This window comes from Prionailurus bengalensis, chromosome D1, assembly GCF_016509475.1.
Source record: "Prionailurus bengalensis isolate Pbe53 chromosome D1, Fcat_Pben_1.1_paternal_pri, whole genome shotgun sequence".
In the NCBI taxonomy this organism is placed as follows: Eukaryota; Metazoa; Chordata; class Mammalia; order Carnivora; family Felidae; genus Prionailurus; species Prionailurus bengalensis.
The window spans coordinates 108,970,309-109,080,277 of NC_057346.1; the positions used below are offsets into that span (position 1 = coordinate 108,970,309).

Here is a 109,969-nt window from a genome sequence, read left to right on the forward strand (position 1 = left end):
CCAAAAAAAAAAAAAAAAAAAAAAACAACCCAACTCTTCAAAGAGTTTTGGAACTGGTTCCCAGTTTCATGTGGTCTTGGGTGTCTTTGCCTGTCCAAACTTCCATCCCTGCAAACTTTCTGTTTTGTCACCAGCTCTGAATGGAGTTCTCGACCCTTCCCAATCTCCTTCCCCCAAAGGAGGACTTTCAGCAGACAGAGGGTAGGGGGCTGTGCCTCAGCCGCATTCTTGCAGGCCCAGGGGTAGTGCTTAAGGCTTGGCACAGTGCTGTCTTCTCCCAGGGTTGTGTTGGGGGGGGGGGGGGCAGGGCAGTGGGGACGATGGCTGGGTGAGAAGCCTGAGGCAGGAGGAAGGCCTAAAGCCCAAAGTCTTTCGCTTTCCGCTTTCTGGAGGAGCAGATCACTATCAGGGCCCTGAACTTCAGTCTTCCGTCTTTCCTGGGGCGCTGCATCCCCAGCGACAAAAACCACACCTGGTCCCTGCTAGATGCTCAAGTGTCTGTCGGATCACTGAATGGAGCAAGGGCAGTTTCCTTCCTCTATCTCCAGGGCCCTGTGCAGGGCCTGCCCTTCAATAAATGCTTCTAGTCCTGAATGAATGAATGAATGAATGAATGAATGAATGAAACAAACGAAGACGGAACGAGTCTAAGTATGGATTCCACCCCCTGACCCAGAAGCCACCTAGACTGATGACGAACGGGCGTACCCAGGCCACTCTGCCAGCACACCCTCAGTGCCCTCTTTTCTAGGGAGAGGTAAACTCCTGAAAGCTCTCGCAAGTTTGTAGTATTTTAACTCGGGAGCCTCCAAGGCCTCATTCATTCCCTCAGTGGTCACTGAATACACTTGCGCGGGCGCCTCCCCCCCACCCAGCCCTTCAGGGAGCGAACGGGTCCAAGGACGCTCGGTGAATTCTGACGAACTATAATTCGGCCTTCCGGCTGCCGCGCCCTCGGCCCTTCTAACACCGAGTTTGGCTCCGACAGGCACAGCCAGAGTCTACGGAGTCCAGCCCGGGCACCCGACACCGCCTGGCCCGCAGCCGTCCGAGCCTGCACTGCACCCCACGTCCGCGCGGCTGCTGGACCCGGGCGCCGCGCCACCAAAGGGGGAGCACAGGCGGGGCTCGGAGTGGGGCGGGGCTGTGGGCGGGCCTGGTTGGGGCGGCCCCAGCATTGGCTCCGCGGGCCAGGGGCGGGGCCTCAGGGGCCACGGATCGCACTGAGTTCACAGCCGGGAACGCGTCCCATAGCCTCGCGGTCCAGCTCCAGAGCTTTCGCAGCCCGCGGGTCCGCCGCCTGAGCGCCTTAAGGTGAGTTCCGGCCGGGACTCTGCCGCCCTTCCGCGACGCCCAGGGGGCCCCCCAGCGGACCACCCCCGTGGCGCCCCGTCCTGGGTCGCACCCGGGTCCCTGTGTCACCTCCGCGCAGGTCTTTTCCCGGGAACCTCGGGTTCCACCGTGTTTCCCGCCCGCGCCTGGGTCCAGGCGGCCACGCCCGCGCCCCCTCCGCCTGCGAGGCGCCGCGCATCCAGATCCCGAACTCGCGGTCCCGCCCTTCACCCTGAGCCCTCGTCCCCGTCTCACACTCGGGACGTGGGAGCGCCCTCCCGCCGCCCAGCGTCCCCGCCCGGGCTAGGGGTCGTATTTTTAGTCGATGGTGAGGTGTCCTCCTATCTTTAGCCGCGGCCGCGAGTGTCCTGAAACGGATCCGGGCTGGGCGCTCGGGCAGAGGGCGGGGAGGGGTCTACGCTGAACCCGAGCTGGGGCTGAGGAACAGGACCCACGGGAGCCAGGGGTGGGGGCTTGCACGCCCGAGGTCTGGCCCTGCGCCTAGCGCACACTCGGACATCGCCCAGGCCGGAAAGCATGGGGCAGGCTCCTCCCAGAGCTTGGAGACCCTGGCAAGGTCCCCGATCGCCCCTTTCCCCCTCTACTGTCGTGTTGTGAGACCAGAACACCCCAAGAGAAGAAGATCCCTCAGACAATCCGCATCTGGTACGCGAACGTGCAGCTCCTTGGGGGGCCCTGCCTGGAGCCCGAAGCGCGCTGGAGACCCTGGTGCGCGCCGGGACTCCTCTGGGAAGCGAGGCGACAGAGAGAGCGAGCGAGCGCGCCACCTAGCGGCCGTAGAGCCGAGCGCCACTCTGCACAGGGACCCGGGGCGACCAGACCTCCCGTGGCCCGCAACGGGGACTCTGCGTAGGCTGCCTCCAGAGCAGAAGGTGGACGCTTGGAGGATGGGGCTCTTGTTCGGAGCACTGTCCCCGGAAAACCTACAGTTATTTGCTGAATGAATGACAGGGCTGACAGCGACCCGCTAACCCTGTCTGTTGTACCTCTGCTCTCACTTGGACTGTGGCAATAGGGTCTTCCAGTAGCCCCCTGGTGACGACTTCGTCAGCCCATTTTATAGATGGGAAAGGTGAAGGCCAGAAAGGAGAGGCGTCTTGCCCAAAGTCACAGAGTGAGGGCTGCTCTTTGGACCTTGGTAGGCAGGGGGCTAGTACTCCTCAGGGCGGGAGGGGCTGCGCCTAGAGGAAGTCTTTGCTCCGGAGGAGGCCCAGGGCTCCTGGCCAGAGCAAGCCCACAGGGCTGGGCTGGCTGCCCTCTGCTCCGCCCACTGCTGAGGGAAGCCACCGCTTCCAGCCCCTCATACCCTGTCCTGGCGAAGAGCTCATTCTCATCTCTCTGGATCCACGCAAGTTTGGGGAGACGGAGACGACCGGTAGGACTTACAAGGAGGAGGCCTGGGGACCCAGTGGCCCCAGCCCAGCTGGGAGCCTGTTTCTCTCCTTCCCTGCAAGCAGTTTTCAGAGGTTGGGTGGCCTACTGCGTCAGAGCCACAGGACCTGGCTGGGTACTAGTGCCCCCTCTTTCTCTTCCCAGCTGGGTGACCGCAGCAACGTTAAGGTCTCTGAGGTTCAGCTTCTGCCTCTGCAAAAGGCAGCCGTGACGCCCACCGTGCTGTGCCTGGGAGCGTAAAAGTGGGGACTCTGCAAGGGCCGCTGGAGCCTGGGGTCTCACGCTTGCCAAACCCGAATACTTGGGGCTTGATGATTGCAGTTCCCAGCTCTCCCCTGGGTGGCTTGATGCCGGCCCAGCCCTTCCCCCTCAGCCTCAGTTCTCCCCACATCTGGAATTGGGCGGGTACGGCTGGCTCCGAGTGAGACAGCTGTCAGGGACGCCCGATCTGTTGTGGAAATACTCAGGCTGTCTTGGCGCCCTACGTGATGAGCGGAGGGGGGCCGGGGGAGGGGGGAGGGGGGAGGGGGGACGACAAACCCCACCAGTCGGCCCCACTCTTCATGGCTGGAAAGGCAGGAAAGGCTGTCTCAGGGCCGCTCGCCTATCAAGGAGACCGGTAGGATGTGTGTTGGGGCGCCCCCAGGCCTGGCGTGGCGGGCACAGGTGAATGTCTGGTAGATGAGTGAGGGACGGGATTCCACGACCTTGAGGCGCCCACTGCCTCCCCCACCCTCCCCCCAGCTCCTTCCAAGCTTAGCTGGAATTTCGCCACTGGAGAGTCATTCCTTTGTTTCCTGTTAAGCTGCAGGTGCTCAGGGAGGGGCAAGATGTCCGGTCTCTGTGGCTCAGTGTGACTGACCTAGGGTGTCCGGTCCTGGGGTGGGGTTTCCTGAATGAGGGCCCGGGCTGGGAGTTGGGACTCTGCCTGTCCTGCATGCTCCTTCCTCCTTCCGGCTCCCTCCTGCCGGCCCCCTCATTCCCTCCTCGCCCTGCCCAGCACGGAGAATGGGGCCGGCCAGGCCTCCCAGCTGTGGCCCCGCCCCTCCCTGGCCCATTTCCCACCTGCTCAGCCCCTGCCCGCCTGGGCGGTGGGAGAGGGGGGCGCTCATCTGGTTCCCCTCTGGATGACCTTGGACAAATTTCTTTCTTTGCCTTCCGTGCTCTGCTTCTACATGCGGGCTCTCCTGTGGCCACGTAGGAGGCCAACCCTCCAACAGCTGTGGGAACGCCGTTGAGTGCTTGTAATGCTTCCTTTTTCTGTGAAGCTGGCATGACACCCCCTCCGGGTTGCATTGTTTTTTCCACGTTAAAAATAGCTTATTTTTTCTGATTACATGGATAATATGTGCACCTAAATAATACATGTGTTTATCATTAAGAATTTGAGGGGCGCCTGGGTGGCTCAGTCGGTCGGGCGTCCAATTTTTTATTTTAGCTCAGGTCCTGATCCCAGGGTCGTGGGATCAAGCCCCGTGGCGGGCTCCATGCTGAGCTGGAGCCTGCTGCTCTCTCTCTCCCTCTGCCCCTCTCCCCCTCTCATAGTCTCTCTCCCTCTCTCTCTCTCTCTCTCTCTCAATTTCTAGAATAAAAATATTACTTATTTTTTTAATTAAAAAAAAATCTTTTAAGTTTCTTTATTTTATTTTGAGAGAGAGGCAGCAGGGGAGGGGCAGAGAGAGAGGGGGGGAGGGAACATCCCAAGCAGGCTCCTCGCTGTGAGCACAGAGCCTGATGCAGGGCTCGAATTCAGGACACCATGAGATTGTGACCTGAGCTGAAACCAAGAGTTGGACGCTTAACTGACCGAGCCAGCCAGATACCCCTAAAATAAAAAATATTTTTAAAAACTGAAAAAGAAAGAATTTGAGCTTATAAAAAAGTACGGAAAAGAAAGGCAAAGTCATCTGAAATCCTGCCACCTTGAGAGCACCACCACCATGTTGGCAATCATCCTTTTCATATTTGCATATATCATTTTATAGTAACAGTAGCAAATATTACAGATAATTCTGACTGAGGACACCCTTCCTCCCACATCACTGACCTCACACCCCATCCCTGCCCCCCATCCCGATCTACATAACCCATATGACAACCTGGTGCTGGCCTTCCAGATTCTTCCCTCTCTATCTCTTTTTAATGCGTATTTATTTTTGAGAGAGAGAGAGAGAGAGACAGAGACAGAGCACGAGCAGGGGAGGGGCAGAGAGAGAGGGAGACACAGAATCTGAAGCAGGCCCCAGGCTCTGAGCTGTCAGCACAGAGCCTGACAAGGGGCTTGAACCCACAAACCGTGAGATCATGAGCTGATCCAAAGTTGGATGCTTAACTGACTGAGCCACCCAGGCACGCCTCTTCTCTCCTTTTATCTAGGATATAATCCAATGCCGACCTGTATATGTAGGTACACACACATGCATATATATACAGGGAAGGGGTAGGGGGGGGGAGCTGATCACTGCTGTCAGAATTGGAATCTTCTAGGGGCTCCTGGGTGGCTGAGTCGGTTAAGCCTCCAACTTCAGCTCAGGTCATGATCTCACAGTTTGTGAGTTCGAGCCCTGCATCACGCTCTGTGCTGACAGCTCAGAGCCCGGAGCCTGCTTCAGATTCTGTGTCTCCCTCTCTCTCTGCACCGCCCCCGCTCAAGTTCTGTCTCTCTGTCTCTCAGAAAAAAAGAAAGAAAGAAAAAGAAATGGAATCTTCTCTACTACATTTTTGCATTTTGCTTCCCTCCCTCGGCAATGCCTTGTGCAAATCCCTCCAAAGTGTTTCTGGTTCAAATTTTATTTATTTTGAGGGGGATTGTGAGCAGGGGAGAGGCAGAGAGAGAGGGAGGGAGGGAGTCCTCAACTCGGGGTTGATCTTACGAACCATGAGATCACGACCTGAGCCGAAATCAAGAGTCAGGCGCTTAACCGACCGAGCCACCCAGGTGCCCCTCTGGTTCAAATTTTGAAATGGGGTGATAGCTTGCTCTGATTAAATGAGATGCGTTTGCAAAGAACTTAGCAAAATGCCGGGCACAGAACAGAGCCCCCCAAAGTATTTGCACCCTCCACTCCACCTTCCCCTTAGGTGCTGGGCAGGGGGGAGGGCCAGTAACTATGTTGGACTCAGTCCCAGAGGTAGGAACTGCTAACCTGGAGGAGAAAAGAGAAACTCCGAGGTGCCCTCACTTCTAGGTGGGACGAGACTGGGCCGAACAGGAGGTGTCCGTCATGCAGCCCTGCGGGCTGAACACCTCCTGTGTGTCCAGGTCTGGCACAGACAGGGTGGGTGAGACAGGGGTTACAAGATCTCTCTCCTTGGTCAAGTACGGGATTGAGACAAGTCTGAGACCCCCCCCCCACCACCACACACACACACACACACACACACATACACACACACACACACACAACTTGACTCTTATGTCTTGGGGCACAGCTGATGTGCGATAGCGGGTGATGAGCAGAGCCAGGGACCCCAGGCAAGGGACCAGAGCCAGGATATGACTTTGTATATGACTTTGGGCCCCTCACTCACGTTGCCGGGCCTCAGTTTCCCCACTCGTAAAGGGAGGGGCTCGGTGCTGGTGATCCAGGCTCTAAGGTGCAGTGAGTCTGTAAGTGACCACAGACTTCTCGCAGGGTTTCTGCAGGAGAGTGGCCCCACTTGGGCTCCCGGGGCTGACGCAGGGGGCCCAGAAATGAGACGGATGCCTCTGACTTTTGTCCTTCTGTCCCTGACTCATACCTCTGGTATTTCAGCTCTTCAGCCCCAGACCGGACCGGAGAGCCCGTTGCTGCCCACCAGAGCGCCACCTTTCTGCTGCTAATTTTCCAGAGCATTTTCAACTCTTCTGGGAGAGAGTGATCTCTGTTATCTCAGCCCTCTGACTTCACTGATCATTAATCGTCCTTTTTCTCATTCCTCCGGCCAACTTCAGCCACGCCCCTCACCCTTGTCTGGGCCCTTGGGCAAGGTTTGGGTGTCTGAAAACCCCCCTCTGGGTGTGTCCGGCTGAGGTGGTGAGAAGAGGCAGCCGGAGGCCGTGGTCCCCGGGGGTGCGCCGTCCCCAGCCCCTGCAGCCCGGCCCCGGGCGCGGAGGTCGCGATGTCCACCAAGGTGCCCATCTATCTAAAGCGCGGGAGCCGCAAGGGCAAGAAGGAGAAGCTGCGGGACCTGCTGTCCTCGGACATGATCAGCCCGCCGCTGGGGGACTTCCGACACACCATTCATATCGGCAGCGGCGGTGGCAGCGACATGTTCGGTGACATCTCCTTCCTGCAGGGCAAGTTCCACCTCCTGCCAGGGACGGCGGTCGAGGGACCCGAGGAGGACGGCACCTTGGACCTCCCGTTCCAGTTCACCCGCACCGCCACGCTGTGTGGGCGGGAGCTCCCCGACGGGCCGTCCCCTCTGCTCAAGAACGCCATCTCCCTCCCTGTCATCGGGGGGCCCCAGGCCCTCACCCTGCCCGCAACTCAGGCCCCACCCAAACCCCCTCGCCTGCACCTGGAGACCCCACAGCCTTCCCCACAGCCTTCCCCACAGGAGGCAGGGAGTGTGGACATCTGGAGAATTCCAGAGGCTGGCTCTGCCCACAATGGGCTGACGCCCGAGTCGGGGGCCGAGGAGCCCTTCCTGTCCCATGCCAGCTCCTTGCTCTCCCTGCATGTGGACCTGGGGCCTTCCATCTTGGATGACGTCCTCCAGATCATGGACCAGGACCTGGGCCACGTGCAGATCCCCACATAGGACCACGGCTGGCCAGGCCGGGTGCTCAGGGTGGAGTGAATGCTGGAGGCAGGGGGTGGATGGAGCCCTGGCCTAGACGTCGGGATCCCTAGGCCCCCCTGTGTGGTCACTGGCCAGTGATTTCTTTTCTTTGAGCCTTTGTTTCTCTCGCTCCCACCCTCTCCTCATGGGCAGAGCGTGCCTCATTGCCTTCCCCTAAAGCTCACCGAGGACACGTGCAGAAGTCAGCCCAAAGTGCCCTGAGCATCTCGGGCCACTGGACACCCCCCCCCCCAACTGCTCCTCCTTCCCTGAGACCCCTTGGATGAAGGCTCCGCCGAAATGGAGTCCCCTTTCCACCTCCCTTCTGCCTCAGCCCCATGGGATGCCCTGACTGGGGGCTGGGGAAGAGGCAAGGCACAGCCAGCCAGAACTTTGGCTTCGCTGTCCTGGACTAGGAACGTGGCATTGGTGACCGAACGTCCCTCTGCCCCACCCTCGCTCACATGACCGGGAGATTCTGGTCGCAATAAAACTTGCTGCTGCTGACAGTTGTGCTCCCGGCACCCTCGACCCGGGTTTCCTCCTGAAGACAGACCAGCCTCCGCGACCCGGGGCTGACCCTGGGGGAGACCCCATTCCCAGAAGGCTGTGTGCAGGGCGGGCCCTGCCCTTGGGAAGCCTCTACCGGATCCCAAGCCCATAGTGAGAAAGAGGCAGGAATACACCAATGCCATCTAGGGAGGCTGCAATATTGCTTCAGGTGCTTAACAAGAGGGGGCCGAGCACTGGTGTCATCCGGGTGCTGTGCCCAGGCTGCTGGGGTCTACCGGGGGAGACCCAAGAGCGAAAGAGTAATCCCAAGGCCTAGTGCAAGGGACCAGCAGCTTCTCCAGCTTCCGAAGACTAAGGGGGCACACGGGCGGGACCGGCCAGGCCTGGGGCTGGGAGGGACCCAACAGTGCCTGTCAGCGGGCTCATCGCCACCTACAGGGCACCCAGGTGTGCTCCAGGTGCTGGGGATATCACACAGCTGCGATCCCCACTCCTGTAGCTTATATTCTAGTGGGAAAAGGATATTGAATTTGTAAGCAAGTAGGGTGAGTTCCAACTGTGCTGAACACTATGAAGAAAACACGATCGCGAATGCTTGGGGCCGACATGCAACTGGTGTCAGGGCCCATTAGGGATAGATGTGATTCTGAGCCAGACCTGAGGGGTGAGATATGCTCGCGCATAAGCAAAGGCACTGGGGCACCAGAGTGAATGACAGAGGAGCTGCCATGTGGTGAAAAGAGCATAGATCTGAGTATGACCTAGACTATGTGAGACTGTTTCCACATCTCTAAGAGGTAGTCAGTGGGACCTACCGTGCAGGGTTGTGGGGAAAACTAGGGATACCAGGAATTGCCACAGGGAGGGTATTCAAAAATGGCTTACGGACATAAAGGAACTCGGAGCTTGGGAAGGAGAGGACTGTGAAACACGAAAAGCAGGTTGGAGTCGGCTGGGAACAGCTTTGCCTGCTAGGCTGAGCGGAGGCAGTGGGGAGCTGCAGACAGATTTTAAGCAGGAGAGACACATGGTCAGATCCGGGTTCTAGAAGGGCCACCACCCAGGCCAATGAAAGACGGACCAAAGGTCAAAATGGAGGAAGCCAGTGCAGGGTGAGGAGGACTGGACGAGGCAGGGACAGTGAGGACGGAGGTGGGGAGAGTGTTAATAAGATGGGGCTTGGTGTCTGATTGGTACAGACCACATGGGCAGCTGGAGGCAAGTTCAAGCCTCAGCTTCCCCTTCCTCCATTGTCCGCTGGTTCTTCATCCTTCTGACCCTGTGGATCCCAGACTCCCACCTCACCCCCAGCCTCTCGCCTCCAGGTCCTGTGTCAGATTTCATCGCGGAGGCTGAATTTGACCAGGAGGCATTTTGCTTGGGCTGGGGGGGGGGAGGGGGGAAGGGGGGGGAAATCTATACAACATGAGTTGTACCATTTTAACCATTTGTAAGTGCATAATTCAGTGGTGTTAAGTGCATTCACGTTATTCTGCAGCCATCACCACCATTCCTTTCAGAACTTTTCTCATCTTCCCAAAGTGAAACTCCATACCCACTCAACGCTAACGCCCCATTCTCCCTTCCCCCAGCCTCCGGCAACCACCGTCTACTTCCTGTCTCTATGAATCTGACTGCTCTAGGGACCTGAAATCAGTGGAGTCACACAGTATTTGTCCTCTTGTGATCGTCTTATTTCACTTGGCGTGACCTCTTTGAGGTTCATCCACGCTATGGCAGGTGTTGACAGTTCCTTCTCTTAAAGGCTGAATACCCTCTAGACCACATTTTGTCTATCCATTCACCCATCAGTGGACACATGCGTTGTTTCTACCTTTGGGCTATTGTGAATAATGCTGCTATGAACACGGATGTACAGATACCTGTTTGAGTCCTTGCTTTCAATTCTTTTGGGTCCATACACAGAAGCGGAAATTGCTAGATCATACCCTCATTCTATGTTGAATTTCTTGAGGAACCACCATATTCTTTTCCATGGCAGGTGCATCATTTTACGTCCCTGCTCAACTTTTTCCTTTTAGTCTGAACATTCTGCCGTCATTTAGAGATTAGGGGTTTCACTATCGGTTGTGGGGCTTTAGCCCGGGCCTGTGACGCCCCAAAGCCTATACTCCACTGCAACCTTCTTGCCCCAACGGAAGTTCTGTATCAGAACTGGCCAAGTGTGAAGACCAAAGGTGGGGAGCTGAAGGGCCAGCAGCTTCTTGCCTGTAGGCTCCCTCTCAGTGCTTGAACGGCTTGTCCCTTCCCTTGGAAGACAAGAAAAAAGGAAACCTTCCTTACAGCTTTACCCAGTTGGAAGGCTGCACCTCGCCCTGGACCAGAGTCAAGGCCAGAGTAGCCATGGGGCGGAGACATGCCTGCCCTAGGTCCCCTGGAACTGTCCCCCACCCACCCTGCATCAGGCACCCACCCAAGAGACCTAGGAAACCACTCGGAGCTGCTGGAGAAAGGGACTTAGGCAGGGGGCCTGAAGCATCAGACTAACTGAACTAGAAACACCTGCTTGCACCAAGGTAGCCAGGGATGGAAACATGGATCTTTCCTCTTCAGCTTGTACAGTGCTGTTCAGGCATCATGCCCTACAAATACCACCCACAAAAAGGAATTTCCCCCAAACAGAGAAGTCATTGGACAGCCAAAAAAAAAAAAGACAAATGTCCGTACAGTCTGCTGTTTTAGATGCCCAACATTCATGCATGACTTGCTATAATATAATATAAACCTCCCTAGTAGAATGGATCTATTCCTATTTCTGTCAAAAATAGATTCACTCTTTTTCCAAAGGGAGATAACTCAATATCTTGTCAATGATCACATCCACTTGCAAGTCCAGGAATTCTAGATGTTCATTCCTCCTGCAATTTTTTTTTACCAGCCCCATCTCAATACTTTGCAAACTCTGAACTGTGCTATAAAGTTAGTTATCACCAATACACCCTATATTCAAGAGCGGAAAGCAGGAGAGAATGGGAGAATTAAAATATATAAAAATATACTTGATGCAGCGAGAAAAGAAACATACGTAGAAGCTACGGACTCCTTCAAGAATTTTTTTAAGGACTTTAAAAAAAAGTAATCTCGGGGCGCCTGGGTGGCGCAGTCGGTTAAGTGTCCGACTTCAGCCAGGTCACGATCTCGCGGTCCGGGAGTTCGAGCCCCGCGTCAGGCTCTGGGCTGATGGCTCGGAGCCTGGAGCCTGTTTCCGATTCTGTGTCTCCCTCTCTCTCTGCCCCTCCCCCGTTCATGCTCTGTCTCTCTCTGTCCCAAAAATAAATAAAAACGTTGAAAAAAAAAAAAAAGTAATCTCTACCCCCAACGTGTATATCGAACCTACAACTCTGAAATTGAGAGTCGCACATGCTCTATTGACTGGGCCAGCCAGGCTCCCCTTTTACCATTTTGCCTCGTTTCCTTTATCTCTTTGCCTACAAAAACTTTTTTTTCTGACCTTTTGAAAATAAGTTGCAGACATTACGACAGTTCATCCCAAGTGCTCTAGCATTCATTTCCAGGAAGTCTTTTTTTTTTTTTTAAGTTTATTCATTTATTTTGAGATAGAGGGAGAGGGAGAGAGGGGGCAGGGGCAGAGAGGGGGAAAGAGAGAAAGAGAACCCCAAGTAAGCTCCATGCCTCCGTCATGGAGACCAACGCAGGGCCCGAACCCACGAACCATGAGACCACACCCGAGCCAAAACCAAGAGTCAGGTGCCCAACCGACTGAGCCACCCAGGCGCCTCCATGAAGTCTTTATTTAGCTCAGTTTTGGTTTTATTTGACTTCTTCAATCTGTGGATTCACATCTTTCATTATTGTTGGGAAATTATCGATCATTTTCTCTTTAAATACTGCCTCGGCCCCCTTTCTCCCTACCCTCTGACGCCCCAACTAAATGTATATTAGATCTCTCTATGTATCTATGTTTCTGCTCTAATTCTCTATTTTCTGTCTTTCTATGCAATGTTAGGGACAATTTCTGCCTACCTATCTTCTAGTTTCTGTGTTCTCTCTTCAGCTGTGAGTAATTTGTTTAAAGGATTCATTGTGTTTTTAATTTTGGTTATTTTATTGTTCCGTTGGAGAAGTTCCATGTTGTTGTTTTAAAATTCTGTTGTGGCATTTCTTTTTTTAAATTTTTTTTTTTCAACGTTTATTTATTTTTGGGACAGAGAGAGACAGAGCATGAACGGGGGAGGGGCAGAGAGAGAGGGAGACACAGAATTGGAAACAGGCTCCAGGCTCTGAGCCATCAGCCCAGAGCCCGACGCGGGGCTCGAACTCACGGACCGCGAGATCGTGACCTGGCTGAAGTCGGACGCTTAACCGACTGCGCCACCCAGGCGCCCCTGTTGTGGCATTTCTTAATAAGTACTTGTCCCCTGAAGGTGTTCTTATGCTCGTTTTTAACTCCTTTAAATGCAGTAGCAATGTTATTTTACGGTCAGCATCAGATAATTCCAACATGTTAAATCTTTGTGTGAGTCAGTTTGTGTTTTGTATTTTTTGTACTGGTTCTTGTGAAAGGTTTCTTTTTTCTTTGTGTGCCTGGTTATCTTTGTCATATTTGAAAAAAATACTTTTAGACATAATTTGAGGACTGGGATGACGGTAAATTCCTTCCTAAAGTCTATGATTCGGTACCAAATATGTTTGCTTCAGCTAGGTGTCCTGAGGCATTACGAGGATGGGTCCACTTTTTTTTTTTTTCTTTCTATAATGTATTTGCTTTTTATAATTTACATCCAGATTAGTTGGCACAGGATGCAACAATGATTTCAGGAGTAGATTCCTTAGTGCCCCTGACCCATTTAGCCCATCCCCCCTCCCACAACCCCTCCAGCAACCCTCTATTCTCCATATTTTAGAACCTCTTATGTTTTGTCCCCCTCCCTGTTTTTACATTATTTTTGCTTCCCGTCCCTTACGTTCATCGGTTTTGTTATCTTAAAGTCCTCATATGAGGGAAGTCATATGATACTTGTCTTTCTCTGACTGACTAATTTCGCTTAGACAGAGTGGGTCTACTTTAATCCAAGTTCAAGGCTTGAGCTTCCCTGAATCACCCAGATAATATGATCCTGGACTACAGGTTCATACACAATTGGATCCCTTCTCAAAGTGTGGACATGTCCATGGTGGAATGTCCATCTTCCCACCTTGGGCGGGCTCTGAGATTTGATTTTTTAACCCTCCCCACCAGAGACCCCCAAACAACAGCTCAGTTTCACAGTTGTATCTTCCAGATCAGTAAATGTCCCCAGGACAAAAATTGCTTTGAATTCTGAGCTTACCTCTTTGGGTTTTAGCTTCCTAAATATTGGTCCAATTATTCTCACTATATCATTAGCTTTTCAATGCCTTTAAGATTTTTTTCCCCATTTCCTCTGTTTTGTTTTGTTTTGTTTTCGTTTGTTCAGTTGGGAATATTGGAATTAAATACCTAACCAGGAGCCTGTTTCCCATTAACTACCTATATGTAATATTAGGAAGATCCCTTGGGTTTCATTTATATTTCTCCCTGTTCCCATTGGGTAATAATCCTACCTCACCTTGACAATTAGAATCAACACCCCAGACAATAGTAGTACTTCCTTTCTCTCTCTCTCTCTTTTTTAATGTTTATCTCTATCTTTGAGAGAGAGAGTGCAAGCTGGGGAGGGGCAGAGAGAGAGGAGGCAGAGAATCTGAAGCAGGCTCTGTGCTGAAAGCAGCAAGCCCGATGTGGGGCTCGAACTCATGAACCCACCGTGAGATCATTACCTGAGCCAAAGTTGGCTGCTCAATTGACTGAGCCACCCGGGCACCCCTCTTTTAACTTTCTTGCCCAGTGGCATGCAGAGCAAAACATGGCCCATTGGCCATCTTAGCTCCTAATGTGGAGAAATCGTTATTGTGCTCCCTGATGGAAGCATGCCTCTCTTGGATCTGGCAGAATCCAGAGGTGCAGAAATAGGAAATATTTTGCCAAGAGTCACTAGTTGAGATTGGGAGAGGCTGCACCCCACTTCCATTCCTTGGTTCCTGTCTGTAAGAGAAACACTGTACATGCTGGTCAATGGTTCAGTGAATCTATTGTTCAGTGACAAAGCATTTCTTAAAGTTTATTTATTTTGAGAGAGAGAGAGAGAGAGAGAGAGAACAGGAGCATGAGCCAGGGAGGGGCACAGAGAGAGAGGGAGAGAGAGAATTCCAAGCAGGTTCCTTGCTATCAGCTCAGAGCCTGACTTGGGGCTTGAACTGACGAACCGTGAGATCATGACATGAACTGAAATCAAGAGTTGGACGCTTCACCAGCTGAGACACCCAGGCGCCCCTGGTGATGAAGCATTTCTTAAAAGAATCCTAAAAGAACTGAAAGGCATTCACGCTGGGCTCATATGCTACCTTTCCAATTAAACAGAACTAGCCTATGTATTATTACTAGTATTTTTAATTTAAAATTTCTTATTGAAATATACATGCAGGGGCACCTGGGTGGCTCAGTTGGTTAGGCAACCGACTTCGGCTCAGGTCATGATCTCAGTTTGTGAGTTCGAGCCCCGCGTCGGGCTCTGCGCTGACAGCTCAGAGCCTGGAGCCTGCTTCAGATTCTGTGTCTTCCCCTCTCCCTACCCCTCCCTTGCTCACTCTCTGTGTCTCTCTCTCTCTCTCAATAATAAATAAATGTTAGAGAAGAAGAAGGAGGAGGAGGAGGAGGAGGAGGAGGAGGAGGAGAGATATACATGCAGATGGAGTGCCTGGGTGGCTCAGCTGGTTAAGCGTCCGACTTTAGCTCAGGTCATGATCTGATGCTCTGTGGGTTCGAGCTCTGCGTCTGGCTCTGTGCTGACAGCTCAGAGCCTGGAGCCTGTTTCAGATTCTGTGTCTCCCCCTCTCTGCCCCTCCCCTGCTCTTACTCTGTCTCTCTCTCTCAAAAATAAATAAAAATTAAAAAAATTTTTTTGTTTGAAATATACATGCAGAGAAGTGCCCCAATTTTGTGTAGTTCAATAAATTTTTATAAAGTGAACAAACCTTTTTAGTTTTACAGATTTGTGATATGATATGCTTTCTTTCTCATCTTAACCTCTAAAATTTTATTTTGTATCAATGATTTTGCATTCATTTTCTTAAAGAAGGTTTTAAAAATTGAGTATGTGTTAGCCACAAAACCTCACAACACCTGGATAAACCATTGAGTACTGCATTATCCTTTATTGGTTTCCCTAAACCTGTTTGTATCTTTGTAAAAACTTATTAAACTCTACTCAACTTCCCCATGTAAAATAGTAATAATAAAATTATTAATAAATAACTAAATTATTAACAAACCTACGTACCCACTACCCAGATGAAGAAAAAGAATATTACTATAGGGGGCGCCTGGCTCAGTTGGTTAAGCCTCTGACTTCAGCTCAGGTCATGATCTCGTGGTTCATGAGTTCGAGTCCCACATAGGGCTTACTGCTGCCAGCACAGAGCCCACTTTGGATCCTCTGTCTCCAATCTCTCTGCCCTTCCCCTGCTTGCGCTCTTTCTCTCAAAAATAAATAAACATGGGGTGCCTGGGTGGCTCAGTGAGTTAAGCGTCTGACTCCGGCTCAGGTCATGATCTCACAGTTAGTGAGTTCGAGCCCCACATCAGGCTCTCTGCTGTCAGTGCAGAGTCCACTTCAGATCCTTTGTCCCCCTCTCCCTGTCTGCGCCCCCCCCCACTCTAATGTGCTCTCTCTCAAAAAAATAAACATTAAAAAAAAGAACATTACTAGGACCTCAGTAGCTACCTCTTGCCCCCTCTTGTCATTATCCTCCAAAGATAACTAGTCTCCTGGGTTTGGACTCCATGGATTAGTGTGCCTATTTGTGTACCTTTATATAAATGGAATCATACAATATGTCCTTTTTTGAAACTGGCTTCTTTTATTCAGTGTTAAGTTTTTGAGATTCATTCACATTGTTGTATAGCGATAACTTATTCTTTCCATTTTGCTCAATCTATTGTACTGTTGTGGGCATCGGTTTTTTTCCAGTTTGAAACTATTACAATGAACGCAGTGGTAAGCATTCTTGTGCATGCTTTTTGGTGTACGTATCCACGAGTGGAGTTGCCGGACCATAGGATTTGTGTATGTTCAGCTTTAGTGCTAGCATACTATCTTAGTCGGCTTGGGCTGCTATAACCAAATATCACAGACCGGGGGGCTTAAGCAACAGACATTTATTTCTCCCATTCTGGAGGCTGGGAACTCCAAGGTCAAGGTGCCAGCAGATTTGGGTTCTGATGAGAGCGCACTTCCTGACTCGTAGATATCCATCATCTTGTCGTGACTTCACATGGCCTTTCCTCAAGGAGAGAGAGATCTGTCTTCTTCCTCTTATAAGGGTACTAATCCCATCAAGAGGGTCCCACCCTTATGACCTCATCTAAACCTAATCACTTCCCAGAGGCCTCACCTCCAAATACCCTCCATCATACTGGGGGTTAGGGCTTCAACATATGCCTGGGAGGAGCACAAACATTCAGGCCACAACACATACTGTACTTTTTTTTTTAAATGCTTATTTTGAGAGAGAGGGAGAGATAGAGTGTATGTGCGCAAGTGTGAAAGCAGGGGAGGATCAGAGAGAGAGGGAGAAAGAGAGAATCCCAAGCAGGCTCCGTGCTGTCAGTGAAGAGCCCCACACGGGGCTGGATCCCACGAATTGGGAGATTATGACCTGAGCCGAAATCAAGAAACGGATGCTTAACTGGCTGAGCCACCCGGCGCCCCATGTGCCTTTGACTCCTGCTTTGGAGTCACCTCGGATGCCCTTTGTCCCCACAATCATTTGGTTCCTAGGGAAAAGAGTGCATCAGTATTGTCTCTGGGGTTTGCTTCCAAGCTGCTGGCACCCATTCTATAAATGTGATGCAGGGTAGGCAGGGACAGATATCCCACAACTCTTTTCTGCCAAAAATGGTCTTAAGGCACAGTGATGGTAAGACGTCTTCTGATTCTAAAATCCTGAGATGGAAGAGAGGCCTGGGAATACGCACATCCTGGGATTAATGGGATAAGGTATGTGTCAAAGACCAAAGACCATGCCCTGAGGACTGTGACAGTTAAAAGTGGAACAGAGGACAGACAGACAGCAAAAGAGCCTGAAGGACCAGTGTGATCAAAGCACAGCCGGAGGGTGTGCATCTCAGAGACCCTGAGAAGAGCTTGGAAAAGGAGGCAAAGGTGAGTAGTGTCATGAGGTTGACAGGCCAATGAGGATGGAGACGAGATCTCTAAATGTGTTGAAATGAAGGTCCTGGTGTCTTTGTTAGGACCTGTTTCAATGAACTAGGGGGAACAGAATCACCATTAAACTGGGCAGAAAGGGACTTGGAAGTAAGTCAACAGAGATAGGGTGTATAAACAGAAACTTAGCTTTGAAAGGGTAGAAAGAAATGGGGTGATAATCCAAGGCAGACATGGGCTGAAGGAAGGGCTCTGCTTTTTTTTAATGTTCATTTATTTATTTTGAGAGAGAGAGGGAGAGAGCATGAGCAGGGAAGGGGAAGAGAGAGAGAGGGAGAGAGAATCCCAAGCAGGCTCAACACTGTCAATGCAGAGCCTGACGCAGGGCTCGAACTCCCCAACCATGAGATCGTGACCTGAGCGGAAATCAAGAGTAGGACACTTAACTCACTCTGCCACCCAGGCGCCAGAAGAGCTCTGATTTTTTAAGAGGATATTAAGCCACGTTTGTACATGAATTTGCATGAGTCAACAGTGAAGGAGAAATGAACGGTACAAAAGATTCACAGACAGCTGTAGGAAAGAAGTTCTTCAGAGCCTGGGTGGAGGGACAGAAGTAGGAAGGATGGGAGAAGTGGCTATCACTTCAGTCGGTGGCTGGGTTTGGTGACAGGAAAGGGAGGTAACTTTTGCCAAGAGTCCAATATTCAGGACAAAGAACTGCCCAGTTCTGGACGTTAATTTTCCTCTCCCTAAATGGGCACTTGATTGGGGGGGGGGGGGGGGGGGGGGGGGGGGGGGGGGGGGGGGAGGGGTGGGGGGGGGGGGGGGGGGGTGGGGGGGGGGGGGGGGGGGGGGGGGGGGGGGGGGGAGGGGAAGACAAGTGACCGTGCACCACTCTTGCCTTTGGCTAGCCACCAACATCCCCGTCCCCGAGCCCGTGAGTGAGGGCAAAGGGTTAACCACAAGGTTAAAGGTCGGCGAGGTAGCAGAACGTATATGCTCCATCTAGCCCATCTCTGGGCCTGCCAGTTTTCACCAACCTGCATTTCATCATTTCATCTATCCTCTCATTTCTGCACCAGGCCAGATCCTCTCTCGCTGGTCCCGCCCTCCCAGGGGAAGACACCGGGCTCGAGCTGGAGCCCCTGGAGCGCGCGCCCGCCTCCATCGCGCCTGCGCACAGGGCTCCCTCGGCTGCCTGGGCCGGGTGGACCGTCACCCAGCGTGTTCCCCGCGCCTCGCTCTCGGGCGCGCGCGCCTGCACGGCGCCTGCGCAGAGGAACGAGGAAACCGGTTCCCTGGTGCGGTCCCGGCGCCTGCGCACTGAGGGCTCCGGGCCTCCCGGCCTGAGGGAGAGGAGCAGGGAAGATGGCGGCCGTGGTGGAAAATGTAGTGAAGCTGTGAGTTGTCGTTTCTTTCTCTCCTAGGCCGGGGGGCGGGGGGAGGGGGTCTTGTAAGGGACCTGGGAGTAGGGGGCGGTGCGGGAGGGGACGAGGCGGAGGGAAGGACGTGCCCGAGAAGGAGTCGTTGCGACTCCTGGTAGGGAGGGCAACAGGAGACTCCCGAGAAGACGTTGCGCTTCTTTGGAAACTTGTGGAGGCCCCGAGGGGGGCCCACGGGAGCCCCTTACAGGCAGCCTCCCTGCGGGGCTGTGCGGTCTGAGCTTTCCTTAAGGCTCACGGTGTCCTGAGCATGGCGCCCTTGTGGCGTACGAGAGACCAGTCTGGGTGCGCTCTAGAGACCAGACGCCTCGGTCCGGAGGGGCCGGGTCGAGGGTGGACCCGGGACCGACCCGTGTCCCCGCGAAGCCCGGCCGCCGACCCCTCCCCATCGGCTGCCCGCAGCCGGTCCTGGAGCAACAGGCTCAGCAGCCTTGGCGCAGTTAAGCCCCGCGGAGCTGTTTTAACAGCCCCGTGACGTTCGGGGTGGGGTGGGGGGGGTGGTCTTGAGGATGTGCTACCCCAGACCAAAAACATTCTTGGGAAGAATTTGTGGAGGAGCCGATGCAGAAGAGCGAGAACTTCAGGGGAGAGGGCCTTTGCGCCGGCCAGTCCAGCCACCAAAAAACGGGAACTGGACGGAAGCAGTCCAGGACGCCTCTGCAGCCCAGAGGGGCACCTAGGTGGGCAGGCTGCGCGCTGTGCAGTCCCCTTGTGCCAGGCAGGTGTCCAGCAAAGTTAGTTAACGGTTGTTGGGCAATGGAGAGGGGTCTGTTGGCTGTGAGTTCAAGATGCTTTGGGACTTGATTTCACCCAGCCTCCTCCCTGAAGATGGAAATGGGTTCATGCCGGGTGGCCAAATAGAGCAAGCTCTTTTTAATGGGTAAATTGGACTTGGTGCAGCAGTAGGAAAATTGGAAGGTGTCTCGTTGTCTAGATGTCCAGGCAGGGCTTTTGGATTTTGCCTGGTTGACAAGGTAAAGGTTTGGCAACTATTCTGAGGGACTCGCAGCTTCTCATCTGCCTTTGTGGTGGGCTGAGCCCCCACTCTTCCCAAGAGCCTTTTTAAAGAGTATGTTGCTTCCCCCTTTTCTGCCTGTAGCCTTTTTCTTTGAGAATGCATTCCCACTTCCATTAAGCTAAGTGCCTTCTCTTGTGGTTTTTTTTTTTTTTTTTTTTTTTTTTACTTGCTTTCAGCTCCATCCTGCCTCCTCTTTCAGCTACCCCTCCTCCTAACACTATTATCTTTCTCTCTGATCTGCCCACTCCAGTTTCCCCCAGCTCTTTCTTCAGGCTGACATTTCCCTCAATTTAGAAATGTCGCTGTTGATCTACCATTTGTATAGTTATCCTTCCTGACTCAGATGTTCTTTCTTTGTTTCCCTGCCTTTCTCTTTGTTGATTCCCCCCCCCCCCCCACCAATCCCATTGTAAGGGGAGGTTTTACAAAGGTTTCATACTTCCCAGAAAAGAATCGGAGCCCCTACCTTAGAAATCTTACTGTACTGGGGGAATGTCAGACTTCCCTAGGTTTGGAGAGTTAATAGGTAATGAGACTTTGTGTTGGGACACTTTTTTCAGGGAAATAGAGTTGCCAACCCTTTCATGTGGTGCTAAAAGGGAGGACTTGCCTGTTGACACAGAGCATGACTTCTTCGTCTTCAAGGAACTACAGAGATCGTGAGGGTCACCAGCCACTGGTTCCTGAGTACTAGTAACTTTCTCCTCTGTTGTAGCTGCAGAGGGCTGTGAGCCGCAATTAATACATTTTCCTACAGAACTTGCCCTTTAAGAGGGGGTTTGTATTCTTCCTATAGCATCGTCACCGTGGAGAGAGATATCTTTCCGGAGCTTCTCTTGATCATGGTGTGCCTGCTCTTTGAACAGCTGAGATGATACATCCCGGTCAGGACTACTAGCTCATCTTTTCTGACTTGCATCTTGTTCTGGAAGAAGAATCTTCCTATTTATAAATTCTCTCTTAATCTCTCCTCATCAGATCCTCTCTTCTCCCAGCTTAGGTGTTTCATGGCCAGTTCTCTACTCGGGAGACCGTTTGCACCGCCTTCTGAAATCCCACTTAAGTCACAAGGGCTTTGATAGAACATCTCTCACTCTTTCACCCCAAACCAATTCTAGCCTCCTTGCTCTGACTTTGCAGCCCAAAGTCCATCTCATCCTTCCTTCCATTTGACTTCCAGTGTCAGTATCAATTCCCATCAGCAGAAACAAAGGAGCTGCAGCATTCAGCCGTGTTTATCCAATTTTCCTCTGTGTGGTAAGGACATGGCTGCCTCCTAAAGGCCAGCTACTGTGAGCCTGTTCCTTTCTCTTTACTCTCCAACACAAGATTCATGCTTCCCTCAAATTACAGTCATTACAGCTCATTGAAATAAGCCAGGCTGTCTTGTGTTGTCACCGTCTTGTGTATGGTGTGTGTCTTTTTCAGTTGCTTGGGAACATACTAAGTAGGCTGTGCCTAAGTAGTCTCTTACGGCTGCTGTGAGAGCCCCCTCTCTGATTCCAGAGCATGGTTTGTTGGTGTAGCTTGAGTTGTGGACATGAGCAACCAAGACATACTCTGTCCAGCTTCTCATGCTAGGGGTGTCCTTCACAGACTATGTTTGAGCTGATCTAGTCCAACCTCCCCAGTCTGTAGCAGAGGGGCTGGAGCTCCACGGGGGTTGATTAAATGTCGACATTTGTCTGGTGACTTGTGGCCGTGCAAGGTCTTACTCCCAGGTCAAGTCAGGATGTCCCAGACGCCTTCGAGGGTATTGGGGATACTATGGCAAAGAAACCACCCCTGCCTTCAGTTTATTTTTAAGATTGCTTGAATATGTAGATACGAATCATTATAGTTAGTTTAAGTTCCGTTAATAAAGTGCTTGTTAAACTGTGAAGGGTGAGAACAAGATTGTTTCTCCATACATGCTTCTTAGAACCAAGTAGCTCCTGGCACTGTGTAATTTTCCTGCTTTTTAAAGCACTTAAAGGTTTACCTCTTTTTTTTTTTTTTCTTTTAACATTTATTTTGAGAGAGAGAGTGCACACGTGCACACACGAGCAGGGGAGGAGCAGAGAGAGAGAAAATCCCAAGCAGGGTCCACGCTGTCAGCGCAGAGCCCAGTGTGGTGCTCAAACCCACGAACCTCAAGATCATGATCTGAGGTGAAACCAGTAGTCCAAGGCTTAACCGACTGAGCCACCCAGGCACCCCAAGGTTTACCTTTGATTTTGATTTCAAACTGAGTCTTTGGAGTGAAAGAAGATACAGGTTTCAAGCTGAGTCTTTGAGTAAATAATTTGATGGTGGGAATGGGAAAGGACCTAGGATGGGCCCCTGAGCAAACAGGTTTTATATCACTCTAATAGTACACTAAAAAAGTAGGCTTCAAGGTAGTTCAGGTATTTTCAGATGTTTTCCACTGACTGTAAAAATTAGTATATAGAATTAATTAGTTGTCTAAATACAGGTCCCCCGCCTCACCCCGGCTATCCAAAAGTAGAGTGTTCCTATGAAACTGTTCATAAGCTGAAATGGCATAAAGCCACGAAGCAATTACCACTTCTTGAAAGCGAAAATCCTCTCTGAATCTCTTTTGGTTAGTGAAAACAGGTACTAATGTAGGTCTTTTGTAAAAGTGAAGTGCCATAAAGGAAACTGTCAGTGGGAGAAACCTGTGCACGGTTCAAAATTCAAAAGGTATAAAATGGCATAGAAGAGAAATTGCCCCCAGTCTTTCTCTCTGGAGGCCTACGGTTTCTTTTCCACCTCTTGTTACGTAAATGGTAGCATCTCCTAACACTTCTCACCACTGTACCTCGCTTATTTTTTTCTACTCATCTTGGAGATTGTTTGATATCAGCACATGAAGAGTTTCCTTCTTTTTTTCAAATGGCTAAATACAATTTCATTGTATAGATACGCCGTAGTTTGTTAAATATATTTTAGTAAGTCCCCCAGACCTTGTTGAACTCCTTTGCTCATTCATAAAAAGAAGCTAACCTCTGCTTCTCAGTCATGAGGGTTAAGAGAAGCAGCATCTTGGCTAGCACAAGGCTGGACTCAAGAGAGGCACAGAATGAACATTCGTTTCTTTCTCTCTCTGTGGGTTAGACTTAGGTCTGATTAGACACGTGAGAGATCATGTGTTCCTGATGGTAATTTATTTATAAAGTGCCTTTCCTCATAATGGCTTCGTGAAGGGACTTGATGTCCCATGAGGCAGAAATGGAGGCAGATAGGACCCATCCACGATCTCCCAGTCCCTGGAACCTTCTAAAGAAGCAGATGGCAAGGGAGGGATAGCTCAGCACCCTGTGCTCCGCTCCACCCTGATCTTGGTCTTTCCGCAGCCTCGGGGAGCAGTACTACAAAGATGCCATGGAGCAGTGCCACAATTACAATGCCCGCCTCTGTGCTGAGCGCAGTGTACGCCTTCCTTTCCTGGACTCACAGACTGGAGTAGCCCAGAGCAACTGTTATATCTGGATGGAAAAGCGCCACCGGGGTCCAGGTGAGGGTTCACACTCAGAAGCACAGGAAGGAAGGAGCTTCCTCAGCTTCAGTGATGAGCCAGCTGAAAGGGTTTTCCTTCCTGCTTTCCGCCCAAGGATGAATATGGTCTTGTCTTGATTAGAAGCCCAGGGGGGATGAAGCAGACAGGTTCATACCCGCATCTTTGTTTTCTGCAGGGCTGCCCTGCTGAGGCTGTCTTTGGGCTCTTGGAAGCCATGTGTCAGCCAAAGCCCCTGTGCCTACACCCATTTGTCTTTTGCACAAACTGTCCCTCCTCCCGCCCCTGGACCCTCACTGTCCATATTCCTCCCTTGCTCTAGAACTCAAGGCTGGGATGGGGTGGGGAGGGCTACTCATCTAGAAAGTGTTTGATATTATTGCCTAGGACTGGGTTAGAGCTTGACTTTTCTCTCTTTGTTTCCACAGGATTGGCCTCTGGGCAGCTGTACTCCTACCCTGCCCGGCGCTGGAGGAAAAAGCGGCGAGCCCATCCTCCTGAGGATCCAAGACTTTCTTTCCCATCTATTAAACCAGGTAAAGCACACTCCTCCCTGAGTAGGGGTGTGGCCTGCTGCATGGTTAAGAGGCCTGTTAATTACCTATTATATACCAGGGCCAATGCTAGATCCTGAAGATACTAAAATGAATGAGAAGCCATTCTTTCCTTTAAAGAATTCAGTCTAATAGAAGCGACAGGTAAACAGATAAGTTATGGTGCCATGTAAACTGGAGTGTCTTGGGCAACCAGAGACCAAATGACAGTGACTGGTCTATGGCTGGCCTCACACTCTGTAGACCCAGAGCGGTCTGCTTTCAGCCCTTGTGAGCCTCGCCTCATCCTGACCTTGCCTGCAGACACAGACCAAACCCTGAAGAAAGAGGGGCTGATCTCTCAAGACGGCAGTAGTTTAGAGGCTCTGTTGCGCACCGACCCCCTGGAGAAGCGAGGCGCCCCAGATCCCCGAGTGGATGATGACAGCCTGGGCGAGTTTCCTGTAACCAACAGTCGAGCACGGAAGGTACAAGATTAACACTGTGGCTGAGGGAGCTGTGATGGAAACCAGCCTCCTCTTCATCAGAGGCCACCCAGTACGCAGAATGGAAGCAGAGGCTGTGGGCCAGGAGGCGGGCCCGTGGGCTCTCCGGCTTCACTCCCTAATTAGCACTGGGCACTGACTGGCTTTGCTTTTAGCATCCAGTTTTTCCTGTTTCTTTCCTTCTAAGGACAGACTCTCCTTCGTTCATCTTTTGTCACAGATGTTTTTTGGTGCCCGGGGTTACATGGGTGAAGCAGACCTGGTCCCTGCCAACAGGGAAGATAAAACTATACATAGAAATAATAAGAGCTAAAAATATGGCAGGTACTGTGCTAGGTGCTTTCCCATTACTTTCTCTAGTCTTTACAACTTTATGAAGTAGGTACTGTGGCCTCCATTTCACATGCAGGGAAGTTGAAACAGAGTAGTTGAAAAGGAAACTTCCTATAAGGCCACACAAGTAAGCAACAAAGTTCTAACTTACATCTAAAAATTGGGGGCACCTAGCCAGCCCGGTCCGAACAGTGTGCAACTCTTGATCTCGGGTTGTGAATTTGAGCCCCACATTGGGTATAGGGATTACTAAAAACAAATAATACAATACAATACAGTACAATACAATGATTAATTAATTAAACTAAAAAAAAAATCTAGCAAGCGGGATGTCAGAGGGAAGGGAACCGTTGTTGGTGTGCCCCTAGGGCAGCAGATCAGAGGCAGGAGAGGACATGGCTACTTGGGGTACCAGGGAAGACTTTCTGAAAACATGGCATTTGATTCGGTCCCTTGTTGATGGTGGGGAAGGCACTCCAGGAGAACAACACGAAAGGGAAGGAAAGCCCACGGCATCGAACAGAGAAGGACTGGGGCGGTAGGGCGTTGAAGGGCCGCAGTAAGGAGCGAGGCCGGAGCAGAGGGGCCAGCCGACCGAGGAGGTTGTGGGTGGCCTGGCCAGTCCTGTCGTGGGGGAGCTTTTGAGTGTACTTTGTATCTGCCCATCCTAATCCTCGTGTCCACTCAGCGGATCCTAGAACCAGATGACTTCCTGGATGACCTTGATGACGAGGACTATGAAGAAGACACTCCCAAGCGTCGGGGCAAGGGGAAGTCCAAGGTGAGGAGCCAAGGTGCTGCCTGCAGGGGAGCCCGCGGAGTCCCTCTGCGTTATTGTTTGTCATTGCCATTTCTCCTCTCGTGAAGTCAGCAGCCACTTCCTGGAGAGCTTAACTCCTCAGGCCTAGACAGCTTGGTAAGACATCTTTTTGTTCTTTTTGGCAGGGTAAAGGTGTGGGCAGTGCCCGGAAGAAGCTGGACGCTTCCATCCTGGAGGATCGGGACAAGCCCTATGCCTGTGACAGTGAGTGCCTCATGAGTGGGTGGGTAGTCCCTGCCTTGGACCCAGCCCCTGCTCAGGATGCGAGAGAAGGGAGGGTATTGTTCTTGGTCAGAGTGGTAAAACAAGCCTCGACACTGTCCTGCCTGCCGACTGGAGGCCCCGGTCTCTGCTCCACGATGGGTGGGACCTGCATGCTCTGGGAGAGATCTCTGCTGTCCCTGGGGGTGGGGGACTGGGGGTGGGGGCCCACTCAGCAGGCAGAATTGGCCTCTCAATAGACCGTGTCCAGGTCTGCTGGCCCTAGTCAAGCCAGGGCCCCCAGAGTCCAGCGCTGAGTTTTTCAATGTCTGCTCTCCCCCTTTTCTCTGACTCGCCCCACTTCTGTTCCTCCACCCTGGGAGCGCCATCGCCGCTGGTCTCTCTCTCGTTCGCTCCGCTCTCCTGCTGCTGCCGCTCCTGTCTCAAGTGTATCAAGGCCTTCTTCTCATGACTTTTCTTTCTGTCTTTCAGATAGTTTCAAACAAAAGCATACCTCGAAAGCGCCCCAGAGAGGTAGCTCTCTCAACTTTTCAGACTTTTGGTTTTCCTATCCCTTTTCCCTCCTCCCTTGTTTCTCCCACCTTTCTCATCTCCTGTGATGCTAGTGTAAAAATTTCTGGAATGGCATGGGGTAGGAGCAGGGGGCTTTCTGTTGTGCTCCGCTCCTCACAGTCCTGGAAGCTGCCTCTACCGCTGCTTGTCTCCCACAGACTGGCTCCAGGGCTGCTCGGCCCCGCTGCATGGGGTGGCTTCAAAGCATTCTAAGGAACCCGCTACGAACAGATCCCTCTGCTTCCCCTTCCCCAGAACAGACACTCGGTGGTCAGCTAACGTTTCTCACCGTCTCGCCACCTCCTCCCGTCCTCTCCCCATTCCTTCCTGCCGGCCCCCTTGCTCTCTTTGGTGTCACTGCTTAAGAGTACAAGATGCCTTGCGGGGATCTGCTTTCTTTGCTGGTTGGCAGGGGGTGGGCAGGGCACCGATGTGAGAGTGTCTTTGAATTGCCTTGGGGGCCAGATACCCCAGTGGACTCAGTTGGTAGGCGATCCCCGAGTGATCCACTCCCCACTCCTTTATCCTCATTGGGCAGAGACGAGCTCTGTGGGATTCACGGGTAGCTTGAGCTTCCCACGTGGACTGAGAGGTAAAAAAAAGTTTGGCGTCTCTTCCTTACCTTTATTCCTTCTTGCCATATTGCAAGAGTATAGAAATTCCCTTCCCTTCCTGACCCGGAGCTCCCCAGACTGTTGCCAGGGCAAGTGGTAATGGGGCCAGGGTTCAGCCTCCCAGACAGCCGGTGTGGAAGAGCAGAGGTGGCCACGGGCTGGGGGTTAACGGGGAAGGGCTACGGAAGCTGGAGAGCCCCGGGGCCTGACGCTCCTAGCCGAGGGGAGGCGGCCATCACTGAAGGCCTGTCTCAGACGGAGCCGACGGGGGCAGGGTGGTTGCCTCTGCCTCAGGTGGAGCCCCACGACTTGGAGGGGCGGGGATGTGGCACTCTCGGATCCTAACACCTTTCTCTGCAATCTTCTCCCCACTCAGTCTGTGGAAAACGTTACAAGAACCGACCAGGCCTCAGTTACCACTACGCCCACTCCCACTTGGCTGAGGAGGAGGGTGAGGACAAGGAAGACTCACAGCCACCCACCCCGGTTTCCCAGAGGTCGGAGGAGCAGAAATGTAAGCTGAGCGTCGGAGGTGGGGCGAGCGGGAGTCGGCCTATGAAGAGCCCTCCTTGCAGGGATGCGGGGTGCTCAGAGGCCCCGGTGGGTGTCGTCAGAGTTCTTTCTCTGTAGCCAAGAAGGGTCCCGACGGGTTGGCCCTGCCCAACAACTACTGCGACTTCTGCCTGGGGGATTCCAAGATCAACAAGAAGACAGGGCAGCCCGAGGAGCTGGTGTCCTGCTCCGACTGTGGCCGCTCAGGTACCTCCAGCCCAGGGCCGCGGGCGGCCCCCCCCCCCCCCCGGGGAGCCCCGGGCAACCCGCCCCCTGCGCCACCGCGCCCCCCCACAGCTGCCTGTGTCACCTGCTCCCCCACCCTCCACAGGGCACCCGTCTTGCCTGCAGTTCACCCCGGTGATGATGGCGGCCGTGAAGACCTACCGCTGGCAGTGCATCGAGTGCAAGTGCTGCAACATCTGCGGCACCTCCGAGAACGATGTGCGTGTCCCCGCCCCGCACGCCTGGCTCCGGCCGCCCGCGGCCCTTGTGCGGGAGCTCCCCGTGAGCGGGAAGCAAGACCCTCCCCAGCACCCCAGTGAGAACTTGGGGTCCCTTGCTCGGCAGGTGCTCCTTGAGCGCCAGCTTCGTGTCAGCTGCCGTTCTAGGCACTGAGGACACAAGACCCACGAGGCCACTCCCTTCATGGGATCTGTCCCCTCCCGGGAACAAGCGGTGCGCAAGGAGATGAGTGACACTGGGGCGACAGGCCGTGAAGAGAGTGGAAGCGGTGGTGTGGCAGAGTCCCTGGGTAATGCGTGTAGGTGGTCAGAGCCGGCCTTGCCGAGGAGGTGACGTTGGTGTTGAGATTTGGCTGACGCAGAGGAGCCGGTCCAAGCAGGTTTGCGGGTACAGCGTGGCCAGGGGAGGGGCACCACGTGCAGAGGACTTAAGGCAGACGAGCCAAGTGTACTGAGGCAGCGTGGCCAGCGGGGGCCTTCCTGCAGTGGGAGCACAGTGGGTGGGGGGCGCGGAAGGCGCCCCACCAGGTCTGAGGGTTTACTCGGAGTGATGTGCCCTGTCTTTAACATTTTTAGAAGATAACTTTAGTCTGTGAAGAATAGAACATAGCGGACGAGAGTGGGGGCCAGGAGCTGAGTTAGGGAGCTGGGAGGATTCAGGTGGAATGACAGTGAGTCACTCAGTCTGAGTGGAGGAGAGCCATTTTCTTTCCTTTCCTTCCCTTTCGTCCTCCTTGTTTGTTTATTTTGAGAGAGACTGAGACAGCGCGAGTGTGGGAGGGACAGAGAGAGAAAATCCCAAGCAGGCTCCGCACCGTCAGCACGGAACCTGACTCGGGGCTCAAACTCACGAAACCACGAGGCCATGACCTGAGCCCAAACCGAGTCTGATGCCTAATTGACTGAGCCATGCAGGTGGCCCAGGACAGCCATTTTCTATCCAGAAATTCCCGAGTCTGTTCTTACCTGCCACCTCCCCCACCCCTCTTGGAAGTAGCAGCGGTGTCTACAGAAGCTCCCATCCCTACCCGCCCCCAGTGGCCTGACAGGCCCCCTGGTCACTCACCTGCCCCTTCCTCTTCCGTCTTGCCTTCTCTAGGACCAGCTGCTCTTCTGCGACGACTGTGATCGTGGCTACCATATGTACTGTCTCACCCCATCCATGTCTGAGCCTCCTGAAGGTAGGTTGCTTGGAACAGTTCTCGTTAGTAACTTGGAAGACCACTCGTGCAATAAGTGAGTTCTCTTCTCGGTGACCTGTTCTTCTCAGGGAATAGATACTTTGCCTTCACTCAGAATGCTTTCCTAGCATTTCAACTTCAAGGGTTTAATGTGTGCACATTATCACCGGATACATTTAGAAACGCAGAAAATCCCCAGCCCAAGAGAAAACAAATGCTGAGCAGAAAACAGTTACCGGAAGGAGTGGTTTGTTTTCCTCCAGCTGGTCCAGGAAACTCCGTTTGTAGTTTGTCTGATGTGAGGCTTTGGTGTCAGCTCTCTGAACTTGACAGGTTTGAGTGTCCACGGCGTCTCTCTTCCCTTGCCCGGTCTAGAAAACTGTTAAACCTGGAGCCTGAATGGGTCACTCTGCCCCTCCAGTAGTTTGCTTAATGATGCTCTGAGTCTGTGGAAGCTCTTCAGCCGAACCCGTGGTGGCACCAAAAAGTGGCAGCGTCTCTGAAGTCCCCCTCCAGCCAGATCTGTGTGCCCAGACTCCTCCTTTATAGAAATTCGGGAGCTGGCTCGGGAGGATGTGAGTGTCTGGTTTTCACTGTGCACAGAGGATGTGGGCCAGCATTACAGACAAGAGCGAGTGACCCACTGTGTGGTTAAGCTGACTTGTAACAGAGGTCAGACTGTTGTCACCCCCCTAGGGAAGGAGACACTAGCGAAGTGTGAGAGTCCTTTGGCAGCTGCAGGGGAGCACACAGCTGGTGTCCTCGGTCATGCCCACTTTATGCATCTACTTTGGGGAAAAGTCATGTGTTTTGTGGTTTATTTTTTTTAACCGTAAAATATTAATTTACGGACGAAATTCGACGTGAACTGTACAAGGGCCCTCCTAGTGAAGTACTTTCAGATGCTGAGGTAGTGAAGAGCTGCAGGCAGCTGAGGGAGAACTCTCTAGAAGCCGTGAGGTGGTCTAGGCTCTAAGTCGGGTGTCAGCAAACTGCAGCCCGTAAGCCAGATCCAGCCGCAGCTAGTGTATACAGCTCACGAGCTAAGAATGGTTTTTACATTTTTTAAAGGAGATTTTAAAAAAAGAAGAACATGGGACCGAGACTATATGTGGCTCACAAAGCCTAAAATATTTAACGCTCTGGCTGGCTGTTTACAGAGAAGCCTGCCGGCCCCTGTGGTATTGACCTTTCAGTTAGAAAGGACCTTCTTCCATTTTGAGAGTCCTAGATTGCCGAAGAGTTTATAAAAGGTGTGGATTCTCTCCCGTGTACACATCCACATGTGTACAATTACATTTATGATTTTGAGGCATTAAGGGCTCATTTTCTTTCTAAAAACCAAAACAAGAATGCAACCGTAATAAATATTAATAGGCAAAGTATGAAGCAGTTATTTTTCTGACAAGGGACATTTTTTCCAGTTTTTCGGTGAAATAGATAATAGCAAGTTGGGTCATCACAGTTTGCCCCTTTTCCTCTCTTCGGTCCTCAGACTCTCCTCAAACGCCAGTGACGGTGGCAAGCCCGTCTCCTCTTTCTGTGGATTTCACAGAAAGCTGGCTTACTGTGGAATCAAACTTGGTTTCTCTAGAGCCTCTGTTCGTGATCTCCGCTCTGACCTTTGGGGCCATGAGAACCAAGTCTGGTTCTTCTGTAATCACAAGTCTAAAGCTGAGATGCTTGAAAAAGTTCTGTCCTCCCAGGCCTTCCTAGAGATTCTGATTTAATAGGGCCAAGAGGGCCTAGGAGTCTACATTTGGAAATAGTCCTCCAGGTGATTCTTTCTTTCAGCCCCGAGAATTATTTCTCATGATACTTGAAGCCCTAGAGGTTTCTTTTAGCTCAGGGTAACGGAGTTCGCTGCGGCAGAACATCTCTCATCCTACCTGTAGCTGGTCCTGCTGCTGGAAGGAGAGGTGGGGAGTGGAGGGGCAACACGCCAGGGCCGTGTGGGCCCCGTCCTGACCCTTTCTGTTTCTCTGCAGGAAGTTGGAGCTGCCACTTGTGTCTGGACCTGTTGAAGGAGAAAGCTTCCATCTACCAGAACCAGAACTCCTCTTGATGTGCCCCCATCCCCGCTCCCCTCCCCCACCCCCGTGCATCTAGGGCTGTTTCTCTCCTCCTCTCTTGTTTTTCATGCCCACCTCTCCCCTCCTCCTCTTTCACAAGTCCAGAGAACCTCGGGTGGTCGTGCCAATCTGCCTTTGGCAGCAGCAAGCTGGGGTGGCAGCTCTGGCCGCCCCTGGCCCTAGGCCCTCAGGGAGAACGGAGCAGCACACTGCCCCGAGGCATGCCTGCGGCCCGGCTTCTCACTGCTCTCCGTGACGTGCATTCACTCTGCCTGCCTTGGGCCCCGGCCCTGGTGATCACAGGGTTCAAACAGTGTCCTCTGAGAAAGAGTAGGAGAGCAGCTCGCTTTTCTCTCTGCTCTGCCTCCACTCTGGTCCCCAGGGTGTTCCCGTCCCCTGGAGGTGAGCAGACCAGGGTCTCTTTGCCAAGAGCGGCTGGGAGTGAGCAGCTGAGCGAGCTGGGGCAGCGCTTGCACGGAGCTTTCCGGGCCTGTTGTGCCGCTTAGCCTCGCTGCCTCCTTCCCCGAGAATGGCTCTCTGCAGCCCTCTCTTCCTGCTACCCAGGATCCTTTGCCTGAGCCAGGATGCTCTTGGTCACCCTCCTTGTTCTGTCCTGTCCCACTCACTCCACCCCACCCCAGGGGGAGTAGCAGCTTCACCTGATTCTTCCTTGTGCTCACCTGGCTCGCTCGCAGGCGGTCTCTAACGACCGAAGCATTCCCCGCCCTTGGAATTTCCTGTCTTCTGCCTCCTCTCCTTATTCCCTTTGGTTTTGTGGGGAGAGGGGAAGAATCAGGGGGCCAGGCCAGCAGCTTGGGGGCCACAGGGAGACGTTGGATAATGTGCCTGTTTTTTAACTCGATGAAAAAGCCTACCTCCGAAATCCCCTTTTTGTTCTTCCTGGACCTGGACATTCAGCTCCTGCCCTTAACTGAATTGGGAGCCTCTGCCTCCTGCTCTGTGTATCCTGGCTCCTGGGTCACAGGGAAGCCACACAGACATCCCTTTCTTCCCTTGCACGCTCGCTAGCGGCTGGTAAGGTCTTCACACCCTGATTCCTCAGTTTTTTGCCTGGTGACACTGACATGAAGTAGTGGGGGGGACAGTCCATGCCAGGACACCCTGGAGTGGCCTTCCCCTTGGCTGTGGGCAGGCCCTAATTCACTGTCGCTTTGGAGTTGAGGTGTCTTTTCTTTCTTTAGTTCCTGTATTCTAAACATTAGTACAAATAAACGTTTTTACACAGAACTCCCTGCTGGATGGTTTATCTCCTGACTCCCTTTCCCGGTTCAGAAGGTCATTTCATCCTAAAACTTCTTCCCTAGGACAGTGGTTTTTATTTAATCTCAAATTAAAGTTTTTGCTGAACCCTTGTATGTGAAGCATATATAAAAAATCAAGTACTCTGTTCTAACTCTTTAACGTATATTTGTGTTACAACTATTCCTTGTTGTAAAGGACAGAGTTGTTCCAGTTAATACAAAACTTGGGTTAGAGTCGGGTTCAGCATCCTGTTTCTGTATTTTGGTTGGTTTGAAGGAAATTCTGCGAGACTTGTATATGCACATGGTGACAGGTTTCTAAGAGTTGATCTTGGGATTTCAGATACTTTACACGGGTTCAGGAGCTTGAGTCTAAATATAAAAGAATCACAGAAGAAAATACTACGATGGGACATGTGAAAGCTTTGTGCATGGATAATGCACATGAGCAGAGAGACCCCTCACTCAGCCTTGCTTGCCTGGCATTCGTTCCTGTAGGTACAGTGTGCATGAGCTCGGCCCCCACTGCCACCTTCCTCGGGACTTGTCTACATGCACAAAAACGAGTTTCCTTCTTTGCAGCCAGCTTTTTTTTTTTTTTTTTTTTTTTGATAGCTTCCATAACGGATCTTCTATATCACTTGAGCGTGTGTTTTGAAGTTAAGCTTTTTTTTTTTTTTTTTTTTTTTTTTAGTTTGAGAGCGAAAGAGCGTGTGCAAGTGGGGAAGGACAGAGAGAATCCAAAGCAGGCTCTGTACTGTCAGCATGGAGCCTGATGTGGGGCTTGAACTCATGAACTGTGACATGACCCGAGCAGAAGTCTGACACCTAACTGAGCCATCCAGGTGCCCTGAAGTTCTTAAACTTAAGATTTGAATCAATCAGTTATGAACCCACTGAGGTATCCTTAGCATTTTTTGGAACAGTCTGAAAGCCACTGTTACCTACTAGAAGCCAGTGGCCTAGACCATTGCATTCAATAAGTAGGCAGGGTGCTCTAGGCTGGGAATTTTGATAGCAACAAAGCACATCCCCCTGTCCTCAGGCTTTTACACGGAAGTAGGCCAGAAGCAGAGGAAGTAAAGCAATGATCGTTGGTAGCTGAGTAGTCTCTAAGAGAAAAGGAAGTGAAAAGAAGAAGAAATGTAAAAAAAAAAAAAAATGCTTTAGCAGGCATAAGAAATTTGGGAAGGGTTTGCAAGGGATGAGATTTAGGATGGGACATAGAGGGATGGAAGAAGAATCAGCCGGTAGAATTGGGCTGGGGAGGGAAGCCTGTGAGAAAGGCAGAGAGATGGGGACTCTCTGTGGCCCCCATCCCATCTGTGGCCCCAGGCTTCCCATCAGAGCTGGCAGTGGGGGAGGGAAACGAGGCTGGAAGGCCGGCTGAGGTTGAGGGTGGGAAGCACTCTACTGCAGGTCGAAGTGTCTATATCCAGTTGCTAACAATAGGCAGGACTGAAGGTTACCGAGGAAGGGACTGGTATTAGATCTTGAGTCAAGAAACTTGAATCTTGCCAACAGGTACCAAAACCAAGAAAAATTAGTCCTTTTTCGCCCTAAATCAGAACTGGCCCCAGGCAAGTGGTTACCGCTAGCTGGACAGATCGACGTGAGACCAGCGCTGTCCATGGTAACAGCTTTTGTGTGGCTTAAAGCTTTCATCCATTTTTCTCACAACCAATCCGTGAGGGGTGTCAGCCCTATTTGGTAGATGAGAAAAGCTGAGACTGCCTAGGTCAAGGTCAGGAGGGCCTTGAGACGCCAAGCCTTCTCTCCCGTGCCCACGCTGCCCAGAGGCTCGTCAGGCCCCAGAGGCTGGCGGCGCCTCCGGGACTCCCGCGGGGTCTTGGCTCCGCCTCATAGCCCCTCGCGCTGGAAGCCCCGCCCCCAGGAGGGCCCCGCCACTTCCCCGACGTCCAATGAGACTTAGCTGGGGGAGGGACTGAACGTCATTGAGGGCCAATCTGATTGGGCCTGGGCGGAGCTGCGGCGGGTGGGAGCTGAGCGGCTGCACCGCGGTCTTCCCAGCCGGGGGAGAGCCCGGCGCGGGCGGCGCGCACGGGGTCCTGCTGTGCGCGCGCCCGCCGCCCGCCACCCGCGCAGCCCCTCGGCCCACTCCGCCCTTCGGGTCGTGGCGCCCGTCCCTCCCTCGCTCTCCCGTCGGCGCCCGGACAGGGGCTCGGGAGCCGAGCCTAGCCGGGGCAGGGGCGGGAGCCGCGGGACGAGCGCCTGAGGTGGGTGCGGAGCGGGAGACAGGGAGGCAGGGAGGCCGGGCGGGCGGGCGCCTGGGTACGCCCCGCCGAAGGACCCCGCGTCGAGGTGGAGCGAGGTCGGCCAGGTGGCGGAGCCCGGCTCCTGGCCTGCCTCGGTCCCAGGCGCTCGGGTCCGCGCCCTAGTCCCCCTCCCAGGCCACCACCCTCCCCTCTGGGGACACCTCGTCCCTCTGGCTGCCTGCGGCCTCCTCACCCCTCTTGCTGTTTGTCGCCTGTGCACCTGCCTTCTGAGCCTTGCGCTCGCACTGCCTCTCCAGGCCCGCCCCGCCCCCCGCCCCCCCCCGCCCCCCCGCAGTCTTACCTCCTCAGGACCCAGCACCAAATTAGCCTGGTTCCTTCTGCTCCCATCCGTCCCTCTTTGTCGTCTGTACACTTGTCACCTCAACTCTGTTCATCCACTCTGCCCCCTCCTTCTCCCCGAACCCCCCCTTCCCAACATCCAGCCCAGGCCATCATCCCTCTCCCCCTCCCAGGGACTCCTCCCCCCAGCCCTGATTGTCCCCTACACCTGCCCCACTCAGCCCCAGCCCCATGTCCTCCCCCATCCATGCTCCTTTGTTGTCTCTGCAGCTGTCCCCTTGGCTCTATCCATCCTTCTCCCCGAAACTCTAGCCCAGACTCCTCCGTCTAACCAGTGAGCCACCCCCTCCCCGGTTCTGTTCTGCCATCCCTCCTGATCTGTGCCCAGCCCACGGTTCCCTCAGCCTAGCCACCCCCTTCCTTCCAGCCCAGCCCTCTGAACACCTACCCAGTGTACCCCCTCACCCTCTCCCAGCCGGCCCAGTCTTCCCCGGGGTCTCCCCTACACCAGCCGATTTCCCTGTCCTCATCCATCCTCTTTTCCTGCCTGTGCTCCTCTCCCATCCTCCTGGCCTCAGCCGGCTCTACCCCCGCTCACTGTTTCCTCCCCCGACAGGTGCCGTGGAGAAGCCATGGAGCTGAGCAGCAAGAAGAAGCTGCACGCCCTGTCCCTGGCCGAGAAGATCCAGGTGCTGGAGCTGCTGGATGAGTCCAAGATGTCCCAGTCGGAGGTGGCCCGGCGCTTCCAGGTCTCCCAGCCCCAGATCTCACGCATCTGCAAGAATAAGGAGAAGCTGCTGGCGGACTGGTGCAGCGGCACGGCCAACCGGGAGCGCAAGCGCAAGCGGGAGTCCAAGTACAGCGGGATTGACGAGGCCCTGCTCTGCTGGTACCACATCGCCCGGGCCAAGGCCTGGGACGTGACGGGGCCCATGCTGCTCCACAAAGCCAAGGAGCTGGCCGACATCATGGGCCAGGATTTTGTCCCCAGCATTGGCTGGCTGGTCCGCTGGAAACGCCGGAACAATGTGGGCTTCGGGGCCCGGCACGTCCTGGCGCCTCCGTTCCCCCCCGAGCCCCCTCCCCCGGGCCCCACGTCCCAGGCCCAGCCTCCTCTTTCTCTCAAAGACTTCTCCCCCGAGGACGTTTTCGGCTGCGCCGAAGTGCCTCTGCTGTACCGGGCAGTGCCCGGCAGAGGGGGCGCGCGCGACCGGGTGCAGGTGCTGCTGTGCGCCAACAGCAGAGGCACCGAGAAGCGGCGCGTGTGGGTCAGCGGGCTCCGGGCCGCGCCAACGTGCCTCTTCGGGGTCAGCGGTGCGGCTCTGCCGGCCTCCTACCACCCCGACCTGGGCGTCCCCTGGTCAGAGTGGCTGGCCCAGTTTGACAGGGACATGGCGCGGCAAGGCCGACAGGTGACCCTGCTGCTGGCCGCCCGGGTGGCGGAGGGGTTGGCCGGCCGGCCCGGGCTCCGCCACGTGCGGCTCCTGCCTCTGGCCGCCGACGGCAGCACGCCTTCGCTGCCCGGCTCCGTGGTCCGGGCCTTCAGGACCCACTACCGGCACCGCCTGCTGGGCAAGCTGGCTGCCGTCCGGAGCAAGAGGGCCGGCGCCTCGCTGGCCGAGGCCGCGGCGGGCATCACCGTGCTGGACGCGCTGCACATGGCGGCGGCCGCCTGGGCCAAGGTGCCCCCCCAGCTCATCGGGAGCAGCTTCGTCCAGGAAGGGCTGGCTCCCTGCAAGATGTCCCCGTCCCCAGACCAAGCCTCCGAGATGCCGCCGGTCCCCGGCGGGCTGAGCCTCGAGGAGTTTTTCCCGCTTTGTGGACCTGGAGGGTGAGGAGCCCGCGTCTGGGGGTGCAAGGAGGAGACGGGCACTGAGGACGAGGCGGGGGCCGGAGAGGACGGCCTCGGGCCCCTGCCCACCAAAGCCGACGCCCTCCGGGCACTGGGCACGCTGAGGAGGTGGCTGGAGTGCAACGGCACCTCCCCTGAGCTCTTTGAAAAATTCTACGCCTGCGAGGAGGAGGTGGAGCGTCTCTGCGGCTCGTGAGGGGCCCCCCTTGCTGCTGGCCGGGCCCCCCCCCCTCCTGTTTCCCATGGAAACGCCCTCGCGAGGAAGGCGGGCTGGAGGCTGGGCTCTTTCCCGCGGAAATGGAGCTTCGGGAAAGGTGTGGAAGGGAGACAAGCGGTGGAGACCGAGTCGAAGCCCCGAGAGAAGGTCGCCCCAGCCTCCAGAAGAGGGTTCTGAAGATGGGGCGCGCCGGGCGGGGTGTGAGGCTAGCGTGTCGTTTCTCAACCTCCGGGGAGGCCGGGACCTGGGAAGGAAGAATTGAGGCTTTACGGACAGGCCGATCCCTTGAACTCTGTGTCGGAAACAGTTCTGCTTCTGGAAATAAAGTTTTTTAATCAGAAGAGAGGTCGGGGTGTTGTTTGCATGGAAAAGGGGCGAAAACTTTCAACTCAGATTTTTAAAACTGACTGCTGAGGCTGGCCGCGACGCCGCCGTCCGGGCTTGGCCGCTGTGGCTGCACGTGACCAGCAGCACCCCCGTCTTCCAGAACTCCAGCGGGAAGGACTCCCCGGGAGCGGGGACCCCTTACCTGCCGACAGACAGATCCCAAGTATCGTCCCAGGACATTCTGCCGCTCTGATGACTTCGCTCTCAGATCGTGGCATTAGGAACGGGGGGAGGGGTGGCTAGGGACAGTCTAGGGAAACCACACGGAGCCAGAACTTGGCATCGCCATCCGTTCCTTTGATCATTTCACAACATCTCTTCAGCAAGCCTCCTGTGTGGTGAGCTTGCAAAAATGGCCTCCCTGCCGGGCAGGGCCTCACAGACAGTGACAGTGCGGTGTGACTAAAGGCCGTCCCACGGGCTTGTGCAAAGTGCTGTGGCCCCCAGGAGCCTGGGGAGACTCCTGGAGGGGGGGAGCGGGAAGGACAATCCAGGCCAAGGGGAGGCAAGCGTGGAGGCCTGCCGGGAAGGAGGGGGCCCCAGGTGGTGAGCAGAGGCAGGCGGTCCCTGTAGAGCGCAGGGGGAGGCGTGGGGAGCAGGAGGGGTCTTCAGCCCACCACACAAGCTGGTGGGGCACCCCAAGGGGGTCTCAGGGTGAGGACAGGTCATTCGTGGGATCCATGGGGCGCCCGGGTGGCGCAGTCGGTTAAGCGTCCGACTTCGGCTCAGGTCATGATCTTGCAGTTCGGGAGTTCGAGCCCCACGTCGGGCTCTATGCTGACGGCTCGGAGCCCGGGGCCTGCTTCGGCTTCTGTGTCTCCCTCTCTCTCTGCCCCTTCCCCACTTGTGCTCTCTCTGTCTCTGAAAAATGAATAAATATGTGTTAAAAATTTAGAATAACTGAGACGTGGAGACGTGGGTCCAGGTGAGAGGTGGGCAGCCTGAGCCAGATCGGGGAGTAGGATCTGAAGAGGATGGGTTGACCTGGAAAGGACATGGGCTGTGGACACAGACGGACCCTGGCTGGTGAGGCGTCCAGCTCAGGCCCAAATCCTACTGCGGCCGAAAAGGCAATCGACCATCACAAGCTAGCGCGGCACAGTTTTCTGGGGGGTGTTGCGGTCCAGGACACGGCACCCAGGGCAGCCACGCTCACGCCCCCCTGCACCCTGGCCCAGGCTCCCCCTCACTGGGGGCGTGGCTGCGGCACTTTGTCGACTTTGATGAAGTACCTTTCTTTTTTTGTTTTTTTAATTTTTTTTTTAATGCTTATTTACTTTTGAAGGAGAGAGAGACAGAGTGTGAGCAGGAGAGGGGTAGAAGAGAGGGAGACACAGAATCCGAAGCAGGCTCCAGGCTCTGAGCTGTCAGCACAGAGTCCGGCTCAGGGCTTGAACCCATGGACTTCGAGATCACGACCTGAGCCGAAGTCAGACGCTCAACCGACTGAGCCACCCAGGCGCCCCACAATCCTCAGTGTATTAAGGAAAGCTCCCGGGACGCTAACTTCTGTTGTATACTTCTTCTAACTTCTTGAAGCTCTTTCTTCTCCAGGCATCCCCGTCACCTTACTGGCCTCATTTTCTTTCTCGTATATATTATATATATATACACACACACACACACAAATATATTGTTTTATAAATAAAAACAAACAAAACAACAACAATTTAAATTGTTGTTGTTTTGTTTTTATTTTTCATCTCTGGAAAACCCGAAGATCTCGTTTAGGAGAGCGCTTCAGAAAAACTTGTAGTTACTCCTGCCAGACACCAGAGGGCGCGCCTACCATGATAAGTTAATTTCTCCATGGAAGATGTCCCTGGGGCGCCTGGGTGGCTCAGTTGGTTAAGCTTCTGACTTCAGCTCAGGTTATGATCTTGCCGCCTGTGAGTCCAAGCCCTGCGTCAGGCTCTGTGCTGACAGCCCGGAGCCTGGAGCCTGCTTCGGATTCTGTGTCTCCCTCTCTCTCTGCCCCTCCTCTGCTGATACTGTTTCTCAAAAATAAATAAACATTAAGAAAAAATTTTTAAAAAAGAAAAAAAAAAAAAAAAAGGAAGGACAGAAAGGTGTCCCAGACCTGAAGCAATATGAATAGGCATGTGGCTTCTGGTTCACAGGGGAGACGATCTTATTCTTAATTTTTGTCCACCACGAGGGAGAGGTAGGTTTCTTTGTAAATTCCCTTTACTGGTGGATGGAGATTTTCTGGTCTACCTTTGCACTAAAGGTGTATCCCTCTCCGGAATCTTGGCTTAATGTATGAGTCTGGGGTTCAGTTCCCCCTGACAGTTCCATGCAGTTATTTAACCTAAATGCTGAGAAGCATTAGTGTGAGCCCCTTAGCAGCTCCAATCCCAACACGCTGGTTTACACTTACTTCCTTGTTTTGAAGGGGCGCTTGGGAAGTTCCCTTACTTCTTGAAAGGTTAGGGTTTTAAGATCCTGTTTGTTCTAATGGATCTGGAGTCTAGTTGCTTTATAGTAGGAGGGATCTAGGTAAAGTCTAGAGCATCAGTCTGCCAGAGGGGGAGTTGGGAAGATCAGTTTTCTTTCTTTCTTCATTCATTCGTTCATTCATTCGTTCAAAACCATCGATTGAGCACCTCTGTGTGCCAGCTAGGGTTGTGATGATGTACAAAAGCAGACAAGGTCTTTGCTTCATGGAGCTCATAGCTTAGAGCAGAGACATTATAATAAAAGAATCACACAAACAAGTGTGATTACAGGCGAAGTGGGGATTGCATAAAGCTAGTGCTTCTCAAACTGTGGGCCACACCAGCAGCATCAGTAGGAACTTAGTAAAGCACAAGTCCTTGGCCTCTTCCCAAACTTACTGAATCGGAAACGCCAGCATGGGACCCAGTAATCTGTATTTCAACAAGCCCCCCCCCCACCCCAGGTGATTCTAAACTACTGCCATAAACCAAAGGAACTTGACCTAGACAGAGGGGCTGACCAAATTTCCCTAAGGAAGTGGTGATGACAACAGAAAGATGAGTGAGAGGCACATAGGCAGTGAGAACAGCATGTGCAAATGTCCTGCGGTCAGAGGGAATCTGGTTGTTTAAGGAACCGAGAGAGGGTGAATGTCTGAGGGCCTTGAAGTTTGTAGAAGCTTGCCCTGATTCCTCAGAGTGATGGAAGGCCATCCAGGAGGATGAGAGGAGTAGGGTGTCTTGATCAGAACTGCATTTGAAAAAGCGGAGTTACTTGTTCAGATTCAGGACAGGACCAAGGCTGTGGCATGAGGCTGGCAGAAGAGGGAGTGAGTCCTAGAAAACTTCAGAAGCAGGGTTGGCAGGAGCTGGGGACTCCTTTGATATGGGAGGAGGGGAAAAGGAGAGCTTCCTGGAGACATCTGGCCCGAGGACACACCTGTACCGCAGAGCACGGCAGCAGGAGGGGACCGGGGGGAGCCAGGACGTGCCTTTGAGATCCTCAAGGATAGGTGACCAGAGACAGAGGGCAGTGTGGGCCTGGAGCTCCGGACAGCGGTTAAGCCAGAAACAAGTCACATTCACGAAGTGAATCCCCACGAGTCTGAAGGAAGTGATTTAAGCCAGGATCGTCCTTGGGTGTGTCATTTCCCCCTATAGTCTTTGTGTCACTATCCACATAAGTTAGCCTCCTGTGGTCACTGCTCTGCAAATAAACGTGACATTTGACAGTATGAAACCAGTAAGATGCTGTATACGCTCGCCCAAGTTACAAGCTCCTGACGTGCAAGCCTCAGACACCATCCCCGTTGTCAACTCAAAGCAAGTGCATCTGCTATTTTCTTTCCTAGTTCTTAAGGATTCCTTTCCCCTCAGCGAGTCCTCAAACGTAACGATGACCCCCAACGATACGTTAATTCCTTGTGGAACTTAACGTGACTATTATGAGACCCTGCTGATGTAAAAACACTTGGCTTTTAGAAATATCCTTGGGGGATCCCTAGGCGGCTCAGTCGGTTGAGCATCTGACTCTTGATTTCGGCTCAGGTCATGATCTCACGGTTTGTGAGTTCGAGCCCTGCCTTGGGCTGTGCACAGACAGCGCAGAGCCTGCTTGGGATTCTCTCTCCTTCTGTGTCTGCCCCTCTCCTGATCGTGTGCGTGCATGCGTTCTCTCTCTCACCAAATAAACTTAAAAAAATTGTCTTGGGGTGCCTGGGGGCTCAGTCGGTTAAGTGTCCGACTTCAGGTCAGGTCATGATCTCGCGGTTCGTGGGTTCGAGCCTCGTGGAGCCTGCTTCGGATTCTGTGTCTCCCTCTATTTCTGCCCCTCCCCCACTTGTGCTCCGTGTGTGTGTGTGTGTGTGTGTGTCTATCTCAAAAATAAACATTTAAAAAAATCTTTTTTTTAAATTATCCTTGGCCACTTCCTGCCTGTTCTTTGTCTTTCCACCCCCCTTTCCAACACTGTTGTGTCCTTTCCCTGGGCCTCGGAAAGAAGAATGAGTTGTTTTCTCACTAATCGTGTTCACACTTAACCCTAACCTCCCTCCAGCTCTGTTCTGTCAGTCCAGCTGGCAGCCCTTGCCATGTGCAGCAACAGCAGCTCGGGCCGGGAGTACATGGCCCCGTGGGAGGCCTGCACTCTCTCTGGTTGTAAGGGAGGAGAGAAGAGCTCCAGCCTCCAGAGACACCCCGGGAAAGAACCAGATAGGGAAAACGGAAGCCTATGCCTAGACGGTGCAAAGGCAGGCTTAAGGGTGTAATTGCTACCCCAAAAGAGGATTTAATTAAAACCCAGTCAAGAACGGATTTTTAAAGTTTATTCTCTTGCTGACAGGTAATGTGCGAAATGGCAAACGACAGAGGGCCACCCTGACCTCCTGCTCCCTTCTGGCCCATTTATAAGCGCCGCCTTCTCTCTCACATGTACCGACTGCCCCCCCCCCCCGCCCCCAACCACTGCTGTACCATCACCGTCCTATCTGGCCCCAAATATGGCACCGACGTGGTGCTGGACAGCCGCTGGGGCCTCACTAACCGACCAGATGTCAGAGGCAATTGAGGCACAGAAAGGGCGGTGACTGGCTGAGCCAGACCCTGTCTTTCCATATCAGGAACACAGGCTTCCTGACCCTGGCCAGGAGGGGAGGCCACTGGAGCTAGGAGTTCAAGTCCCTTCTACTGGACCCATAAGTCCCTTAGCTCGAGAGGACAGCACACATGTTTCTGCCTGTAGGAGCACCTGAACACCATTAAACCTTAATGTGTATAAAAGGGACCAGAATGCTTTGCACCACACGGATTCCTAGGCCCCAATCTCAGATTCCGATTCCATCCACCCCCGGTGGGGCCCGGGATCCTGCATTTCGAACCTGATGCCACTGCTCCAGAGACCACACTGGAATCAGCCCGACCTGGAAACCCGCAGACCCCTACCTACTGTGTCAGCAAGGGTGAGGCCAGACTATTGCGACAAAGACGTGTCAGAGCACAGCAGCCCAGGTGGTCGTGGGCACCCGGGTTCTGGGCCGACGGGGTGCCTCCTGCGTCCTCAGCAGGGCCTTCTGGGGGCCCCACTTCCGGCCAACAGTGAGGAATCTTCTTGAAGGTAAGAGATGGGCAATTTGCAAGGCCCCTGGGTGGCTCAGTCGGTTAAGCGTGTGACTTTGGCCCAGGTCACGATCTCACGGGCCGTGAGGTCAAGCCCCGCGTCGAGCTCTGTGCTGACAGCTCGGAGCCTGGAGCCTGCTTGGGATTCTGTGTCTCCCTCTCTCTCTCTCTGCCCCTTCCCCGCTCGTGCTCTGTCTCTATCAAAAATAAACATTAAAAAAAAAATTAAACAAAAAGAGAGATGGGCAATTTGCAGGCATTACACATTTCTCTGGCAAAAGCCCAGGGACAGGGCCCCCCTGAGTCGCGAGGGAGGTTAGGAAATGGAGCCCGGCTCGGTGGGCACATGCCTTGTGGCCACACCGTGACACTGAAAAAAAGACGGGCGCTATTTGGGTGCCGCTGCAGTTTGCAGGCCACCGTCCAGTGAAGGAGAGCTCTGAGGAGCACACGTGGGGCTGATGCCATCAGGCCAGCCCCGGGTGGGTTTGAACTTGGTGGGAGGCTGTCGCGGGCCCCAGGCAGAACAGGGGGGCAGAGTAACTGGGCTCTGGAGTTGGAGGCTTGGATGTGTCCGGGCAGGCGGTGCGACATACTGGCCATGTGACCTTGGACACGTTACACACACTCTCTGAGCTAAGGCTGTGATAAGAGCTAGAACGCTGTAAACTGTGATAATATTGTGATGGTTTGGGGTGGGGGTTAAAGTTTATTTATTTTGAGAGAGAGAAAGCGGGCACACAAGCAGGGGAGGAGCAGAGAGAGAGAGGGAGGGCGAGAGGATCCCAAGCAGGCTCCGCCCTGTCAACGTGGACCCCGACGAGGGGCTTGATCCCACGAACAGTGAGATCATTAGCGGAGCTGAAATCAAAAGTCAGACGCTTAACCGACAGAACCACCCCAGGCATCCAATGATGTTTTGTTTTAAGATTTTATTTTGTTTTTTAAAAGCAATCTCTGCACCCAACGGGGGGCTCAACCTCACAACTCCAAGATGGGAGCCACGTGCTCCACTGACAGAGCCAGCCAGGTGCCCCTATTGTAATGGTTTTCATTGGGAGCCCCCAGTAAATGGTAAGAATCCCAGGCACTCAGGTCACCAGAAGGTGGGCCCAGGCTGACCGCAAACCAGATAGGGACATTAGTGGGTACAAACTCTCCTCGGCTTCATTGCCAATCAAGGAACCCCTCTTTGGCCAGTTTGTAACCCCCACTTAGCAACTGAGATGGGTAAGAAAAACAAACACCATCCGTGAGAGTGGCCAGGCCAGCACTCCTGGGGAAGGTGGCCCCGACTTCTGGCACCGGTCCCCTGGAGATGACCCCAAGAGGGGCCAGGCAGGCAGAAACTCCCGGTAGAAAGGTGGGAGTGCAGTACCAAGGAAGTGGGTGTGGTGGTTGGAGCTGGAGGACCGATCAGAAGTCTGGCCCCTGACCTCAAGGAGCTCCCTGGGTAACGGGGTTAGGCTGAGAAGCAAATCGACAACCACGACACAGCACAGGGGAGGGAGGGCCGTGATCCAGGCCTGTGGGGGATGTGGAAGAGATCAGGGGAGGAGGTGGGGGTGGGGACTAGGAGGTGGGGGGTTGGGAGTGGTATGAAAACCCCCCAGCCAGTCAAGAGGCAAGGGGGAGGCAAGGAAAGACTCCAAGGGACAGTGCTCGACCTGGGCCCGGAGCGGGCTTAGCCACCCCTCGGGAACTGTTTGCTCCAGGCCACGAGGGAATAAGCCTTCCAGGCCAAGGCCAATAACAGCACAGGTTGTTCTCCAAGTGCAGGGCTGGGCTGTGGAAGCCCCCAGGGAGAAGAAAGCTAGTGGACAGGGAGTGCCCAGGAGGGGGGGGGGGGGCTCTCCCCCAGACCGGAAAGGAAGCCACTGAAGGACTCTGGACCAGCAGGGGACAGAAGGCTGCTCTCCAGGGGTGTCACGCAGGGAGCAGTTTGAAAGGAGGTGAGGAGGGCCCGTGAGGACGAGTTGCTGGAATCCAGGCGGTGGCTGGTTAGCGCCCAGGGGCGCAGCCTCTAAGAGCTCTTTAAGGGGTGAAGCCCCAGGCTGGGGGCCAGAAGGTCACCAGCACCACGGGCCGGGGAGTGGACTTCACAGACTCAAGGCGAGCGCTGCTGGGGGGCTGAAGTCAGCCTGTGTTCCGGAGCCCAGGGCCCGGGCCCACTGCTGCTCACCCTTGGGAAGGACTGGGCCTCTCGAATCGGATCGCAAGCCGGTGCTTTCACCTCGGCCTCCAAGCTGGGCAGGTGGGCGGTGGCCTCGCTGGGGAGCGGCCGGCATTACCTGCCCGGACTCACCCCCACGAGCGGAGGAGGTATTCGTAGCTGAGGAAGGTGACGGCGTTGACAGGAAAGGCGCGGGCGCTGTTGATCGTCAGCCCCCGGAAGAAGACCCCCAGACCTTCCTGCCGGGCGCTGCTTACCATGCAGTCCAGCACCCCCCGGTACGCCCTGCGCTTCAGCCCCGCCATCTGCAGCCGGGACTTGATCACATCCAAGGGCGTGGCTACGGCCCAGGAGGCGATGCCTGCGAAGCCCCCTGCCACCAGCACCGTGGCTGGGCCTGGGGTAGAGGAAGCCCAGACGGGTGTCAGACCCCGAGGAGCAAGGCACCCTCCCCCCCATCCCCAGCGTCCCTCCCCATCCTCTGGGCAAGGGCCAGCTCCCCTCCCCCACTCCCCCGTCCGTCCCCCCCCCCCCCCCCAACGCCAGTTCACTTACTGGGGTCCTGGCCGTCCCGCGTCGACTGGCGGCAGAGCCACTCATAGGTGACAAAATAGATCCCCAGTGTGGGGGTGTCCCTCAGCGTCAGGGCCCAGGCTCCCCGGAACAGCCCGCGGGGCCCCTCCTCCTGGAAGATGGAGACCGCACAGTGCACAGGCCCCCGGTACCGGGGCGGGGGGCTGCCCGGAGGCCGCGCCCTTGGCTCCGTCTGGTTTTGTAGCCGGACTTTGATGAGGTCAAAAGGGGCCAAGCAGTAGACCTGTACGTAAGGAAGCAGGAAGACCCTGGGTGGGGCTCTGGGAGAGAACGACGGGCAGAGAACAATGGGCTGATCCTAACAAGAGGAAGAAGGTAGGGAGCAGAGAGGGCCGCATCTTCCCCCGCCCCGGTCCCCGCTTGCAGCCTCTGCACACAGGGCTCGGCATGGGCCAGACCGCTTCCTTAGCATCAGACCCCTGACAGCGAGCAGCACTGCCCCTCTCCCTGGACAACAGCATTGAACTTGCCTGGTGCTTGGTGCTCAGAGACAAACCTGGATTGTTTCCCCAAGACTGAGGATAGGTTTCTAGCCTCCCCAAAGCCAGGGTGAGACCCACCTGCAGTGATTGGGTCTGAAGAAAGGATTTAGTCTGTGCCCGTGAGACAGCAAAGGGCTGATTGCCACCCCCCCACCCCCCGCAGGGTGAAGGAGGTCACCTCAGTCCTGTTGGAGACTCCACTTCATAGGTTCTCCCTCCCCTACCTCCTGCAGGACACCTCTCAGAGGCCCCTGACGGGGTCAAGTGCTGGGCCAGCCTTTCCTGCCTCCTGAAAACCACCAGCCACTTGTGTCCCAAGGAAGGTGGGTGATGGTGGGATCTGCGGGTCCTGGGATCTTATCACCCGGCTGAGGCAGAAGGAACGAACATTTGGGGTAGTATTAGGACTGAAGGTGGTTCCGGGTGGATGTGGAGGGAAGGTGGGGGCAGGGGCCAATGTGCGAATCAATGCGGATGTACGAGGTCAAGGTCAGCTGTTAGAGTTCAGATGAGAATTGAGGTGAGGCTGAGGTTAGCACGTCATGAGGGGCTTCTGTGGTTATTGTTTCTTTCGTGGAAGGTACATGAGCTCAGGTCCTCAGCCCTGGAGATGGCTGATGGCAGAGGCAGCTGGGAGTCGGCTCTGGCGGCCATGGTCAGAGGGCGACAGGCCAACTTTGCTTACTTCTTCCCCTGTAGGAAGGGCAGCGGGCTGGGGTCCCTCCCCCTGAGGCGTGACCCTGATATCATCCTTCAGAGTCTGTGGGCGGAGCCAAACTCAGGACTCCTCCAGGCGATGTGCCCCTGAGTCCAGGGCTCCTGAGGGTGAGGAAATGGCCGAGCCCAAGGTAGGGTGGCCAGCAGGGGCAGGTTAGGGTCCTCACTCCCTAACCTGTGCCCATGGGGTCAGTGGGGACAGCAGACACTGCCACAGTGTTTGACAGTGTCAGCCTTTACTGAGCCAAAGGCAACTTTTGTGCACATCAGAGGTTGTCATTCCCTGCCCTGTGCTAACCAGAGTCACTTCCTGCCTCTTCTTGCCCTTCTCCACACTGAAACACAATTTCTGCTCCAAGATCCTGTTAAACCGAATCCATAGGCTTGATGGGAAACTGAGTTCCAGTCGGTCCTTGGACCAGGTCCCCATCAGTGACCCTATAACACCCCGTTCTGCTATCTGTTCTGCTTTTTTTTTTTTTTTTAATTTTTAACATTTATTTATTATTGAGAGACAGAGCATGAGCAGGGGAGGAGCAGAGAGAGAGGGAGACAGAATCCAAAGCAGGCTCCAGGCTCTGAGCTGTCAGCACAGAGCCAGACGCGGGGCTCGAACTCACAAACTGCAAGATCATGACCTGAGCTGAAGTCAGACGCTTAACCGACTGAGCCACCCAGGCGCCCCTGTTTTGCTTTCTAAAGAGCAGGAGGGGAGGGTGACTTAGGAGCTGGGCCTTTCTGGGCCGGCTACTAGCCTGGGGTCTCAGTTCTCTTCCTTGTTTTTGTGGGGTGCAAGTCTCAGGGCTTGGGAAATATGCAGGCATGTGTCCTGCACAAGAAGGGGCAGGAGAAAGGCCAGGACCTTTGGGGGGTCTCATGAATCATTAATTCACTTGAGCGAGCCGCCTGGTTCTGTCCTTTGTCCTTGCTCTCTGCCCCATGAAGTATGTTAGGAGCGTCAGGGCAATATCAAATAGGGGGTGACGGAAGGCGCCCGGCTGGGGTGTGGAGGGGAGCCAGGCAAGAGTCCCTCCACCTCTGTGCTCACGCCCCCCAGTCAGCTGGGATTCCCCCTGGTGCCTGGAAGCCGCGTCTTCCTCCACCCCATCAATCGAAAGCTGGATACTTAAGTGCTGAGAACAAAGACCAAAACCGAATGATGAGAGCTATTTAATGATTAATGCCCTGGGCCTCTCGCAGCGAGCTCTGTGGACTGGGGCCCCGCGAGGCTCACAGATCCCGGCCCGCCACAGGCTGCAGGCAAAGGGGCTGAGCAGGGCATGAGCTGGGGCAGTGCCAGGACCACGCCAGGACTGGAAGGGCTGGGCTCGGTGCTCTGGGAGCGCTATCAGTTCTCCAGGGCAAGAGGTCACCTGGGGGAGAAGTCTTCCCAGAGCCCCCGTCAGCCTCAGAGTGGGTTATCGACTGTTCTCCATGCGGCCCCCTCAGCACCGTCTCCCCAGACCCCACCCCCAGCTCTCTCTGCCTTCTGCCCCGCCCCCCCCCACAGTGTTCTCCATGACCCTCCCCTCCAAGCCTGCAGCCCAGACGGCCACAGCCAGCTCTGCCAGGCCAGGTCATCGGGCAGAAGCCAGGAGCTGGCCATTCCCCCACAGCTCCTCATGTACCCGGTGGGGAGACCCAGGGTCTGCAGAGAGGGCTGGGAGGGGAAGCAGCAAACGGACCTTCGCTGTGCCCACATGCGCGCGTGTGTGGATGTGTGTGCGTGCATACACCTGTGCGCGTGTGCATGACCGTACTCGTGTGGACACACCCCACACCTCCCTCTCACCTGCACGAACCCTCCGGTGCAGCCAGCTATGAAGACGTGTATGTAGCTGGGTGGCTGGGCCCGCCGTTCCTGGTGAGAGGTTGCCGTGAGCGCCAGCAGGGTGTTGCTGTAGACCCCGAACAGGACGGAGTTGACCATGGCTATGCTCGCGATGGGGAAGCTCATTCCCTTGAAAAAGCCCAGGAGCTGTAGAAAGATGTGGCAAATGCTAAAGTGGCTGGGGGACCAGGGAGGCCTCCTCTTCTCCCCTCCCACCTCTGGCAGGGTCTCCTCTGGCTAGAAACCACTCCTGAAACCTGCCGAAGGGAGGTCGAGGCAGCCCCAGGTCCATCCTCGGGGCACCAAGCTACCACCCAGCCCCGGGTAGCCCCAGACTTAGGTCATCTCTCTTCCAGGGACAGAGCCCTGCCAGGGGGCAAGAAAGCTGGTGCTGGCCACCCGGAGGCCTCCTATGCCAAAGCCCCAAAGAAGCAAGACACCCACCGACTCATGGCGGTAAGTCTTCACCATACAATCGATGATGCCCCGGTATGTGGTCTGGGTCTGTAGCCGCACCTGGATGAGGAGGACAGAGCAGGCAGCCCAGCAGGGATGGGCAGAGATGGCTCTAGCCCAGCTCCTCCCTCTGCCCAGCAGGATGCCAGCAGGGCAGGACTGATAGGAAAGATCCCCCTCTCAAGGCATCCTGACTGTTGGTTCAGGTCGTAGCCTTTATTCCTTGAGTGCGTCCCCTCGACTCACCTTTACAGTGTCAAAAGGGTGTCCCAGGACCAAACCCAGAGCTCCTGGGGGATAAGAAGACGGTATGAGTGAGGCCCCTTGCGCCACGCTGAGGAAGCAGGTGCCTAGAGGGAAGGGGAATTCAGGGGGGAGAAAATGGGGCAGAGCCCTACCTGCCAGACTCCAAAGAAACTCCAGCTGTCCCCTTTGCAACCTCCTCCACACCAAGTGCTGGGTGAGGCAGGCATGGGGACGTGGGGACATGGGGACAATCAGAGGGAGCCCTGGCCCCACCTGGAGGACACAGGCCAAAGGGAGGAGCCAACCACAGACACCACGTCCTCATAGCGTCTAACACTGCCTGTCTTGCCTATTTAACCGTGGGGCGGTGGGATGGGTTCTCCAGTGCTCCTGCCTCGCTGCCGGCCTGACTCCTTCCCTCTTGCCTTCCACTCACTACTGCCGTGGAGTATGTGGCCTCGATCCAGACGGGGCCCTGCTCTCCCCCCCTCCACCCCCTCAGCCAGCAGAACGGAGCTGGGAGCCCTTAGAACAGTCGTGCTGACACCAGGGGAGGAGGGTCCCGGCCCCCAGGCCATCTCCCCTGTGTAGCAGGTGCAGGTTCTGGAGACAGAACCTTCTCAGGAGGCAGGTTCGAAACGTCCCTCTCTTTTCTTCTGAGAGAAGTGTCACCCAGAAGCTGGGCTGGGTCCCCAACACAGCAGGCCTCAGCGACAGGGCCTGCAGCCCACGGCTGGGTAGGGCAGAGGCCCAAAGGGGAATGCAGGACAGCTGCTGGGGTCAAAGGTGAACTTCCTTTCTGAGCCCCCCAGGGTGGGCCTAGGGAAGCGGGGTTCCTGGTGCGGGTCTGCAGGCGCAGGTGAGTCTGGGGGAGCGCTCGCCTTGGCCCTGGAGGCAAGGGCAGCTCGGCTTCCTCTCCGCTCCCCTCAGGCAACTGCCAGGAGGCTCCGGGATAGCTGGCTCTGGGTGCTTCTGGGCCACCAGGACTTTGGTCTCAGCGCCTCCCAAATCACCAGGAAGTGACCCACCCCTGGGGTGAAGGGGATGTGACAGAAGGGAGAAAAGTGTCTCACCAGAGATCCAGCCGGCCACAAACTCCTCCACGGGCATTGTCCAGCAGGGGCGGAAACTGGTGGCTCCAGCAGAGACACTGGTGAGTGCCAGTTCCTGGTCTCCCTCCCCCTGGTCTGCCTGATAACCTGCCACTAATGTTTAACTCTGCCCGTAGGGTGAGCAGTGGCCCGGTGCCCAGACCTCGGCACCAGGAGAAGGGAGGGAGCCAACTCGGGTGGCCTCGACAGCGGAGGAGGGCGCACCATGTGAAATCTCAGGGCAGGGGTGATGGCCCAGGTGGCCTGACCCCCTGCCGGCCAACGACGGCCTCGCAGCCTCCCATGGTGACCAGGCAGGGCAGCCGGGCCCCAGCCTCCAGGGCTGCCTCCAGCTTTAACGAGCCTGTTGAGGGCAAGGCCCTGCTTACCTGGCCCAGCGGGCCCCAATCCCCTCTATCCCCACAGCACCTCACGCCAGGCTGTCGCCCACTCGGGACAGGCAGCCAGGCCTGCAGAGATGGGGCATAGCCACCAGGGGGCAGACAGACGGCGTGGGAGGAGAGGAGTGATTCTTGGGCCTGAAGCCCGGCCTTCTCCCAGGGTTGTCTGTGGCTCCCCAGCTCCCTCGTGTGAGTCAGAAACAGCTTCCCTCGCTTGGCCTTCTCTTCTCCATCCCTCCTTTCTAGGGGGAAAGCTGGGGATTTCAAGCGTGTAAAGGCTGGTGTGTGTCTCAGTTCAAGGGTTATGACTGCCCATTTCTCTTTGGACAATAACCCAAACTGACAAGGCAGGGACCTGAATCCCTCTCTCTCTCTCGCTCTCGGCTTCCTTCGAGCAAGCTTCTCTGTTGCCAATACATTCAACATGCTACAGCGTGCACCATTATTCCACTCGCCCATCGGCTCTTTACGAGCTGAGTGCGGTTAAATACACTCCTCCGTGTTGTTTTGAAAATGGTATTTCACATCATTTAAAAATTGTGTGGCATCTTTTGAGAAATTAGATGACCGTTCATGCCTTGTGTGTCTCACACCTGTCTGGTACTTTTTTTTTTTTTCAACATATGAAATTTATTGTGCTGTCTGGTACTTTTATCGTTTCTGCTTCCGCCCCCTCTCTCTGCCTTAGGGGGGTCGATGTACATGAGCAGAGGCAGCATGGGCTGTGGTGTCGTCCGGTCTCAGCTCTGCCCCCACCAGCCAAGTGATCTGTGGCAAGGCGCGTGCTTCCCGAGGCGCTTTTCTCCCACGTCCTTTGGGAGTCTCCAGAGGTCACTAGAGGGGGTTTCTGGGGCGGTGGTGTTCACGTTCAGGATCACGACCTCATCCAGGGCTGTGTTTCTGACTTTCTCCATTACACTTGAATGATTCCCTTGCAGTGGGGCACGGGAGCACGGCGGCAGTCCCGCAGCCTTGGGGGCAGAGGCAGGGCATCAGGGCAGACCCATGGGTGCAGGCAGAAAGCGCTGAGCTTGCTGAACACGATGAACCTCCGACATTAACAGAGCGCACAGGGGTTCTGATGTAACGTGTTGTTTCCATCGACAGCCACAGAATATTCTGTCAGATTCTATTCTTAGGTATGCTGGGTGGTGGGGCGGGGGCGGGGTCTTCTTTCGAGGGCACAGAGATCCAGTGCTCAGGTGCCATGGCCCACAGAAATCTGGGAAGGCACCAGATGTGGGTCCCAACCTTTGGAGTCCTCCTTGACCCCTCCCTTTCCCTCATACCTCAATAACACTCCATAAGGAAACTGTGTTGGGTTGGTATTGCCTTCAAAACACATCCCACACCCCACCCCTCCACACCTCCTCCCCTGCCACTACCCAGGCCCGAAGCCACCATCACCTCCGCTTGGATCCCTGCCTGGCCTCCCTGCCTCCAGCCCTGCCCCCTTCCAGTCTGTTCTCCACCTCGCAGCCAGAGCTATGCAGGTGAAATTTAAGTCAGGCCATGTCTGTCCTCTGCTCCACACCCTGCACGGGTCCCATCCTGCTCAGAGTCAAAACCAAAGTCCTTCCTAGGCTCTAGAAGCCTTCACAGTACAGCCCCATGCTCTTTTGACCTCCGTCCCAGCCACTCTGGCCTCCTTCTCTTCTTCAGAAGGGTTCCTGGCTCCAGGCCTTGGGCATCGGCTGTCCCTTCTCCCTGTTGGCCTGGTCTAGCCTGGACGCAAACGTCATCTGCCTGGCATTCCTGGTGCCCCTTTCCTGGATCTACCTTTCCTTTCTTTCATCGCACTCGTCACTGTCTGATGCACTGTGTCATTAACTTGTTGTCTGGGCTGGGATCTCGGGCTGTTTGGTTTACTGATGTTATCCCGAAGGCTTAGAACAGCGCGTAGCACAGAGTAGGCACTCAATCAATATTTGTTGCAAGTGTGAATGAGCAGACAAGCGAGGGAGCAGCATTAGTGGGCAGCCTTGCAGCCACCCCTGGGTCTCCAGTTCTCTAGCCCATCTCCAAATGGCCCCAAAGGATGTAAAGTCCCCACAATACTCCTACCTGCCCCTCCAGATCTCGTGGCAACTCTTACTTCCCCAGCAGATGCCCAAGAATCAGTCCCGCTCACCCTTCTGCTTTCCCATTGTGGCCAAAGCAGCATCCACCCCCCACTACTTTCTTGCGGGCAGACAGGTTCTACAAAGCGGGGTTCACGTCTGACCTCCTGGGGGTCCCTGGGCTGCCCCAGTGACCTTCCTGAGCGCTGGCTTCTCACCAAGGGCTGGACTACAGTCCTCATTCTGCTGCGTACCCTCTCCCCAGGGATGGTGGGCAATCCCTTCTGTGGGCCTTAGGGTCCTTCACTGCTTGCAGAGGTAGGAAACCAGCCCAGTTGATTGCTGAGTCCAAGACCTCTTGGCTCTAAAGGCCTGAGGGCTGCTGTCCTCACATCAGAATGGGCCCTGCTCTCTTCTCTCATCCCAGCCCACCACCCCAGTTCAAGGGAGACCCACTACCACTCCCTGGAGCCTTGCCAGGCTAGCCTTTTGCCTGGCAGAGCAGAGCTCTGACCGCGTCCTTCTCTAGCTCACAACCTCCAAGACATCCTCACTGCCTGCCAAACCCACCACACACCCCTCGCCCTGGTGTTCACACCCCCTCCCAGGTGCCACCCCATCTTCCCAGCCTCGCCTGCTGTGCTCTGATTGCCCAGGGCTTCCCCGGTGTCCTAACCTCGCTCCCACAGTTCTCACTACTGGGAATGCCTTCAGGAATCTCTTCTGGTGCCCCTCCTCACGGGACGTGGGTTCCGGCCTCCTTACCACCACATACTGCCAGACATCAGCTTTGTTATTTAAACGTTCTGATCCTATTTTTTCATCAACAAATGGAGATATACTATCCACCTCCTAGTGTGGTATAAGGATTAAAGGACTTTGGAAAGAGAGGCGCCTGAGTGGCTCAGTCGGTTAAGCGTCCGACTTCTGCTTAGGTCATGATCTCATGGTTCATGAGTTGGAGCCCCTGTGCTGTCAGCTCAGAGCCTGGAGCCCGCTTTGGGTTCTGTATCTCCCTCTCTGTCTGCCCCTCCCCTGCTCACACTCTGTCTCTGTCTCTCTGTCTCAAATAAATAAACATTGAAAAAAATCATAAGAAAAGAATCTGGCACATTGTATACGCTCCACAAACAACAGCTGGTTACTTTTACTTCTGCCCACATGGGCCATGAGGGTGACATGAGGAGACAGGGGAGGGCCTGGCACCCAGCAGGGCTCAGGTAGTTGTAGTTTTAAACCTGCATTTCTTCTGGGCTTCTCTCTTCCCCCTCTCTACCTCCACTCCCTAATTCAACCAGAACAGAAGCTTCCTGAGGGCAGGGCAGTGTCTCACCCTGGCCCCCATCCCCTGCCCTAGCCCAGACCCCACACCCAGTACGCACTCAAGCACACTGAACTGTGTCCCACTTCGCTCCCACTGGTTTAGGGAGGCCACCAAACCATCGTGTCCTGGTCTGAGGGTCCCAGAGCTTAGAACCTGGAGGCAGATGCCCACTCTGACCGCACTCTTCTCTCCAGCTCACACCTGAGCTCCCTTGAGTCCTCAGTTCACGCGAGGAAGACATGTTGTCACGGGCTCAATTGCGCAGCAGTGTGGCTCCTGGAGGGCAGGTAAAGAGAGGTTTCAAACACTGAGGAAATTGTGCTGGGTTAGGAGATGGGGCAGCCTCCCAATGCAGGGGGCGGGGAGGAATCAGAGCATGGTGAGCCCACGCCTCCCCTTGCACCCCCACCATCCCTGATCACCCAGCCCATTGTGGTGAGAACAATTTCTGGTTCCTCTGGCTTAGGAAGGTGCCCCATGGACCTGTTTTTCTCCCTGAGAGCTACACCTCAGGCATACACATGCTGGCATTGCCAGGACATGTTGGTGACGTGACCCTGGGATAATGGTTTCACACCTGTCTCTTCAGGGGCCCAATGCCTCTTTCTGGCGTGGGAACGGCTCAAGGTCTCCAGGCTGTGTGTCTAAGATAGAGAGGGCTCACGTGACTGCACCTTGGAAAATCAAGTGTGTCTGGCCTGGGGTTCTAGCATATAACCTGAGAGTCCTAGGAGGCCACTGAGTTCAATCTCTCCATTTTACAGATCGGAAACTGGGGCCCGGGGGAGAAGGGGCTTGTCCAGGCCGAGTCCGTAGAAGGGCCCAGTCTTCTGACCACAGCAAAGAGCCCCTAACCCCTCATGGCCCAGGGGGAGCTGCTGCAGTACAGGCTGCTGCCTGAGTCACCTTTACGCAACACCCAGAACAGTGCGGGTCCCTGACACGTCCCAGGACGCATCTCCATTTTTGCAAGTGAGGGCACCGGCCCCAAACCACGCGCAAGTGATTGCCCATAGCTCGGTCACCATTCCTGATTTCCTTGAACCTTCGCCACACCTTGTTACAGGCCAGCGGGCAGGCCGGTGGAGGGGGGGGGGGGGGGCGCTGCCCTCGGTCACCGTGTTGGTGGCGGGGATGTTTCGCGGCCCGGCCGCCTGGGGACCAGGGGCGTAACCAAACACGCGAGGTCCAGGTTTCCGCGGGCCCGTGAGAGGCGAGAGCGCGCCGGCGCCCGGCAGGGCGCGTGCGCCGCAGCCCCGGGCTCCCATTGGTTCCTGCGGGTTGGGAGGCGGGGCCGTGCGCGTCGCGCTTCCTCCGCCCCAGCTTCCGCGTCCTCGCCCCGGTAGCCGGACCCCGAGCGGGTGCCAGAGTCTTACCCGGTTTCGGAGCTGGAGTCGGACCGGAGGGGTCGGAGTTAGACCAGGACCCTGGGCTGAAGCGGCGGGCACTGACTCCCTGCGAGGTGAGAGCGCGGCGACGCCCTGCGCGGGTCCTCACCGCGGATGGGAAGGCGCCGTGCCCTGCCCGGGGCATCCCGGCGAGTCGACCCCGCACCTGACCACCAGCCTCGAGCTTGAGTTGGCTGAAGACCCGCTGGTCTGCACACCGGTGCCCCCAGCCAACGCTGTTCACTTTCGCAGATCAGCCCGGGACTCCAGCCTTCCTCAGTGAGAGTTTGAGGGGCTCCCCAATCCCCTCATCCCTGGACACTCCCTCCCCCCAGCGGCCGTTCTTTCTCTTTCCTTGTGTAGATGGACGGGACAGAAGGCAATGCTGGGCAACCGGGCCCCGCTGAGCGGTCCCATCGAAGCAGCGTGTCCTCCGTGGGAGCCCGAGGTGGGTCCCTGCCCCCCTCACCTAATCTCCATACCCAGTTTGTGTCTCAGCCCTGGGGAAGTGGCCCTGGCTTGTCATCTCTTTCATTTGTTAATATAGTAATTAACAAATAAGGTCTGTGGCCGTGTGAAAAGTGACAGAAGACAGAGGACGTGGGCTCTGTCACTAGGCTGTTGGCCAAGTTGGGTACTGTTCTTGAACTTCCCTCTCTTCATTTGTAAAATGAACATATCTTACATAGCTGTGGAATTGAAATGAAACCTCATGAATGAAAGTGCCACCTTGACTTTCTTTGATTTCTTTCTCACAAACAGCAGGGTGAAAGCAGGCATCATTATCTTCATTTTATAAGGAAGGAAATTGGGCCCTAGAGGTTAAGTCAGTGGGTACTGGAGCCTGCATTGACTCTGTTTTCCCTACCTGAAAAGTGAGTCTGAATCACAGCCTCCTGGAGATTATTTTATGGTCTGTCAAGAAAGTAGCTGTTAGAGGCAGAACAGACTGGAGATCCAAAACGCACGTTCATGTGTGTTGATGATAAACTATGCCTTTGCCTTTCATAGGCTTTACCCCATTGGATTCACAGCTTGTCTTTGAGAGACGGGGATTAGCCCTGCTTTAATGAAGCAAGTCACATTCACACTTGCTGGAATCAGCCCACCAGCCAGGACCCCGGCTGGACTGGAACCCAGGTATTTGGGCCTCCGAGCTCAGGGGTCCTTCACTGTACCTGCAGTTCCAGGGATGGGGATTTGAATCTGGCTGCTCTTCTGAGGGTCTCCCTTCGGCACCAGACTCCAAATAAGAATCCTACAAAGCTGACACAAGTGAACACTCAGCTTTTTAGGTTATATTTCTCCTGGCCTAGTTAGACTGGCCTGGAAGGCCATGGTATTGAGTCCTGAGGCTTGGAGAATCCTACGGAAGCTGAACCCTGGAACTTGCTTTACCCTGGGGTGGCCTTAGGAGTCCCCTGTTCTATCTTAGCTGGGGCCAGAGAGAGACAGCTTGAGACAGACTTGCCTGAGGATAATAGCCAGTCGCCAACTCTCCTGCCTCGCAGCCTGATACACTAACTCCTATAATCTCAGGACGGGTTTGGCCTGTCTCTGCCTCAGTTCTCACCTGTGGAATGTTCTCCATCAAGGAAGAAGCCTAGGGAGCTAGGGTGGGGAGTTAGGGCTGCGCCAGAGTTGCTGTGTTTCTGGGTGGTTTGAGGGTCTCAATAAGCCTTAACACCACTCGTCACAGGGTCTTTTGAAGATGCTGGGGCTCTGCCTCTAGAGTATGGAGGCATTCTAAGGGATTGGGGCAGCAGGGGAGGGGGGCTCTTGCCCCAGTGGAGGGGGGTAGAGGGTTCCTGGTCAGCATGCCTCTGCCTACGTAGCAGGCCCAGCTGACCCTGCCCAGTTTCTGTTGTTGCAGCAGCTGACGTGCTGGTGTACCTGGCGGATGACACAGTGGTGCCCCTGGCCGTGGAGAACCTGCCCTCACTTAATGCCCACGAGCTGCACCGGGCTGTCCGTGAGGTCCTGCAGCTCCCAGACATCGCCCTGGATGTCTTTGCACTCTGGCTTGTCTCCCCTCTGCTGGGTAAGGCTTGGCAGTCAGAAGCCCAGGCCGGAGGGTTGGAAGGGCAATGACCGGTAGGGAGGGGACAGCTTCCGGAACCTCTGGCCACAGACATCGGGAGAAAGTGGGACTTCTGTATGTCCTGGAGCTGTCCACCGCTTTTAGGACACCTGGATCCTCTGCCCCCACTCTCTCTCTGCTGGTGGCAGAGAGGGGTCAAGCCTGCCCCTCAGCCTCACTGGTGCTGGACCTGGGGCATGAAGAGGATCAGGACTGGGGGACAGGGATGGAAGGGATCTGCATTCACTGAGCATGTGGTCCATGCCACAACCTGAGCTGGCATTTCTTGAGCAGAATCTCTCCTCACCCTAATGGCCTAGCCCTGTCTTACAGATGAAGAAGGTGAGGTTTGGAGTGGTGGGTTCAGTGACTGGTAGGACCCAGATCAGAATGGAAGCCTGGACAGGGCCTCCTCAGCCAGCCTCTGAACTGCAACCTCCTCGTTGGGGGCAGGGAGGAAGGTGGGCCAAGGAGCAGCCACCCCCGAGGGTGGGGTGAACAGGACGAGTGGGAACTTGACTTTTCTGCACGGGGCGTCCAGCCCTGCTTGGTTTCTGGTCCATGACCACCTGTGTCCTGTCCTTTCAGGCTGAGATCCCAAGGCGGGGAGGCGGTAGCTCTCCACATCCTCAGGCCTGGGGGCGGGATGGGGGGTGGGGGTGTCCCTGAGGCCTCTGAATAGGGTCCCTGGCCTGCTGGCTCGCACAGGAAGAAGGCCAAAGGAGAGGGTGCCCCAACAGGTGCCAGGGCCAGGCATGTCTGCTGAGCTTAAATATTCTCCTTTCTTGTAGAGGAACAGGGGCAAGAAGGGGGTGATGTGTCCCCCAGGGCCCCTAGTGGTTACCTCTTTGCCAGGCCAGTGGGATTTGTGCCTCTGCCCCAGAGGGAGAATCTCTAGTGACCAGTGGGAGACGGAGTGCCCATCCTGTGTATCTCCATCCTGTCCATGTCCTGTGTCCAACCCCCCACCCTGCCCCGTTGGAGCTTCCTGTCCAGCTGCTACTCTCGCCCACCCTCTTCCTGCTGGCAGGTCTCCTCCACCCATTCCCCATCCAGCTCAGCCTACCCCTTTTCCACCCTCCGGGTGTGGGTCGAAACTGCGAGCCCCTTGGTTTGTATCTTTGGGAAGCTGGTGGTGTCTGTTTCAAGGGTTTCGGCTGGCCCCTGCCCCGCCTCAGGCTCTGTCTGTCCCTGCAGCTGGGCAGCTCCTCCTACTTCCTCCGCCCCCACTCCCTCCTCTTCACATTCCTGTCCCCCCCCCCCCCCCTCGCAAGAACATGAATGGGCTGCCTGTGTGGCCGGCCCGGGTCACCCTGGGGCACCACCCTGTCCAGGAGGAGGGTGGCTAGAGGCCCCAGCATGAAGTCAGTGCCCACTTGGTTCCCTGGCTGGGTTCGGGAAGGCTGAAAGGCCATTTCTTCTTTGACTCAGGCCCCTCGGAACCCTTGGCTGCCCCCCAGCCCCAGAGTGGGTTAAGCTATGACAAATGCCCCAGGGCTGTAAGGGGGGAGGGGTGCTGTGGGCTGGAGCCACCCCTCAAGCTGGATGTTTGGGGAATGTTTGTCCTTCTCAGTGCCCTTGTCACTCTGCATGGAACAGGCTCCAGGGACCATCAGTCTCATTCGAGTGAAAGCCTCCAGACAGGAAGGTCCTGTCTGAAAGTGTGTGGGACCGCAGGGTCAGTGTAGTCCTGCTCTGATCACGGGAGTCCCCTGAGCTTCTGGAGCTCGAGATCAGGGCTGGGCTGTAGACAGAAGGAAGGGCACCATTGCCCCTGGTCCACTCTCCCTCTCAGTGTGTCCAGAGGTCCCAGCTAGTCAGTTACCTTGGTCACCTCACAGGTAGGTCCAGAGCCGCCTCCCAGCACCCCTGTGGTGGCCAGTGGTCTAAATGCCGGGGACACAGTGGGAAGCAGGACTAAAGGTGTCCCTGCCCTGGGGGAACTCGCAGTCTGAAGTGTGGTGCAGGAGCTGTGGTCCTGGTTGCCACTAACTCTTGGTGGCCTTGGGCAGGCACTGTCTTTCTTTGGACTTCAGTTTCCCACCTGTTCAGTGGATGGTCTCCGTACCCTCTGGCTCTGGCATCCTCTGAGCATCCCGGTGCAAAGCATGTGGAAGCTGAGTGGCCGGGTGGGTAGGGTTGAAGACGGAGCCTTTCTTGGAGGGGAGAGGGCGCTGCCACTGGGTGTGGCAGAGGCGGCGGCAGATGGGTGTGGGCAAGGATCTAGATTGGAAATGAGGGACAAGGAACCACTGGGAAATCTGAATATCTGAGAAACATTGGAGGAGAAAGGGGTGTGAGGAAGCTGAATGCAGGGGTGGATGGGAGACGCTGCAAGCAGGAGGGAGACCAGTTTGGGGGGATTTGGCTACTGTTTTGTAGCCAAGATCAGGGACCAGATGGGGGCGCCTGGGTGGCTCAGTTGGTTAAGCAACTGACTTTGGCTCAGGTCGTGATCTCACAGTTCGTGAGTTTAAGTCCCACTCCCGGTGAGCTCGACCCCCACTTCGGGAGAATACAAGCCCCGCTTTGGGTGAACCCAGCTTCTCTCTCTCTCCCCTCTCTGCCCCTTGCTTACTTGCGCCCCCCCCCCCCAAAAAAAAGATCGGGGATCAGATGGAAGCCCAAAGAACAGAGATAAAGACCCTTGGCTTCATGCTGACAGGATAAGGTGCCCAGCCCCCTGGTGGGGGATGAGGGAGGAGATAGGGGTCAGAAGCAGGGTCAGAAGGCAGGAGTAGCTAGTTGATGGCATGGATATTGCCACTTCCCCACTCCCCTACCTCCAGCAGCCATCCTCATTCATCTGATGGCTTGGAAGTGGCCTCTGACTTCTCAAAGGCTGTGGTCACTGACGCGTAAGGTGAAAGTGCTTTCTTATCCCTGGCGCGGGGTGTCGAGCCCTGGGGCCAGCTGGCTGCCCAGAGTCAAGGGGCCACGAGAGATGCACTTGGCCATTCTGTCCACCCATGTGAGGGCCTGCGGTGGGCCAGCGGTAAAGCAGTGAATGGGATAGAGCCACTCTTGCCCGGGTGACCCGAGGACTCAGCAGCTAGTGGAGCATAGGCAAGGAGGTGACATCAGATAGTGGTAAACGCCGTAAAGGCAACCACATGAGGGTGTAGTTGGCACGGAGGAAGTTGATGAGGGGAGCTGCCTCAGTGAAGGGTCTGGGGAAGGACACGCTTGAACTGAGACCCAAGCCAGCCGGTCATGTGGGGGGCGGTGTGGGGGGATGCCTGAGGCTGGAGGAACAGCGCGTACAAAGGCCCTGAGGCACCGACATGCTGGGGAGATTCAAGCTATTGAAGAAGGCCGGTATGGCAGGAGCAGAGCGGGAGAAGGAGTGAGGAGGAAATGAGGTGGGCAAGCTGGATGGCATGGAATAAAGGTCAGCCAGAGTTCCTGGGGAGGATGCTGGAGGTGAGGCCTGGAGAGGAGGAAGCCCAGGCTCTGCCAGGGGCAAGAGAAGACAGCCTCTTGGGTCTGTGGGTCCCAGTTATCAGCTTTGGGCTCTGCTTCCTGATGGCAGTGCTGGGTTCTCCTGTACCACCATCCCCGGCTCTTTCTGTCGGCCGCCGCCTCTCGTGCTGGAGGGAACAGTCAGAGGCTGGTGCTGCCTAGAGCCTGACCCTCTCTCACCTGTTGTGTGACTTTGGACAAGTGACTTAACCTCTCTGTGCCTCATTTCTCTGCCTGAGTGAAACGAGCATAGCGTTCTTACAGAGCAGATGCACGTAAACCACTCGAAATGGTTCGGGGTGCTTGCACCTGCTCAGTTAATACCGGCCACGACGGCCATCGTCGTCGCCTTCGTTCGCGGGTGGCAGTCGTACTGGCCAGAGGCCACACTCACGGCCGCTTCCCCTCTCGTCCCGCAGAGGTGCAGCTGAAGCCCAAGCACCAGCCCTACAAGCTGGGCCGCCAGTGGCCAGAACTGCTGCTGCGTTTTACCGACGCCCCCGATGACGATGTGGCCATGGGTCAGTGCCGCCGCCCGCTGGCCCGCATCTCTCCCAGGCACCCTCGGCCACTCCTTCCAGGGGAAGATCCTTGGTGTGGAGGGGTGGGGGGCAGACTGTGCCAGGGGCCAGGGAGGGCAGCCCCTTGGGCCTTTGGGCCTCACTAACCAGCTTTTGCAGGATCCTTGAGGGGAACCCAGGAGGGGGGTGGCCCCGGGGGTCAGCAAGTGCACTGAGACAAGCCAGCCCCCCAGTCTCTGGACAGCCCTCCGGCTTTGTCAGTCGTGGTGGGTGAGGGGGGCACTAGGCCTGTCAGGGGAGAGGGCCGGGCCGAGCCGGGGAGCCGGGCGGTGACCCCAGCCTCTCTCCCCAGATGAGCCTTCCCTGCAGTTCCGAAGGAACGTGTTTTTCCCAAAGCGGCGGGAGCTCCAGGTGAGGCGGTGAGCGCCAGGCGGTGCCCCCGTCCCTGGGGCCCTGTGTCCGGCCTCCCCTTGTCCGCAGACCCCTGGACACTGGTGTGCCACCCCAGCTGAGCAGCCCCTCCGTCCCGCACCGGCCCACAGATCCACGACGAGGAGGTCCTGCGGCTGCTCTATGAGGAGGCCAAAGGCAACGTGCTGGCCGCACGGTACCCATGTGACGTGGAGGACTGCGAGGCCCTGGGCGCCCTGGTGTGCCGCGTGCAGCTCGGGCCCTACCAGCCTGGCCAGCCCACTGCCTGTGCCGTGAGGTGAGGGCCAGTGGGACCTGGGGCGGGGGCACGGGGTGGGGAGGGTTGTCCTGGAGCCTTGCTTGCAGGTGACCTGACAAGATCTGGAGTCGGGAGGCGTAGGCCCCCTGGGGCTGGCCCCGACGCCGTGTGACCTTGGGCAACTCACCCCACCTCTCTGAGCCTCCTTTTCCTCGTCTGCTCTGGGCTGAAGGGCCTGAGAAGTGGGAGCTTTGGGTGAAGTGACACCTGTGAGAGGAGCCCCCAGGTGTGCATGAGGGTGGAGCCTCCATCTGAGGTCAGGAGGGAGGTGAGCTGGTTCTTCCGGGGACTGACCCCCATCACCAATGACCGTCCAGCTTAGTTCCGTACTCCAGGGACGAGGTCCCGTTCCCCGGGCACTCCAGCCTGCGGGCTCTGGGCTTCCCACTCCCTCCCAAGAAGCAATGCTCTCTGCTGTGACAGTGAGTGTGCCCCGGAAGCACACCAGGCCGGACTCTGACCTCCACGGACAATGGTCCTGAGGTTTAGAGGTAATTCCAGTGGAGATGAACTTTCGGCACAGCCTGCTCCTAGACCCCAGACTCCTCCCACCCCAGCACTGTAGTGGGGCGGCGTGTCGGGGGAGAGGATGTGCAGAGACAGGGCCCTGTGCCAGGTAACTAAGAGCTGGGGCCCCACGGCGACCACCTGGCTCAGTCGAGCCGGAGGGCTCCCCACGGAGCTGGCTGGGGCTGGTGGCCGTAGGGATCCTGCCCCTCGGGAGTGTCTGCTGCTTTACGCAACCCAAAGTGTTTGTACTTGAGGGACTTTGTCAGCTCTGGATGGATCCAGAGGTGCAGAGGCTCCGGTTAGATCCCCAGACGCCTGTCCTCATTCTCCTGGCCCAGCCCCGTGTCCTCTGGGCCAGCTCACACTCAGGCAGGCCAGTTGTATATTGGGAGAGGCCTCTTCCCTGACCCACAAGAGTCCTAAGACTCACTCTGACGTCCCCTTCCCTTGGCTGAGCCTCAGGTCCGACCAAAGGAGACACGGTGGCCAGAGCGCCGATGGGCCTGCCCTGAGCCTGCCCAGGCCCCACCGACGGGTGTGGGGAAGGCGGGATTTCCAGATGACAGGCGAGAGTTGTTGCTGGAAGATGGGATACGGGAGCACGAGCAACGAAAGTGCCCACAGCAGCCCTGAAAAGGGTGACGGCCCCCTGGACACCCCTTCTCACACTGCCCCGCTGTTGGCCACCAGGCCGGCGCGAGCTCCTTCCTCACCTCAGCCTTCCCGCTGGCGGCGGGTGTTTGGTCGTCCAGAAGCCCCAGGAGAGACCCCTCCCTTCTGTGGTGAAAATGGCAACCTCAGCGGTACTTTTTAGGTGCCAGGCACCTGCTGGCGCCCTTCCGTGCAACCAGCGGTTGGTGTCCTCGTTTTATCCCTGGGGAAGCTGGGCCTCTGAGAAGGTCCTCGCTGCCCGAGGACACACCTCTGACTGCCCCCAGCTGGGAGCAGCTGGCACGCAGCCCGCACGGTCAGAGCGCTGCCTGACGCGGGAGCAGTGCGGTTATGCCGAGGTTCTTTATGGTTGCGAGCTTTTCTTCTTGGACCTGTGTTGACGGATTGTGGGTTGACGTGTTTTTTTTTTATGTCCCTCTCTGGCAGAAAATCCGTGGAGAGGTATATGTAGGTCACTGGCTGTCCTGGTTTTCGGTTGTAAAAGTTCCACTAGCTCGGAAATCCAAACCTTCGTGACTCAGTGACACAGACGCTGCGCTGAAACCCTCCAGCCACAGGCTGGCTGTGCGGCGGGCCTGGGTCTCGGCTCCCCCTTTGGTGTCCCAGCCTGTCCTCCAGGCCTGTCACCGGCCAGGCTTGCCGCTGGGCTCGCGGCAGTGGGCTCTCTGGCGGTCCTCGTCCGGGGCCTCGCCTGCCCCTGCCCGTGAGCGCGCCGCACCCTGAGGACCTCAGCACCTCTGGCCGGGCCCCCGGCCTGGAGCCCCGCCTCCCACCAAGTCCCCCACTTCCTTCCTCTGCAGGGAGAAGCTGGACTCCTTCCTCCCCGCCCACCTCTGCAAGCGGGGCCACGGGCTCTTTGCTGCCCTCCGGGGCCGCGGGGCCAAGGCGGGGCTGGGGGAGCAGGGCCTGCTGAACGCCTACTGCAAGGTGAAGGAAGCGGCCGGCGGTGACAGCGGGCGCGGGACCTCCCTCAGCACCCACTACCGTGCCTACCTCCTCAAGAGCCACGAGCTGCCCTTTTACGGGTGAGCGACCCCCTGGCTGTCATCGTCCCGGGCAGCCACGGCCACGGGGCCTCTGCTGTCCCCTCCCCTGACAGCCCAACAGTCTGCACGGCCTGCCAGGGTGCCCACCTCTGTGCCCGCTGAGCTCTGTCCTCACGTGGGGCGTGTCTCGGGCCCCACGGGGACCGAGCCGGACCCCTGTCCTCCCCTTGCACCTGTCCCAGGCCGGGCGGCAACCCTCCTTCCACCCGCCACGGTCACCTGGCCGCTGGGCCCGCGGACCTTGCGCGTGGCCAGTTCTCTCACGCCACCAACAGTGGTCGGTGGCTCTCGGGTACCTGCTGCGTGCCAGCGATCGAGGCACCGGCGATACCTCGGTGAGCAGAGAGACGCGGGCCCTGCCTGGTGAGGCCGCCTTGCCGGTGGGAAGTCAGACAGCAGCAGAAGTAGAGACCTCAGGTGGCACGGGCGGCAGCCGGGTGACCGGCGAGGACAGTGTGGCCGTGCCCCGAAGGGGAGATACGGCTCAGGCCGGGTGGCAATAACGCGGGAGGTGAGACGCGGTCAGATGCCGGGGTGTTTGAGGGTACGGTCGACAGGATTTGCTAGACAGACGGACAGTGGGACAGATGAAGGCGAGGAGGCAGAACTCCAGGTGTCTGGCGTGAGCACATGAGCGATGGTGTCATCAGCCGAGATGGGACCGTGCCACGGAGCGGGTTGGGAAAGGTTTGGGGGTTTGGATTTGGACGTGTTGATTTTGAGATGCTCGCTAGATACCCAGCTGGCGATTCCGGGCGGGCAGTTAGGTTTCTGAGTCTAGAGTCGGGTGGTCATTGGTGAGCATCAGCATCTGGGCGGTTTGAAACCTGGAGCCTGAAGACATGGCCAAGGAGGTGCGAGTGGACAGGCGCAAGGAGGCCCCGGGACGGCGAGGCGGGCGGGTGGGTGGGTCTCTACGAGCCAGGCAGAGGGAAGTGTCAGGGAGGAGGAAGTGACCAAGCGTCGCACGCTACCGCTTCCGGGTCGAATTCAACGTGCCCTGGGTGGCTGCTGGTTGACCTTGGTTTCAGCATCATGGGGTGGCAGCGGGTGGAGGAGAGTGAGAAGAGACAGGAGACAGCGGTGTGGCTGGCCCCTTAGGGGTCGGTGCTGTGCAGTGGAGTCCAGAGATGCAGCCTTTATGGGTGGATGCGGGGGCAGAGGCTTTTAATTTTTATGGTGAGCGAATGTGTGTGTACAGATCAGGCTGATCCGACAGAGGGTGAGAAACTGAGATGAGGGCAGCCAAGTGGCTGCTTCTGGTGGCTTCCGTGTCCTCAGTGAGGTAGGAGTCCCAGCCATCCGCTGAACCTGTAGAAGTCTTCCAGGAGCAGGGACAGGAGCGAGGCTGCTCTCAGGACCCGGAGGAGCACGTGCTTGTCTCCGGGCCAGTCCCGGAGCGGGGGTGCAGGCTGTCACAGAGAGTGGGACTCCGGCTTCGCCTGGTGCGAGGGGGCGGCAGGCCAGGCAGATATAGGAGAGGGAAGGACATGGCGGGGCAGGGGGAGAGGGTGGCGGCTCAGTGAGTTGGTGTGCCAAGGCCACTATACCTTTTCCCCTTCCCCGTGTCAAGCCCTGAAGCCTCCCTGAGTGGCCCCTGTCCCCTCATGGCCCCGAGCAGGTGCAACTTGACCCCACTGCCGCTGAAGGGTCTTGTCCTGACAGACCGTGGGCGGCGGAGTTCTCCCAACCTGATATGGCCTGGCAGCTGCCAGCAGCCTCAGCCCCATCCCCTCCTGGCGGTTCCCCGGACGTAGCCTCCTCTGTCCCACCCCCAGGTTCACACTCTTCTCTCCGTCTGAGGTGCCTGCCCTTCTCTGTGACGCTCCTCTCCTCCCCCTGTCTGTTCAAGCCCTCCTGTCCTGCATGGCCAGTGCAGATGCCACCACCCCCAGGAAGCCTCCCTCCCACCCCCTCTCTGTTTCTCCCTCCCCAGGGGCAGGTTTCCATTTAACCGTCGGTCACCAAAATGGCTTAAACTTCTCATATGCCCAGGGCAGGGCCTGGCCAGAGCATTGAGGAGGGTGACCCCGGACGGTCTGTTCCTGGTGCGGGAGGTGACCGGCTAATGGCAGTTCCCCTTCCCAGGTGTGCCTTCTTCCATGGTGAGGTTGACAAGCCGGCCCAGGGCTTTTTGCACCGGGGCGGACGAAAGCCGGTGGTGGTGGCCATCAGTCTGGAGGGCGTGCATGTCATCGACAGCAGGGAGAAGGTACCTCCAGCTTCTCCAGGGTGGGACCTGGGTTGGGGGAGCAGGGAGCCTCACTGGAGAGGGCACGGGGTGCTCACGCAGGCCTTCCTGCTTCTCGCGGGCTGGTGGTTGGCCCGGAGGCAGACTGGATGGCCTGTGTGGCTTCCCTACCCCTCGGACGGTCCCTGGGGCTTCCAGTGTCATCCTGGGAGCTTCCTTGGGGTCTGCTCTAGGTCAGCTTTTCTGTCAGCACGCTAGGCAGGAGGGCAGCTAGGGAAAGGGGAGGCTGGGGCTGGGATTAAAGCCTCTGGGTGGAGGGGGTCTGGCCTGGCCACTCTGCCGGACCAATGGCTGGAGACTAGCTATTGGTTTTCCAGAAAAGCCTCATGACTAGAAGCCCTCTCCGGCTGCCAGAATCGGGCTTCTTCCCCTGTATTTGGCACAGGCTGTCGGTTGGTTCCCTGCGTAGATGGTGGTGTCGGCATCCTGCCCTGTGGGGCAGTTTCTCTGCACTTGGGCCAGAGTCTCTCCTAAGCCAGCAGAAAAGTTTTGGGTGACTTACCCCCAGAGAGGGACCCCAGCCCCTCCTGGGCACCTGTGCCCAAGTATGCTGGGCCCAGAGCCCAGCTCAGCCTGCTGAGACGCTACCCAGCTGATCTCATGGAAAAGCCCCCTACCCCCCACCCCTTCCCCCACGTGACTGCCCCAACTGTCAGGGGCTTGACCGGCTGGTGAGTAGTGCCATGGGTCAGGGGCTCTCAGCCTCCCCAGACCACAACCGCCTTTGAGGGTTTGATGAAAGTGGGGACTCCTCCGAGAAACTCATACAGGAATTTAGACTCAGCCTTGGGGATAAACAGCCTGGCCAGGCGTCCCCTCCTGGTGTCACGTGAGCAGGCTGGAGTGGGGGAATGGACTCGGCTCCGAGAATCCGAGCTCTGTGTCTCCCGCTGTCCAGCACGTCCTGCTGGGCCTGCGTTTCCAGGAGCTGTCGTGGGACCACACCTCTCCCGAGGAGGAGGAGTCTGTCCTGTGGCTAGAGTTCGATGGGGACAACGAGGGCACCCCGGTCAACAGGCTGCTCAAGATCTACTCCAAGCAGGTAGTGGGCATTGCCTGCACCGGGGGCGAGGTCGGGGTGGGGTGGCCTGGGCTCAAGGGGTCCCAGGCTACTGGAGGCTCCGGGCTGGCTGACAAGGAGGCGAGAGGGCTGCCGAGCGCCTGGGGACCAGGGGAGCTGACGTCAGCTGGGCCAGAGCCACTCTTGCGAGTCAGAGGCCCGGTTTGCAGATGCCACGCTGGGCTTGTGGCTGTGCGACCAGCCGGCACTGGCTCCAGTCCTCGAAGCCCCTTGGGAGTTGGGTGCTCTCAGAGGAGAAGTGGGCGTGGCGGGGCGAAGGCCCCTCGGCACCTTTGTTTCACTCTGTGCACACGGCCCTCATCCCTGTACCTCCCTGCTGCGAGCCCAGTGGGCTCTGCCTTGCCACACCCAGTACACAGATGGCTGTCCTCCGTCCCCGGCTCAGCTTGACCGTGAGCTCTTGGCCACTCCTGTCCCCTGCAGTGGCTCCTCTGACCCCTGGCCTATAGCATCACAAAGTCTTCCCTCTCACGGCTTTGCATACACGACTGTCCCCACTTCCGCTGATGATTCTGTCATTTTTACATCACTAGGCTAGACCCCTTTTCAAAGTAAATATGTTATTGTATCATCTGTAGAGAAAAGTTACCAAATCCTAAGCGTATGACTCAACGGGTTTTCTGAAAATAAACCCACGTAACACCTTTCAGATTGCGAAAAAGAACCAGGACCCCAGGAGACCCCTCGAGCCTCCTCCCAGCAAGGGCGCCCCCATCCTGACTTGTTTCACCCTCGAGTCTTTCTGCCTGTTTTTGAACCCTTCTGGCACAGGCTCCCTCAGTTTATTCTCTTCTGTCTGGTTTCTTCTGCTCAGTGGTGTGTTTGTGAGCTCTGTCCCCCCTGCAGGCGGCAGTGGCTTGATCTTTTGGAGAGGCTCTCCGATGTCCCATCGTCCACGTTCACCAGCCTTGACTTTCCCACTCCATTGCTGATGGACACTTGGATTTCCCGTTTGGGGCTGTTGCCAGCAACGCTGTCGTGATCACTGTCGTGCGTGTGCTTTGTGCGCATACGTGGGCGTCCCCCTGGGAGTGGCATGGCTGGGCCCCCAGGTCAGCACACGCTCACTTGAGGAGACGCTGCCAAGCCGTCCACAGCCGTCACGCAGATGTGTGCCTGCCGCTCCCTGTCCCTCCATTTCAAGTTAATTTTTTACATGGAGTGTGATGTATAAATCAACATTCTCTCTCTCTCTCTCTCTCTCTTTTTTCTTTTTGTTCCAGCATTACCTGTTCAAAAGACTACCCTGTCTTCATTGAATTGCCCTGTGTCTCTGTTGAAATTCAGTTGGCCAAGTGTGTGTGGGTCTATTTCTGGATTGTCTGTTCTGTGCCCTTGATCTATGTGTTTGTCTTTCACTAATAATCCCACCGTACTGATGACTGAAACTTAATAGTAAACTTGAAATCGGGTAGTATGATTTCTAGGACTTTGTTCTTTTCCAAAATTGTTTTTGACTATCCCAGTTCCTTTGCATTTCCATATAAATTTCAGGAAAAGCTTGTTGATTGTTATCCTTCCTCCCCCCAAAGAAGTCTTCTGAGATTTAGATTAAGATTCTATTGAATCTGTAGATCAATTTTGGAGAGAATTAACATCCTAAATCTTCCAGGCCAATAATTTCTATGTCTCCCTTTATTTGGCTTTGATTTTTTTCACTAGTATTTTATAGTTGTCAGCATAGAGATATTGTACATCTTTTATTATATTTATCCTTAAGGTTGTCTTTTTTTTTCTTTCTTTCTTTCTCTTTCTTTCTTTCTTTTTCTTTCTTTCTTTCTTTCTTTCTTTCTTTCTTTCTTTCCTGGGTGCTACCCTAGATGGTACTTTTTCATTTATTTTTATTTATTTGTTTTTTTGGAACATAAAAAAATTTCTCCTTCTCTCACGTAACATTATAGGTAGGCAGTCCAGATCTGTTATTGTGAACTCAGAGTCCTTTAACTTTCTTTCTCCACCACGCATATTCTCTTCTCTTAAATTTACCTCATGGTCCAGGATGGCTGCTTCAGCTCCAGCCATCACATCTACATGCTCCACAACAGGAAGAAGAAAAAGGGAGAGGCAAACATCCCCTCTTTAAATATCAATTTTCAGTTCATTGTGGTATGTAGAAGTACAGTTGATTTGGAGGCACCTGGGTACCTAGGTTGAGCATCTGTCTGACCCTTGATTTCAGTTTAGGTCATGATCCCAGGGTTGTGGAATCGAGCCCCGCATCGGGCTCTGCTGAGCTTAGAGCCTGCTTAAGATCCTCTCTCTCTCCCTCTGCCCCTTTCCTGTGCTCACTCTTTCTCTAAAAGAAAAAAACAAAAAGAAATACAATTGATTGTGTTATCTACACATTCATATATCCTGCAACTTTGTTAAATTCACTCGCTGGTTTTAATAGTTTTGCTGCAGATTCTTTGGGGTTTTCTCTATAGACAGTCATGTCATGTGTAATAGGGGCGGTTGTATTCTGACCCTCCAGTGTGTGTGCCTCTGTTTGTCTTGACCGATTCCACTCCTGGACTTCCAGTACAGTGTTGGGTAGGTGTGAGCAGACATCCTGACTTGCTCCTGACCTTGGGCGGGAGTATGTTTGGTCTTGCTCGAAATACGTATGGTGTTAGCTGCAGGTTTTTCACAGACACCCCCATCTGGTCGAGGAAGGCTAATAGTCCCTTCTGTTACTGGTCTGCCAGGCTTTATCCTGAATGGATATTAATTTGGTCAGATGTGGGGTCGTTTTAATGGCAGGCTCCCTGGACCTCAGAAGCATCACGCTGTGATTGAGGTTTTGTTCCAGGGAACTTTGAGGGCTTCCCTGTTGTGCCTACAGCCCCGTATCCTCTGTCCCCACTGGCTGCCCTCCCACTCACCAGCCAATCTCTGCATGAGAAAAGGAGGCAGGCGTGGAGAATGGATGCCGGCTTTTCCTTCTGGGCCCAGGCAGCGTTTCCTGCCCTGCCCCCCTCCCAGGGCGGGTTGTGTTGCTCCGGAGAGGCCTCTGGCTGCACCGTGCGGGCACAGGTGCCAGGCCGCTGTTCTGTCAGCGGGGGGCCATCCCCTTGGCCCCTGACCCCCAACCCCTTGTGGGTACTCTTCTTGGGAGCACGAGGCAGGCATTCGGTCCTCCTCCGTCCCTGCTGTGTCCCACTGCCTATAGTAGACCTGGCACGGGGTAGGCACTCGGTGAGGATGTTGTCTAACCGAGGGATTCCACCCGCTGACGGCTGGCTGTCTGTGGACGCATCAGACCCCTGGTGTCCCCATCACATGGTGTCTGGACTGTGCTCACTGACACCTGGTCTCTTCACCTTTTATGTCAACATACGTTATATTTAAAATTGGTTGAGAAGGTGTCGCCTTTGAAGAACGTGCTCAGAGGGCGTCCCCCACCCTCAGCCCTGTGACCTGACCACCACCGCCTTCCTCATGGGTCTGCAGGTTCTTCTCTCAGACAACTCCCTCCATTCCTTCCACCCAGGACGCCCCGCCCGAGCCCTCTTCCTGCCTTCCTTATCGTCTCCGCGCAGCTGAGTTTCTTTCCCATCTGGCCTGACTGCTGCCACCCATGGCACTCGGCCTTCCTGCCTAGAATGCTCTTTCTCGCCCAGCCCACCTCCCAGACCTGAGACAGGGACCCCTACTCATCCTCCAGGACTGACCTCCGAAGTCACCCCAGGTGGATGCCTCCCCTGTCCCTCTGCCCACAGAGCACCTGACCCCCCCTTCCTTTATTATGTAAATGGCGTTTGTTTCCGCCTTGGCCTCCCCCAGCAGAAGGCAGGGGCCCATCCATCTTACCCATCTCGCCCTGCAGAGTATGGGAAGGGCCGTGTCCTGGGCCATGGCTCACCGCCCAGGCCTCAGGGTGGCCCCTTTCTCCCCCCCAGGCTGAGCTTATGAGCGGCCTCATTGAGTACTGCATTGAGCTGAACCAGACTTCAGAGCTCGCCGCCCCCCAGGAGTCTGTGTCCGGCCCGCCCTCGGCCGCCAGCTCCCTGCCATCTTCTGCTCAGCGCCCGCAGCTGCAGAGGCAGGGCAGCGTGGTGTGCAGCCGCCTCCAGCATCTCTCCACCATCGACTACGTGGAGGAAGGTGAGCATGCGCACACATACACACACGACGTGCACACGCACACACGACGCGCGCGTGCACATGCACATCTGCGCGCCACGGAGGGCCCCGGGGACAGCGAGGTAGGGTCCAGTTGCCAGGGACCTAAACGGGAGAAGGAGTGAAGCTGGGTGAGGGTCGCATCTTGTGAGCTCTGTGATTGGGAATGGGGGCCTCTGGGGCCCTGGCGGGAGAGTCCTTTTCTGGCCCTGTCACTGTTGCGTCCACAGATGTTCCCTGCAGCAGTGTCCAGATGTGACAAACTAGAAATGACCGACGGCGGTTAGTTCGGTGTGGGGACAGAAACAAGGGGGCCACATCCAGTAGAATCAGGGCAGCTGGTGAAAAAGAGGGCTGAGTGCAGGGTGATGTCCCAGTCCGGGCCCTGGAGCAGACAGAGGACGTTTGTAAGGAAACTGGGGAAGTCCCGAAGTATGTAGTTCAGTTCATCATACCGTACTGGGGTTTATGTTTTAGTTTTGGCAAATGTGAGACGGCGACGGAGGATGCCAGCCTCAGGAGAAGCCAGATGAGGGCAAACGGGAACTCTTTGTATGATTATCTTTGCAACTTCTCGATAAATCTGGTTTTATTCCAAAATGAGAAGATTTTAAACGCAGTAACAAAGACCTGCGTTTAAATGGCAAGATGTCGGGGCGCCTGGGTGGCTCAGTCAGTTGAGCATCCAACTTCAGCTCAGGTCACGATCTTACGACTTGTGGGTTTGAGCCCCAGGCTCTGACAGCTCAGAGCCTGGAGCCTGCTTCGGTTTATGTCTCCCTCTCTCTCTCTCTGCCCCTCCCCTGCTCACATTCTGCCTCTCTCTCTCTCTCTCAAAAATTAAACATTAAAAAAATTTTAATAACTGGCAAGATGTTCACAAAATAAGACCCAAGTAATAGAAATCAGGTAATAGGACAGCCCCACGTAAGACTGCATCCGTGTGCAGGAGGAGGGGGATGTGCCAGCCCTGGTGGTGAATTGTTGTAACTTTCGCTTTTTCTTTGTGCGTCTTTGCAGTATTTACATATTTTATGACAGGCACGTCATTTTTTAAAAACTTTTTTGAAGTGTATTTATTTTTGAGAGACAGAGCAAGCACAGGAGGGGCAGAGGGAAAGGGAGAGAGAGAATCCCAAGCAGGCTCTGTACTGTCAGTGCAGAGCCCAATGCAGGGCTTGAACTCACAAACTGTGAGATGGTGACCTGAGCCAAAACCAAGAGTCGGACGCTTGATTGACTGAGCCACCCAGGCACCCCTACATTTTTTACGAGAAGCACGTCATTTTTTTTTAATTTGTATTTATTTTTTTTGAGAGAGAGAAACAGAGAACGAGTGGGGGAGGGGCAAAGAGAGAGGGAGGGGCAGAATCCGAAGCAGGCTCCAGGCTCCGAGCTGTCAGCACAGAACCCGACGCGGGGCTCGAACTCACAAATGGTGAGATCATGACCTGAGCCGACGTTGGACACTTAACTGATGAGCCACCCGGGTGCCCCAAGCACGTCATCTTTTATTTTTTTTTTTTTTGATTTTTTTTTTTTCAACGTTTATTTATTTTGGGGACAGAGAGACAGAGCATGAACGGGGGAGGGGCAGAGAGAGAGGGAGACACAGAATCGGAAACAGGCTCCAGGCTCCGAGCCATCAGCCCAGAGCCCGACGCGGGGCTCGAACTCACGGACCGCGAGATCGTGACCTGGCTGAAGTCAGACGCTTAACCGACTGCGCCACCCAGGCGCCCCAATCTTTTATAATCAGAAACAGCAAAATAATTTTTCAATAACGTAACTGTTTCTCCCATTGTAGTCTTCCTTGGAATGGCCAGCAGGCACTGTCACCCAGCTCCCTGGTGTGGGACATGACCGTTATCTCCAGTTGTGAGCCACTACAAACAATGTAGCCGTGGCTAAATCCTTGCTTAGAATCCAAACCGATTCCTTGGAACAAATTCCTAGAGACGGCGTTGCGGTATCAGACCGCATGCCCGCTTGCACCCCTACCAGTAGACAATGCGCACAGGCCTCCATCCCCTCTCTGTCCCACTGAAAGAGACCTTTTTGGGTTGGTATTTGAATATCGGTGAAGTTGGACCATTTTTATGTGCTTGGATTATTGTTCGTTTCTGTTGTCTATTTTTCTTTCGTTGCTTGATTTTTTTTAGTTAGCATGGTATGTTAATGTGGTATGTTTGTTAATGATTAACGAGCCAATACTGATACAGTATTATTATTAAAACCTTTCTTTTTTTTTTTAATATTTATTTATTTTTGACAGAGAGAGAGAGACAGAACATGAACAGGGGAGGGTCAGAGAGAGAGGGAGACACAGAATCTGAAACAGGCTCCAGGCTCTGAGCTGTCAGCACAGAGCCCGACGTGGGGCTCGAACTCACAAACCGCGAGATCATGACCTGAGCTGAAGTCGGACGCTCAACCGACTGAGCCACCCAGGCGCCCCTAAAGTCCTTCATTCTAACCTAATGTCCCTTTTCAAGGTGGCAAGATCCCATCCAAGACACTATACTACACTTAGCTTCGTGTCTCTGTAGGCACCTCTGGGCTGTGGTAGCTTCTCAGATTTCCCTTGTTTTTGATGACCTCGACAGTTTTGAGGATGACTCTTTGGGGATATTGTAGGATGCCTTGTTATTGGAATTTGCCTGATGTTTTCCTCGTGATTAGGCAGGAGCTGTGGGCTGGGGAGGGAGATCACAGAGGTAAAAAAGTGCCATTTTTATCACATCACATCAAAGGTGCATTATCAACATGACTTGTGACAGTTGGTGTTGACCTTGGTCACCTGGCCTGAAATTCTAACTTGTAAGAATTCTTTCTGTCTTATCGAGGTTCACCTCGAACCAGTTGTCTGTGTTGTAGGTGTTTTGTTTCTTTGGTCTGTTTTTTGTTTATTTTTGAGAGAGAGAGAGAGAGAGAGAGAGAGAGAGAGAGAGAGAGAGAGAGAGAGCGCGCAAGAGCCCAAGCAGGGGAGTGGCAGAGAGGGGACAGAGGATCCGAAGCAGGGTCCGCACTGACAGCAGAGAGCCCGATGCGGGGCTCGAACTCACGAACCGTGAGATCAACCCGAGCTGAGGTCGGACGTTAACCGACTGAGCCACCCAGGGGCCCCTCTTTGGTCTGTTCTTGAACTGGGTTTAACAAAAGCTCCTCAGACAGCACAGCTGGCCCAGCATCAAATGAAAACCCGAAACAGCCTCCGATTTGCAAGGCTGGCCGCACTCCCCGCCCTCCCCATCGTGGGCAGAAGAGTTGGGGTCCGGGACTGAGGCTCAGATAGTTGGTGGATGCGGTGAGGGGGACTGGGTCTGCACCGGCTCTGGAAGGAGCCAGGCCCTGGTGCTGGAATCCAGGCTCCCGGGGGGGCGCGGACCAGCCCACCCCGGGAAGCCCTCCCTCAGCGCGGTCCTCTTGTTCCTTGATAGGTCAGCAGATCAAGCGGGTGAAACCGAAGCGCACCATGTCCTTCTTCAGCCGGCAGCTGTCCATGGGCCAGGGGAGCTACACCGTGGTGCAGCCCGCTGACAGCCTGGAGCAGGGCTGAGGGCAGCGGTGCCAGGCGGGGGGTGGCACCCAGAGGCCCCCTGGGGCCTGGCCGAGGGCCCTTCTCCCCGAGGGGCGGGACCAGGCTGCGGCTCTGGCGTCGGGCAAGAGGGCCACCTCGAGCGGGAGGAAGTGGCTTCTGTGCCTGGGATGGGACGCGGGCTGCGCGGAGCTGGCCGGGGGCTCCTGCAGGGTCTTTTTTGGACTTTCCCTGGACTCGGCCCCACTGCCGTCTCAGGAGCATTTGAGGAGGCTCTGGCCGCCTCCCCCCAGCCAGGGACTTGTCTTCGTGCCCCTCTCGAGATGGACAGTGTCCCCTGCTCTGAAGTCCTCAGTGGCGGCTCTGATGGCAGGTGACCGATGAATAGGGTTCGGGACCGGTAGATCCAGTGTGTGTCTTTGGTCTCTTCCCTGGACTTTGGTGACCACATCCCTGCATTCCTCTGCCGCCCCCCCCCCCCACACCCCACAACCTGCTGCCAGTCTGGGCATGGCTCTTTGGGCAGGAAGGGGCCCTCGTGCATTGAACCACAGGAGGAACAGAGAAGGCGAGGCCCCTCACCCATACCCTCCCTTGCCGGATGAAACTAGAGGGAGCCAGGCAGGGCCTGGCTCAGGGGGCATTCTGTGCCCCTCACTCAGGCCCCTTGTGCCAGGACACCCTCTGACCGGAAGGAAAATGCCTTTTTGCCAGCCTTTGGTGACAACGCTGTGCCGGGAGGTGGCCGTCCTGTGGACCAACACGCCGCCAGACCCACACTTCACACTTGGACAGGCTCCCAGCCACCCTGGGCTTCAGGTTTGGGTTTTGCTCCTTTTTCATCTGCTTTAGTTCTGCGAAGCCTGTGGCCTCTGGGGGCAACTTGGGAGAATGCTCCCGCCAACCTCAGAGCTACTGGCTTTCCTTCAAGATGGCGCCATGGTGTCCATCCGCGTGACCCTTTGGGGTGGCCTGTGTGCGAGGATGTCCCGTGCGAGCTGGTCTCATCTTTGCGGGGACATTGTAGGGAGGCTGGATGTGGCACTGGGTGTGGCTTTTCCCCTGCCTCACGTTCCTGTCTTCTCCCAGAGGAGCCAGGCTAGCAGAGGGCCTTCCCAGCCCCTCGGCTCCTCCGTGGTGGCTCCATGGCTCTCACGGCGCTTGCTGGGACTTTCCGCGGGGAAGAGGCAGGCCCAGCAGAGCACTGGGCTCGGCCTTGTTCTCCCCTCCCCTGGAGAGCCTGGGCAGAGGAAATGCGAACTTGGCTCCAGGGGCGGAGCCCACTCACTTCCTCTTCCTTTTGGTGACTTGTGCACACTCCAGATGTTCTGAGGGGGGCTTGCCTCCAGCAGTAGGGACTTGTGTTGCTTGTTATAATAAATAGGTATCCGAGCCTTCTGGAATGTCCCAGCCAGAGAACATCTTATCTCCCCTCCTGGAATCACTGGACCTGAGTGGCTGCCCGGCCTGCCCGGCACGCAGCCATCTGGTTATCTCTTCCCACTCGCTGTTTTGACCCAGGTGAATGTTTATCTGCTGGTCTGGCTGCGAGGGGCGGGTGTGGACCCATTACTTGTTTTTATTGTTCAGCCTCTCTGCTGTTCTCTGAGCATCCCTTGTGACGTGACCTTTTCTGCCTGGCCTTTGGGACAAAGCAGTATTTCACCAAGTGCCCTTTGAATATTCTCATTCTTTTGTATCATGTGACTCATTAATAATAAATGAATTTCCAGCAAACTCTGGGTGGTTCACGTTACGAAATACCAGGAGTGTGTTAAGTACAGCCTGCGAGTTGATTATAGGCTGCATGTTTGCTTTTTATTGAATACGTGTCAAGGTATGCAGCTCTCTGGGCTGCAGAGTGGAATTCGATGGAGAACCCAGAGTGAGGTTTTCCAGTGTCGCTGGCTGGGCAGGGACTCCCAGGGTAAGAAGGTCCAGGAGGGGTTTGGTGGTTCATGGTGGGAACCAAGGGGGTAGGTCTGCAGGGAGGCAGGGGAACGAAGCACCGATGGTGGGCAGGCCTTTGTCCCCTGTCCCTCATGGCCTAAGCCATACTGCCATGGCCTGTCAGACCCCTGCCCTCCCGTTCCTCTTCACACCTCGGGGTTGGGGCTGAGGGCACAGTCTGGACACCAGTGCCTAGCCGAGAGGCCAGAGAACCCAGGACGTTTTTGGGGTGATTTTTGTGCCCACCCCGAGGATGCCTCGTGCCCCAGGCCTTGCCAGGAAGTGGTTTGTTTGCCATAGATCCTGTCGTGGGCGCCCACAGGCTTTGGCCCTGGAGGGTGAGCACCGTGTGGGGTTTGGAGTTCACACTTGAGCGGGTTGGGAGCCAGAAGGAGCAAGTCACGTGTCTCTGTGGCTGTGAGGTCCTGGGACTAGGGCCCCTCCCCTATCCTGCCTTCCTCCGTGAGGTCCGCCATCTGGCAAGGGCAGCCTGATGCACGATTGTGGGCACTTCCTGGAGCCTCCACTCCTTGCCCTTTAAGAAGGCCATGATAATAGTACCCGTCTCATAGGGTTGTTGGGGTGCTTGAGGGTCTGGCGATGACTAGGCACTTGATGGGTGTTAGCTATTTTCGTCTCTACAAGTCACATGTCTGGACACCGGCAGGGAGAACAGGATCCACCCGAGAGGCCAGGGCCTGCCGACAGCGCGGACACCCCCACTCTGGTGGGTGAGGGGGTACCAATGGCCTGGAGCCTGGCCCACCTGGAGCCCCTTCCTCTTTCCCGGGCCCGTCAGCCCTCGCCACCTGTATTCGTTTCCTGCGGCCGCTGTAACAAACGGGCATAACCTTAGTGGCTGAAAACCACACACATTCATCACCTCACAGTTCTGTAGCCCGAAGTCCGAAATGAGTCTCACTGGACTAAGGTCAAGGTATCGACAGGGCCTCGTTGCTTCTGGGGCTTGTAGGGGAGAGGCTGTTTTCCTTTCCTTTTGCGGCTTCTAGAGGCAGCCTGCTCTCCTTGCCTGGTGGCCCCTTCCTCCATGCGGGGTCCTCACATCTCTCTTCTCCCCTCACGAGGTCTAGGGGCCCGTGTGATCACACCGAGCCAGTGTGGACAATCCGGGTTCATCTCTCTGTCAACAGCCGCTGACTAGCACCTGGCACCCCTCTTTGCCACATAACCTAACACTCGCAGGCTCTGGGGACCGGGACACAGACATCTTGGAGGGACCTTATTCTGCCTACTGTGCCGCCCCTCCCGCCACAGCCCTGCACCACTTCGTGCTCCGGGCCCGCCACGTTTGCCCCCTCTGCCGTCTCTGACCAGGCCTCGTCCCACACCCTGCACCGGTGGCCTGGCGAGCAGCAGCGGCTGCCTGTCCGTGGGCAGGCTCAAGCTGACTGGGGGACCCCCTTCCAGGACCACCGCCAGTTCTCCAGCTGGTTCACGGGCCTAAGTTCAGAATGTGCACACACCCCCCCACCGCCCCCCGGAGCCACATACCGCTTCAGCCATCAGCGGGCTGGCCCTCACAGAAGGGCCTTTGTGCTCCCTCTGTAGCCACCGCGCACGACAGCAGGAGAAGACGCTGTCCACCCTACACTGTGTGTCCCCCTCCACCCCCGGGCCGGCTGACCCTTACAAACCGCCCCCTGTGACCTATACGGGACCCGGCGGGAGGAGAGGGAGAGGCTGGCTGCCGGGGAGGCCTTTCCATTCTCTGAGGGCTCGGCTCCGAGCCTGTGATCCCAATTCCAGGCACCCTTGAGATGACCCAAGAGGGGCCCGGGGAGGGAGCCCAGCTGAGAACCAGATCCCCTTGGGGAGCGCGGCTCTGCATGGCAAGGCGGCTGCCGGAAGTTCCCCTGGAAGTCGGCTTCCTGGTCTGGGAGGCGCTCTGCCCCCTTTTTTTCCACTCAGGCATCTGCCCACACTGTGTAGTGCTCTCCCTCTGTGTCCCCCATGGGTCTTGGGTTACGCATCCCCCTGAGGTGGCACCAGCCCAAGTCCCTGCTCCGAGCAGGGGGCCAGCAACACCTGACTGGATGGTGAGGACGGCAACATGAACGGCAGAGCCTGGAGCCTGCTTCGGATTCCGTGTCTCCCTCTGTCTCTCTGCCCCTCCCCTGCTCATGCTCTGGCTCTCTCACAAAAGTAAATAAACTTTAAAAAAATTTGTTTAAATAAATAAATAAAGCTTTTGTTTTTATTTTGAAAGAGAGAGCGTGCACGCAAGTGGGAGCGGGGCAGAGAAAGAAGGAGAGAGAATCCCAAACAGGCTCTAAGCTGTCAGCGCAGAGCCTGACGCGGGTCTCAAACTCGTGAACTGTGAGATTAGGACCTGAGCTGAAATCAAGAGCCGGATGCTTAACCCACAGCCACCCAGGTGCCCCTCCACTTGTTTTTAGAACATACCCCACGATCTCCCCACTCGGGGGGCTTGGCTCGGCACTCTTTAACCCCCTCCCCACCTTGGCTTCTCAACAACCCCCCCCCCCCCCCCCACCCACATTCCCTTCACCCAAGCTTCTCACCCTGGACAGGTGACTTCCCCCGGGATCAGATCTTTCTCCCTGGGGAGGCCAAGACCCCATTCATTGTCTGACTCCTCCTCCCTGCTGTGCAGCCTTAGGCAAATTATATCACCTTTCTGGGCCTCCATTTCCTCATCTCTAAAATGGGGAAGGAGCAATACCTACTCCTCCCCTTCGTGGGGGAGGTATGATGCCTGTCTAATGGTTTCTTCCCACGCCCAAGGGCAGAGCACTGTGTTTTGCACACCTCTGCAAATGAGAGGCAGGCACCTGTTTGCAGAGGCAGGAGAGGTGGCGGCAGAGTCAGGATCCCCCACCGTTGTGAGGCCGGAAGTCCTCTCCGTGAGCCCCAGTTTCTTCCTCCGTGAAGTGAGGACGATCACCCCTCCTCTATGAGGTTGTGGGTGACGTTGGGTAACAGATGTGACACCACCTGGAACCCGCGTGGCTGTATCTTTATGTGATTTTGTCAGGCTCGTCCATTCACTCATCCCTGAGGACGGACCGTGTTCCAGAAGCCATTTTTATGCATCTCTCTTCCACCTGCCTTAGGTTCCTGGGGCTGTCATAACAAAGTGCCCCAAGCTGGTGGGCTTCAAACAATAGAAATTTATGGTCTCACAGTTCTGGAAGGCAGAAGTCCGAAACCAGGAGGTCAGCAGGGCCATGCTCCGTCTGAAAGCCGCAGAGGAATCCTTCCTTCCCCTTCCTAGCTTCCGGTGCTTTTCTGGCAATCCTTGGCTTGCGCCGCATAAACCCAACCCCTGCCTTCATCACATGGCTCCTCCCTGCGTGTGTCTGTCTTCCTGTCGCCCTCTTCTTAAAAGGCCACCCGTCGTGTTGGGTTGGGGGCACACCTTCTGCCACTTCATCTTAACTCCGTACATCTGCAACAACCCTATTTCCAACTGAGGTCACATTCTGAGGTCCCAAGAGTTAGGACTTGAACACATCTTTTTGCAGGGGACCCAATTCAACCTATAACACCACCCTAATAGATTACTATCTTGGTCTCCTTTGGTGGGGCTTTTTAGTGCATCAAAGTTTGTTATTTTAAAGTTTATTGGGGCACCTGGGTGGCTCAGTCAGTTGGGCGTCCAACTTTGGCCCAGGTCATGATCCCCGTGCTTTGTGGGTTCGAGCCCCCCCTCGGGCTCTGTGCTGACAGGCTCGGAGCCTAGAGTCTGCTTTGGATTCTGTGTCTCCCTCTCTCTCTGCCCCTCCCCCCCCCGTCTCTCTGTCTCCCAAAATAAATAAACATTTTTTAAAAATGATAAAGTTTATTTATTTGAGAGAAAAAGAGAGAGCACGAGCACACAGTAGTGGGGGTGGGGTGGGGGGTGTGGCAGGGAGAGAAGGGGAGAGAGAATCCCAAGCAGGCTCCAAGCTGTCAGCGCAGAGCCCGATGTGGGGCTCATGTTCACGAACTGTGAGATCATGACTTGAGCCGAAATCAGGCTCAACCGACTGAGCCACCCAGGCGCCCCACTAAACATTTTTTAAAAATAATAAAATAAGGGATGCCTGGGTAGCTCAGTCGGTTAAGCGTCTGACTTCGGCTCAGGTCATGATCTCACGGTTCATGGGTTCAAGCCCCGCATCGGGCTCTGTGCTGACAGCTCGGAGCCTGGAGCCTCAGATTCTGTGTCTCCCTCTCTCTCTGCCTCTCCCTCTCTCTCTGCCTCTCCCCTGCTATATGTTCTGTCTCTCTCTCAAAAGTAAATAAAACCATTAAAAAATTTTTTAAAAGTAATAATAAAATACCAGCTGCCCTTGGGTTGCCCTAGTGGATTATGTCTGCTAGCCTAGCACACAGAGCCTGGCTCAGCCAGCACCCGGCTCCAGAGGTCCCCAGACCAGAAGAGGCCCATGGCGGTCAGTGCAGGGGTACTGGGACTTCAGGGCCCCCAGACCCCCTAACTCTTCAGAACTCGAACAGCAGACGTCCCTGGAACAGTCTACACAGGCAATCCCTTCTGAGGCCGGGGCAGTCCCGGGTCATTCTCCACCACTTACAGCATCCGGGACCCTTGCGCAGGCCTTCCCAATCTCGGTCTCTCAGCTGGTCGGGCACGGGCGGCTCCTGCCTCAACCGCAGCGCCTCAGATCCGGCCACAGGGGGAGGGCTTCGCGCTTCGTGCTGCTGCAGCCAGCGGTGTGCCAGCGTGGGGAGACACCCACAGGAGGCCAGAAGCCACACTGGATTCAGAATACAGCAGAGCAACCGCACAAGGTTGCATGCTCAGTCTGAGAAGTCAAGGCCTCAAGGCACACAGATAGCGCTGGCAAGGGGAGGTCTGCAGTGACCGTGACAGGGAGCACTTCTAGATGCCCCTGCAAAAGGAGTTGAGAGAATTAGTGACTGAGTTGCCCAAAGGGTGTCAGCTCGGAGTCCGGTCAGCTTTGCAGGGGACACTGGGGATGGGAACACAGATGACCAGGAATATAAGCCACTTTGCACCTGACCGATGAGCTGGCCACACCCAGACAGGGGGAGACAAAGGAAACAGACAACAGATAGGGAGGGGGGTCTCGGTGATCTGAGAAGCCTTCCTAGAGGAGAGGGCCTGAGAGATTCCATAAAATAGAGAAAAAATGGAGCACAGTGAGAGGGTACAGGCACAGAGCAGGGGGAGCCGCGCAGAGCCTGGCTGTGACCTTGAGCCTGAAAGACACCGCCAGCCCGAAGCCAAGGGAAGTGGGAGACTTCATGGCAGATTCTCACTGCTCCCCCTTCTCCCAGGCAAGGAGGACATTTTAGAGCTGCCTGACACTTTCTCCCTGTCCAGATCAGGTCCACACTTCAGAGAATGCAGGCGGATTACCCCAATGTCACCCAGAACAGGATGGCAGGGTTGGGCCTGGGTCAGGACTTAAGTTTTAAGCAGTAAGTTGCATGCCCCAAGGTTGGCTGCCCTTTTTTTTTGCCCCCATCAGGTTGACACTGAGGCAGTGGGAAGGGCGGGGTACGCAGAGCTGGGGAGAGTCTGCCTGCAGGTCCAGATATAGCCAGAAGGGGGCAGCTGAGCCCGCCCTTTGCTCCTCCAGCTCCTCCAGCGGGGCTGCAGAGGCAGTGAGCCGGCATTTCCTGCCCAGATCCCTGGAACCTGGAACCCGGGGCAGAATCTCCCCCGGCAGGGGAGAATCTCCCCCTGGCTCCTGACCACCACCACCGTCCCACAGTCCATGATAGGGGGTCCTGGAGCTCCAAGGGCACTGATTGGTGAGGGGACCCACATTTTCCAAAGATCAGGATCCGCATCCTGCAAACAGATTCTGCTTTGGAATTTTTTTGTTTGTTTTTCTGTAGAGTGACAACCGAGTCAAAATATTTCACACCAGGGCTACGTGGGGAAATCCAGGGGGTGGGGTGGGCACACCCTGGGCCAGTCATCTCCGTCCTGCTCTGCCCAGTGCCCACAAGAGCTGACTGTTCCCGGCCCCTGCCCGACAGGCCCCCACCCCCTGCCCAGCTGTCTCTCAGCACCTGCCTCCCCCACCCATACTGAGCCCGCCAACTATTTTTAAACTACTTGTCATAAATACAGTTTGCAAGAGGATAATAATAGTCCCAGCTCTTTCTCAGGGTTCTTGTGTCCCCTGCCTATTCGACCTTGGCATTTGGTGGAAGGGGTTGTAGTAATCACTGATACTCTAGGCCAGTGAGAGCACAGGCCTCCCTCACGGTGTCAAGGTCAGCAGCCTCCAGGGGCCAGGGGTACCACTCAGAGGGTTTCTCCAGTGCCTGCACAAGTCCTGGTGCCAGGCACGTTTTGCTCCCAGATGCCACTGGGGGATTGGGGGGGAGGGGGCATGGGGTCTGATCAGAAACGGCTCCTTTAGAGGTTCACGGACTGTTTAAATGACCAGTGCTCTGGTGGAGTCACTCTAGGGACAAGATGAGGCTCAGGCCTGAGGACAGGGACCCTAGCAGCAGGGACCCTAGTGGAAGTGGGAGGCTCGGCAGTGGGGGCTGCAGGCAGCCTGGAGAAGGTAGAGGGCTTCTTGGGGGCTATGCAAACCTAGGGGTGTGGGGTAGTAGGATGTTGGCACCCCCAGCTCCCTGCCCAGGGACACTGTCACCAGGATTCCTGGTGGGTGGGGCTTGGGGAGGGGCTGGCAAGGTGGGTACAGGCCAAAGGGCGGGGCCTAGGAAAGCTGGGACTTGCTCAGTCAGCAACAGGGGGACTGAGGAGGTCTGGGGGCCACTGGTGGGGCACAGCAGTGGTCAAATGAGACAAGGCTTGTGGGTCAGGGTCCCTAGTTCCACAGGACTTCCCTCTGCTGGGGACTGAGAAGTGACGACACAGGTGCTCAGCATGGGGGGGTAAGGAGGCAGGCGGGTCTGGTGAGTGCTTAAGGGGCAGCGGCTTTAGGACATAGGGAGGTGACCACGAGCCAGTGACAGAGTTGGCAGGAGAAGGGAAGGCCGGGCTCCGGGCAGAAGGTCAGCTTGGGCAAGACTCAGGGAAGGCAGGGGGTGGTCAGTAGGGCCGGGGCACCGACGGCCTGACGCCCAGGGGTATCAGGTGCATGTGTCAGTGGGTCCAGGAGATCCAGATGCAAAGGACTGACACTATCCAAGTTGTTGCCTGGAGGCCTGGCCAAAGCGTGAAGCCTGGCCTTAGGAGGGGAGAGCCTCAGGAAAGAGCATCAGGGCTGAGAGCCCACAGGCTCCGTGCACCAACAAGAGATAAGAATCAAATGGGAAGGAGCCCTCTCCTAATCTCTCCTGCTCCCCCTCCTCTGGCCGCCTGCCCTTTGGTCCAGGCAGGGTAAAAAAAAAAAATGTAGGATGAAATGTAGGTTAGGTCCGTCTCCTCCCCTGCCTTACAAACCAGCCTATGGGGAGTCTGTACCCCAACACTCTCTCCCTCAAATGCCTTCTGCCAGCTCCAGCAGAGACAGGCTTCCCTAGTTCCCTTAGCTGGCCCCAGGCATTCAGGGTGAGCTGCTGGGCCCCAGTCCACACGGAGCAGCCCCTGGCCCTTCCTCCTGGTCTCTTGACCTGGGAGTCCAAGTTGGACAGGCTCCCAAATCCGGGCCTGCCATTGAATTTGTGGGGCTGCTGCTGACCTGGGCACTCATCTCCTTCCTTCAGTCTGCCAGTATCGCAAATATTTGTCAAGAGCCTCACAGCGGACAGAATGACCTTTACGGAACACAGGCTGCTTTTGTTAACACATTTTACTGAGGTCCACTGCGTGCCAGGGACTGCAGGGTTGGGGCGATCCAGCGGAGGGCGAAACAGAAACCCCTGCCCCAGGAGCCCAAGTCCCAGGGGTGCACAGGACCCACTGAGAAGGTGACCTCTGGGCAGAGGCCTCAAGCAGCTGAGGGACGGCTGGGCCAGATGGCCACCAGGTGAAGAGCCTTCTGGGCAGGACGATCCGGGTCAGAATTATGAAGTGGGAACGAGGAAAGACTAGCTGGGAGAAGTTAAGAGCGTGCCCAGGGCTACACTGTGAGATGGGGCCCAGCTTCCTGCCGGGGCAGGAGAGGCCAGTGGGGGCTGAGCAGGGAGTGGGGGTGGGGCAGGATGTTGTTCCAGCACCGGCTGCTGTGAGGCAAGGCGAGGCAAGGCCGGGCAGGAAGGGCTCCCAGCCACCACTGGGTGACTGTGCAGTTCCCTTTGCCAGGCTCTGAGACAAGGGGCCTTATGGCTCAGAGGGAAAAGGCCCCAGTCAAGGGTTTCCTGTAAGTAGAGAGCCAAGGTGACCCGGGAGGTCACAGCTCCGCAACTGGACCTGTGGGGAATGGAGTCAGGGTTCCGGCACATTCTCTAGTTGCCCTGCCCTTGGTGTGAACCTGAAGTAACACCCCTTTCTCGCCCTTCTCCTCTCCCTTTCGCAGGAGCTCCTGCAGGAAATCTCCTGGGTCCTTTCCTGGGCTGGTGTGTGTTTGGCAACAGAGCTGAGCCGGCTTCAGAATAAGAGGGGAAGGCGGCCGTGACCGGAGAAAGGACTTGGAACCCAGGCCCTGACCCTGAGAAATCGAGATGTTGCCCAAGGGGCCCTCTCCCGTCCTCCTTCCCCCTCCAACCCTGAGCTCCTCAGTGGGCGGCCCAGGAAGGAGAAAGCTTCAGCCGCCTGCCTGCTCGGGTGGGGTGGACCCATCACCAACCAGCCCCACCCAGGGATCCAAGTTTCTCTGTTTACGACTGTTTTCCTGGAACAGCTTGTTTTGATCCAGAGAAATCTGCTGACGCACTGCCTGCTCTCCTCCCTCTGGGCGGAGGTATTTTTAGCCTTATTTGTTGAAAAAAAAAGGCAGAACCCAAGCCCCACATTTGTCCACCTCACTGTGAGACTACCTCCCCCCCCCTCCATCCCCCACACAGGACAGAGATGTCCCTGTATGGCTTTCTACTGTTAAAAAACAAAATTCAACTGAGCAAGTTTAACGACCTAACTGGCTGTATTCAACGATTCAACGAGTTAGGCAGCATCCCATCTGATCCATAGAAAGGAACTCCAGGGAGCTGTGCAAAATAGATGGGTTTTACAGGCCGAGATACCGTGTGACAAGGGGGTATTAGTGAAAGGAAATGGATTGTTTCAAGCAAGATCACCTTCCTTTAGGGGGGAGAGCCAGCAAGGCAGACTACCTCACTAGGGCTGATCTGGACATTCCTGATGGGTCTGAAGCTGCGGTTAAGTCAGGCATTAAATCTTGATGGGGCTTAGCACACATGACTCCATTTTAGCTGGGTCGTTTATTTTTAACACTGTCTTCCTCTCCACCCTCCTCAAGGACATTCCTTTCCCAAACAAAACCGGCTGTGTGGAACCGGAGGCCCGGAGACCTTCTACACGAGGATCCTCTGAAACTGCCATTTCGTCCTTGAAAATAAAGCGGGTGGACAGAGCAGCTCCAGACACGAGGGCACCAAGAACGGCCTTATGTCCTTTTGCGATGGCGAATCCTAAGCCTCGTGGAACCCGAATGCTTCGTGTTGCTAATTCCACCTACTCCTACCTTTCTGAAAAAATAAAATCTAAGGACGTTTGTTTCTGGGATTTGGGAATCTGTGTGAATGAGGGCGATTCTTAGACCAGAGGTGGAGAAAAGCAAGCTAAGCTTTCAGGCTGGGCCCAGGAAGCAACGACACAGCGGTGACTACCACCTCTCAGGCACCTTGTAGATAAATAAAGGGCTGACCCCACAGCCTGGTACTGTGACGCGGCAGGAAAGGAATCTGCTTGGTATTATTCACGCTGTACAGCTTTCTAAAACATCCTGACTGGCAGTTCTCTCTTCCCACACTGTTCTCTCAGGCCAGGTCTCTCCAATCGACCCCTGGAAATGTTGCCGGGACAAGGCTGCGGGGGCAGATCTCGAGGAAAGGTGAGAGGCCAGAATCTTTCCCGGACGGAGGAGCTCGGCTAAGCAGCCGTTGGGGAACAAGCCCGGGCTTGCCACAAACTCAGTCATCAATGCTGACGGTCACATGAGAGTCATGAGATGAGTTTTGCAAGAACCACAAGGAGGGGCCCATCTGCAGATGCCATCTCACTGAGGCTGGGGAAGAAATCTTCCGCAGTTTCCTCCCAGTTGCCAAAGGAGCCCGTCGTCAGGGAATGTTTTGTTTGGGGCGCGGGTGGTTACCCTGGGAGGAGGCTTTCCGGGACGGAGTTGGTCTAAGGAGCCATCCTCGCTTGTGGTTAACCTGACCACACGGTCCTCCTTCCACTCTATGTACTTCAGGGGGCAAGGTCTGAACGGAGGGTACAGGGGGTCTCGAGCTGTGATTCTCCCTCACCCTGGCAGCGAGATACCACCCGTCCCTTGCAAAAGCCTGACCCAGCGCTCAGGCCTGGGTCCGCCGGGCCTTGGCAGAGGGGATCGTAAGTCCAGCGGGTTCCTTTGCCTCTGCTCTAGAAGACCCACGTCGGAGGCCTGCTCGACGTGGGCAGCCAGCAGGCAGTGACCCCAAGCCATCAAACAGGCTCCCTGGGCCCCATCACAGGCTGCAAACTACCCTGGATAAATGCAGTTTTTTTCCCCAAAGTCTCCCTTCTTCCCCGCCTCCCAATCCAGAAGTAAAACGGTCTTACAGCCACGCAGTTGTATACTGTTTTCTGCACTGGCAAGATTTTGATTTCATCGTTTGGCAATTACTGATTTCCCCTTAATGCATTATGAAAAATCATTCAGTAGCCTATCCCAGGCGTGGTTTTCTTACGGAACACCTCAAACCGTCAGCCCCTTGGGGACAAAATAGCAAAGCCGTAACGCATTCCCTACAAGCCACCACGCAGGAACATCGCGGGGCATTAACGTTTTAATCAACTTGCCCCCCAACCGTTCCTAACACAACGACCCCACGGCGGGGTTTCTCAACCAGAGAAGCTACCAGGCGCAGCTCCGCGTGCGCTTCTGCGAGGGACGGCTGGTCGCCAACAGGCGGGCAGCCCCCGCACCCCTCAGAAATGTCCCGAGTTCGGCCGCCTGGGGGCTCCGGCCGCCCCGCCCCCACCCGCGCGCCTCGGCGCTGACGTCACCGGCGCTCACGCGGCCGAGCCGCCGCCCGAGGAGTCACGCGGCCGCGCTCCGCCGCCACCGCCCGAGGTGATGCGCCCTCTGCAGAGATCCCTCCGCCGCCGCCTGGAATTTTCCAGGCGCTCTGCCGGCCCTTCTTTCGGGCTTATGCGGGCCGGGGCGACCTAAGAAGACCCGGCGTTTGCTTTGGCCCCCTCGGGAATGCGGCCCCAGCCCGCCAACTCCCCCCGACACTGCCCGGTCTCTCAGGGAAGGGTGTTCCTACTCCCTCGTCCTCCGAAAAGAAAAAGGGGACGCTCCCCCGCGGATTCCTCTTCCCAAATATGACCTTGAAATCTATCTTCGTGTCACGAGGCACTGCTAAAGGGGAGGCGGGGACAACTGAGGAATCCAGGTGGTGGACGCCCCGGGAGACCGAGACCCGCCCCGAGTCGTCTCCCTGGGCAAGGTCAGGGAGGGACTTTTTTTCCCCTCGCGTGGCGGTGGAGGAATCGTCCCGTTGAGCCGTGCCCCGAGTGATGCGGCCCGGGGCTATAAAAGCAAAAGTTGTGGCCTGTCCATCAGGAGTTAGCGACAGGGAGGGCCGCCGGCTTGGCCGTAGTGGTGGGGGAGGAAGTGGCCAGCTCAGGGCCTCAGGGGGCAGATGGGGGAGATGACAGGCTTAGATGAGACTCGAGGGGGGCGGGGCGTGAGACTAAGAAAGGTTAAAGAGGAAACGAGATCTTGGGGAACCTGTGGTGGGGAGAGCTGCGTTGAAGGTCCCCGCAGCGACCCAGGGGAGGACAGCCCTTTAGCCCTGGCTGTCGCTTCCTTCTGGAGAACGGGAACTTGGCCTCTAGGAGGGCACCGCTCCTGCGTGGGCCGAGCGAGCCCCGTGCCCTGGCTTGTGTGGGAGGAGGAAAGAAGTTAGAAGCAGGGGGAGAACAGGATCTCAACGCCCTTACTGGAGAGGAAGCGGAATTGGGCATTTGGCTCCCTGAGCATGATCAGGAAGGCAGGCAGTGGGGTGCAGGGCCCCAGGAGGGCTGGGAGGGCAGACCTCGAGCTCGTCAATGTCAGCAGCCCCCTTTTTTTTCAGAGGGTTGTGAACCCGCGTGGGGATGAGGCCTGGTCTTGTGGATACTGAACTTAGCTTCGCGGGCCTGACAGCTCTGGCCCAGGGTGGTATGTAATTTTGGTTCGGCCTGGGACAGGGTCCAGGCCGTGCCCAGCCTGGTGAACCCCAGGTCTGGGTGTGAGGTCAGACCCTTTGTCGGAGGTAAGGGTGGTCTCAGGAGTGATTGAGGAGGTAGGGTGCCATCAAAGCGGTTACTGGTGTGGCGCCTGACGCCTGGCAGGCTGGGGCTGCTGAGGCAGGATATTTGTGTGTCTGGGGACAAAATTGACCCGAGCTTTATTTTCCAGGTGGCAGTGCTCCCCTTTGGACTTTTCCTCTAGGTTCCGTGCTAACTTCTTCTGTGAGCTCCCTCTGCCCTTCCTCCTCCCTTTAACTCTCTCGAGGTTATCCATTCGTTTTAAAACATTGCTTCTGGTAACCTGGTAAGCCTGGGAAAGTTGGCAACGGCCTTGAGAAGTTCGGTTACGTCGGTAATCGTGGAGGAGGAGAGGCACGCCCTGCTGAGACGCGGGGTGGGGTGGGGTGGTCTTGCTTGCCTGCGGAGAGGGTGGGGACTGAATGTGTACCCTTGGGTGGGCCCGCAGCGATGGCACCAGCTGAAAGTGACGAAATGCCTCATGGACCATGGTTTGTTACTATAGTGTTCATCGTGGTGATCAGATGGCACCAGGAGAAATGGAGCCCATGGCCAGTGTGAGTCGTAGCAGTGCAGGAGGGGAGACCCTGAAGGAGAGAGCCCGCCTAAGTTGATGTCTGCAGATTGAATTTCCAGAGGCTTGGGAGGTGGAAGCTTCTCCAGTGTCCTGTTTCCAGGCCTTGCTCAGGAAGCCCTGTGTTCAGGAGGCCACCATTTCAGGTTTTCAGATGAGCTCATGAGGGGGCAATCATTCAAAGTCCAAAGCAGATGCATCGGGCCATCAGCAGATCTGTTGCTTTGAATGTTTGATCCCGGAGCACCAACCCCCAGGCACCCCTCCTTTTCCGGGGCGGAGGTTTTCAGATGCTGCGTCTTCTAAATTGAGCCTTCGGTCTTTGCTAGTTCTGTGCTACGAACATGGCTTCAAGAAGATTCTTAAGCTGTAGGACGTTCTAACGTGCCACCACGCAGAGTCATGCCTTGTAGATGAATCTTGCAGATGGAGCCCAGTGACTCGTTCGCCTACCCACCCACGCGCCTGCCTGCCTGCACGCTGGTTGGAGGAATTAGTGTGATGGTCTAACCTGTGTCTGGGGAAAGTGTTCACATTTGAAATGCCTTGAGCAAATACTTCAATGAAGCCTACTGGCAAACTGAAGGGGGTGGGGGTGTGGGGTGGCGTCGTGTTATGCTACAGTCCGGGGGTGGGTACAAGTTGGTTGTGGCCAAATTCTGTTAGAAATGGCAGGTCTTTGGGCATTCTGATTGCATCACAGATGACTAAGTGAGGGAAATGGTTGGGGGACTACCAGTGATCTTTGATGCTTCTATGTATTTGTTGATGTGGATTTTGCTTGATTTAATTTGAAAGTAAACTTCAAATGGGAGGACCCAACTGAGGTGTGAGGGTCGGGGGGCACACCTTGGCATCGGTCCTGGCAGGGGTGACAGTTGGAGTGGTACACGTTGGCATTGGTACTGGGAGGGGTGGGGGTGAGGAAAGGGAGAGGGTTGGGTTGATACCGTATATGTTGCAGAGGGTAGGGGTGGTAGGGAATGGGGGTTGGAAGGGAATTCCGGCAAAAGGTAAAATTCTGGGGAAGGTAATCGACTCACAGAGGAAGATACTAGTTAACGCTACTAAGTTGTTAGTGCTAGTTACATTGTGCTTAGAAAGCACAAAAGATTGCTTCAAAACTTTCAGAAAGAAGCTAAAATTGTTTTGCCTTGCTGCAAGGTGGGAGGGAGGGAGGACAACTGAACATGAGTACAAGTCCCATGAAAGCTGGGTGGCAGGAGTCCCCGTCGGCAGAGTGCTCACTAGCCTTTGCTGCGCCATGAGCTTTCTCAGTGGTTTACATGAAGGTGTGCGGGTGTTGGGGAGCTGTAAGTCTTAGAAAGGACTTTAAATGTGCAAATTGTGAGCTTTTAAAGTATTGAAGTTTAAAATTGTGGTGTGCACTTGAGATTAGATGTACTCTTTGGGGTTTGGAGCATTTCTATTTACTGAGATGTCGTGGTTGAAAATTCTGAGCAAAGTGAACGTGCAATGATAGGAATCTTATGTCTCAAACACATCTCTTGCCTTTGTGGTCCGTATTAATAGCAGTAAAAATTTTTGCTGTTAGTTTTTGTAACAGAATAACCTTTTTATGGTCACTGTAAAATTACCGTGATATATAGTAGCAAACAATCCATGTAGCCTTGCAAAGGTTGAGTGAATCGATTCTAAATTTAGTTTGAACATTTGTGCTTTTCAGATTGATCCAGCACTGGAGCAACTCTCAGCCAAAATCAGTTTGGGGAACAGGCAAAATGGTGGTGGGGGGAGCGGGGAGCCTTTGCTCGATGTGGTCTGTTTTTAAGAATTCAGGGAAAGACAAGAAAACCGTTTATGATTACGTGTTTCTGAGATGCATCCAGGGAGTTGGTAAAGTAATACCGGTAGCTCTTTCTCCTGGCCTCTCACCTTGGATTTCACTAAAAATTTAAAATCCCCAATACCTTTTGCTTCTGGGATTTTTGTCTTATGGGTTCTTTTTTAATGTTTAAAAATATGTTGGTATCGTTCAGCTTTTCATCATGACTTGGGTATGATGTAATTCCTGTCCTCAGAATTTATTAGTCATGCGCATATGGGGAAATGTGTTTGTGTATGCTGTTGTGAAATGGAAGCTGTTACACTGCGTAAAGTACTTCTGTGTTGCTCTGTGCTGAGAACTAGTCTTCTGTTGCATCGTGTACATGATTACTAATCGTTTTCTTTACAGCACAAATAAAGGTTTGAGTTCTAAAACTCTTTAATTTGTATTGCTATCTTATGTTTTTCGACCTTTATCTTTTCTGTAAACAAGTTATCTTGATAATGAAGTTGGATGTATCATCTTCTTATAGATTGAGGCCTAGATTTGCTGTTCATTATTTGCTTTAAATAATTGAGGTCACTTAGTGGAGTGTGTAGTAACTTCAAATAAAATGTGTCCTCAATGGTCTGCAGCCTGGTGGACAGGAATGGGGGCTCAGCTCACCGTAGGGAGTGTCTAATAGTCGTGCAAACTGATGCTGAACCACCCAGCCGGTGAAGGTCAGTGTCAAGGTCCTGGGCGAGTACTTTAATATCCTGGAACTTTAACTGGTTAGATTTCCAAATGGTATCCTTGGAAAGGGGACCTATCATTCCCTTTGCTGAAGGGAGACCGTCTGAAGAATACAACAGACACGTGTTCTGTGTTTTCTGTACTTGTGGTTTGGGGGAGCTGGAATGTATTTTGGACTCGAATCTAAACACAATTCTCATCTTTAGTACCAAAGACTTGGTTTGGCTTTATTGGTTTGGTAAGTGACATGAGTTTGGGCTCGATTGTGCACCTGCTCTGTGGAGCAGGCCAAGGTTAAACAGAGTGTGAGCAGAAGCTCTTGGAATCCATAGTTTGTCTCATGTGTCTAAATTGACTGTCCTGGGTGGGGAAGTGGCAGGAGGCTCATCCTGGGAGCAAAGTCCTCACACTGCTGTTGTGTATTTACTCTTGGGCCCAAAGGTTTTGCCTCGCAGGAGGCAAAACTTTGGGCTCAGGATAGAAACCCTTGCCAACCTCCGCTAAGGCTTTAGTTTGCAAGGGAGCCGAAAGGGAAGTTTACCTTGGAAGGGGAGAGGAGATGGGACAGGCTAGGTCTGTGACCAAAACAAAGGGGTGGGAGAGCGTGGCCTGAAGAATTCCTCCAAGAGCAGGCATGGGACTGGCTATTGTCCTCCCTCTTGTGTCTAGGTGGCCTGCGTCTAGGGTCCTGGTAAACCCTCATGTGTCTGCTACTGAGAAACTGGAGATGGGTGCTGGGGAGGAGGACGTGGCCGGGCAGGGGTGGGGGGTGTGGGACAGGCTAAAGGCTCTGCTGAGAGTGGGCACGGCTGTGTGCAAGTTTCAGGATCCTCTCCCTGCTCACCGCTCTGGTCCTCCATCCCTGTAGAACAATCTAGGTCTCCTTTCCTATCTTACCCCTTCCCTTCTCTTTGCTTTTTACCCCAGCCCTCCTCCAGCTGCCCTGCTCTCTTTTCAGAACTAGTTTCTTCTTGTTTTTTATATGCTGACTACAAAACTCTTGCTTCCAACCTTGAAGGTAACTGCTATAAATGTTTTTCTAAATGGCAGTGTTTCCTAGCAACTATGTTGGCTGATAGAGGATTTCCATAAGGGTGTGATTGGCACCCAATGGTTGGTATTGGCAGACAGCAGGCAGCTGAAGCTCAGGCCTCCTAGCCTCCACCCAATCCAGGGGCTCCTGAGATGGTCTGTGAAAAAGGAGCTTTCTGCCTGTTCTTCACCCACAATTACTCTCCCATCAAGTGAATGGGCTGCAGGTGTGAATGACCGTGTTGATGATTTTGCTAATCATTTTGCCTTCTAGTGCATAGATCTGAACTCGGCCTTCTCTCGGAACTCGCACAGGCAGTGGATGACACAATGAAATTCATTAAGTAGAAAATGGTGATCTGGTGCAAGATCAAAGTAATGGGGGCACAAGGATAGCAAAAGTTGCGTTTGGAAGTTCATTGAAAAAGGAAAATAGCCTAAGAGTAAGTATGGGTTGAGGCCTCTCTGTGCCCAGGTTGGGCATAGTCGGAACTGTCTAAGTGGCTCTCCTTACAAAAGGGATCAGACGCTAACCACCACCTCTTCCACTCTGTCGGCTGCCCTTGGTTTGTCTTCCTGACCTTGGACATTAAGGGACTTGTAGGACCTCTTATGCCGCTCTGTGTGGCTGAGTGTCTGGAGGAAATGTTAACCTCTGGTCTGCTTTCTATTGTGTGATGCTGATATTAAATGAAATGCCAACAGGCTTACAGATACTTGTATGTTTTAAGCGTTCGTATTTAACACAGACTGCACCCCTGCAGTCTGGAAGTGGGCAGAGGAAGGTAGCAAAATAACAAAAAATAAAAAGATGCAAAGGTGTATGTCCCTGAGGGTGTGGCCTTGACCTTGCTCTTGTGGGTGTCCTCTCCGCCACCTTCTGGCCTGCTGGGTAAGGACACTGCCTGCTCTCTGCTGCAGGCCCCTCAGCTCTGTGCCGCCTTCCCTCTCTTTTAAATACCTCTTAACTGAGTTCTCACGTATAAAAAAGGTTTATCATGAGGCTTACAAATAAGACAGAAAAACCAAAATGCTCAGTAATTTTCTGTTATTGGTATGTTTGCTTCTAGAGTGTTTTTTTCTTCCTATGCATGAGATGCAATTTTTTTGTTACAAAAATGGGATTATGCTGTAAATTGCTTTGCAACTCCTTTCGTTTAATATATAGTGAACATCTTTTCCTGTCACTTAAAGCATCTTTTGTGGTGATGTAATCCATCATATGGCTATATCAATTTAAACAATCTAAGTTAGATGATATTATTTTCCAGGTTTTTTTTTTTTTTTTTTTTTTTCTCTTAGGAAGTACAGCTATGATGACCTTCCCTGTAGCTCACATTTGATCACATCTGATATTCTTTCTTTGGGGTATATGAACATATGAAATGCCTACGTCAAACTTAAGACTTTAGGTTCATTTATAGTGCTAAATAGCCCTCCCAGAGGGACTTTCTAAATTAATGTTCTCATAATTGAGGTAAGCCTGGCTTTGTCTTCCCTTTTCTACAGTATTCCAAGGTATTACTATACTAAAAACCTTAGATCTTTACTGCTACTGAGACAGAATGTCTGTGGATTGGCCATTTGCAGTGGTGTGGGGGGGGGGGTTACTTGGGCTTACTAATTGCTCATTTTCCTATTGGTTGTTTTGTAGGAACACATATTAAGGATATTAACAATCTATGTTCAACATAAATACTTTTCCCGGTTTTTAGATTACCTTTTCATTTTGTGTATTGTGTTTCAGACATACGAAAGAGTGGCACCATTTTTCTGAGGTCCTTTTGCTATAGTTTCTGCATTTGGTGTTCTGCTTAGATCTCTCCCACCCCAAAAGTATATAAATATTAATCTGGATTTTCTTGTGACACTTATGGCTTAATTTTTTATGCTTAAACATATACCACAACTGGAGTTTATTGTGCAGCCAGTGGGGGGTAGGGGCTGATGTCCTCTCAGAGCCCCCCCAGAGCTTGCTCCCCTCCTGGTGTCCCCCGCCCTGTGGCTACATGAGTGAGTGGAAGAGTCGCGGCTGTCACAATAGGACAGTTCACTGGAGAAGACCTTGGGGACAGGCAGGTATTGTCTTCTAGTGGGGGCCTCCATGATGGAGGTTGCGTTACCGCATCCTAACTGTTTGGGACCTATGGCAACGCCAGCCCCGGGGGCAGGTGTCCAAAGCAGGTGCCGAAGGATGGATCTGGGTTTGCCCGACCTGGCCACTTGGAAGCTTTATGCACTAGAGAAAGTCACTGAACCCCACCCGCCGAGCCTGTTTCCCTCCTCTGTGAAATGGCGCCAGGTGAACGTGTGTCCTGGGTACACGGTTACTCTTCATCGAGCGTTTGCAGGGCCACCTTCCTCTCATTACCCAGCCTCCTGTCCAACCGCTACCTCCTGGTTCCCCCTCCCTGCCCGCCTTGCTCTGAGCCTTGGATGACAATCAGTGTGCATATTCTGGTCTGCTCTGATTTTGCATTTCTGTTTTCATTTGCATTTCCCTGTATCAGTGGAGTTCACAAATACATTGGACGTGGCTTTTTCTCAGGGTTGTTAATTCTTCCGTAAGAATGCTATGGATGGCTTCTAGAGGTCTGTGAGTGCTCAGAAACGGTGTGTATTTTATATATATACACATATATATATATGTGTGTGTGTGAAAAGCATAAGCTTGCCGAAGAGGCCCATGACCTCAAAAAAAGATCAAATGAAAAACTGCATTATTGTATCCCGTGGTGCTTATACTATAGGATGTTTACGCCGTCTCCTAAGTAGTAAGCAGCGTCTTGACTATTTTAGATTGTGCCTGCTGTGAGCATCTCTGTGAATGTGGTGTGTGTGTGGCTTTGCCTGCTCGGTGAGTATGCACAGTTTCACAGACTCAGATACTCTCCGGAAAGCTTACACTTCCCTCTTGTGAGTATATCCATTTCCCTGCGTAGTTGGTGACATCAGATATTTTCAATTTTTCTTGTTACAACTTTTTTTTTAGTTGTAAAATACAACATAAAATTTATCATCTTAATCATTTTTAAGTGTACATTTCAGTAGCGTGATATATTGTCGTGCAACCAATCTCCGGGGCGTTTTCATCTGGCAAAACTGAAACTCTGTACCTGCTAAACTCCCCATTCCCTTCTCCCTCCCTCCCCTGGCAACCACCCTTCTCTGTTTCTGGGAGTTTGGCCTTTCTAGGTACCTCATGTTAAACAGAATCATACGGTACTTGTCTTTGGTGACTGGCTTATTTTACTTGGCGTAATATCCTCAAGGTTCATCTGTGTTATATATGTCAAAATTCTCTTCCTTTTTAGAAGAGCTGAAATGGGCACCTGGTTGGCTCAGTCATTGGAGTGTGCAACTTTTGATCTGAGGTCTATGAGCTTGAGCCCCATGTTGGGTGTGGAGTTTACTTTAAAAAAATAAAAGAGCCGGAACGTTCCATCAGATGTATGTAACACATTTTGTTTACCACTTGTCAATTAATACCTGGGTCGCATCCACCTTTTGGTTATTGTGAACGATGCTGCTGGGGACATGGGTGTGCAAATACCTTTTGAAACCCTGCTTTTATTTCTTTTGGAGATACACCCCGAAGTGGGATTGCTGGATCATATGGTAATTCTACTTTTAATTTTTTGAAGAACCTCCATACTGTTTTCCACAGTGGTTGCGCCAGCTTGCATTCCCACCAGTCCGCAAGAATCCCAGTTTTCCACATGCTCCCCAATACTTGCTATTTTCTGTTGTTTTATATAGCAGCCATCCTGTTGGGTGTGAGGTGATGTTTCGTTGTGGTTTTGATTTGCATTTGCCTAATACTTAGTAATGTTGAGCATCTTTTCATAAGGTTCTTGGCCATTTGAATGGCTTCTTTAGGGAAATATCTTTTCAAGTCCTTTGCCCATTTTAAAATCTGGATCATTTTTTATTGTTATTGACTTGTAGTTCTTAAAATATATTTTGAATAATAACCCTTTATCAGATAGATGACTTAGAAATATTTTCTCCCATTGTGTGGGCTGCCTTTTCAGTCTGTTGATTGCGTCCTTTGATGCCCAGGAGTTTTTAGTCCTCATGTAGTCCAGCGTATCTATTTTTTACCTTCGTTACCTGTGCTTTTGGTGCCATGTCCGAGAAGTCATTGCCAAGTCCAGTGTCATGAAGTATTTACTGCTACTATTAAAAGTGCTGTGGTAGTCTTAATCCATGTTTTTGAACTTACTGGTTAGTCCGTTTTACCCTTTGGTTTACCATCTGCCTTTTACCTCTTTGCCCGCTTACTGTATGAAATTCCTCACTGAGTTCTAGAATGGTCGTAAATTCTTTGTTCCGTTCAGAAGGTAAGCGTTTGCCACTTACGAGTGTCAAACGTACTCCTTTTTTTCCCCTTTTGTTGTTGGTACAAAAAGTATCTATCACACAAGGACTTTTGAAACATCCATCTACCAAGTCTAATAATAATTAGTAAGTCTGTTCATTTTGCTTCTGATTACATTTTCTTTAGTAGCTAAATGTCTGTGTACTCTTACAGTTTCCTGAGTAGTCTTCACCGTTTAAGGAGTTATGAATCCAATTTAGGGGTGAATCTAAATTGATGCATTGTACTCATAAAGTGGAATGTCAAACTTTTACTGAATGAATTCTATTTTGCTTTGCTCCAGGTCAGTATTAGTGTCTTGCAATTAATTATCTGCCTGAATCTGTTTCTGGAATTTTTAGCCGCTAGTTTCTGTTGTTTCTAGTCAAATACAGCAAATTTTAATGACCATCACTGTTACTATGTTTGAAAACCTAGTATTTGGAGGCTATGCTGCTCCTTTAAGCCAAGAGTATTCTCTCCTTGTTGGAACTTGAGTACACAGAACTGGGTTAATCTTTGGTTTGTGACATGACATGGCTCTCTTTTATTTGCTTCCTTGGTGTTTTTAATAATGTGGTAAGCATTTCTGAGACTTGTGTTCAGTGTAAAACCTAGGACGTTAGACAGTAGCTTTTTCTACCTGGGTGGTCATCTTCTCCCCCTGCCCCCATCTCTAGGCCAACGTAATCGCCATCCCAAATACTGGATTTATCTTTACTTGCTTTCTTTTCATATAACTTAAAAAAAAAAAAAATCCACCTAAGTGTGTTTGTTAAGGAAGCTCCAGGCATTCACAGCCCCTCCAGGACAGCACAGCACAGCAGCTGTGCCATCTGGGATTCTCCATCTTGTCAGGCGGGTTGAGAGTTTCTGCTGCCAAAGTAGAGTAATGTGCTATGGAATTGAGTTAAAATTGATCGGTCTCTACAACTGCTTGTCGGTACCAGAATTGAGCATCAGATACCGTCTGACTTATTTAGACCTAGCAAGACTCTGAGTCTACTTCTGGCGTTCTTTCTCCTAAGCAGGCTGAAAAACAAACTATTCTAGGACAGCAGTTGTGACATCCGCCGAATGTGGCTTTTAATTATATCTTATGTGTTTGGTCTTGTTGAAATCTTCTTACCTGGCATCTGTCTGTCAACATTTCTAATCCCAAGTGGAAAAGGCGTGCATCCGGGTGGGGCACAGTCTGCTCCCTCTGCTGCCTGTGGTTCCCCCTTTAAGTACGTGCTTCCCCTCAGAGGCCCCCCCGAGGGCCAGGAGCACAAGTGTGAGCCCTGCTCTGTCTCCTACTCGACTAATAGGGTCATGGGGAGCTTCACGCTGGGAACCACAAGGCCCAGATCTATCCCTGGCAGCCTTATTCTTGCCCCCTTCGCTTCTGGGGTGAGTGGTAGCTGTCCCCTTGACTCCTCTGTCGATGTAACAGCTGTGGGACCAGCTGTCTGTGCGTCAGAGCGAGGCCCTGCCTCTGCCTCCTGCTGACCCCAAGGGCAGAGGCTCTGCCGGTTTCCTTCCAGTTTGTTTCAAGGTATAAAAAACGTTCAGAGTGATATGTGCACATATAAAAAACTCAAACCCTGTAAAGGGGATGTAGTGACATCCTTCTCTAACCCCAGCCTCCCTTCCCACAGAGGCAGCAGTTGTGGCCAGTTGCTTGAATTTCTTTCTGGATAATCCTGTGTACCTATTTCACTACAGAGGCCCCGGCACACCACATCCAGTCTCGCACTTTGGACTGTTCAGTTAACGGTACATCTAGGAGCTCACCGCTTATCTTTTTTGGCCTACCTTGGGCTTTTCGAAACACATCTGTGTGGTAGTCAGTGTTTAAATGTACCCATTTTCCCTTGTGAGGAGCAATTAGATTGTTTCTAGCAATTTTTACGGTGTATAAGGCTATACTGAGTATCTGCCTATGTGGTTGTTTGTGTATATGGGCAACTGTGCCTTTGGGGGAAGGTTTCTGGGTCATGGTCTGTGTGTCTTTCTGAATGTGATGGGTACTGCCAGCCCATGCTCGCTGTAGTTCCGTTCTTCCGCTTGACATTTTCCCGCACTTCACCAACACTGTTCTTACTTAAACTTGGTTGCTTGTCAATGTGAGAAGTAAAAATAGCATTTCATTGTCGTTTTGAGTTCTATTTCTATTGGGCTGTGTACTTACAGATTTTCAAGAGCTTTTTATGTATTGAAGCAATTAACCCTTTGTCACTGATGCGGCAAATACTTGCCTTTTTGTCGTTGATCTGGCTTTTGTGTTTCATGCTAGAATGTTGCTGTTCAGAGTTTTAAATATACTTATGTATCAATGTTTTCTTTTAGGGCTTCTGGTTTTATGACTCAGGTTGTGAAGTGCCCCCCCCCCAGCCCCCGCCCCATTGCAGACGCAGTGGTACCCTGCAGCCCGGCCTTGGCCGTTTGGGGTTTTATCTTTGCTGAGTAGAAGGTAAACTCCAGTGTCGCCGTGGTTCAGTTTCCACTTTGTGATTCTGTAAAGCTGAGTGAACACTCTGTTGGCCGACGTGTGTGACTGCTTGTGCCTCAGTTATGTTTTCATCTCCTGAGAACTCTTCACTGGAGGACGTTTACCCTCGAATGATTACAAAACATTGTTTAAGTTTGTAGTTTGCCCTTTTTTTCTTTTTTTTAAGTTGACGTGCGATGCTGCCGCGTTGCTTTCAAGTGGTAATTTGCCTTTTAAATTTACTTGTTGCATCTTGCCAGTGGTTTTAAGTTTTGTTGTCAAGTCTGTTATTTTGACCATAGTTTCATACTTTGATGTTCTGCTGTATTTCCCACTGGCTTCCTTGTGCTTTCATTTTTGACATTTGACGTAACTCTTTAATCCGTCTAGGAGTCGTGTTGGTGTTTGTACAGTGTGAGGTAAGAATCCAATTAATTCAAGATGGCTGATTTCCCCAGCGCCGCTTCCTGGATGATGCCTTCTCTACTGATCTGAAACTTGTTAGTTATGTACTAAGTACCTTTAATGTAATTGAGTATGTTTCTGAACTTTCTAGTTTGTTCCGCCGATCTATCTTTCCTCCGCCAGTCCAGTGTTTTCATTATATTAAGCTTTATCACATCTGATTGTAAAACGTGGTAATACAAGCCCCTGGCATTCTTTTTTAAGGTACTCTGATTTTTACTGGAATTGCGTTATGTTTATCGATATGTTATGACGTTGAGACTTTCCATGTAGGAACGGGCCCCCCCTGTTCGTTTAGGATTGGATGATTTTCGTGTCCTCAGAAATTTTAGCCCTCTCTTAGGCAAGTTATGGACATTTATGAAGTTCGCTCCTAGATATGTTATATTCTGTGTTGTGGTTAGATATATTTTTCCATTAAAATTCCTGGTTGTGGTAGTATGTGATAAGACTTGTTTTATAGGTATACGTTATTTCGGACATAAATAGGCTGATTATTAAGGCCAATTGGAAGACAATATAGCATCCAGGCTAAAAGGGCTTTTGAGTCAGATGACTCTGATCTCATGCTTGACTTGCCCCTTATTTATTTTCTGTGCCACGAGCTCTCTGCCTCAGTTTCTCCACTTGTAAGAAGGGATAATCATATTATCTACTAAGAAGTGGGATGAGGCTTTAATGAAATAAAGAGGCATTGTGCTCAGTGCTCTGCTGACACGGAGTGAGCACTGTTCTACTGGAGTTTCAGAGTAAGAGTCATCTTTAATGGTTCTGCCATCCATGTGATTCATTCCGTTTTTCTTGCTTCTCTCCTGTCTTGCTGGCATTGGCTGTAATCACTAATGAGCTGTGAGCATCGTGGTCTTGTTCCCACCCAATCCGCTGGTGGGATCTGTCAGTGGATAGAGAGGGGTCAGGCTGGCCCTGGCAGGTGTGCACAAGCCCCAGCAGCACACTTCAGGCTGCCCATTGGTTGTCATCCTGACGGTCCTCAGCTGGAGTGATCTGCTGACAGAGCTCTTCAAATTTTAATATTCACGTATTTGTTTTATCATGTATTTGAAAATTGCTGGATTTCTATTTATGGTGGTAATACAACATTTCCTTTTAAGAGCAAATGTTCTCTTTTTAGTTGAAATGCCCCCCCCCCATACTGTAAGATTCATGCCGTCAACGTGTACAATTCAGTGGGTTTTCGTATGTTCACCGTGTTTTGCCAACCATCACTGTCATCCCATTTCCAGGACTTTTTCATTTTCCCAAACAGAAGCCTGATCCCCATAAAACAGTAACTTCCCATCCCTCCCTCCCTCCCTCCTCCCGGTTCCCCCCCACCCCGCTTTTTTTCCTGCATTTTCATTATTGTAGCTGATCAAAGTCTGTTTGCAATAGATGTGAATGTGAGTTAAGTACATGTGACGTTGATTTGGCAGAGGCAACCTAGTGATTGGCAAGAACACAGCACGAGCAGCTTCTGCAGGTTGGTGTTCCTCCTCCTGGTTCCTGATAACCTTTACTATACTCTCTGTCTATTTGCCTATTCTAGGTTCCTCCTACGAAGGGAATCATACATTTGTCCTTTTGTGTCCGTCCTACTTCAGTTAGCACAGTGTTTGCAAGTTTCATTCACGTGGCAGCATGTGACAATACTTGACTCCTTTGTGAGGCCGAATACGCCCTTGGTGTGGCTACACCACATTTTGTTTATCCAGTCATTTGTGGGACATTTGGGTTGTTTCCACTCATTTGGCTATTATGAATAATATCTCTATGCACTTTTTATTGAATTTGTTTTAAATTGTCATTGGTGTGTGCCTCAGTGGAAGTGCTGGGTCAGATAACTCTGTGCTTAACTTTTTGAGGATCCGCAGAACTGTCTCCCAGTGCAGCTGCACCATTTTACATTCTCGCCATTAATTGATGAGGTTTCTGATTTCTCCACACCCTCAACCCTTGTTCTTATTTGGCTGTGTGTGCGCGTGTGTGTGTGTGTGTGTGTGTGTGTGTGTTTATATAAGCTCTATGCCCAGTGTAGGATTTGAACTCCCAACCCGGGGTCGCATGCTCATCCACCCAAGCCAGCCAGGCACCCCTCTGGCTTTTTGATCATAGCCATCCTAATGGGTGTGACGTGGTATCTCCTGTGATTTTGATTTGCACTTCTCTCATGACTAACTGTGTCTAGCACCTTTCCATATGCTTGTTGGCCATGTGTAGATCTTCTCTAGAGAACTGTCTATACTGATCTTTTGTCCCCTTTTTAATTGAGTGTTTATCTTCTCATTATTGAATTTTAAGAGTTCTTTGTGTATTCTGGATACTAGAGCCTTATCATGTTTTTCCCTTCTGGGGGTCGTGTTTCCACTTTCTTGATAGTGTTCTTTGACATAAAATAAATTTATATGTCGAAAGTAACTTGATTTAAGGGAAAAAAAAAAACTGGGACTGGTTATACGGCAAAAAATGTCCAGGTGTCGTGTGAATGATTAAGGTTTGGGGGCAGAGAAGAGTGTTCCGATCCTGTAGCGTGAAGTGGGTGAGCAGCACGCCTTCCTGTGCAACGTCAGCGGGTTCTACCTGGTATGTGTGCCGGGGTCATCTCGTTGGAGTGCTTGGAAGGTTTGGTTTTGTTTTTTGTGTCCAGTAATAGATAATGGATTTATTCAGATGTCTTTTCTGCATTCCCCCCCCCCCCGCCGCCGCTGCCCCCCCAAGCATCGAGTTTTTCTCCTTTCATTCTCTCATGATTAATTGCATCACGGAATATCATGGCCTCCTGTGATTTCTGAAACACACCGGTCCCAGGCCTGGAGCTCTATTCCGCCAACACAGAAATGAATCAGAAGGTCCACTTCAGCTTCAGGGAGTTGTCAGGCAGGCTTCCGTATCAGGACCTCAGGAAAGGCAGAGACGCTTTTAAGAGCAGCCGCAAAGAGCAGACCTCTGAGCCGGACAACTGACTTTCTGTTCCCAGCTTTGCCACTTAGCACGTGACGTTGGCCACATTTCTAAAATACTTGAAGCCTGTTTCCTTAATAAAATGGGGACAAAAATAAAGTCAGAACATAACTCGTGGTTTGCGTGAGGCTGAGATGAGGGGTCACACGGCACAGGTGCTGGGAGTGAGGGGCCCTGCTGTTTCCGGTCCCTGTCAGCCTCCCCACTTGGCACAGTTGACTGGACACAGAGTGTTGGGTAACGCCGCCCGGGCTGCCACTTCCTTTTGGAGATTCCAAGTTCTTTGCGAACTTCCAGTGTCTTCCTGAGTTATAGGCTAGTCCGTATTTCTATTTCATTGTAAGTCAATTTGCTTGAATTCAGTTTTCTAAGAAAATCGCCTTTTTAAATTAGTGTAGAGCTTTTTTTTTTTTTTGCATTTTAATATCCTTGTCAATGGTTTTTGGGGGTGGAAGGAAAAAAAATAGTTTTCACTTTTTATTCCTAGTTTATCTTTGACAGACTTTCGAGAAATCTATTTTACTGGTTTTTTCAAAGAAGCAGCTTTAGATAGAATACCCAGTTCTGCTTTCATGTTGTAATTTATTAATTTCTGCTTTTACTTCATTAATTCTTGTGCTCTCCTTGGATGTTGTTTGTCCCTCTTTTTCCAGTCTTGCCTTATATACTTAGTGCGGAAGGAGGGGGAGGCAGAGCGCGGTCAGGGAGGCTGTGGCAGGAGGCGGTCCTGCTCTAGCCCCACTGTGACCATGGACAGAGCCCTCCAACGCCGACGCGTGGACCCTCCGTAAGGGAGGCAACTGCTGCCCCCTCCCCGCCCCCGCCACCCCCGCCGCCGGAGGATGCATGGAGGCCAGTTAGTGGCCAGGGCCCAGCGGGAGCATGGGGGGCGTTCTGCAGGGGGGAACGGCCAACTGCTGTGGCTCCGGTCCACAGTTCGGTTTCTAACGATCACTCCAACCAACAGCCTCCTCGGTGTCCAGATACTCAGCTGGTCTCCACAGACACAGGCAGGTGAGATGAATGGCCCTGCCTTCCCGTGGTGCCCCCGTTCTCCCGGGGGACCGGTCTCCGATGGTGACTAGATAGATGGTGAGTTAACACAGTGTGGCAACGGCCACCGGGGATGGAGTGCAGCCTGAGGGTGAAGACAGAGCCCTAACCCAGGGGAGACCTTTGAGCTGTCACTTGACAGGTAGGTGAGGCTGTAAGGAAGAGCATTCCTGGCGGAGAGAAGGGCGTGAGCAAAGCCTCTGAGCTGTGAAGGAAACTGGCTGGAGCTAGGAGTGCAGGTGGGGCCGGCCGGGCCGCGGTGGGGACTCAGGAGGTGCCCCATGGTGCACCTGAAGGCTCCCCGTCTGTATTTGGGAAAAGAGTTTATTGTCCTCATTTCCTATTTGCTTTTTGGTTTTAGTTCTGATGTATCATTTGAACATAAATTTTCCGAGGTTTTGGAAGGGTTGTGTTTTGGTTTTTTTTAACTATTATAATCAATTTCTATTTTAATGAATGGTTACCTGAGGAAGCGCCCAGTACAATTTCTGCCTTTTGGATCTGTGGCTCCCTTTCTTCACTGCTTAAGGTATGATTATTTTTATCAATGCTCCATGGCGTTTGAGAAAGTATTCTTTGTCACATTCCATACGTTGGGTCCGGCCCTCTCGACGGTTTGGGGTCCAGTCCAAAGCCACGACGTCCCTATGTAATGCGAAGTGTGATTCCGTTTTCCCCACCACGCGTGGTTCTCTCCACTGCCCCCAAGACTGCTCACCAGTTTTGTTCTGTGTGTTTCGCTGCAGTGTATTTGGTGCGTGGAGTCCGGCCCTGCCGCGTGGAGTGCCGGGTGCCGACCGGGCCGACGGGAGCCCACCCCCTCCCCACCCCCACCTCACTGTCTCCTCCTTTGCGGGTTGAATGAAGTACCTGTGTGTTGGAATTTTCAACTGTTGAACCTTGAAACCGTCTTTCCATCTCTCGTCTGTTTCCTGCCCGTGTCGTGCCTTCGTTGTACATACAGTTGTGATCGGGAGCCATTTTGCTTCTTCCACTTCAGGTTGTAGACACAGTGTCTACACTGTCACTTGTAGACACAGCGACTCGTGTTGAAATAATCCACCTGTTCTGGCTGAGGCTCTCTGGGGTGTTCCGGGCTGTGAGCCTGCCACTGTCACCTCGTGGGCTTCTGCGTGGGCTGGTTCCAGCATTTTGTAATCCTGAATTACACGGGCACAGGCGTCTTTGGGCAAATCCCCTTTTATACCTCCAGGCTGCTCTTGGTTGTCCCCCTGGCCGGAGGCAAGGGGCAGGAATCGCTTGCTTCTCTTCGCTCACTGCCCTGGGTGCAGATGTTCGGAAAGGGCCAGTTATACACTCCTGTTTTGCCCACTGCCTTGCCAACACAATTTTTTCTGTTTTTGACTGTAAGTGGGGAGTGCTTCCTTGAAGCCATTTTATTTTATTTATTTATTTATTTTTCCCTTGAAGCCATTTTAATTTTCACTGGGGACACGTTTCCCTGTGTAGGTCACTCTCTGAGTTTCCTTAAGCAGACACCTTGAGGGTCTTGTCACTAACATGTTGAATTAATTCTTTGCTCATCTTACAGACTGTGTTTTGACTACCCCCCCCATTTCTAAGGCCTTTTAAGGTCAGAGCTTTGTTCCTCCGTCAGGTTGGGACTTAGATGGCTATGCACGGTTCCTCTTTCCTGCTGCAGTAAGTAAGTGCCTGCCTTTTGTGGTGTGTTTGGGGGCTGAAGCCGGGCGAGAGGCAAGGAGGGGCGATGGGCAAGCGAGGAGGTGGGGGAGAGGTGAGGGAGATGGGTGAGGGGGATGGAAACCTGGCTCTGAGCTCACCCAGTGGTCCCCAGACCTTGGTGTGTGTGTGTGTGTGTGTGTGTGTGTGTGTGTGTGTGAGAGAGAGAGAGAGAGAGAGAGAGAGAGAGAGAGAGAAAGAGAGAGAGACGAGACTGGCTGTGCTTGCAGAGCATCCGTCGGGACTAGTAGAGAGGACCCGTTGTCAGCCTGGCCTGGTGTGACGCTGAACAGGTCTCAGTCCTCTCTGAGCCTCACCTTCTCCTCTGGACTCCGCTGGAGAAGGGCTACTGGGCTCCTCAGGGCTGGCTGAAGGGGTCCAGGAGTCCTCCCCTCGTGAGAGGCCAGGACAGGACTCCTGGATGAGGACTGCAGAGCTTGGGGGTGCTCCCACTGGACCCGCCGTGGGCCCACAGGAGGCAGAGCCCAGCCTGGGAGCAGCAGGTGCTTGGGGCCCAGATGGGGAGGGTGGCCCAGGGCAGGTAAACTGGCCCAGGGTCCAGAGTACGCTTCCTGTTCCTCCTGTCTCTGGGGCCCTGGTGACTCAGACCGTCCTCTCGGGGAACTCAGACACGGGGCCAGAGGCTGGTGGGGACACTGTGCTTCTGACTTCGTTTTCAAGCAGTGGCAGCTTCGCAGGAAGGACCTCACAGCCGGCACTGGTGGAGAGAGCGAGGACGGAAGGCCAGGCAGGTGGGCTAGACTGTGTGGCCCCACACAGCAGGGGCCCAGCAGATGCGGAGGACCACTGGCATTTGAGCTAGGCTGGGGTGCTTGAAATTTCCTCTAGTTCTTAGATTTCCTGTTCTGGATGAAAAACTTGAAAGTTTTGCCTTTAATTATAAAAGTCATCTGCATAGAGTTAAAAATTCAAGCCATGGAAAAAGGTATAAAATGAAAGTAAAATCCTTCTCCCCTCACTCATCCCAGCCCTACTGCAGAGAGGTGGCCTCTCCCATTTCTTAGGATCTTTTTGGAAATTTCCATCTACATACGAAGACATTGCCCTACAGTGAGCAGGACCATAACTTGTGGTTCAGTTTTCCGTCGGACTTCGTGAGCTCCTGCAGTTGGGATGTGCATCCAGCACAACAGGAAACATGTGGCCACGCGGCCAAGGGGACACGCGTCCCCCTGGCTGCACCTTTGACAGGGCTGCCAGGGCAGCGAGGGGGAACCTGGGAGGGAGGGGGGCCCGGAGCCGCCGCAGGTGTTTCTTTTACTGGACGCGGCCCATGGCCGCGTTCAGGTTTTGCTTTTCACCTTTGAGTCTGTGAGAAAACAAGCAGGAAAAAGCAAAAGGCGCTGGTGGTGGCACGCCCGGTGCTGCTGGGCCAGGGTTCGAGTCCCTGTGGCGTCTCTGCTTCCTTCCTGCTCCCCATTCCGGGCCCTTCCCCTCCGTGGTCCTGAGGAGAGACGTTGGGCTGAAGCACCCAGGGCCTCCCCCAGGAGTGCTCCCCTCCATGGTCTCCTCCATCGCCCCCTTGGAGGACCTGGGGCTGGGCTCTCAAGGGCTCTCCCCCTCCCTTGGGCCGTATGTAGATGAACTGGCCCCATCCGATCCAATCCTTCGAGAAGAAGAGGAGAGCTGGGGAGCTGTGAACCCCAAGGCCGAGGGTGTGTGTGCTCCCCGCCTGGTCTCCTCCATCTGAGGCCCCCAGGACCAACTCACCACCGCCCTCCACCTCCGAGGACCAGGATGGCTCTTCTGGGAAGGCTGAGGGGGTGAGGAGTTCTGGGCTGGCAGGTCAGGGTGTGGGGTGGCCCTGGGGGAGAAGGCAGGACCAAGGCACACACAGGCCCTGGGGCAGGAAATGGGGCGGGAGGGGCCAGAATGGGCACCGAGGGATCTGAGACTGCACTCTCCAGGCTCCTGGGACCTGGATGGATCCCAGGAGACACCCCTCCCCCCACCGCCCCGCCTCCTGCCTGGGACCCAACAGGGACAGTGTGCTGTGATCCTGAGCAAGCTCCACGCAAGCTCCCCAGCAGCGGCTGCCTCTGCCTCTCTCCCAGCTTTGTCAGCCTCCCCATCCCTTCCCCGCATCCCAGAAAGAGGTCAGAGGATCACAATCCATTTCACTGGCCACAGTGCTGATGGCTGCCTTGTCTCCAGCCCAGCCCACGGTCACGCCATCAGTGCAGAGCCCGATTTGGGGCTCGATCCCCTGAACCTTGAGATCATGACCTGAGTCAAGATCAAGAGTCTGGCGCTCAACCAACTGAGCCAGCCAGGCACCCCGAGAGAACCTCTTTTAAGGGACTTCCGGGAAGCCCGGCTGGCTCAGTCAGCGGAGCATGTGACTCTTGATCTAAGGGCCATGAGTTCTAGCCCCATGTTGGGGGTAGAGTTTAGTTAATCAAAAAATAAAAAAATAAATAAGGGACCTTGGCTTGGGCCCTCCTAAAGGAGACTGATGGCCGCTTTGTCATCGTCTGCAATCCCTCAACCTCTTAGCAAATTTTGGTGACAGAAAATTGCCCTGTGGATCTGGTGTTTCTGGCTGAGGTGGTGAGAGGAGGCAGCAGGAAGCTGTGGTCTTGGCGGGTGGCCTGTGTCCACCCTTAGCAGCCAGGCCTGGCACTAAGGTCACAATGTCCACCAAGGTGCCTGTCTATCTGAAGTGTGGCCACCACAGGAGTCAGAAGAAGCCTTGGGACCTTTAGTCCTTGGACATCATCAACCAGCTGCTAGGGGCTGACAGTCTTATTATGCTCGCGCATAAGCCAAGGCGGGGAGGCCGGGAAGAAATGACAGAGAGGAGCCAACATGTCTCAAAGAGCATGGACCTGAGTGTGACCTAGCCTGTTTGAGACTCAGTTTCCCCATCTCTAAAACTGAGTCAATGGTACCT

At 54.3% G+C, this 109,969-nt stretch overlaps 5 protein-coding genes and 3 long non-coding RNA genes across 14 annotated transcripts; 6 read left to right on the plus strand and 2 right to left on the minus strand.

Annotated features, from left to right (window-relative positions):
- The first annotated feature begins 1,202 nt into the window (after positions 1–1,202).
- On the plus strand, positions 1,203–8,021 carry CDC42EP2 (CDC42 effector protein 2). Its single transcript, XM_043581687.1, has 2 exons — positions 1,203–1,314; positions 6,501–8,021. Exon 2 carries the CDS (start codon positions 6,847–6,849, stop codon positions 7,489–7,491), a length of 645 nt encoding a protein of 214 aa, XP_043437622.1. The 5' UTR covers positions 1,203–1,314; positions 6,501–6,846; the 3' UTR covers positions 7,492–8,021.
- Positions 8,022–18,517: 10,496 nt separating this feature from the next.
- DPF2 (double PHD fingers 2) lies at positions 18,518–32,311 on the plus strand. Of its 3 annotated transcripts, none has more exons than XM_043581689.1 (12): positions 18,531–18,655; positions 23,054–23,214; positions 23,643–23,750; positions 24,072–24,235; positions 25,275–25,367; positions 25,532–25,610; positions 26,100–26,141; positions 27,171–27,308; positions 27,425–27,553; positions 27,678–27,790; positions 28,910–28,991; positions 30,980–32,311. In XM_043581689.1, exons 1-12 carry the CDS (start codon positions 18,624–18,626, stop codon positions 31,054–31,056), a joined length of 1,218 nt encoding a protein of 405 aa, XP_043437624.1. In that variant the 5' UTR covers positions 18,531–18,623; the 3' UTR covers positions 31,057–32,311. The 3 variants fall into 3 exon arrangements, with proteins under 3 accessions (XP_043437625.1, XP_043437624.1, XP_043437626.1); XM_043581691.1 differs by lacking the exon at positions 18,531–18,655 and adding an exon at positions 20,515–20,599; XM_043581690.1 differs by lacking the exon at positions 26,100–26,141 and having other exon boundaries at positions 18,518–18,655.
- Positions 32,312–32,474: 163 nt separating this feature from the next.
- LOC122484010 lies at positions 32,475–35,613 on the minus strand. The gene is made up of 2 exons (XR_006297515.1): positions 35,500–35,613; positions 32,475–32,697 (listed from the first exon to the last, which is right to left on the minus strand). It is a non-coding gene; the product is annotated as an uncharacterized LOC122484010 (long non-coding RNA).
- On the plus strand, positions 34,417–37,311 carry TIGD3 (tigger transposable element derived 3). The gene is given in 4 exon segments (XM_043581688.1): positions 34,417–34,562; positions 35,518–36,706; positions 36,708–36,750; positions 36,753–37,311. Coding segments are annotated over 3 exon segments (1,413 nt in total). The 5' UTR covers positions 34,417–34,562; positions 35,518–35,533; the 3' UTR covers positions 36,950–37,311.
- A 6,510-nt stretch (positions 37,312–43,821) lies between these two features.
- SLC25A45 (solute carrier family 25 member 45) lies at positions 43,822–53,865 on the minus strand. The gene is made up of 6 exons (XM_043581692.1): positions 50,482–53,865; positions 49,409–49,452; positions 49,151–49,222; positions 48,668–48,853; positions 45,638–45,899; positions 43,822–45,479 (listed from the first exon to the last, which is right to left on the minus strand). Exons 1-6 carry the CDS (start codon positions 50,516–50,518, stop codon positions 45,211–45,213), a joined length of 870 nt encoding a protein of 289 aa, XP_043437627.1. The 5' UTR covers positions 50,519–53,865; the 3' UTR covers positions 43,822–45,210.
- A 1,712-nt stretch (positions 53,866–55,577) lies between these two features.
- FRMD8 (FERM domain containing 8) lies at positions 55,578–77,404 on the plus strand. 4 transcript variants are annotated; one of them, XR_006297516.1, is made up of 11 exons: positions 55,578–55,746; positions 56,036–56,120; positions 57,546–57,713; positions 61,634–61,735; positions 62,088–62,146; positions 62,278–62,444; positions 64,448–64,672; positions 66,782–66,905; positions 67,843–67,986; positions 71,498–71,695; positions 71,907–72,019. XR_006297516.1 is itself a non-coding variant. In XM_043581693.1 (11 exons), the coding sequence occupies exons 2-11, from the start codon at positions 56,036–56,038 to the stop codon at positions 75,686–75,688; spliced, it is 1,398 nt and encodes a 465-aa protein (XP_043437628.1). In that variant the 5' UTR covers positions 55,579–55,746; the 3' UTR covers positions 75,689–77,404. The 4 variants fall into 4 exon arrangements, 3 of the variants coding, with proteins under 3 accessions (XP_043437629.1, XP_043437630.1, XP_043437628.1); XM_043581693.1 differs by lacking the exon at positions 71,498–71,695 and adding an exon at positions 75,570–77,404 and having other exon boundaries at positions 55,579–55,746; positions 71,907–72,111; XM_043581694.1 differs by lacking the exons at positions 57,546–57,713; positions 71,498–71,695 and adding an exon at positions 75,570–77,404 and having other exon boundaries at positions 71,907–72,111.
- Positions 77,405–84,955: 7,551 nt separating this feature from the next.
- On the plus strand, positions 84,956–87,179 carry LOC122484015. Its single transcript, XR_006297519.1, has 2 exons — positions 84,956–85,524; positions 86,914–87,179. It is a non-coding gene; the product is annotated as an uncharacterized LOC122484015 (long non-coding RNA).
- Positions 87,180–87,514: 335 nt separating this feature from the next.
- On the plus strand, positions 87,515–108,415 carry LOC122484014. Of its 2 annotated transcripts, XR_006297518.1 has the most exons (3): positions 89,230–107,558; positions 107,737–107,807; positions 108,045–108,415. It is a non-coding gene; the product is annotated as an uncharacterized LOC122484014 (long non-coding RNA). The 2 variants fall into 2 exon arrangements; XR_006297517.1 differs by having other exon boundaries at positions 87,515–107,807.
- The last annotated feature ends 1,554 nt before the right edge of the window (positions 108,416–109,969 follow it).

What these genes read in the sequence shown, in the direction of transcription:
- CDC42EP2 (XM_043581687.1), top strand. Translation starts at nt 6,847, where the DNA reads ATGTCCACCAAGGTGCCCATCTATCTAAAGCGCGGGAGCCGCAAGGGC.
- DPF2 (XM_043581689.1), top strand. Translation starts at nt 18,624, where the DNA reads ATGGCGGCCGTGGTGGAAAATGTAGTGAAGCT. An exon ending in AAAGCGCCACCGGGGTCCAG is followed by an intron (nt 23,215 to 23,642) that starts GTGAGGGTTCAC and finishes TTGTTTCCACAG; the next exon opens with GATTGGCCTCTGGGCAGCTG. An exon ending in TTTCCCATCTATTAAACCAG is followed by an intron (nt 23,751 to 24,071) that starts GTAAAGCACACT and finishes CCTTGCCTGCAG; the next exon opens with ACACAGACCAAACCCTGAAG.
- SLC25A45 (XM_043581692.1), bottom strand. Translation starts at nt 50,518, where the DNA reads ATGCCCGTGGAGGAGTTTGTGGCCGGCTGGATCTCTG. An exon ending in TGTGGCCGGCTGGATCTCTG is followed by an intron (nt 49,453 to 50,481) that starts GTGAGACACTTT and finishes CTTATCCCCCAG; the next exon opens with GAGCTCTGGGTTTGGTCCTG. An exon ending in GCGGGACGGCCAGGACCCCA is followed by an intron (nt 45,480 to 45,637) that starts GTAAGTGAACTG and finishes CCTCTACCCCAG; the next exon opens with GCCCAGCCACGGTGCTGGTG.
- FRMD8 (XM_043581693.1), top strand. Translation starts at nt 56,036, where the DNA reads ATGGACGGGACAGAAGGCAATGCTGGGCAACCGGGCCCCGCTGAGCGG. An exon ending in CAAAGCGGCGGGAGCTCCAG is followed by an intron (nt 62,147 to 62,277) that starts GTGAGGCGGTGA and finishes ACCGGCCCACAG; the next exon opens with ATCCACGACGAGGAGGTCCT. An exon ending in CATCGACTACGTGGAGGAAG is followed by an intron (nt 72,112 to 75,569) that starts GTGAGCATGCGC and finishes GTTCCTTGATAG; the next exon opens with GTCAGCAGATCAAGCGGGTG.